At 35.6% G+C, this 142,850-nt stretch overlaps 5 protein-coding genes across 9 annotated transcripts; 3 read left to right on the forward strand and 2 right to left on the reverse strand.

Annotated features, from left to right (window-relative positions):
- The first annotated feature begins 686 nt into the window (after window positions 1–686).
- LOC126828089 (protocadherin-like wing polarity protein stan) lies at window positions 687–62,669 on the forward strand. The gene is made up of 12 exons (XM_056102231.1): window positions 687–4,595; window positions 40,598–40,962; window positions 41,992–42,166; window positions 43,155–43,280; window positions 43,791–44,028; window positions 49,155–49,359; window positions 50,592–50,704; window positions 51,948–52,192; window positions 53,102–53,176; window positions 53,680–53,846; window positions 54,328–54,347; window positions 62,657–62,669. The coding sequence occupies exons 1-12, from the start codon at window positions 953–955 to the stop codon at window positions 62,667–62,669; spliced, it is 5,385 nt and encodes a 1,794-aa protein (XP_055958206.1). The 5' UTR covers window positions 687–952.
- A 20,798-nt stretch (window positions 62,670–83,467) lies between these two features.
- Window positions 83,468–91,565, reverse strand: LOC126828285 (N-acyl-phosphatidylethanolamine-hydrolyzing phospholipase D). Of its 3 annotated transcripts, none has more exons than XM_056102097.1 (8): window positions 91,240–91,565; window positions 90,338–90,440; window positions 90,244–90,284; window positions 89,346–89,559; window positions 88,188–88,676; window positions 87,726–87,874; window positions 86,827–86,941; window positions 83,468–85,648 (listed from the first exon to the last, which is right to left on the reverse strand). In XM_056102097.1, exons 4-8 carry the CDS (start codon window positions 89,535–89,537, stop codon window positions 85,517–85,519), a joined length of 1,077 nt encoding a protein of 358 aa, XP_055958072.1. In that variant the 5' UTR covers window positions 89,538–89,559; window positions 90,244–90,284; window positions 90,338–90,440; window positions 91,240–91,565; the 3' UTR covers window positions 83,468–85,516. The 3 variants fall into 3 exon arrangements, with proteins under 3 accessions (XP_055958072.1, XP_055958071.1, XP_050413923.1); XM_056102096.1 differs by having other exon boundaries at window positions 90,187–90,284; window positions 91,240–91,563; XM_050557966.2 differs by lacking the exon at window positions 91,240–91,565 and having other exon boundaries at window positions 90,187–90,874.
- A 1,539-nt stretch (window positions 91,566–93,104) lies between these two features.
- LOC130010370 (N-acyl-phosphatidylethanolamine-hydrolyzing phospholipase D-like) lies at window positions 93,105–98,426 on the reverse strand. The gene is made up of 5 exons (XM_050557972.2): window positions 98,248–98,426; window positions 96,896–97,381; window positions 95,889–96,037; window positions 94,681–94,798; window positions 93,105–93,593 (listed from the first exon to the last, which is right to left on the reverse strand). Exons 1-5 carry the CDS (start codon window positions 98,404–98,406, stop codon window positions 93,483–93,485), a joined length of 1,023 nt encoding a protein of 340 aa, XP_050413929.1. The 5' UTR covers window positions 98,407–98,426; the 3' UTR covers window positions 93,105–93,482.
- Window positions 98,427–98,515: 89 nt separating this feature from the next.
- Window positions 98,516–108,128, forward strand: LOC126828087 (mitochondrial-processing peptidase subunit beta). The gene is made up of 10 exons (XM_050557665.1): window positions 98,516–98,637; window positions 101,452–101,607; window positions 101,960–102,176; window positions 102,986–103,077; window positions 103,942–104,048; window positions 104,711–104,790; window positions 105,983–106,095; window positions 107,131–107,369; window positions 107,911–107,976; window positions 108,077–108,128. Exons 1-10 carry the CDS (start codon window positions 98,575–98,577, stop codon window positions 108,126–108,128), a joined length of 1,185 nt encoding a protein of 394 aa, XP_050413622.1. The 5' UTR covers window positions 98,516–98,574.
- A 7,192-nt stretch (window positions 108,129–115,320) lies between these two features.
- Window positions 115,321–141,256, forward strand: LOC126828516 (ras-like GTP-binding protein RHO). 3 transcript variants are annotated; one of them, XM_050558312.2, is made up of 3 exons: window positions 115,321–115,473; window positions 120,754–120,912; window positions 130,830–135,272. In XM_050558312.2, the coding sequence occupies exons 2-3, from the start codon at window positions 120,757–120,759 to the stop codon at window positions 131,250–131,252; spliced, it is 579 nt and encodes a 192-aa protein (XP_050414269.1). In that variant the 5' UTR covers window positions 115,321–115,473; window positions 120,754–120,756; the 3' UTR covers window positions 131,253–135,272. The 3 variants fall into 3 exon arrangements, with proteins under 3 accessions (XP_050414269.1, XP_055958582.1, XP_050414270.1); XM_056102607.1 differs by lacking the exons at window positions 115,321–115,473; window positions 130,830–135,272 and adding exons at window positions 115,783–115,918; window positions 138,193–141,256; XM_050558313.2 differs by lacking the exon at window positions 115,321–115,473 and adding an exon at window positions 115,783–115,918.
- The last annotated feature ends 1,594 nt before the right edge of the window (window positions 141,257–142,850 follow it).

The raw sequence follows: 142,850 nt of genomic DNA on the forward strand, positions 1-142,850 counted from the left end.
TTTTAATTAGGAGTCGTTGTGAAGTAAATGGTGTACAATTTCCCTATTCTATTTTGTTCTACAGAAATTAATCGCAGAGTGATCACGACTAATGAAGCGATCTGCTGATCTTTAACTGCAGTCAAGAAATACATTAAAAGAACACAAAGCATTGTTACATTTGGGTTTATCTCAATCAATTTGGTCATAAAATTACGTAACATTTCACAAGCTTTCGACTAATTTTCAAACTTGATCAAATTCTGTCTCCCAGCAAGGCAATTTATTGACACTGACGGTTCTACCTAAATAGAGTTTTCATGGTCAGTGACTCGTTCTATACTTCTCTATTATAAAAGAGAAATTTAGTGACCCGACCCAATGATATACCCAGGGGGCAAATTTTCAATCACAACAGATTGCCCTGCCCAAATCTACCTGGGGAGAAGTCACTTCGGAGTAATATTAACGCTCTGTACACCTTTTGTTGTGTCACGTGACTAAGCTGGTACTTCCTCCTCCACGAAAGAATTAGTCATTAAATTTTTATCCCTTTTAACGCAGACACTTATTTGTTTGCCAAGGTCTAAAAATTAAGATAGTTTCGTATTGGTTACGAATAACTTGAATCATTCATTTATCATTATTTCTGAAGGCTCATAACTGATTTATATATTTATGTTTGTGAAATTGGGGAGGAGAACAGAAGAGCCGGGTTACCTACCGAGACAATATGCAGCCATTTTGAAGCGTTGAGTTACGGACGAATGGTGTTAGTTTGAAAACTGCAGCAATGTCGTCTGTGTGAACTCATGTGACAGAATGTGAAAAAGGAAAATACTCTATGGTTGTGTAGTTAGTATATTTTTATTGCGTTTCGTGATGCGCAATATATATTTAATTTTAATTGGATATCAAAGTGATTTATATCTTTTCAAAGTGTGAAACCCGCGTCTCGTCTGAAACAGAAGGCATGGAGTTGATTCACGTTAATCAAAGCAAGTGCGACTGTGTTGCTTTTCATTGTTGCTCAATGAAAAAAATTCAAAATTATCGGATGGACGTTAAAAAGTGTTCTGGAATGTTGAAACTTTCTCTTATCGGATTGTTAATTTTATTTCAAATATCATTTGTCTCTTCATTTGATATTCATATATCAGAAAATGATCCCGGTGGAACAGTGTTGTTCAACGCCACTCAAGGCGAAAACTGGAGTTACGATATCGATGCATTTTCTAGTAAACACACAATGCCATACATACAGTTAGACTTTAGTTCGGGTATTGTTTATTTAAAACAACAACCAAAGTGTTCAAAAATAAACAATAATATTCTGGAATTTAGAATAATTTCAAGACACCGAATTTTAAATTTTATAACCAACCGAACGCTGACACCTGTGAAAGTGTTTTTGGAAGGTGAAAACTGTCGGCATTTTAATTCATGGAAGTCACAAAGATTAAAATTAGACGGAACGCATTATATTGTAACACATAGTGAAATAAATAGATGTATTCCTGCAGGGCAGCATATCATATCTCTCTTAGATTTTATACCAGACATTTACCAAAAGTGCTCTATAAGCGTAGACATACCTCGAACATCGGACTACACTGTGAACCCAAACTCATTACAAATTAAAACTCTGTTAACACGGTGCTTTTTCAGCAGTGAAATTTCTCTAGCTTTTAATGTGCTTTTCTCATGTCCAAATCATCATACATTTTTTGTGCCATATGAAGTCATAATTCATCCCAAAGATACCCAAAATTATTCAGCTTTATTGCGGAAGTCGCGACGTTCTAGACGTGCCGTGGTGAACAACGCGCCAGTATTTGACGAGACGGTGTATGTGCGCCATGTCAAGGAAGATCAAGCGTCTGGAATAATCGTAGAGACTATAACGGCTCATGACGCGGACCAGGGAGACGAAGGAATAATAACTTACACAATGATACCGGAACGAGATGAGCGGAGTTTAAGCATGTTTGCGATAAACCCGACAACGGGCACCGTCAATACCACCAAACGTTTAGACAGAGAATTAATAGAAGTTCACTATTTTCAAATTATTGCTTCTGATCATGGCCGAGATGTCAAAACGGGTTCTACCAGTTTAAAAATAATTGTTGATGATGTCAATGATCACGCTCCTCAATTCGAACAGAAGCATTACATTAGAAATATTTCTGAAAATCAAGAGGTTTTCACCGACTCAAACATCCTAACGGTTCGTGCAACAGATCTCGATGTTGAAGAAAATGCGGATATCAGATATAGTTTTGTGAATCCCACAAATGACTTTATGATCGATCCATTACGCGGCATTATTACTAATCTCGTTAAACTTGATCGTGAAACCAAATCCAAATATCAACTGGTTGTTCAAGCCATTGATCAAGGGGAGATAAGCACTAGAAAGACAAGCTCCGCCACTGTTGACATCAATATTTTAGACGTGAATGATAACAAACCTCAATTTTCCCAAGCTTCGTACGTGGTTAGTGTAAGGGAAGATATCGATATCACAAACCAACCTGTTATTCTCAACGTCACAGCAACAGACAGAGATGAAGGATCCAATAAGGAAATTCGCTACAGTTTGACGGGAAATGTCATGCAGACATTCATCATTGATAGCTTAACCGGTCAGATTCACGTCATTAAATCTCTCGATTATGAACAATTCCCGAAATATCGTTTAACTGTTCGAGCGGAAGATAGCGGAAACCCATCACAGAAAAATTCCACAAATATTTTGGTACAGGTGATTGACGTGAACGATAATGCCCCACAATTCCACGGTCACATATATCAGGAATCTGTGGACGAGAATGCGCCTCTTCAGACCCCTGTTGTTCAGTTGTTGGCATTTGACCTCGATTCTGGTCTTAATAAGGAAATATCGTACAGTATTATTGATAAACCAGTAGATATGCCATTTGAGATTAACGAAAAATCAGGATGGGTTTCAACTACGGGAAAACTAGATCGAGAAAAGTCTCAGAAATATGAATTCAAAGTCAAGGCAAGTGACAATGGTGCCAATGTTTTAACCGCTACGACAAGCGTTGTCATAACAGTTCGGGACATCAATGACAATGCTCCCATATTTAAGCCGAGATTTTATGAAACGACTTTGTCAGAAGATTCAAGAATTGGTTCTCCAGTTATTACAGTAACAGCCATTGATAAAGACGAGGGGGATAATGGTCATGTGATCTATGACATCAGTGGGGGTAACACGGGTCGAACATTTCAGATAAGCACAAGCAATAATATGGGAGTTATTACCCTTCAGAAAAACCTGGATGCCCGAATTCAAAATCGTTATGCCTTATCTGTTACCGCTCAAGATCCAGACGGTAACCTTGACACCACAGAAGTCTTCATCAACATCTCGGACACTAACCGGTTCCAACCAGAATTCCAGGGTATACCATATCAATTCAGTGTCGATGAAGATGTCAATGTCAGTACATCCGTTTTCAAAGTTTTTGCTTTGGACAAAGATCGCGGAGAAAATGCCGACATAACATACAGCTTTCTGGGTGTTGTTTCAGATTTCTCCATCGATGCCAATACAGGTGAAATCAGAATAATTCAAGCCCTAGATCGCGAGACCGGTCCGGCTTACACATTGACAGTGACAGCAAGAGACAATGGCAATCCGGCACAAAGTGACACAACTGATATTGACATAATTGTCAGGGACATAAATGATAACAAACCCGAATTTTCAGAAGTGGTTTACACTGGTACTGTGAAAGAAGACATTTTGGTTGGACGTCGCGTTATTCAGATTACCGCTAAGGATAGAGATAAAGGCCCAAACGGTCAAATCTATTACACATTTACTGGTGGCAGTGATGGTAATGGAGACTTTAATATTGACCGTGCTCTTGGGGTTATTCGTGTTGCCAAGGAATTGGATAGAGAACGTATTGCAAATTACAACTTGGTGGCTCTGGCTGTTGACGAAGGTGAACCCCGTCTTTCAACATCTGTTCACATCAAATTGAAAGTAGAGGATGTAAACGACAATCGACCAAAGTTTGAAGCAGATACCATTGAAGTTGGGGTTCTTGAAAACAGTCCAATTGGCACAACTCTTGCAAAGATCACTGCTGAGGATCCAGATGAAGGAGTTAATGCCCTTGTTGAATATAAATTTGTAGGTGGAGCTGATGCCGATTTGTTCGATTTAGTTGGTAGACGTGGTGACCCAGCCACAATTATAACGAGAACAGATTTAGACTACGAATCCGATAAGAAGCAATATGAGATTATTATCCGAGCAGCCTCCGACACCCAGTTCTCTACTGCTACTATTTTGGTTAATGTACAAGATGTCAATGACAATCCGCCCATCTTAAAAGATTTTACGATCATCTTCAACAACTATGCGGATACTTTTCCTTCAACATCGATTGGACGTATACCAGCATTTGATCCCGATGAGACGGACAGACACCGCTTGGAATATCGGTTTATATCTGGAAACGGCGCCAATTTGTTGCATTTGAACACCACATCGGGAAGAGGGGAAATTACTCTAGATCCACGTCTAAATTCCGATGTACCAAGAAATGGAACCTTTGTTGTCAGTGTTTCGGGTGAGTTGATTAAATTTATTGTAAAGAAAAGTATTAGGGTGCTGTTTTAATGTAGCAGAAAAGTATAAATGTTATATGTACTGTTTAAGCCCAATCCATGGATAATATGATAATGCATTATATATAAAATATTTACAACATGCCTTTTATATAACAAAATAAATCCACAGTCCTACATATATATTATTACTTCATTTGCTTTATCAATAATATTGGTCCAATAAATGACACTAATCAAGTATATTGATATGTACAATATACATTCTGCAGGTTATAGTGTATATTAACCCTGTGTGTATATATATAATCATAGATATAACACCTACAATATACACTATACTATTAACCCTGTATATACATGTATATATACAATAATACAATATACATTTAAAACAGTGTTATACATATGTATGTACATGTATATCAACTACACTATACAATTAAATAGATAACATACATTACTGATTGGGTTACATCTAGCAAATGAGTAACAAGTGTATAGTAAGTTCTTTCATATACAGTTATTAAACAGTTAGAAAACAACACTGTAACTGTAGCAATGTAGCAAGTGGCTCTCTTGATTAGGTAACCTATGTACATTTCTATCTAATAAACAGGTACCATATTAATATTTATACAACTACTTGAGACTTATACATTCTAATAAACGGTTAGGAAACATTACTTTGATTAACTGTAAAAATAAGGTAACATACATGTGTATGAGTTCCTATCTAATAAACAGGTACAATGTACCATTAGTACATATTAAACAGTAACAATCTTCTATTAGGACATGTACCTATATTTTTCTCTTTTGATATATGTATGTGAAATCTAAAACCATTGATATAATTACCTGTATGATGAGAGATATTATTGGCAGGTGTATATGTATATTAATGTTGATTACATGTACATGTATATAGATAATTATCAATAATTTATACAACTTGGGGGATCTTTAGGTAATCATATTTCATTATATGCTGATACATGTACATGTTAAAATTATATATCATACATGCAGCCTGCTATTATATTGTATGAAATATGCAAGTGTTATCTGAACCGTTCATGTGTGTAAGAACTGAAATGCGAGAGGAGGGGCGGGGGGACGTCCTACTGTTCTGCACCAACCGGTCCAATATACAGATAGTGGGCTATGAATGTGACAAGGAGTAGGATCGCCTGTCCAACCTCCTGGGTTTTCTTCAGGTCTTCGGTTTCCTCCCACTGCTAAAGACCCCTACGCGCAAGCAAATTATTAAAATAAAATTAAAACCATGCATTAGTCCCGAAATGACCTAGTTTGTGTCGAGTGGACGTTAAACCCCATTTCTCTCTCTCTAGTGGGCTATGATAGAATTTTTTTCCTGACAGTGTATTACCACCTACTCTTATTTTCATATCTAACTGTCAAGGGATTTTTAACATCCTGGAAATGGTACATGTACCTGTATACATGTACAAGCATTGACCTTATAATACTATATTTATAAGGTCTGGGCTCTAGGACAATTCATTCCCGGACAACTCGTCCCTGAGGACGATTCGTTCCTGGACAATTTCCTGGCCATATTACATGTATAGTGAATCTTGGTTTGTTGTCTATCCGAACGACTAGACACTTTCCTGCCCAGTCTCTCCGTCGTGTACTGTAGCATTGACGAGGCAGTATTAAACACCCTGGACCTCTTGTTTAGTGAGCCATTGACATCCTCACCGAGTGTCTGTCGCTCCCATAAAATGATGGACATACATGTAGGAACATTCATATTTAACAGAAGGATTTAGCAACATGTAATATACATGTATAATAAGACAAAATCGGTGTATAAATTCCTAACAAATTCATCATATTGGTCATTAATTGATAAATAAGCTTAAAGTTGATGAATAGCTACATATTCTACTGGAGACTTTGGTTTATGATAAATGTTAAAACTGTTTATAAATTTTATAAGGCCAAATTTAATATATACATGTACCTATGTTTACAGTTAATGGGCCAAAAATGTTGGGTGAATCGCTTTGAAATACCTACATGTATGGCCTGGATACTTTCATTCCCTACTTGCCAGGACAGATTCATAGGACCTGGAAAATGGAGAAAAGGATTTGTCTTTATAGAAAAAATAATCTTTTAAAGGGGTATTAGGTACATGTAAGATTAGATAAAGAGCTGATACTTCTCGATATAATAGTTAAAAAAAATAGATACCGGTAATGAAAAGGGAATATACAATAATACTATAGCCTTGATTGTAATTGCTACGGTTGTTATGATAATAAACAAAGTCTTGATTATTTCATCAACCACAAAACATATTTAAATTTACTTAATATCGGATCCATACGATGGCATCAATAGTTGATTATGGTCTTGATAAGTTAATTAATATCTAATTAATAATTTATATAACATTTAAGCCTAAAGAAATACATGTACATGTACCTGCGATAGGCAGATTTAGTTCTTGTATAATGTATGTTTAAGTGTCATTTAGCAATTGAGAAACACATTACCAGAACACATCTATTATGGGAAACAGTCATTGGTTTTATTGTAAAAGTATGACATTTTGCTAAGTATCCTCTTATAATTATCAAGGACAAATACCATTTCACCCTAATAAGAAAAAAAAATGTAAAAGATAGTTGATCGGGGGACCGTTATCACTGATATTTTTTTTCTGGCCTAATATCCATGTAGATATTTATTTTATTAATATATAAGTAAATGAATGGCTAATTTACTAGATTATTGATAGTTAAACTTTAGATGGACATGTTTTATTATAGATATGATAATATAAACATGTACTGCTGGAGGCTTGTAGGTTTTTTTATCATCTGTGTAAACAAATTATTACCTTGATAATTACCTGACAGGTAGAGATTAGATACCTGTATATCTATAAAACATATAGTATTGATGATACCACATAAAACAAACTATAATCTACAAAACAAACAGGTTATTTATTAACACTGTACATTATCTTGGTGAAGAGTGACAATCTGTTTAGTAGACTAACAATTCACCCAGTGTTGTACATTTAAAGGCTCAATACCACTCTTGTTGTAACTGAATAATATGTCCCAATCTTTATTCTGGTCAACAAATTGTACTATTTTACAATATTTCAATTAATTGATGATACAAATTTCATCTTAACACACCTTATATAAAAATTTTGAAAAATTCAACATAATGGTTTGAAACGTCTAACGTAAACTTTTCAAATGAAACTTCGATTTAAAAATATTTTCGAACCCTCTGGACAAGTAAAATAGGATGTAATGGATAATTTTACACAACAGGTATGACACTTAACCATCTAGTACTTAGATAGAGATATTATTTATTTTCTGGAGCTTTCAAGCCAGCAAGAGTGTTATTGTCCCTTTAAACAACAGTAACAAGGGTAGATGTATATCAATCTGATTAAAACACAGATCCTATTTCATTTCGTTTTTTATACTTCAAAATTTCGTAATGCTTGTCTTTAATACACTAGGATCTGGAAGAGTTGTTATCATTGACGTTTTCTGGATGATTTGGGGGATTAGTCAGTGGAACATTCTGTTAAGTGAGTTTTTGGCGTGAGGTGCATTAAACTGTGGGTAATCCACTAGAAACATCAATGCTGATTGAATAATCAAATGTCTGACGTCATATTGTCAAAAAACGCTTGTATGACCTCTGACGTGACATTTCATTGCAACCGGTCAGATCTTCATGTAGTAGAAGCCATCGAAAGTATAAAATAAACGGAACGAAATATAAATCTTTATTGTAATCAGATTGCATGTATATCTTCTTTCTGATGCACAGGCATGTACACGCATTGGGGGGCTGTGGTGGTTGGTGCCCAAAAAATGTAGTTAGGTTCTTAGTATGTTACCTAATAATAATATATTCGCTGTTAAATTGGACATATTCAAGAACACAATATTTTTTTATACAACTTTTAAAAAGTACAATTGTGTACTGTAAGGGGGGGTTGGGTGGCCGAATGGGTTACACGTGCGTGTTGGATCGGAAGGTCTGTCATTGAGTCAAATGCTGTGGTTTCGATTCCCCGATTGTAATGACATGGAGTAGGGTCACCTGTCCAACCTTGTGGGTTTTCTCTGGGCCCTGCGGTTTCCTTCCACTGCTAAAGACCCCAAAGCTAAAGAATTATTAAAATAAAATTTAACCATATGTTAGTCCCAAAATGACATGGTTTGTATCAAGTGGAAGTTAAATCCTATTTCTCTCTCTCTCTCTCACATGTACATGTATATAAAAGAACTCTTGACAATTTGAATTTGAAATAAAAGTAGTAGATCGTAGGGCTGCTGTCCAGGTAAAATTTCCTTCATAGCACACTACATGGCATACATTGTATACTCGTCTTCATCATCCCAATTAGTCTAGAAAAGTTGGATGTTAAACCCCAATTCATTTTGTTAGGATTGTTTGCCGAGAAATAAATATACATATATGATGACTACTGTATATTCTAAAACTAGTTACTGGTTAGGAAGAAAATATAGCCACCTTAAAAATTGATAGATGTAGGTACATTTCTGCACTGTTAAACCCATGACCTAAAAAACAAATGATCTTTGTTACATGTACCTATTTTTTTTCCCTTCATTTCTTCCAAAAGTAATTTATAATGTATATGCACAAAAAATGTATGTTGACTACTACAAATTAGAGGGTAGGCTTTTGATAATTTCACACACATATTTTTTATAGAGTTCATCAAGTTTCCATGTAACTCTCGTTTAAGGTATTGTGTATTTTACGTTCACTTTGTAAATTTGTGGTTAAAATATTTAAACTTTCCACGACTAAATAGAGGTCAGTGTTTGACCAATCAACAAGAAGTGACCGATGTTATTTAAAGTGAAAGTGTGAGTGTTGACTCGAGGTGGTGTTTACAGAAGGATTTTCTCACAGTCGTGTTATAAGCTTTCAATAATGTGTTAAATTCTTATATAACATAAAACACTTGAAGTCCCTGATTCAAGAATAAAGCCAAAATAGTTGTATACATGTACATGCAGCCACTAGCCATTCCCCCAAAATAGGTCTATACTTGTACATGTAGTCACTAGCCAAAATGGTTGTATACTTGATCTCATAGCCAATATAGCCATTCCCCCAAAATACAAATAGCTTTGCATTGTACATGTATATGTATTGCTGTTGGCAATTCCCCCAAAATAGTTCTGTACTTGTAGCCAGTCCCCCTAAAATAGTTTTGTACTTGTACCCATTCCCCCCCCCCCCCCAAATAGTTCTATACATGTACTTGTAGCCATTCCCCAATTGAGTTTTGTACATGCACAAGCCGTTGGCAATTCCCCCAAAGAGTTCTGTACATGTAGCCATTCCCCCCAAAATAGTTCTATAGTTCTATACTTGTAGCCACAAGCCATTCCCTGAATGAGTTCTGTACTATTTGTACATATGTTAGTCTTGAAATACATGTACATGTATGTTAGTTAAAAAATGACTTCATGTTGAGTTCAGTTACACCCTATCTCTCTCTCTTCCTTCTCACATATTAATACATCAATATCCTGACAACGAGCATGATGCAAAGTTTAAAGTCTGATACATTTGTATGCATGTGGGGAGCCACAGTGGCTCAATGAGTAGGATGTTAGCTGTCTAACCTGAATGATCCTTGCGTTGGCCAAAAAAAGTTCTTCAGAATTTTCCGGCGTTGTGCCTCCTTGTTAGTGATGTAAAAAAGAGGGCCTGGCAAGGAACAGCGTAAAGTCGGAAAACTGACGTCCAGTGAACACATCGGCGTGCATGTAAAAGAACCCTTGAGCATTTGTCCAGGCAAAATTTCCCTCATACATGTACATGTAGCACACTGCATGATGTATGCGGGCCTTCATTAGCCCAGTAGGCAGTTAAACCCCATTATGTATGCCTGTTGAAAAAATTCTGAAATCACTGTTAAATTTAAACCTGAACCTAAATTGTATTTTTATCATGTTATACGTGTAATAATGTAATATTGAGTAATGGAGCTTAAACTTTTGTCAATATGATGGTTAACTTTGAAATCCGATGATATCAAGGATTAGGGTTTGAGATCGAATTACGAGAGAGATACACATGTGGAATGTGAAGGTAAGATTAGTTATAAAGTGTTATCATAGATAGATTGTATTATAATATACAGGTAAACATGCGTTCAGGTGATAATGACAGACAAAAATCACAGTATTTCATTATCTTTATAAATAATTTATATATAGGTTTATAACATGGTGGGATTTATCGATGTTGGATGGCCGAATGGTTAATGTTTGTGCGTTTCATCATAAGATCTGTTATTGAGTCAGGTGGCAGGGTTTCGATTCCCCGGTTGTAAGTGACAATGAGTAGGGGACGCCTGTCCAACCTCGTGGGTTTTCTCCAGGTTCTCCGGTTTCCTCCGTCTGCTAAAGACCCATACGTGCTAGCGATTTAATGAATAAAATTGAACCATATGTTAGTCCCGAAATAACCTAATTTGTGTTGAGTGGACATTAAACCCAATGTGTTAGTCCCGAAATAACCTAATTTGTGTTGAGTGGACATTAAACCCAATTTCTCTCTCTCTCTCTCTCTCTCTCTCTCTCTCCAAACGATGCAAATAACTGCTTTAATGATTCTAAATTTTAATGGTTTCTGATAGCAATATAAGTTTTTGGGTAAATTACACCAAAGAAAAAAAGGGTATTTTTATTTTATGGAACTTTAGAATATTGGTGGAAGTGGAATTGTTTTTTGTAGACTTGTATCTTGTACCATTTAGTACATAAGTAGAAACTTTCTTACAGTTGGTGTCGTAATTATTGTTGATGTTAGTTAAACAATGGTTGTTTTCAATAAGTAATAGCCCCCATCCTCACATTTCTTTATTTAATTTTAAACATTGTGACCAGTCATTTAACATGTAAACAAACTTCTAACCAGATGTACAGTATGTACAGTGTACCAGTAAAATACTAGACAACGCTTTATGTCACATAGTTGACATACAACAAACAAACGAAAATCAAGTTTCTTCAAACATTTGAACCTTGTTTAAGTATCTACAATTACTACCTATAATGACTCTACTATTATCTTCTCAATAATTGAAATAGTTGGGAAAATAGAAAGAAAACTTTTATTCATTTAATTTTGTGCATCGTATTTGAATGGAGTTAATTGGTTTTTAGCAGTTTGACTGGATCATTAAAGATACATTATGTTAGATTTAGATAAAGAGCTAGCCATTCTTGCTTTAATAGTTTGAAAATAGATATGTAAAATGAATAATTTGAAAATTACATTTAAATTACTCTATTGCGAGCGAAGATATAAGCCTTTGAAGGTTTTGACAAGACGTGTGAAATAATTTCAACCACCGTACTGGTTGTTTGAAACTAAGCCTTGCTCCTCCATTTTTACCTTAAATCAAAATACGGATGAACTGTTCTAATCTATTTAATATCAGAGAAATCCGATGCCATCGAGAGTTGATTATGGCCTGGATAAGTTTAATTAATGGCTAATTAATAATTTAGAAAATATTTCAGACCTGCAATAGGCACATTTAGCTCTTGCATAATGTATGTTTAAATTAACATTTGGCAATTGAATTATTTTTTTTATTTACCTGTTTTAAGACATGTACATGTAAACCTACATGTAAGTATATATACATGTATGTTCTTGGTTTCATAAATATACAGTTTATCTCCATACATGTACTGTATGTGAAATCTTCATTACGTTCCAGAAATATTGTTTCTTTGTGGTTTTCTAGCATAATTTCTCTTTGTCAGTGATGCAGGATGGAGGGTCTGATAGGGACAGCTGTCTAGTCATTTGGATGGGACGAAAAACCGAGGTCCTGGGTACACATTGGCATGCACTTTAAAAATCCCTTGGCAGTTGGAATTTGATATAAGTGTAGGCAAAATTTCCCTCATAGCACACTGTATGGTGTATGCCCATCTTCATTAGCCCAGTCGGAGTAGGACGTTAAACCCCCATTTCATTTCACTTTGTTTCTTAGTGGAGAATATCACTATTGCATTTAATGAGTGCTTCAGCAATTGATCTGATACAGGGTTTCTCAAGCTAGAAACCTTTTGAAAATATATTTACCCCCATCCCCTGTTTTGTTCAGTAATTTAGAGTTTACACTTCTACCATAATAAAACAACCAACAAAGTAATAATTTAAAATTACTGCTTTAAAAATTATTATTGAAGTTTATATAACAACAACAACAGCACATAAGAATGTTATTTCACTTATTTTCATCTACATGTACACTTGAAATGTTAAAAAACCCAAAAAAAACATCCCCATTAAGATTAAAAAGATTCAGAATCTTCAAATTTACCCCCTGGGTGGGCAAAATTTACCCTATACTTTTACATTTATACAATGTTAGAAACCCACTGTATAATAAGAGTGATTTCTTTTATTTGTATACATGTATGCATATATGTGATTCATCGTTTACCGTGAAACAAAGTAGTGCAGTTTTACGGTTGTGCTAATAATTTTGGATATATATACACATACATACGTGTATGAACAAAATCATGATGGGGGTCATTGAACGTGTGAAATATCTGTGTCCTAAATTTTGATAGTTAAATCTTAAAGTGTAATACAATATTTCTGACATTTTTTACACATTTTGTCATGCATCATTAATAGACGAAAGAAAAAAATATTTAAAAAAATTTGTAGTATGAAATTTGAACTCAAAGAAAGAAAAGAAAAACAAGTTGTGTCTATTATTATTGATGTATTGTGATATATTGGATAATATTTGATTGCTCGTTACTCCCGAAACAATAGACATTTATTAGAAAAAGAATATAATATAAAAAATTCAGAGTGTGAAATATCAAGTTCATATTAGTGATGTATTGTGATAGATTGATTCATAGTGGATTGCTAGTTACATTATACCTAAAAACCATCCACATTTATAAGTAGAAAGACAGTATTTGATAAGCTACCCTAAAAACAATAGACATTTATTAGAACTACGACAGCCTGATGATAATATAAATAAGCTAAGTTAGATAAAAATGTCAGGTAAGAAAGCTTTATGTGCTAACTGCCATATGTTATAAATTCTTGTACTCATTTATCTTACAAGATGTGAGAGAAATATTTATGTGTATCATGGTTCGAGACCAAGGATGAAAAACCGAGGTCCATTCACGTTGACATTCTCATGCTTTTAATCAAACCCTTGACCATTGAAGAGTGTGCAGAAATACTACTGCCCAAGCAAAATTCACTATCCTAGCTTTGCACATGTAAGCATCGAATATAATATAACTGCATGTCAGTCTCAAAATGATAGATATATATTGTTGATGAGACAATAAAACCCCAATTAATTCATTCTTGAAATAGTTTCCTCCCACTGCTAAAGACCCCTACGCGCAAGCGAATTATGTAAATAAAATTAAACCATATGTTAGTCCCAAAATGACCTAGTTTGTGTCGATTGGATGTTTAACCCCATTTCTCTCTCATTCTTGAAATATGTATAAAGAGATATTCTATTGAAGTTCTATAAATATGTACAGAGATGTTCTATTCAAGGTTATATAAATATGAAATTTCTTGAAATCCTTGTAAGTTTTTAAATCTTTTGTGTGATGTGGAGTTGTATTATACTTTCTGTAACGATTTCTCTTATACTTTCATACTATACATGTATAAAACATCTGCTCGATTTCTATTACATGTACACGTGAAGACATTCAAGTCACATAGTAAAACATCTGTTAAATACGTACCTTCATTGAGAAAAATTTGATATTTTTGATCAAGTATTTATTTGATGTAAATCAATTTTAAGCGGTTTCCTTGTTTAAAAGTGGGAGTTGGACGGCCAAATTTTTAATGCATGTTTGTTGTATTCGGAGGTCTGTCATTGAGTCAAGAGCCGTGGTTTCGATTCGGGACTGATAAAGACCCTTACCCTCTAGCAAATTATTGAAATAAAATTGAACCATGTGTTAGTCATTCGGATGGGACGAAAATACACGGTACGTTGGCGATCACGTAAAAGACACCTCGACAGTTGGAATTTGATATACTGTAAGAGTAGGTCGTAGCATTGTTTGAGACCCACATACATGTATGTATATTAGTATTTTTGTATAAATACTAGGGTGTCAATATGAAGTCACATAATTTAACAGAAAGTGAGCAGGTATAATATATATCACTATTTGATTAAGTTATAAGTGAACTTCAGTCTTTATAGCATGCAAAAGCAGGTCAATATATCAATTATGTCATGTACAGTATAGGCATATTGTAAAATACCTATTTATAACGTCTTATACGCCTGCTGTCAATTGAATAATATTGAATACAGGGGTATTGTATATTTGTGTACATTATTGAATACGTTGAGCTGTAAGGAGTGGAAATTAAAGAAGCCCTTCCCCTTTTTGAATTCTCTTTAAATTTAAAATATTCGTAATGCTTCTGATTGTCTATTTGAGGGATTTTGAATCCCTATTGAACTCCTCGGACGATATAAATAAAATGAAATGGGGGTTTAATGTCCTACTTTTCTGCATCGACTGGGCTAATGAAGGCGTTAGACGATGTATGAACCATCTCATACTGGGTAAAATCTTTAATCCAATTGAATCCATTTGGGGCGAGTACAAATATGCTTCCGTTGATTTTTTTTTTCTTAAATATGGATTATGTAAGATTAAGATAAAGAGCTGGCCGTTATTGCTATAATAGTTTAAAAATAGATACATGTACCACAAAATGAATATGTTTAAAATTTCATTCAAATTACTTTATTCCGAGTGAAGTTATCACTGTTTGTAGTTTTGGCATGATGGGTGCATTGATTGTTTATTATCGTAACCACAGTGCTGGCTATTTAAGATTTAAAATTTTAAAATTAAATCATTAAACTTAAAATTGGAAATGAAATAAAATGAAATGGGGTTTAACGTCCTACTGTTCTGCTCCGAATTGGGCTAATGAAGACGGGCTTACGCCATACAGTGTGCTATGAGACAAGTTTTGCCTGGACAGCGGCACTACGGCCTACTCTTATATCGAATTCAAACTGTCAAGGGATCTTTTACGTGCACGCCAATGTGTACACGGTACCTCAGTTTTTCATCCCATCCGAACGACTAGACAGCTGTCCTTGTCAGGCCCTCTGTTCTGCATCACTGACAAGGGGGAACCATGCCGAATGAACTTTCTCTGCCAATGCAGGGATCGCACATCCGACCTCCAGGCTAGCGAGCCAGCGTCTTACCCACTTAGCCATGTGATCCCCCAAACTTAAAATTGGAGCCATCCGATGGTCTAGAGAGTTGATTATGGTCTTGTCATGTTAATACATGTTTGAATAATAACATTTAAAGCCAGAAAAAAGACCTGTAATAGGCAGATTTAGCTCTTTAACAATGCTTCTTTCATTATTTTAAATAATATAATGAGTACATCTTGGGGAAAATTAGATCTTTTCTAAAGAAAAAATTTGCAAATGATGATCAGCAGCTTTCGACATGAAATGCAAGCTTGTATTCGAAGTAAAATAAAATTACTGTAGTGCTATATTATTGAATAATTGATGATTCCTATAGTCTAGGTTATAATGATATGAAACTATTATAACGGTCTAAGATCTAGTGATAAATAACACACTTGATAGTTTAATAATGTATGGCTGGTTAAGAGCAGACAGGTGCCCTGAGCTATTATTATTGATTATACAATCATTACCTTTACTTTACCTTCCATACATGAAATAAAATAGTGTTAAACGTCTAACTGTTCTACACTGACTGGGCTAATGAAGAGGGGCATATGGTATACAGTGTATTATGAGGGAAATTGGCCTACTCTTGTATTGAATTCCAATTGTCAAGGGATCTTTTACGTTCACGCCAACTTGTACACAGGATCAGTTTTTTGTCCCATCTGAATGACTAGACACTCTCCTTGCTGGGCACTCTGTTCTGTAACACTGAAATGGGGGAAATTAATACTGGAAAATCCTGGGGAACTCTCTTGACCAACACCTGGATCGAACCTTGGACCACCTGGTTAGTGAGCTAGCGCCTAACTTACTGAGCCAATACGGCACCATAAGTGAACGAACGTTTAGGCCCTGTGGGGTGCCCTTCACTACTGAGGTAGAACTGTCTGATTCGGATCAGATTGTAAATGTACGTGTAATGTACATGAGTCAAATTACAGCTAATTAGTTAATTGAGTGTTAATGATCGAGAAGTTGTGACTTGTCATATTGAGTGTTAATGACAGAAGTTGTGACTTGTTCATTGATTATTTCTTTCATGGTCTCTGATTCACAATAAATCTGTTCATAATGTTTTATGTAAGAATATATTAACACAATTACCTGGACAATTACCTGGACAATTACCTGAACAATGTCTTGTCATCACTTGTTAAATCTTATATATTATTGTTTAATATAATAACAGTTTTGTTACAACCTGTGATAAAACTATTCACACGTGACTGTTTAATGATGGCGTATGATTACAATCAAGTTTTCACAGGCTAAATCTATTTCACAAGGCCATCTGCAGATTTCGTCATAAGTCACGAGATGTAAACGGGGCTAGCACTAACCTTAACCCAAGACCTAGCCCTTAACCTTACCCTAACCCACAATCCTTGGCAACAATCACATGCCCTAACCCTGTTTACATCTCGTGACCTTGGGGGAATCTGCAGATGGCCATGTGAATTAGATCTAACCGTTTTCACAGATGATTACTGTCTGGCTGAGAAGTAACATTTTAGTAATATCTGACTTGAGTATAAGTAAATGTATTCCGTAGAATTGTGACTTAAGTATAAGTAAATGTAATTCCATAGAATTGTGATTTGAGTATACATGTAAGCACTTGTATTCCATAGGATTGTGACTTGAGTATAAGTAAATGTATTCCATAGAATTGTGACTTGAGTATAAGTAAATGCAATTCCATAGAATTGTGACTTGAGTATAAGTAAATGTATTCCATAGAATTGTGACTTAAGTATAAGTAAATGTATTCCATAGAATTGTGACTTGAGTATAAGTAAATGCAATTCCATAGAATTGTGACTTGAGTATAAGTACTTGTATTCCATAGAATTGAGCCTTTGGTATATAAGTAAAATTATTCCATATAAGTGTAACTTGAGTATACGTACATGTACATGTATTCCATAGAATAGTATGTAAGTAAGTGTATTTCATAGAATTTTGACTCCTGTATAAGTGTATTCCATAGAATTTTCACTTGTGTATAAGTAAACTTTCCATGGAATTGTGACTTGTATATTTCCAGTTCAATTACTAAATGCCACAGAAACAATGTTTCATGTGTGTAGTTACACGTACGTGAGCATCTACTAGGTTTAACTCAACAATCAGCACTAAGTTTATTACACATTCAGACTTCACGCTATTTTTACTTTGTCATTTAAGAAGAAGATGGAGGCATCTTTTCTTTGAAATGTATCAACTGGTTTGTGTAAGATTAGAATGTCTGGAGTTGTAATTATTGAATCTTTACTTTTAATTTGATTTAGATTTATCTTGCTCTGGTGATGTAATTACTTCGTACATTACATGCATGTTAATGTAGCGGGCCAGTCTTAAGAGCTCTGAGCGGAATTGGAAATGTTTTTGGCAGGCCCCCATCCTTTGAAAAATTATATATTAAAAATGACCAGAAATGACTACTTTTTTTTTAAATTAAAAGAAAAACAACGCTAAACGTTCGTAGGATTTTAGACACCAAGATAGGCCTTGTACACCTTGACATACATAGACCTTGTGTGGATAATTTTCTAATTGTATTTTAATCTGCCAAGTCCACCTTGACCTAACATGCAAGTGGCATCGTTTCGATTTGTGACCAGGAGTAGGGTCCTCTTATTTACTCCCACAGCGAAAGATCTCTACATGTAGTCCAATTATTGAAATAAAATTGAACCATATGTTAGTCCCGAATGACCTGGTTTGTGATTCAAAGTGTTCTAATGATATGTGAATCAGAGTTTTGTTTGAGTTGATAGTACTAGATGATAAGAATGCTAACATGGTTTTGTTGCTTAGTTGTAATCTGATACAAATGTTCTTCAGCTTTGCAATGTCCAGATATGGCATCTAATTATTAATTGTTCGCTCTCATATCTTGTAACTTTGATAGTGAATTGAATCACATATTTAGTCAGGTCCTTAACTCCAAAGATGAAAATTATGAATGTTGGCTATTTTTATTAAGTATTTGTATTGCTCTGTAGTTATTACTCATATTATCAGTTCTGAGTGAATCTTGAGCTTAAAGGAGAGATATTGAAATGAATTGTCCATCCTTCCTGGTTTCATTTCTGGAGCATATTTCATAACCCATTCAAGGTATCTTTATGAAACCTTGTACCACACATAAACCTAATGTAGTGGTTGTTCCTGTAGCTAATTATAATTTTCTTGGATTTAGTTTTAAACTTTAATGTTTCTATGGAAACAAATTTGACTTAATTAGTTTTTGGTACTTGTACCATGTACATACAAAGGGTAGGGGATGTTGTTGACTGATTTTTCTGTTTATGTAAATATCTTTGATATATTGTATACACATCGGTATAGTTGTTGCTGACTGATTTTATTTTTCTTGTTAAATCATTGAGGATTTGAGATGGGGGGTCATGGTGGATAAGACGTTGACTCGCTAGCCGGGAGGTCGGGTGTTCGATCCCTGCATTGTCCAAGAAAGTTCATCCAGATTTTTGGGTGTGGTTCCTCCTTGTCAGTGATGCTGGACAGAGGGCCTGAAATCTACAGCTGTCTAGTCGTTTGGATGGGATGAAAAACCAAGGTCCCGTGTACACATTGGTGTAAACGTAAAAGATTCCTTGACAGTTGGAATTCGATATAACAGTAGACTGTAGTGCCGCTGTCCGGGCAAAATTTCCTTCATAGCACACTGTCTGGCATATGCCTGTCTTCATTAGCTGAGTTTTGAGCAAAACAATAGGACATTAAACCCCATTTCATTTCATTTCTTTATGAGATGTCGGTATAGTTGTTGTGCCTTGGTTTTAGTAACATTTATGTTTCTATAGAAATAAATTTGACATAGTTTTTGGTATACCGGTACAACGGTGTTAATTATTAATAATTTATGTAGGTACATGTACCATGTGTATTTGTACAAATGTTCTCAAACAATCATATTTCATGACAATATATAATAATAACACTAGATAAATATGTGTACGCATGGTTTATCCATAAACACACGCGCAATTAGCATTGAAAGACATTGTTACAGAGATTAGGAATTGTATTTTGTTTTAAGTGTAGAAGCGTGTACAGGTCACATTGCTGTATGGATTTTTATGCTCATTTGCACAATGTGAATAAGAAAGAGATAAATTGTATGTTAATAATTGAAATAGTGCATTAATATCTCTTTGACTAGGAACAACCTTTGTGATAATTATTCAGGCTGTTCTGCCATTAAATAAATAATGGTTCTTTGTTCGTTTAGAGTGTATTATTATATTTCTTGCCTTTATTTACCTGTCATGGCCACCCTTTCAACTTCAAACAAGAATGAAGGTGAAATATGAATTAAGATAGCAAAGTTTAGGTTGTATTGCTTGAATTTACCCGTCATGGCCACACTTTCAACTTCAAACAAGAATGAAGGTGAAATATGAATTAAGATAGCAGCCTATCTTTTCATCAAAAAAAAAAAAAAATTAGTAATCTATTCTTGATTGATTTTAAATTACCATAGTAACCAATGATTGACATGTTGGAGTAGTTTATTTCCCTGTTGAGTTATCTGATTATTGATTTCATTCACTGATGAAAAATCTTTGACTTCAAAATTGAAATTAAAACAAAAGAAGAAATAATTAAAGTAAAGAAATTATACATTAATTTGGTAACGTCTTCATTAGCCTTGTTGGTACAGATAAGATAATTAGCTGGGTTCACATTATGATTGAAATGAAATGGGGGTTTAACGTCCTACTGTTCTGCTTCGAACTGGGCTAATGAAGACGGGCTCATACATTGTGCTGAGGGAAATTTTGTCCATACAGCGGCGCCATGGTCTACTCTTATATCGACTTCCAACTTTCAAGGAGCTTTTGCGTGCATTCTAATGTGTATGCGGGACCTCTGTTTTTAGTCCTATCTGAACGATTAGACAGCTGTCCTTGTCTGACCCTCCGTTCTACACCACTGACAAGTGGAAACCATGCCAGAAAATCCTGATGAACTTTCTCAGCCAACTATCTCATCATGGAAAGTCCAATCCAATAACTACAGGACCAGATACGTTAAATACATGTACCATGGATATAAGAATGTTTGACCCGTGCAGCCATGTACATGTATTTCAAGATGTGATTATGTCAAATTACATCACGATGCATGAACTTGACAGATTGGTGACATCTTCACTGTCAGGTTGGTCTTGAAGATCTGTGTTTTTCACTGTACAGGTACACATAGTATACAGGTAGTATATGTAATTTGTTACAGGTAATTGCAATTGAAAGGTCTGGAGAGTGTGTTGCCCAACAATATCAATTATGTCATTTTGCGACAAAATTATTTTTTATTTTCTTTGTTCGAGCTTGACTCATACATGTACTTGTCAGCCTTGATTGACAGGCAGTGAAATTAATCAACTGTAGAACTTACCTGCCAATTAATTTACCTGTAAATAATTTACCTGTAATTAGAACTTCAAAGACTTCAACCTTGAAACACACAAATACCGTTAAATTTTTCGATTTTAAATGTAAGAAGACTTTAAGATATTTTTAAGAATTGGGATATTGCTAAAAAATTGTCATTCCTTGTACAAAAATTTTCAAGTTAAAGCACTTGTTTATGGATTAAAATTGTACACCCAAAAATCTTTTTAAAATATAGTTCAAGAGCTTTGTCAATTCCGTCATCATTAGCCCAGTCGGAGCAAAACAGTAGGACATTAAACCCGATTTCATTTAAAGTATAATTCAAGACCTTGGTCATTTCCGTCTTCATCAGCCCAGTCAGAGCAGAACAGTAGGATGTTAAACCCCATTTCATTTCATTGTTTTGTTAGTTATTGATTGTACTGTATGCATCTGGCGTCTGAGGGTATTGACTGTGAATTTCCTGCATGGATACAATGCATAGCCATGTAAGCTCAGTAAATTCCTGATGCAGAAGATATATTGGATTTTACATTTAACGCTAGACTAAGAGTATTTAATGTGAAGCTTGAGTATTCACTGCAACATGTACAATAATCAAGTGATATTTTTAGTCTTGGGTCTATCAATGTGTATACGTGTAGTAGAAGAGAGGCCGTTTGTGTAAGAATCAATGGCGTTTATTACATCAGGAAATATATATAATAGACAAACCAGACTATCAATAGATTGAAGCTTTATATCCGTACGTTTCCTTGTCAATGGCACAGGCATACTGGAACTGATTTTAGAAAAATATAATCAATAGTTAGATCACTTGGCTTGACTTAGTTTCATTTTACTTAAATGGCTATTGAAAACTAACTCCGCAATACATTTTGTTTTCCTAACTCTGATCTCTAATGAAAAACCAACTCGGCAAGTTCAAACATCTATTTTATTTTCCCATCAGCCGTAATGAAAAATATTTTTATCACATGCCAAATAAAGTTAAAAGAGGGTACCGATATATTGAAATGTTTTTGGAGCATACATGTATCTCATAGACCATTTAAGATATCGATTTTATTAAACTTTAGACACATAAACCGTATGATAATAGTTGTACTTTTAGCTAATTAGAAATTTCTCAAACTTAATAATTTATGTGTTTCCATGGAACAAATTTGGTTTAATCTTTGGTATCCAAGGGGATGGGACGAAAGACCAAGCTCATTGGCGTGCATGTTAAAGAACCTTTTATAATTGGAAATAAAAGTAGGCTGTATCGAGGCAGTCCAAGCTAAATTTCTCTCATAGCAAACTGCACGGCATATGGCCCTTTCCGTTTTATTTGTTATGCAAAGGTTGATGACTAAGTCTGCTTGTTACTTTTGTCTTTTTGTTCAACTCAAGAAAAAAGAATATGTGACAGACAGATAAGATACAAAAAAACACAGACAAAATAAAAGATTACGGCATCCATCCACGAATTAACACTCCTGCCGTAAAATTTCTTCCCACTCTTTTATGTACATGTAACTCCCTAATGTATCTGCATCGGCTACCGAGTCAAAGTAGAATCCCATAAAGATTCATTGAAAAGATCGATAAATGTATGTAATGTTAGGGTAGGTCTATTCATGCAACTCACTGATTATATAATCACATATTATATCTAAATGTCTAGTCGGGTTATAATTTATTGATAGGCATATAGGTATATAATATATATGGTAAAAGGATACAAAATGAAATGAAATGCAATGGGGTTTAACGTCCTACTGTTCTGCTCCGAACTGGGCTAATGAAGACGGGCATACGCCATACAGTGCGCTATTAGGGAAATTTTGCCCGTACAGTGGCACTACGGCCTACTCTCATATCGAATTTCAACTGTCAAGGGATCTTTTACGTGCACGCCTATGTGTACACGGGACCTCATTTTTTCATCACATCCAAACGAATAGACCGCTGTCCTGCATCACTGACAAGGGGGAACTACGCCGGAAAATGTGGATGAACTTTCTTTGCCAATGTAGGGATTGAACATCTGACCTCCAGGCTAGTGAGCCAGTAAAAGTATACAGTGTAGTACCCCTCTAATAATAATAATATAAAGTATTTTAGAGAACCTGTTTATCCATCCAGAGCACCTGTATTTTACAGTACATTGATATACAGGAAACCTGTTTACATGCATGTCTTAAGAATTCAGTAAAAGTGCAAGTGTACTATACGGACAAGGATCCAAGCATGACATCATTGTAGCCTTCGAAGTCGGTCAATCGATGCACAATTGTCGAAATAACAAGCATGCTAAGTTTCATGTTGATCATACTTGAATTGGCAATACCTTGGGAATTTTTTGTAGTGCATTACCCCCCCCCCCCCAAAAAAAAACCCCCAAAAACAAGAGAAGTGCTTGGGCAAGCAGATGTAAAACCCTACGAAGGAATGAACAGAATCAGTACATCGATATTATTGAGAGCACCTGTTGTTAATCTCGACTTGTATCATTAATAAACTAATCCTCTAATTCTGTCCGCAATCTCTTCACTTGAAATAATCAACCTGATGTTGATTGTCTAATGTCATGACCGACCAGACCTGCACACCATTATCTATTCAAGCATGAATGAATGGAACAGGCAGTGTGAAACCTTAATGGCTGGCTTCCATTGTTTCGCTGGGTGATGTCACAATGACTTGATTCTTCCATTTGTTCAATCACCATGAAAAATAACATTGCTGTTGTCCATTAAGTGGGAAAAGAAAAAAAAGAAAAGTTCTTTGATTTTAATTTCTTTCTGCAATGAAGCACACATGTTTTAAATGGTCGCTGTTTCTAGTTTTAGACGGATTTTACGATAAAGACAAAAGTAAAAGCCAATAAAGCAGAATTACGTCTTTCATTATTCCTGTTGTTATTGTAAAATAACCGTGGTAACAAGGACCAAGTACGTTATAAATATACTCATCATTGTGGAATTGTAGATTCAGAACTGTAAATTGGATCATTAAAGTCTCTGATTGCCTAATTGCGAACTACAATCTTGTGAAAGTTACATCTATAAAATAAATAGCAATCTGATTAAAACACAGATCCTATTTTGTTTCATTTTTTATAGTTCAAAACTTCGTTTTACTTGTCTTTACTACACTAGGATCTGGAAGAGTTATATAACTCATGTTCTGGTTGATGTAAAGGATTAGCCAATGAAACGGTCCGTTGCAGCGAGTTCTTGGCGTGCAGTCTATGGAACTGTGGGTATTCCACTAGAAACTTCAACGCTAATTGCTCAATCAAATTTCTGATGTCATAAGGTCAAACGTTGTTCGTATGATCCCTGATTCGACCTCCCACTACCACCGGTCAGATCTTTATGTATAAAAGAAAGAAACGAAATATAGATGTGTATTTTAATTAGATTGAATAAATATCAGCCCCAAAAAATCAGCATCCTATACAGATACAAACAATCCAGTGCCACCTATAAATGTTGGATAAAATATTTTGATGGGCCTCTTTTTAATCCAACTGAATCCATTGGTCTTAATTTCTTAATAAATATCAAATAATCAATTTAAGTAAATTTGAGAGATATTTTCTGAAAAAGGCATATGCTGTTCAGCAGCATTAAGGAGTAATACAAGCTTGCATCTAAAATTAAAATAGAAACTGAGTTGTGCTGTTGAATAATTTAACATTGCTTGTGACTAGATTATATGGTGATATAATGAGTATTGTATATCCTTCTTGTGGAATTGGTATATGCAGCAATATATAGATTAGAATCGTAAATTTACTCCTTGTAGAAGTTGGTGGGTTGGGTGGCCGAATGGTTAGCGAGTGCACGTTGTATCATAATGTCTGTCATTGAATAAACTAGCGTGGTTTCGATTCCCGGGTTTTCCGCCTGTCCAAGCTGGTAGGCCTTCTAAAGGTCCAACGGGTTCCTAACTCTACTAAAAGCCCCAATGCTCAAACAAATTATTGAAATAAAATTAAACCATATGTTAGTCCCCAAATGACCTGGTTTTTGTCTAGTAGACATTAAACCCTCTCTCTCTCTCTCTCTCTCTCTCTTCCTTGTAGAAGTTATAATTATGCCGAACTGTAGGTTATATTGCTGCTATAAATATTGCATTAAGCATAGAAATAAAGTAAAACTGCATAAAATACCACTCAATACATCTGTAGATACGTCTAGAATTTCATGTTCATTAGAGTTAAAAGCGTAACATCATCTGCCTTCTATTAAGGCTTTTTTTTGTTTATTGAATTTCCTGTTAATTTGTAGAAATCTGATGGAATTGTTCTTCTTTCTTTATTTTTTATGTGTAGAATTTACCTAGTAAAGCTGATAGTAATTTATGGAAACATGGTATACCAGCTGAAATAATTTGTCAGTGTGGAATATCAACATATAGATAGATGTATTTTGTATACATTTCCAAATACCTTACACATGTTTAACCACCTATTGTGGACATTGGAAGTATTTTGTGCTTTTAGGATTAAAACGTTTTAAAAATAAATCAGAAGAAATCTCCTGATAAGATTAAAGTATTTTGAATCCCTTCCAAATTACACAGTTGTGAAAGTTGAATCTCTAAATAGAGAGAGAAATGGGGTTTAACGTCCATTCGACACAAACTAGGTCATTTCGGGACTAACATGGTTTAATTTTATTTCACTAATTCGCTTGCGCGTAGGGGTCTTTAGCAGTGGGAGGAAACCGGAGGACCAGAGAAAACCCACGAGGTTGGACAGGTGACCCTACTCCTTGTCAGGTACAACCGGGGATTCTCTCTAAATAGAACATCAATCAAAAAATTGTTCAGTTCCTTTACGAAGATATGACGAATTGAAAATTTCCCAACATTCAGCATCCTCTCTGGTTGATATAAACAAGCCTTCATTACCTACATGGGGGGTTAAAAGCCTTTGATTGGCCCCTTTTCATCCGATTGTATCCAAACTGGCAGATTATCTATTGTTTAAAAGGGCCTGGCAAGGGACAAAGTATAGACGTTCGGATGCAATAAAAAAAAACCCGAGGTCCCGTGTACACATTGGCATGCACCTAATAGAACCCTTGACAGTTGGAATTCAAAATAAGAATTGGAGCAAAATATCACTCATGGCATGGCATATGCCCATCTTTATTAACCCAGTTGGAGCAGAAAGTTTTGACGTTTCCGTGACATGGCCTTTGTGAAGTTTGATTTACAAAGCAACTCAGTTATAACTAATTGGAGGAGTATTACATAGCAAGTAATGTTTATACATGTATAAACCAATAGATATGATAATATGAAATGGTTATACATGTTCGCACTGAAAGATAAAATTAATATTCATCAATAAAGGAGATAAACATGGCACAGAGCCAGGAATTTCAGAATGTATGAATTCTGATTTAATATAAGATTATTATTCTGGTTTCACTAAAATTGTTTTTATGTCCCAAATGACTCGAGTATAGTACCTATGTCCCAAATGACTCGAGTATAGTACCTATGTCCCAAATGACTCGAGTATAGTACCTATGTCCCAAATGACTCGAGTATAGTACCTATGTCCCAAATGACTCGAGTATAGTACTTATGTCCCAAATGACTCGAGTATAGTACCATACTCAGGAAGACATTTTAAATATGTACAGATGAAATAGGGCAACCTGTACAACAAAGTTGACTGTAATAATTTCAAAAACCTTAAACATACATGTACACTATGCAAGAGCTAAATCTACCTATTGCAAGTCTTAGACATTAATTAACTTATCCAGACCAAAATCGACTCTCGATGTCATCGCTAGCCTGCGATATTTACTGGATTAGGATCTGATCTGCTGTTCTACGCTCATTCATGATTAAATCAATAAATTCTCGGTTCATAATAGATCAATTTGACTGAAATTTTCAGCATATTCCCTTTAAATTATCTAGTTTGTAACTATTATACTGAGAACTGCCAGCTCTTTATCTAATCTCCAATAATGTTTCTTTAATTAATTTAATTTCTCTCTTGATTGGATGCCCTCCTGAAATGGATGCCTGAATCCATTGCCCGCTTTGCCCCTATCTCTGCACTGCACGGTACGGCAACCATTGAAATAAACATGGTAAATAATGTCATTAAATTTCATCTCTATTAGTCTCGTACATATAATTTAAGTCTAATAGTGGACTTATCAATCCAGATATACACAAAGGAAATTATGATAGAACATTTTGAAGGTTTGACCATTGACCACCTGTGGCTGGAAGAATGACCATTGTCCCTCATAATCAAGGTAGAAGTTGTCTTGACGTGTTTATTCAGGCATATCCGAGGGTCATTCTCCTGGTTGACCTCTTGTTTCCCCTGTTAGTGGACATTCCATATTACATGTCTGGTCAACATGTGTTTCCTGTTGCACTATATCCAATGTTCACTGGTTTTACTGTAAAACTATTAAATAATTTAGATCTGAAAAATGTCTGCAAGCAAGCTCATCAAACCAATGAATGCTTAAAGATGCATTATGTAAGATTTAGATAAAGGGCTGGCCGTTCTTACTATTCTAGTTCAAAAATTGATATTGAAAATTGAATATCGAAAATTTCAGTCAAGTTACTTTATTCTAGGCGAAGCTACTGCCTACTCTTATATCGAATTTCACCTGCCAAGGGATCTTTTACGTGCATGCAAATGTGTAGACAGGACCTCATTTTTTATGTCTCATCCAAATGACTATACATGTATTTTGTCCCCGTCTTCATTAGCCCAGGTTAGGAGCAGAACAGTAGCACGTTAAACCCCATTTCATTTCATTTCATGTATTTTGTCCCTTGCCAGGCAATCTGTCCTGCACCACTGACAAGGGGGAACCACGCGGGAAAATTCTGATGTACTTTTTTCGCAAATGCAGAAATCAAACATGGAAACTCCAGGTTAGCTAGCCAATGTCTTACCCACTGAACCACAGTGACTCTCTTATTGTTGTCCAACCTCGTGGGTTTTCTCTGGGTCCACCGGTTTCCTCCCACTGCTAAAGACCCCTATGAGCAAGCGAATTATTGAAATAAAATTGAACCATGTGTTAGTTCCAAAATGACCTAGTTTGTGTTGAGTGGACGTTAAACCCCATTTCTCTCTCTCTCCCCCCCCCCCCCCTTATTGTTGTATAAATGATTGAGTAAGAGATATTGATCTTGAGCTTTTAGAACATATTGTTCGGTCTTGTTCTCGTGAACTGAAATCGTCTCAAATCAAAGTATTGATTTTATTAGCCACGGAGAATTAGATACATATTGTAGTTGCTGTAAGTGTTCCTTGCAGAATAAAAATAATAGTGGAACTTCTTTATTGAACAGTATTACAGCTCAAATTAATAGGGTTCCATCTTGATTTAACACTATTTCAGCTCAAATTAAAAGTGATGGACCATCTTTAGTTAACACTGTTTCAGCTCAAATTAAAAGTGATAGGAAGCCTTATTTAATACTATCTTAAAACTATTTCAGCTAAAATTTAGTTATGTGCTTTGTTGCCACCAAGTCTTGGAAAAAGGCAGTCTGGTGTTGGTCAATTTATCAGTGACAGATTTGCCTGTTTGTTGATACGGGTATGGTTAATACTTGGCCAGCAGTGCAAGGCTAAATATGCCAGATACGAGTTCAATAGTGCCTGATATTTTTTCGGGTACAACTAGAATCGTTATTTCCAGGCCTGTGAGGTGGGGAGTATCTTTAGTTAACACTGTTTCAGCTAAACTTAAAACTAACATACATATTTAAGAAATGGTAACCGTCTCCAAGGTCAAGTTTATTTGATCTAAAATTGAATCGAAACATTTTCACAGATCACTCAAGTAACACGCCAGGCTGACCTACATGATTGAATTTCACTAATTTGTCACTGTCTTTACTTTGACGATTTTGAATTTAGAGATCCAATTTAAATCTTTTAAACCTTGCAAGCCTTTGCAAACAAAAGTGTACTTTGAGCATCTTCATTGGTCCGTTTATCTTGTTTGGTTTTAAAAAGATATAAATACCTGCTCTTTAAACTCACTTCTCGAATGTCACTTAAAATAAACAAAGTTTAGTTTAGTCAAATCCCTATTCAGGTTGCCACGAATTTCCTCAATTGAAAAGAGTTACCTGGGGTCCAGGATTCCTTAAATTGAGCCCCGAAAGTGTCACTGGAAGTACACATACGTTGATGAGACTAAACTGTTAGATATCTGATTTAATTTATTGACTTATTCCTTAACTTGTTAAAGAATGTTTGGTTGCTTTGTTTTGGTATTGAGTCAAATTATTGTGATACAAGCTTTGAACCTGACGGATGAATTAGTAACCCGACAATCATGAGCAGACGCCATTAGAGTTATTTGCTCTTGGTGTTTAGCATGTGCTCTGGTGACGATTGTCCCTCTTGTCCAGTTGCTTGTCAACATCTTGTGTCAATAGTGATATCCTGTGACTTTTTAACGCCTTTTGCCTCAAGTTTTTCCAGGTTACAAAGTTTATTAAGCAGTTGCGAAATGACCTTTGATCGTGAGAAAGGCCAGGTGATATAACAATGCTCAGTTGTCGCTGACATATTGTTTTATGGCAAAATTCTCATAAATTGTTTTAAGACCCTTGAAAGTGTCATAAACCTTTATTGAATGATTTCCAATAGCACGAACTTGATGTCAATTATTGGTAACTCTCGCATTTGTCCAAGTACATTAAATGTGACATTTAATGCATATTTCTGCGCTCATCTTCATTTGCCTGGAAGGGAAATTATGTGGCAAAAACATTAATCATAACTAATATGATATCCACATTTATTAATAATTTTTTTTTACGTTTCTTAATGTTGAGTGAGTGTTGAGTATGGATGGTCGTGTGCATGTACCGGTACGTGTAACCCGTAGTACATTATCACGAGTTGATCAGTGTTTACGCTATAGATAGATTGATTTATTTATCTAAACACCCCATAAGAGGCAGCATACAAATATCCACAAAAAATTTTAAAAAGAAAAAAGCATGAACATCATTTATGACAGGCTAATAATTAAAATTAAAAACAAAAAACAACATATAGCATGCAACTGTTTACAGTTTATAAAGATAGACTGCCAGGCAACGTAACATACCCCCACAGCAGCTATGTCGTCCTGGCAGTCAACAAGAGTTGTCGCATATTTCTTTGTTTGTCGGTAATGAAGCATTTAAAATACACTTAAATCTGACAAGTGCAACAACCCATCAAGTAACAAATGGCAAATCAGTAGAATTTGGCTTCGAGTTTTGCCCCATTGTATTGTTTAGCTTACAGAGCCAAAATACTAGATTATTAAAAATATTTTTCAAAAGGTTGTTGTAAGTGTTTAGTATGGATGATCAAGTGCAAGTCTTCATCAAAATTCGATATACTACATCAATCAGACCAAATGCAGGGAGCAGTTATTGTAAATCAATAGAGTAATCATTGTCTTCACCTCATAGTATCAACTAGTAGTTTTACAACCATTCATGTCAACTTGGTGAAAGTAATTACAAGTTAATTATGTCCATCTTGTCTCCATCTTGACCATTAACTAAAGCAGATGTCAGCTTTATTGTCTAGAATAGTTTATTTGTTGACTTCAAATTACTGTTAATATATAAGGTGTTCAGCTGTGGTGAGAGAAAATAAATTGGTATTACATCAATTATCTCAGGAGTTGAAGGACACTGATATACATGTGCTGAGAGAAAAATCATTAGAATTTCTTTAAATATTATCCCCGCCCCGAATTAAGTTACGAAGGGATACTCGAATACCTTGAGGCTTTGCCTGTCCTTCGGTCCTTGTTTTGTTTTGTTTCCAGAGCATATCTCATAAACCATTTATTTATAAAATTCTGTACACACATCAACATATTTTAGAAATTTCTCCAAGTTAATAATTTTTGTTTCCTTGCCAAGAAATTTGACTTGGTATGCATTCATGCAATGCCAATGGTGCTAGATGTTATGTGATGTATCATAGGGTCTGTCATTGAGTCAACTGCCGTGGTTTCGATTCCCCAGTTGTACGTGACAAGGAGTAGGGTCATCTGTCCAACCTCATGGGTTTTCTCCGGGTCCTCCGGTTTCCTCCCACTGCTAAAGACTCCTACGCGCAAGCGAATTATTGAAATAAAATTGAACCATGTGTTAGTCCTGAAATGACCTAGTTTGTGTCAAGTGGACATTAAACCCCATTTCTCTCTAACTGCGCTGTCAGTGCCTTATTTTACTCGGATTGAATCCAAGCCAAGTCGGGAGATTATATATTGTTGATATTTTGGTCTTGTTCTCTTAATTAAAAATTAAATAGTATAATAAATTTAAGTACCTTTTAGCTACATGTAGTATTAATCTGTGATCAATTAGATATTAGCTGAAAAATGTGAATGACGATCAATGGCTTTGAATTTATGCATCTAGTTAATGGATGCTATTAGAAGTTGTATCCTGTCATTGTTTTATTGTATTTCAAGCTGATGTTCTATTTCTGTATTTAATGTGAGGAACATGAAAGAGCAGGAATCATGGTGAATTTAATATATTACCATTTCCTCATATATTAGCACATTAACCAGGGTGCAGCGTTCATCTAAACCCTTCTTGTTGCTGTAACATACAATACAAAGGTCAGCTGCAGGGTCACATTTAAATTTTTGACACCCTAAAAAGAGACTTGAAAGGGATGTGTTATAAATTGCCAAGCTTCTACTCCATGGGGATACATTGTGTTTAAATGTGTTTTCATTGTTATGACCATGACCAACCGGTTCAAACTTGATGGTTTTAATCAGCCCTTAGTTCCTCGGGTCATCTACAGACCACACAGGTCAAAATAATAAAAATATTGAGGCCCCTGTGTATGTTATTCTATCAAATGGTTCAAGTCCATAGTTTACACCAAACCTACTTCAACATGCCACCACAATACAGATAATAATATAATTAGTAATAACAAAATATTGAGGCCCCCTGTCCATGTTATTCTTTCAAATGGTTCAAGTCCAGATTTTACATCAAACCTACTTCAACATGCCATCACAATACAGATAGGCCTAATCATATAATTAGTAATAACAAAATATCAGTACTAATAAAATACAATAACAATTTATATTGTTATTAATAACAAAGTCCACATGGTTATTATGTAATTGTTATAACTGCTGGAGGTTGGAGGTTAAACACATCCTTTTTGTTTTTAATGGAGGAAATTTAAATTAGCTTAATTGTTATTTTGTGTTCTGTATTGGAGATCTCATGTATTTTTTTGTGCAGCACCTAAGAGCTCAGTGATGGATAAATGTTCATAATAATGCATGTAATGATCATATTGCATGTAATGGTAATAATAATGATTTCTAGTCTGTTGTGATACTTGACACAAACCATTTTCTATCATAATAAAAATGTCGAGAAATCTATAGAGACGTCTGGCTTCTCAAGCGGATGAATTGTTTTATTCTATTTACATATGTAGCACAACTGAACGCACTAAGCCAAACAGGTCATTCACATATATACAGAGCAGTTTCATTAATTAATAAATCATTCTAAAGTGATACTCAAACATGGAGAGAACAAAAGATAATATTCAAAGAAATTTATTCTGAAGGAGTCCCCCAGCTCATCAGAAATATTGCTGTCTCTCTTTCATCTCTCTATGGAGACCATTATTCATAACTTGTGTACTTAGTAAATCCACTACATTAATTCGTAGTAGTATTTCTTGTGGATTTGTAACCTTGGTTTCGCCACAAGGATCAAAAAATCCTTTATTCCCGGACCGACTCGACATGTAGAATTATTTAACCAGCTTTCAACTGATGGTGGATTTGTAACGTGGGTTTTGCCAAAAGATCCTTTATTCTCAGACCGACTTCACATGGAGAATTATTTAACCAGCTTTCAACTGATAGTGGTTCATGAAGATAAGAGATTTAGAAAACCTAATTTTCTTCCCAACCCATTGTTATAATCATATGAATAGATGTATTTTTTAAATCTAGTGGACAGGCTTAAACTAATATTGACTTTGATGTTCATTCATGCATCTCTAGTAAGTTTTTAAACATTGTCCCGGTGAGTGAGACAACACGCTGGGCCAGTTTGCTATAAAATGAAACTACATGCTACAATGAACAACCGGCAGGACTAGCTCTCCATCTATTATATAGGTGTAGACAACCTATCATTAATGTTTTCGTGAAGGACTTGTAAATGTTCGGGGCTATTTAGCATGCTGTCTTTGTTGTCTTTTAGTAGTTTGTTGATGTACCAAAAGTGAATTAAGACTCGTATTCTAATATTTTGACACTTATAGCCTCTTCTGTCTGTCTACAGAATATTGTTGGAATTTTTGTGGTGTTAATAGTTATAACTGACAAAAAAAAACCCATAAAATTTATGCCACCTGCTGGTTACAGACAAACATATACAATTTATAGAATTACAATTTTGTCTCATAGTTTTAGTATATAGCCAAAATTTTTGAGCTGTTACACATAACCAAGTGGTAAAACATGCACGCTTTAGATCATAAGGTCTGTCATTGAATCAGGTGGCATGGTTTTGATCCCAAGCTTATATTTGATTAGGTGTTACCTATAAGTTATAACCTAGTGGGTTTTCTCTGGCTTCAGCGCACTGTTAAAGCCCCCTTGTTCAAGTGAATTATTGGAAAAAACATGTACGTACCCTATGTTACTCCCTGAATTGAGTGATCATAAGGCCTGTCATTGAGTCAATTGGCGTAGTTTCAATTCCACACTCGCATACCACACTTCTATGCGACAAGGAGTATGGCTGCCTGCCCAACCCCATGGGTTTTCTCTGGGTCGTCCAGTTTCCACCCTTGGTTAAAATGACCAAGTTTGTGTTAAAATGACCAAGCTTGTGTCGTGGATGTTAAACCTCTCTCTTTCTCTCTCTCTCTCTCTCTCTCTGTAAGGAGGTGGTTGGGTGGTGAATGATTAGCACTTAGCACAGTTAGCAGGTGCGAGCTGTATCATAAGATCTGTCATTGAGCCAAGTGGCACGGTTTTAGATTCCTCGGTTGTATATGACAAGGATTAGGGTCGTCTGTCCAACTTCGTGGGGTTTTCTCCGGATCATCCGGTTTCTTCCCACTGCTAAAGACCCCTATGCGAGTTATTGAAATAAAATTGTACCATGTTTTGGTCCCAACATGACCTAGTTTGTGTTGAGTAGACCTTAAACCCCATTTCTCTCTCTCTCTCTCCAGGTCCTCCGGTTTCTTCCCACTGTTAAAGACTGTTACGCGCAAGCGAATTATTGAAATAAAATTGAACCATGTGTTGGTCCCGAAATGACCTAGTTTGTGTTGAGTGAATGTTAAACCACATTCTCTCTCTCTCTCTTCCTTGTAGAAGTTATAAATATGCAGAACTGTAGGTTATATTGCTGCTATAAATATTGCATTAAACACAAAGTAAACTACACTCTCTTTCTCTCTCTCTCTCTCTCTCTCTCTGTAAACATGAACAGAATAGGTATTTTATGAAGTGTTAATACCTACTCCTCATTATTTGATAATATCAGTTAATATTACATGAATCATATATAGACCAAGTTAACAGACCGACCAACTTGAAACCTTTCAATAATTTAGAATGATGTCGTAAATCTTATAGTTGACTTGAAACAAGATCGTCCACACAGACCATAAACGGATCGTAAACCAGGATTGCTTTATCAATACTAAATCATGTTTCATGTCTCCCTCCTATAAATCACACTCTTGGGAATTAATAAGACAAATTTTGCTGCCGTTAAAAGTATTTTGAAATGGAGAGAATACAGTATGTTTCATTTTGAATTAAAATAAATAATCCGTATATATTGAGATTCGCTTTATTTTATTATCTTAGCCCAAGTTTGTTAATGAAATGGGGTTTAATGTCTTAAGGTTAATAAAGATGTCATGCAGTCTGCCATGAGAGCAATTTTGCCCAGGCAGTGACATTATAGACTACTCTTACACATGTATTTTGATTGACAACTGTCAGAGAATTTTTAATAGGTTACCATTGATATCCAATCTGAACCACTGGACACATTTCCTTTCCAGACTCTGCATCTTGACCCCTGACCCAACCTACCACTACATCCAGTCAGATCTTAATGTACTTGTCGGAGAGCTTGACAATGACTGGTGGTTAGTCGTTCGGGTGGGACAAAAAATGGAGCTCCCATGTATACATTGGCATGCACTTAAAAGATCCTGTGGCAGTTGGAATTTGATATAAGAGTAGGCTGCAGCGCTGATACCTTGAATATATGCAGTTTAAAAGTAAACAAAAACTGAAAGTAGTTTATTAATCTCAATATTTAGGAGAGCGATTTAGCTAATTTGCAGGAGTCTTTAATGACTCCTTCGAAGGAAATCCGACGTGCGTCGAGAGGAGCAGAAGCAAAAGCTCCCCTTAAACATGAAGAACTGGGTTAGTGCCATTCACATTTCACATTTTATTGAATGCAAGTATATAATTAAAAAAATTTATTAAATGTGGGTTAAATTATGTACTGTAGTGGTTTAAACAAGCCCTATTATTTTGATGACTGTCAACCCTCCCTCATTTAGATCTTATTAGATATTTACATTCTTTAAGTAAAGTCAGGTTGTACATCAAACAGAAAACCCATTCAGTTTAACTTAGTAGTCAGTGATCATAAAGAATTTCATTAAAGAGAGAAAATTGAACTGTCTTCCCAATGACTCAATTTAGACTTTGCCTTGGGCATGTACGTAAATCTAATGTGTGTATGTAATGTATTTATCGTAAATTTATAAACAGGCCTTAGGCTTATTACAACTGTCATTTGACAGCCTATCATTTGACAACCGATTAACAAAGACTAAACATCAGACATCATTTAATAAATATATTATCAATTATCCTGTCATTTTCAAATGCCATTTTTGAATTTTAGAAAAATACAAATACATATTGACAAATAGACTAACTGAGGAGCAGTATGGGCAAGCTGCTGGCTGTGGTAGTATCATCCAGGGTTTAATGACCTTATAAAATGGCTGGCGATGGGAACTTAAAGTAGTTAAGTCTCTAACTCAATATCATCCAAAATCTTCGACAATGAAAACACAAATTATTTGTCAATTTAAATCAACAATGATGTTGTGATCTTACCGGGAAAAGATGGGCTTCTGATATCCAATATTTAAGACAAAATAAAAAAATTACCATTGGTACTCGAATCGTGTACCATAATGCGTTTCAGGCCCATTTTTAACAAGGGACTTGAAGAACGAGGCTAGACGGTGACGCATAATTCTTACCTGGAGAGCATACGCAATACATGCTATGTAGACTAGAATAACCAGACGCTAGAGATTTACTTTAGATTGAGATTTCAGGCGTATTTCGCCGAACATAACAGATTTGAAATGAGAGTAAAGACGGAAATAATTGAATGTAAATCAGTTTATATACATTCATATTACAGTATTATATGCGTTGTGACCCATTTGTGTCAATTTCTAGGTCCCAAATATTAGCGATTTAGCTCCTTTAAATTAATTATTATTCAGTTCTTAATTGTATTAGCTAAGTTATAGGCAAGGTTCTATGGTAGTGTACATGTATGTGGAAGTTTATTAGAAACATTAAAGATCGAAGCTGTTGAAATCTTCATGTTCTCTATAATTACAATATTTTTAAAGATTGATTTATTTCTAAATCACCCCCTAGTCCATTATCCCCCATCTTGACTAATTATAAGGTATAAAGGAGTGATTACAAGATACTGTGATTTATTATTTGATTATCAACCAATTCTATATACTCCATCAAATTGATTTATTTTGCTTGAGAAGCTGACCTGTATGGTGTCCAGTACCACTAGAACCTGACCCCTGTATGAGTTTGAATAGTGTCTGGTACAGATTGAACTAAAGCCTTTCTTTAATATAGTATCTCCACATACCCCAGTTGACCTTCCTGATAAGGACTTTCACTGACCATTCAACTCTTGATAAGCAGATTATCTTGAGCTCTTGAGTATTTGTAGTATCTGGACAACCAACTCTATTCATTGAAATCTTGAATGACCAGATGAAAGGGGTGGAATATGGACAATCCAGTACAATAGTTGTTGAAGAGTTAATGAGATTATTAGTAGTAATTTGCTGGGGATATGTAAACATTAATACCACTTTATTTATATTCATACATATACATGTGTAGAGCGTGTTATATTCATGTTTTAAAGACCACTTCACCATGTTATTAATTGCATGTCTGATTCATTCTAAATATAGAACAATATTGATATTTGATGAATCTGGAATGAGTACTTTCAGAAACTTGCACTTAAATGTCTGTGCTACATTTGCATATATATCAAATATCAAATTTTGTACAGCTTCATGCTAAAATGTACTCAGATTGATTATTTAAAATTTAATTAAAACAAGATCCAAATAATCTCTCGACAAGAGGCCCATCAAAAGATTGTAGTGAAAATTACACTTTTGATCATTCCATGATGTCAAATGTTGTGAAAATTTAATGCATCATATCTTTGTAAATTCTTAATGGAATCAGATCATTTTTGGATTGAATCCTGAATCTCTTAAATGATGTTCAAAGACTTTGATTTGGGACCAAAAGTAAATGGATCATCTGCCTATTCCACTCTTTCCAATTTTACAGTTTTCATTTAGACATCAAGGTTGTTGAATACCACATCATATCTTTGTAAGTACTGAATGGAATTGAAGCAATTTTGGACTGATATTCCTTTCACACTATTGTAGTTTAAAGGGATTTCTCAATCCATCAAATATGGTTCAGAGACTTTGATATTGGACCAAAAGAAATTCCTGTGTAAAAATGCCATACATGTATGTTTGGTGCAGTATTGTCCGGTTGGTGCCGACTGCCCAGAAACTCTATTTTATTCATACCAAAAGTAAACTGACTGTCTATTCCACTCATTCCAAGTTTTTTGGGGGGGTGGGGGTGGATGGCTGAATGGTTAGCATGTGCGCGCTGTATCATAAAGTCTGTCATTGAGTCAACTGGCATGGTTTCGAATCCCCTGTTGTACATAAGGAGTAGGGTCGCCTGTCCAACCTCGTGGGTTTTCTCTGGGTCCTCCGGCTTCCTCCCACTGCTAAAGACCCCTATGCGCAAGCGAATTATTGAAATAAACTTAAACCATATGTTAGTCCTGAAATGACCTAGTTTGTGTTTTTTTTTCTCTCTCTCTCTCTCTCTCTCTCTCTCTCTCTCTCTCTCTCTCTCTCTCTAAGTTTATAGTTTTCTGTTGCACATCAAGGTTGTTGAATAACACGATCTATGTTGAATATCTCTTGACACGCAATATCTGATTATTAGAATAGATTTAGCGTATTTTATTTCCTTCGATATACGATACAAGATTAATACTAACTGTAACACTGGGACTTGAAGGGACTATTAAAATCGTAGTCGACTGTTGACTTAGACTTAACCTAAATAAGAAGACAAGCTTATATTTACACAACCGTAGATAATTCTCGTACACAAGTCACAAGTTTTAAATCAACTCTTGTTAGATCATGTCTTGCATTTACCTGCCAAAATATTTCTTTACAATAGAAATTCGATCCAGCATAACATGCAGTCTTTCTGTAAATTAAAACGGCCATGTTCTGTTTAAAGAAATTACTCGTGTTTAACTCACACAAACAGTTATCTTGTACCTACAAATATAGAAACACATTCTTCTTCAGATTTCATATTGAGACTACACGACTAACAAGACCTTTAACATGATCAGTTAATTCCCTGTATCTTATTTTTATCATGAACGTAGAAAATATTGAATAGATATTTGAACGCATGTATAAATACTCAACATATTGTGTTCGTGTAATCCATTACATCTGCTGAAATAAAAAAAAAGAGATATTGGAATTATTGCTGTGAGCAGGAATATTCCATTCAGGACTCAGGGGTTGGATGGCCGAATGGTTAGCACGTGCGCACTGTATTATAAGGTCTGTCATTGAGTCAACTGGTCTTGGTTTCAATTCCCCGGTTGTGCGTGACAAGAAATAGGGTCGCCTGTCCAACCTCGTGGGTTTTTTCTTGGTCCTCCGGTTTACACCCACTGCTAAAGACCCCTACGCGTAGGCGAATTATTGAAATAAAATTGAACTGTATGTTAGTCCTGAAATGACCTAGTTTGTGTTGAGTGGATGTTAAACTCTCTCTCTCTCTCTCTCTCCATTTAGGACTAAATGACATTACTAAACATGCCCAATGTACAATCAAATAATAGATGAATGATACTAAAAACCTTTGTAAAAGATATTGAAAAATTCTTGAAATAATACCCCTTACAATAGTTGAAAGCAAAGATACTGAAAAAAACATGTAATCATACACACAGGTGACATCAAACCTTCCAAACCACTTTATACATGTATCAACAAATCAACGAGATATTTGCACTTGAAAATCTAAAGTACACAGTAATCCATCATTTATTCTGCATTGAGGAAAAATTTCAAGTGAGCCAGAGATTGGTGTCTCCATGACTTCGGCACTCAAAATCAGCTCTTTGAAATTAATCTAAAATATTTTGAAAAATTGTCTTACAAGAGAATTACAAGTATGCAGCCAGGTCTACTCGATAAGAGTCATAATCAAACGTGAAAATAAGGTATCGTTAACAGATATTATCAGACACATATTCAGGCTTTGTCAGGTGACTATCAAATTCCCTTGAAGCCAATAAAAATTGTCTTCCTTAGCCTGGTTGATGCAGAAAAGTAAGACATTAGACAAAATTTATTTCAATTCTTAAAGATACATTATGGGAGATTAGATAAATTTCTGTCAAATTGCTCCACTCTGAACCAAGATATTATCTTTTGAGTTTTAAACCTAGCCTCGATCTTCATTACCGGTACTAAAGTCAGTACGATAAAAAAACATAGTCAGCATTATCCAATTTTGAATTTTATCATCAATGAGTGTTCAGCAACAGATCAGATTCATATCCAGTGAAAATCCGACACTAGAGATGACATTGAGAGTTGACTATGGTTTGGATGAGTTAAAATAAATGTCTAATTAATAGTTTATATAACATTTCAGGCCTAAAGAAAGACCTGCAATAAGCAGATTTAGCTCTTGTATAATGTATGTTTAATATTTTTGTTTATTATATTTTTCAGATGGTAAGAACACCGTAAGAGCAACATGTCGTCTGTACGTAAGACTGATAACACGTGACATGTTACTGAACAGTGTCACCATACGATTAGATAAGATGACACAAACAGCCTTCCTGTCTCCGCTCTTCAGATTCTTCACTGATGCTCTGGCCACCATCTTAAAGACCGAGAAAGACAACATCTTTATAATCAATGTACAGGACGATACAGATGTCACGGCTCAGATATTAAACGTGACAGTGTCGGTCAGACAGACGGTTAAGATGATACAAGGTTCAAGTGTGGATGTTTTTTATTCGTCATCGTATTTGCAGGAACATATCTACCTACAGCGAGTTCCATTGGCTAATTTATCGACTTTACAGGTATGTATTTTAAAGTCTCATTGCATCAATTTAGCGCCATGAATATCAGTCCAAAATGGTTCAATTCCATTCAATATTTTCAAAGATATGTTACATTGAAATTTAATCGATTTATGCTACTCGCTATATATGCTATAAGCCTGCCCGGACAGCGGCACTATGGCCTACTTTTATATTGAATTCCAACTGCCAAGTGATCTTTTATCTTTTACATGTACGCCAATGTGTACACGGTACCTCATTTTTTTTTGTTCCATCCGAACGACTAGAGAGCTGTCCTTGTCAGGCACTTCGTCCTGCACATTTGTAGTACATATTTACATAGTTATCTGTTAAATAGTACATACTTGTTTGGATTAAGCAGTGAGAATTCTTATTTTTTTATCGAAAAATACAAATGACACATCATTACTCTATTGTCAGTGTTTTTTTGCATTGACCCATGTTTTGTTTTTTTGCATTGACCCATGTTTTAATTTTTTTGGAATGACCTACGTTTCATTTTTTTGCAATGACACATGTTTCACCTCGGTGTAAGTTTGTAATAAATGTGATTCTTCATATCTTGAAACAAATGCCATTAATTTGTCTTCTATAAAAAATGAAACAGGGTTTAGTTATTTTGAGACAAACATATTGTAATTTTCACGGATGGTCGAATGGTTAACTTGTGCATGTTGAATCCTAAGGTCTGTCATTGAGTCAAGTGGCATGGTTTCGATTCACTGCTTTTATGTGACAAGGAGTATTAATAAAATAAAATTGACCCCTATGATAGTCCCGAAATGATGTCGTGTGGATGTTAAACCCGCTCTGTTTTTTATGTGTATGCCACAGATGGACATCCAAAATTTGAATGTCTAAATTGAATATTAGTCTGATTGTGGTTTAATTCCATTCAGTATAGTTACTTTATAGCATGGTTTAACTGTGGAGAATTTAATATTTTCAAAGAAATGACACAAATTACAATTGTAAATGAACTAATGATTTATTTCTAATGAACTAATGATTTATTTCTATCACCAGGTTTTACCGTTTGATGATAATCTGTGTATGATGGAACCATGTACTGACTTTGAGGATTGTAAATCAACATTAGTATTTGGGAGTGCTCCCCCCTTTATCATGTCAGACACCATGTTATTCCGACCAATCCATCCTGAAAATGGCTACAGATGTGTATGTCCCCAAGGTTTTATAGGTAAGCAGTACAGCAGTACAATTTACAGGCCTGGAAATAACGGTTTTAGATGTACCTAACAAAATGTCAGGCACTAATGAAATAGTACCTGACATTTTCAACTTAGTGCTGGACATGTATTAATAATATCAATAAAAAAGACAAATCAGTGCCGAACAAAATGACAGGCACCAGAGATATTGTGCCTGACAAAGCCTTAATCTGTGCCTGACATTGTCTGTGACACATGCCTTATTTCCAGGCTTGAATTTACTAATCAAATTTGGGTTCTTTGCCACAAAAAAAGCTTTTGTTGAGTAAATTTGGGTTGGTTGTCACACAAAAAGCTTCAGTTGAACAAATCTGGGTTGGTTGTCACACAATTGCCAATGAAGAAAAAAGTTGAAACTGGCAGACAATACTAAAACTGTTGATCACTATGTGCAAATTACTCTACAGTAGAGAACCAAAAATGTTTATTTCTACCAAGTTTGCTAGCAAATAAACATTTTAATTTCTACATCTAATGTAGAGAACAAAAACTTTTATGCATAATGTATATACTTTTTAATCTCAACCCAATTTGCAAGCAAATAAACTCTTTAATTCTACCCTGTGGCAAATAAACTTTTAATTCTATCCTATAGCCAAGAAACATTTTAATTTCTACTTTGTGGCAAACAAACGTTTTAATCTTTACCCTGTAGCAAATAAAAATTCTATTCTTAATTTGAATAATTTTGAGAATATACTAAACAGTCGTCTGTTAGATGGATAGAGGGAGCTGTCGACAAAGTGTATAATTTGGGTAAAATGTCATTAAAACCTACTCAATTTGTTATTGAAACCTAAGATACTGATATTAATTTTTGCGAATATGATATTCCGATCAGTCAGACTGATCTGACACCAAAGATAGATGAGCAGTTCTTGACTGCCATTTTGAAAATGAATATTTTTCTGAAATTTGAAAAAAGAAATGAAGAATTGATGTATTATTATGTTTTAGGAATGAATGCGACAATTTTTTGCGATACTGAAGTAGATCTGTGTTATTCACATCCTTGTTTAAATGACGGAGAGTGTTTTCAGGAAGAAAATGGCTATACCTGTATCTGTAAAAATAACTTTGAAGGTTTGTATTTCTTATTAGTATTTACTGTTTTGTTTTGAAACCTGACCATAGCTAAACCATACAGGGTCGAATTGCTGCTTGCATTCTTTTCTCCTTCTCTTGTGGTTCCAACCTCGTGGGTTTTCTCCGGGTCCTCCGGTTTCCTCCCACTGCTAAAGACCCCTACGTGCATGTGAATTATTGAAATAAAAATTAAACCATATGTTAGTCCCGAAATGACCTAGTTTGTGTCGAGTGGACGTTAAACCCCATTCTATCTGTCTCTCTCTCTCTCTCTCTCTCTCTCTTTCTTCTCTTGTGGAAAGTTCATTTGCAACCAGAATCGACTGTTCATAGCTCCAGCTTGACGAAGCTCGTTTGAAACCACAGGGTTGCTCTAGACTTGAGTCGAACTTGTTAACCCACACCCTAATCAGGTATCTCCAAATAGCACCAATCAGCAAATAGATTTTCTTCAAATTTTGATCCCTGATTTATTTGTTAACATTTATGTTCTTTTTTTTTTTACAGGTAAAAATTGTGAGGTCAACACGACAGCTAAATTCGATGTTTTAAGTTGTCCTAATGATATGTGTCAATCCCCGTCATATTGTATTCCTTTAATACAAGGTGGTTTCCGTTGTCAAGGATGTCCTGAAGATGAGAATTACGATAAATTTTGTCGACTTCGTACCCGTAGTTTTTCTAGAGGATCATCCCTAACCTTTCCTTCACTAAGAAAACGACACAGATTTGTGGTAGAACTCAGGTAAGTGATGGATCATTTTTTTTGTTTTTTTGTTTTGTTTTGTTCTTTATAAATTTGATTTGGTTCTTTTGTCAATCTAATTAAAACACACATCCTATTTCGTTTCATTTTTTATAGTTTTTTTTTCTCTGTACTACACTAAGTTCTGGAAGAGTTGTTATATAACCTGCGTTCTGGATAGCTTGAGAGATTAGCCAATGAAACCCTCTGTTACAGCGACTTCTTAGCGTACGATGCACGGAAATGTGGGTAAACCACTAAAAACGTCAATGCTGATTGATTAATCAATGCTCGTGCGACCCCCTGACGTGAACTTTCACTACAACTGGTCAGATCTTCATGTAGTATAGGCCATCGAAAGTATAAAAAAATGAACGAAACAAAATATAGATCTGTATTTTAATCAGATTGTTCTTTTGTGTACCTTCGGCGGTAGCCTCAACTCCATATATAGCTGACCATTTTATGAGGAAGGTCATAAAGTTTTTCACCTGAAAAAAGAAAAAAATCATTTAAAGAGAATTTTGATATGGATCCGTAGCTTAGAAATTTCTAGTGAAATTACAGTACAACCAGATATTTCCTCAATCCTGCTGTATTATAGAAAATTCTCAAACAAGATTTAAGGTCGTATTGTGTTTATCACATGGTATCAAATTACTTAGGAATCAGGATATTGATCCAATATCGTTTATGATTTTGATGAAGTTTTGTGGATTTTTTATGTAATGAATCGCATGTAATGGTAGTTGATTGATGTCATTAAACAATTGAACCAGTGTTGCAAGAGAGTTTAATCAACATAAACTAACCACAAAGTCAATTTACTTGATTAGACTAAATCATCATTATTGTAAGGGTATGATCATTTTATTTAAACATACATTATGCAAGAGCTAAATCTGCCCATTGCAGGTCTTTCTTTGGGCCTAAAATGTTATCTAAATTATTAATCGGACATTAGTAGCGTATGCCTGTCTCCATTAGCCCAGTCGGAGTATAACAATAGGATGTTAACCCCATTTCATTTCTAAAGGAATATTCGTCCAAAAATAGATACGTTCCATTCAGTATTTATAAAGTTATGGGTATTGCAAATTTTCTCAACATCTAGCATCCTTTCCGAAGCTGTAAGTTTTTGAATAAAACCTTTTGATGGGCCTATTTTTAATCTGATTGGATACAATATCTACTGTTGGGTGATATTTTGGATTTGTTTTCTTAAAGATACATTAGTTAAGTGTTTAATAAAGGGTTGGCCATTTCATTCCACACTGTATCCATTATAACCTATTATCAGTATTAACTTAAAGGCTCAATACCACTCTTGTTGTAACTGAATAATATGTCCCAATCTTTATTCTGGTCAACAAATTGTACTATTTTAGAATATTTCAATTAATTGATGATACAAATTTCATCTTAACACACCTTATTTAGAAATTTTGAAAAATTCAACAAAATGGTTTGAAACGTCTAACGTAAACCTTTTCAAATGAAACTTTGATTTAAAAATATTTTCGAACCCTCTGGACAAGTAAAATAGGATGTAATGGATAATTTACACAACAGGTAGGACACTTAAACATCTAGTACTTAGATAGAGATATTATTTATTTTCTGGAGCTTTCAAGCCAGCAAGAGTGTTATTGTCCCTTTAAAGATAAGTTAGTTAAGTGTTTGATAAAGGGTTGGCCATTCTTGCTATAATAATCCAAAAATAGATGATAAAAAAAGAAGATATTGAAAATTTCAGTCGAATTACTTTATTTTAAATGGAGTTGTCACTGTTGGAAGTTTGAACTAGGAATAGGCAACAACTGTGTCTGCACCGTCTACGAGAATTGCCGATCGTTTGATTGACAGACGATAACTCCACCCACATATTCTCGATATTAAGTAACATTCTTGATGGCAATAGTACCATCGCTTGGCCGGCCTTTCTTCACCTGTCTCCGGTACTGACGTCGGTGGCTAACGTTAGCTTGGTCAGCTGTTTATTGATTTAATTTTAAATGGACGACTGTTTAAATCCAAACTGTATCCAAGCCATCCATGGGTCTACAGAGTTGATTTGGAGCTTATAAAGATCTAATTAATAATTTCTATATCATCTGAAGCCTAAAGACTTGCAATAGGCAGATTTAGCTCTTGCATAATGCATGTTTAATTAAATGTTAAATAATTAGTTTGAATATATCTTGGCAAGAATTAAGCTGTGAAAAATGAGATATTGTGAGAAAAAAACAAGATCGTGATATGCGACTTTAGGCCAATAAAGGTTGCCATTGCTGCATATTGATAATATTTAACAAGTAATTGGAGAAATCTGAGAAGTATGGCATTCGACTAGTTTGCTTGAAGCATCGACCAATTGTGTAACATCTCAAGCTTCTGACTTAAATTAATTGTGGCCATTAATTTATTACTTGATATGTCTTTGATGATTTGATAATTAATTCAATGGATGAACTAAGATCAATTCATTCTTCCGATTATTGATTTTTTGCCAATCTTCATCCGACAAGAAAGAAAACCTACGAAGTTAAGTTGATGAAGATGAGAGAGGTTATTGTTTGAATTATAGTGGTTGCTGATTAATAATGAGGCCGAGTCGACCCTTGAGTGCTGGAGATTTCGTACTGGATGACTGCATGTTGATTTGCATGATTTTAGTTGGTGTTTGTGATATCATTGGGCCTTGAATGATAAAAATCCATAATTTCTTTTTTGATCTTTATAACTCATAGCTCCAAGATAGAATAATAACAATGCTTTATTGTTTAGCATTCTGCACTCGGACAACTAACTGCTTGGTGAATAGATCTCTGCCCTTAGACAAGGAGTAGGGTCGCCTGTCCAACCTCGTGGGTTTTCTCCGGGTTCTCCGGTTTTCTCCCACTGCCAAAGACCCCTATGTCCAAGAGAATTATTGAAATAAAATTGAACCATGTGTTAGTCCCGAAATGACCTAGTTCGTGTCCAGTGGAAGTTAAATCTGTCTCTCTCTCTCTGCCCTGAATGACCACCATATTAAAAAATGAGTACGTTATGCGAGTTCTACTCCCTTTTACATTGTTCATACACACAAAATATAAATTAAAATTTTCAATTTTAAAAAATGGAAGCAGAATAAAATTATACTTTTCAAAATTTTCAAAGTGTTCTTCGTGTTTTTTTTGACACCGTTCATAGACAACAAGTATAATTAACAATTTCAATTTTAAAAAATGCCCACGGAATAAATACTTTTCAAAATTCTCGAAGTATACTTAGTGTTTTTTTCGACTTTACATAATAAATTAACATTTTCAATTTTAAGAAACGGAAGTGGAATAAATACTTTTCAAAATTCCCGAAGTATACTTTGTGTTTTTTCGACTTTACATTATTTATACACATAAATTATAAATTAACATTTTCAATTTTAAGAAACGGAAGCAGAATAAAAAGCTTTCTAAAATTCTCGGTATACTTAGTGTTTTTTCGACTTAAATCGTCGATTAGAATGTCAGCCAACCAGCTTCATGTCTGTTCTAATTGCAGACAGACAGCGTAAGTTTAGTAGCAATTTTGAGAAGAAGATGGTAATTATTGCCAATCACTAAACAGACTCTTTTCCGTTTCTTTGATTGTTGAGTAACTCCTGTTAGAAGCCTTGTTGTGAGTCACAAAAGGAAAGATTATTACCCACTGGTCGTAAATCAATAGTAGAGTAGAAAATGTGCTAGTTATTTTATATTGTATTTATAAAAACACATATTTATTGATGAGTTCTGTTCGTTCACTAGCATGTCTATTGATTCTCGAAACACGATATTGTATCTTAAAAAACACATTGAATAGTGTGTATTTTAATGGCAGTTCTATAAGAAAACGGAAACTTTATACTAAATGTAATACAAATATCTTTTTTTCGTTTTTTATCACGTGCTAAGCGAAGTTAATGGACTCTGTCTCAGTATTGTTTCCGGAGCATATCACTGGAATGTCTCAGTATTGTTTCCGGAGCATATCACTGGAACAACTCTAGATATCTTTTTTACGGAGCTTTCCCACACCACAGCCTTTTGATAATTAGGTACTTTTCCGTTGAATAGTTTTTCTGTTTCCATGGCGAAAACTGACTTAGTTTTTAAGTGAAAATTTAGGTCATCTTAAACATCATTTTCTTCTTGTGGCGGAGTTGATTTTTTATATTTGGATGGAACCATTCTTAGATGCAAAAGTGAAAAGTGTGTTAAAATAAAAATGCAAATTAAGTTAATTTTGACTTGTTTTTCTTCTAATCCACTCGACCAAAACTAAAAGGATCTTTTGTCTGGGTTATTTTTATTCAAACTTTTTTCAAACGTTATTGCTTTCACACAGGTTGGGTGAGCGAGTGGAAACTTGTGTAAGCATATTTTGACATAAAACTACGAATGTGTCAACAGAATTTTGTTCATATCATAATATGCCCTTTTATTGTGTCTTTAAAAATGTTTGTCCCTTTGAATTAAAGGAGCTAAATCTGTAATATTGTTAGACCTAGAAATTGACACAAATTGTCTACAACGCATATAATAATGTAATATGAATATATATAAACTGATTTACATTCAATCCTTTCTGTTTTTGCTCTGATTTTAAATCTTTTATGTCTCAATTGAATGGCAATCTCTAGCGTCTGGTTATTCCCATCTACACCAATAGTATTTATTGCGCATGCTCTCCAGATTAAAATATGACATCACCGTTTGACACAACTTGTGGAATATATGTCTAGCCTCGTTCTTCGAGTCTTGTGTTAGAAATGACACTGAAACGTGTACCAATAGTAAAATGTTTATTTTGTCTTAAATATTGGATATCAGAATCCCATTTTTTCCTGGTAAGATCACAATATCAATGTTGATTTAAACTGGCGAATAATTGGATGATATTGAGTTAGAGCCTTAGCTACTTTAATGAAGGAAGAGTTATAGAAAGGTCTTATATTGTTTGCATTCATAACCTCAATAACCGACTTCCTAATCGATGTATTATTATGGCCCTCAGATGTTTTGTTCTAAAAGCTGCTTACTTAGCTCGCTCCTTATGTAACACGTTTGTTTCTAAATATAGATTTCTATGTTTTTTTCCAGTTTTGCTACACAAGAAAAGAATGGATTGTTGTTTTATAATGGCCGATTCAATGAGAAGCATGATTTTATATCACTGGAGATAGCTGATGGACAGGTTACGTTTTCCTTCTCACTGGGTGGCAGTATAACAAGTGTGTTTCCTTATGTAGAGGGAGGTGTTAGCAATGGCCAGTGGTGGAAAGTAAAAGTAGAATATTTAAATAGGGTAAGTTTTTCATATCCGTTGAAGGAATAACTGTGACTCAGGTTGGATCCTAGTGTTGGTTTCACCTTGACAGTGGGCCTGGCAAGGAACAGTATCTAGTCATTTGGATGGGCCAAAAAAACGAGGTCCTGTGTAGGATACTCTTCATTGAATTCGAACCATCGTGGCTTCTTTTACTTGCATGCCAATGTGTACATAGATGGGCCCTGTTTTTGTTCCATCAGAACAACTAAGAAATACTTGTCTTGTTAGCCCTGCGGGCACCACCTCTAATAACTGGGAACCAACCGTTTTTGTTATTAGTCCTACAGATGCTACCCGACAAGTTGGAACCATGCTTGTTATAACAGACGACTGAAATAACAAGAATCTTGACAGGTGTAAACAGCTGAAACGAATTTCGCAACTAATAAATATATTCCTTCTCACCATCAACTGAAAGATACACATTGCACCAAGACAAAGTGCATATTTTAGACATTGTTTAACAATTTTATTGGAAAATCTCAACATTAGGCCATATAAAATAATATTCGGTGCCGGTGCTTGGATAATCCCGGGTCACTTGAAATTTGAAAAAGGCAGCATGACCTGTTTTTATTTTTAGAAAATAAAAACAATCTATTTAATTACCGCACATAAATATTTTTCTACAGTCATAGGATGTAACTCTATAAAAATTTAAAAGAATACAAAAATGTTCCATAGGCTCATTTATCAAGTTGATCTGTTTCACAGAGGATTACGAAAGTCTTTTAATAACTCTGTAAAAGACGACTGCCTTCAACATGTGACGTCACATCACGCGGCATCAATCTTTGGCTCAATGGCGCGTGCATTGTTTACATAAGACTTTTAATACTGGTTTGGGCAGAATGCTGCCTTTTACTCATTTTAATACCCATTTAGACTTGAATTTAATTTGTCGGGGGGGATGGGGGGGGAGTGAATATTTGTGACTCATTAAGTCGCATCGATGTCATCCTTATCAGTGATTGTAGCGGCCAGGCAAATATTCACTGCTGATCAGTGTGTTATCAAGTATGCAACCCTGATAAATGTTACTGGATAATAATGCTTATAAACAACATGATGAGATAAATACGATATTTATAAGAAGTCATTTAGCCCAGTAGAGATCTTTTGGCAAAATAAAAACCTCCCTCTGAGAACCAGAATATTTTTTTGTATGGCCTTAGTTGAAATATTTCCTCATCATTTTATTATTACAGCAAGCAACGGTAACAGTAGGAGAGAATTGTGATACAGAGATCTCCGTCAGATATGGTCAGACTCTAGGAAATTATTCTTGTGCTGCTCGAGCTGTTCATATTTTACACGAAAAGTTAGTATTTATTTGATTATTCTTTAAACATACATTATGCAAGAGCTAAATCTGCCTATTGCAGGTCTGAAATGTTATCTTAATTATTAATTAGACATTAATTAACTGATCAAGGCCATAATCAACTCTTGATGGCATCAGATTTCTCCGATATTAAATAGATTAGAAAGGTTCAGCCATATTTTGATTTAATTTAAAAATGGAATAGTGAGACTTGGCTTTGAACAACCAGTACGGTGGTTGAAATTATTGCACAGGTCTTGTCAAACCTTCAAAGGCTAATATCTTTGCTCGCAATAGTGTAATTTGAATGAGATTTTTAAATTATTCATTTTACATTATCTATTTTCAAACTATACTAAGAATCTTACATAATGTATCTTTAAGAAGAAATTCAATAAGGTGACTGAAATTAAGCAAATGTTATATGATTTTTGATCAATTATTTAAAGATACATTCTAATACTTTATAAAACATTTCAGGCCTAAAGAAAGACCTGCAATAGGCAGATTTAGCTCTTGCATAATGCATGTTTAAATAGTCCTATAGACTGATATTTTTTTTGTATGAAAACGCCTACCAGAAGAGGCATACAGCATGAAATAATATACTGCATCATATTTATAGGAAAACTGAAAAAGAAGTAAAAAAATAAATAAAAAAAATAAAAATGTGTATGGTTACATTTAGCAAAAGCATGATATATAAAAGTGCATAACATCAATTTCTATTTTGGGCGAGAAGCTTGAACATGTCTACAAAGTAGGAAGGAATAGTAGGGGTAATTGTGATGATAGCAATTCCAACAACTTTTAGATCCCAGAGATTATTCAAAATTTGAATGCCTAAAGCAGTGGTTCTCAATTGTCTTTTGCCAAAGGCACACCTTGGAACACATGAAAAAATAGCGGCACACCTGGCTAAATATATATGAAAAATATTTTGGATTTTGCAAAATAAAGTCAGACGGCATACAACCGTAGACAGAGACTAGATAGAATGACTCAAACTAAATTGGGATCACGTTGTTTTTCGTATTTTCTTAGTGTGCCGTTCCAAAGTGTGTCGTCGCACACCGATTGAGAATCACTGGCCTAAAGTGTTCAAGTATTTATTGGAAATTATAATGTCTTTGGTACGTAAAGACTTTTGGTTTAACATAGTTAGATTATTTATTAATCTTGTTGTTTTTTTTGTTTTTTTTTTCTTTTTCTTTTAATTATCATTTAATCATTTTTCCAGATGTAAAAATCCAGTTGTGTTCTGTCACCGGTTTTTGGACTTAACGGGTCCACTGCAGATAGGTGGTTTGCCAGGATTACCAACTGCCTTTCAAGTTAAAAGTCGGAACTATGTTGGATGTATTGGGGATTTTTATATTGATAAAGTTTTACTGGATTTAAATACCTCTGTAGCTGACCTAGGAACAGAAAAAGGATGTCCTCCTAAAATAGAACAATGCAAATCCTCACCTTGTAAATTTGGAGGTAAATAGGAATTCTTTTTACACATAATCACCATATTTATTCTATCTCTATGTTGTAATATACAAGAAGTTTTGAAAAGAAATGAAATGGGGTTTAATGTCCTACTTTATACACCTTTCTGCACCAACTGGGCTAATGAAGACAGACATATGCCATGTAGTGTGCTGTGAAGGAAATTTTGCTTGTACAGCGTGCTACGGCCTACATTTATATCGTATTCCTACTGTCATGAGTTCTTTTACTTGCACTCCAATGTGTACACAGGACCTCGGTTTTTTGTATCATCCAACATACTAGACAGCTGTCCTTGTCAGGGCCGGGCCTCTCCGTCTTCACCGTCTTCATTAGCCCAGTATAAGAGCAGAACAGTAGGACGTTAAACCCCATTTCATTTCATTTCTCCGTCTTCATTAGCCCAGTCAGAGTATAACAATAGGACCTTAAACCCCATTTCATTTCATTTTTAGCAGGCCCTCCACCTTGTCAGTGGTGCGGAACAGATAGCCTTTAAAAGCTCATGTTATGAAAAGATACAGAAAACTTAACTTCCTTATTACTCCATTTAAGTTTCTGGTACTCTATTTCATCATGGTCTTGGGTTCCTTCCATGTGTTGGCCGAGAATGTTCCTCAGAACAGCATCTAGTTGTTCGGATGGTACGAAAAGCTGAGTCCTTTCTTACATGTTGGTGTGCATTCGAAATAAGAGTAGGATCATACCATTGGAATTCAATAGCAGATGGAAATGCTGCTGTTGAGGCAAATTTCCTTCATTGCACACGGCAAGGCACATGCCTGTCTTCATTAGACCAGTTGGTGCAAAAAAGTAGGTGATTTTAAGAAGCCCATTTCATCTTGTTGAACTTAATTTCTATTTTTAAGCCAATAATTATTGAAATTATGTTTTCAGGTACTTGTAAAGAAGGGTGGAATACTTTTATGTGTAATTGTCCAGAGAAAACTGGTGGCAAGGATTGTTCACAAGGTATCAACTTAATACTTTTATTTAAATTTCAAACAGATCATTTGTTTGCATATACTATATTATATCTCTACTACGGATGAAAACCCCCTTAAATGTTCAAGATGTATTAAGGATCCTGTGCATGGAATTCAGGTCTGTCCAATGTAGTTACTTTTTGTTTGCCTGAAGTGATCAGATTTAATGCAGTGAAATGTCACTCAATGACCACCTCAGTAATAAAATATATAAAATCTCTAACCTGGCATTCTAACTGAGTAGGAACACCAGTCAACTATATGTTATTATTGTGAATGAATGTTATTATTGTAAATGAATATTATTATTGTGAATGAATGTTATTGTAAATGAATGTTATTATTGTGAATGAATATTATTTTGAATGCATGTTATTATAAATGAATATTATTTTGAATGCATGTTATTATAAATGAATGTTATTATAATAAATGATTGTTATTATTTTGAATGATTGTAGTTGTAAATGAATGTTATTAATATTACAGTGATAGAATCGAGTAAAGAATTGGATGGTACAGGTTATCTCGAATACAGTAATTTAAATACTCCACCAGTTAACTTTCCCTGGTATAACAGTCTAGCTTTCAGAACACGATCGTATAACGGTACTCTTATGCAGATTATTCTCTCACAAGGTGAAGTGAGAATACAGGTAAGTTATAGACTTAAAACTTTTTTCTCTTTGTTCATTTATCCTTTTATTTTCAGTTTCTTTGGGTTTTTATATAGAGATATTTTATTCTCTATAAATGAATGGGAGATCGGGGAATTATGGAAGGGTATCGCTGGCAATGTTAAATGTAAAATGTAATGAGGGAAATGTAATCTGTAGATACATAAAAAAACAGCATTTTCCAATAAAACATTTGACATTTGACACATTGCATTTGACTTTGCCTTTAGAGGTATTTTGTCTTTAACATTACTGGTATTAGGACTTTGTACATTGTACGTTTTACACATAGTCAAAGGAAAAGACATTTTAGCAGAGCATTTAATATTGGCAGCGATACCCTTCCATGGGGAACAGGCAAAATGCCTATGTCAGCCCCCAATTTCCATTTCTTTGTCTGAAGCCTAAAATGATGTAACTGCATCATATCAGCTTGTATATAATTTGTGATTTGTTTCAGTTATTGGATGGCAATGTTATGTATCTATATGACGGTAGAGCTATTGTTATTTGTTTCAGTTATTGGATGGCTATGTTATATATCTATATGATGGTAGAGCTATTGTTTTTGATAATGCTAGAGTTAATGATGGTCAGTGGCATTATTTTGAATCCAGATGGTTTCAGGGTCAACTCAAGATGTTTCTGGATTATGGTCAAAGACAGGTAATATTTACTTCCTGCTTGGATTTTTATTTATTTGGATGGTCGAGTGTGCTTAAGATCATAAGGTCTGCTATTGAGTCAAGTGACGGGTTTTGATTCCCGCTTGTACGTGACAAGGAGTAAGGGTTACCTGTCCAACCTCGTGGGTTTCTCCGGGTCCTCAGGTTTCCTCCCACCGCAAAAGACCCCTATGTGCCAGCAAATTATTTAAATAAAATTGAAACATGTGTTAGTCCCGAAATGACCTAGTTTGTGTCAAGTGGACATTAAACCACATCTCTCTTACTCAAATAACAAATTGAAATTCTTATTTTCAATAAATTGTCAGTGGTTTTAATCAGATAACAAATTGAAATTCTTTGTCTTAATTGTATCATAGTTAAAGATACATTATGGGAGATAAGATAAAGAGCTGACAGTTCTTACTATAATAGTTAAAAATTAGATACTGTAAAGAGAATTTGCTGAAAATTTCAGTCAAATTGATCCATTCTGAACCGAGATTTTAGCGATTGAATTTTCCGCCTAGCCTCGAGCATCATTGATAAAGTCGGTAGGATAAAAAACATAGTCTCGATTATCCTCGATCATCATTACTAAAGTCTGTAGGATAAAAAACATAGTCTTGATTATCCATTTCCTGATTAAATTATGAATGGAAGTCGAACAGCAAATTGGAACCTAATCCAATAAACATCGCAGGCTAGCGATGCCATCAAGAGTTGATTATGGTCTGGATAAGTTAATTAATGTCTAATTAATAGTTTATAAAACATTTCAGACCTAAAGAAATACCTGCAAATAGGCAGATTTAGCTCTTGCATAATGTATTTTTAATGAATGAGAGTTGTACAAGATTGAATATATTTCATCTGTATTCATATAAAATAATTTTACTTGCTGTGTTTACTTACAGAGAATTGTTGAAATGCCGAGCACAGTTCTCGAGAAGCTTGTCCAGAAAGTTCATATTGGAGGTCACAAAACTGGCAGTGGACCAATCACAAATGGTTTTACAGGCTGTATAAAGGTAAAACTACTTTCAAAACTTTCTTTACCCGACTCTCTGCTCATACATAATCAAGGAAGCATCAACTCCAGTGAAACAGAATTGCTCCGTTCGATCTGTGACTTCTACTGTGCTCCGGTCCCCCACGACTATAAAAAGAAAACTAGTAGCTTCAGGAGGGAAATCTGGGATGGCAACCTGCCACTTTTAAATTTCTGATATTACTTTTAAAGAGCTACTTACGTTTAATCATATAACTATAATTTAATTTGAGACAACAGACTATTACATTATCAAGTCTCTTTATCTAATTGGAAACACATCTTTCTTGTAAATTATCAGGGGGGTTGGGTGGCCGAATGGTAAGCACGTGCTCGCTATATCATAAAGTCTGTCATTGAGTCAACTGGCGGGGTTTCGATTCTCCGGTTGTATGTGACAAGGAGTAGGGTCGTCTGTCCAACCTCATGGGTTTTCTCCAGGTCCTCCGGTTTCCTCGCCCTGCTAAAGACTCCTACGCTTAAGCGAATTATTGAAATAAAATTGAACCATGTGTTAGTCCCAAAATTACCTAGTTTGTGTCGAGTGGACGTTAAACCTTGTCTCTCTCTCTCTCTCTCTCTCTCTCTTATCATAAAACTGGAATTTAAAAAAAAAAAAATGTCCTCTGTTCAAGTTCTGGGGTGGGTTGAGGGAAATGGGAAATGATTCAATTTGAACTAAAGATATCTGGTTCCCACATGACAGGTGTGACACTTATGTTTATTAATGTCCAAGGTTGAGGTGTTGATAAGAAATTAATAAGCCATGTTAGTGTTCAAAAATTTATGTCCCCCTATATTGGGGTGTTGGGAGGTGCGGTGTAATGCGAGCGCAGTGGATCATAAGGTCTTATCATTGAGTCAAGTTGTGTGGTTTTAATTCCCCGCATGTATGCGACAAGAAGTAGGATCGCCTGTTCAAACATGTAACTTTTCTCCAGGTCCTCTGGTTTCTTCCCATTTTATTGAAATAAAATTGAACTATATGTTAGTCCCGAAATTGCCCTAATTGTTCTTTCTCTCTCGCCTGTATATTGAAATATAATATCTATTTGTTTTCAGGATGCACGTGTAGGTAATTCTGATATTTCACTGTTAGAACAACCACGAGAATCTAACGTTAAAATAGGTTGTTCATCACCAGACGTCTGTAAACAAGCTACATGTGGATCTGGAGAATGCATAGATCTATGGGGAGATTACTCTTGTCAGTGTACACCTGGTAAGTTATTTATTGGCCTATTTTATCTCGATATGTTTAACAAGATGTTGGCCGAGAAAGTTTGAGATTAGTACAGGACGTATAATTGTTTGGATGGGACGAAATACTGTTTCCCTCATAGCACACTGTATGGCGTATGCCCGTATTCTTGAGCCCAGTCGGAGTAGAACAGTAGGACGTTAAACCCTGTTTCATTCATTCATTACTTATAAAGACATATTAAAGCGGCATAATGTAAGATTTGAGCTGACAGTTCTCGCAATAATAGTTGAAAAATAGATAATGATAAGGGAATATGTTGAAAATGTCAAATTACTTCACTCTGAGCCAAGCTATCAGCAATACAATTATAGTCTAGCCTTAATTGTCATTGCTACCGTTGTTACGATAACAAACAAAGTCTCGATTATCCGCCTTTACAGTAACCGCAGCAACAGCAAAACTTGATTAAATCTACTTAATATTGGAGCCATCCGATGGCATTGGGAGTTGATTATGGTCGTGATAAGTTAATTGATATCTAATTAATAATCTATGTAACATTTAAGTCCTAAAGAAAGACCTGCAATAGGCAGATTTAGCTCTTGCATAATACCTGAATAACGTGATATATTTTACCCACTGTATAGGCACAGTAGGACCACAGTGTGTGGAAGTATGTACCAGTGTCAACCCCTGTCAGAACTATGCTACATGTAAATACCCACAAGGCAATGCTCAGACATACACTTGTGAATGTGGTAAGAGACAGAATGGAAGGTATTGTGAAATTGTTTCACCTAAAACATGTCCTGTGACTTGGTGGGGTGATCCGGTGTGTGGACCCTGTGATTGTCCAAAGAATCTTGGTTTCAACAGTTCATGTGATAAAACAAACGGAGAATGTTTTTGTATGGTAAGTTTAGCAAATATATAGTCAATTATTAATAAGAAATGTTATAGATATCTTCAAAAGATTTGATCTGGTTGTTCTTATTGGTCAGATTTTTTTATTTTTCCTTGTGCAATCAAAATATTATGTGCCTTGTGCTAATTAGCAATTTCTCAAAATATAGCAATTTTTGTGTTACCATGGATACACATTTGACTTTGATTTTGTTGTTTCCTGGAATATCAAAATATTAGATGCCATTTGTTAAGTAGAAATTTCTAGAATTTAGTAATTGCTGTGTTTCTTTTAAATACATTGGTTATTCTAACAAACTGTTTTGGTTTTTTTAAATCTACAGGAGAATCATTACAGACAACCAGGTGTTGGTAAATGCAGTGCATGTGATTGTTACGAGAAGGGATCCGAGAGTTTGGCATGTGATCAGATAACTGGAAAATGTAAATGTCGTAACGGTGTAATAGGCAGACGATGTGATCAGTGTTCTAGTAAATTTGCAGAAGTTGAAGATAATGGTTGTGTCAGTAAGTAATGTTACAATTTAAGAGACGTAAGTCACAGTGGCTCAGTGAGTAAGATGCTGGCTCATTAGACTGGAGGTCTCGGGTTTCATCCCAGTGGGGGGGTTGGATGGCTGAATGGTTAGCTTGCGCGCGCTGTATCATAAAGTCTGTCATTGGGTCGACTGGCATGGTTTCGAATCCCCGGTTGTACGTGGCAAGGAGTAGGGTCGCCTGTTCAACCTCGTGGGTTTTCTCCGGTTTCCTCCCACTGCTAAAGACCCCTACGCGCAAGCGAATTATTGAAATAAAATTTTTAAAAAAAACATATGTTAGTCCCGAAATGACCTAGTTTGTGTCGAGTGGACGTTAAACCCAATTTCTCTCTCTCTCTCTCTCTCTCCATCCCAGTGTTAACCGAGAAAGTTCCTCTGGATTTTCCAGCTTGGTTTTCCCTTGTCAGTGGTGCAGGACAGAGGGGGCCTGACAAGGAAACTTGTCTAGTTGTTAAGATTGGATAAAAAAATTGAGGTCACGTGGACACATTGACTTGCACGTAAAAGATCCCTTGGCAATTGGAATTCGATTTAAAAGTAAGCTGTAGCGCTTCTGTCAAGGCAAATTTTCCTCATAGGACACTGCATGGTGTATGCCCATATTCATTAGCCAAGTCGGAGCAGAAATATTGGATGTTAAACCTCATTTCATTTTGTTTAAGTGATGTTGTATTGCCATGGATCGGAATCTAGATTCTGTCCATTGAAGGTCATGCTTTTCTGCACCAACTAGGCTAATGATGGGGCATTCAGCTCTCGACTAGAGTACCTTAGCGTAAAATGGTAGGGCATGAGTCTCTCGACTAGAATACCCCGGCGTAAGATGGTAGGTTGAATACCCTGTTGTTGAATCCAGTCGTATGCCGAGAAGTAATTTAAGAAGGATGGTTTTAATTGTGTTGTAATAACTATCCATGTTATATTATTTTAGTAAAGTATAACGTATGTCCACATAGTCGAGCTGGTGATATATGGTGGGAGAGAACAGAGTTCGGCGTAACAGCTGTACAGAAATGTCCTTATGAAGCACAGGGTAAATAATATTAATGTTTCTATATTGTTTTGAGAAGAATAATGTTTCTGGACTGATGTTGAACAGTCTGCACACAGAGAACTATCTACTTCGAGAATGGATCTCTGCCCTAAATGATCACCATATCACATCTGTCTTACATACACAGACTAATAATATCTTTTCAATTTTATTAAATAGAAGCGGAATAAATCCTTCACACAATTCTCGAAGTATGCTTAGTGTTTTCAACTTATTGATTTACGACTTAAAATGTCAGTCAACTTGGTTAGTGTCTGTTCTCAAGCGCGGAGCTAACTGTAAACAGACAGCATAACTTTAGTATGGGAAGTTGAAATAACGTCCATTGTTTCGATATAAAGGGTGCAATATAGTGATGACCTATTATTGCCTATCATTATGTTATTAAATGTTTAGTATAAATTTAAATATTGTATTTTAATTTTTTGTTTGTTTTGGATATTCTAGGAAGTGCTAAAAGAGAATGTTTTGAATGTAAAGAAGGTAGGTTTCATATTCGTATATTATTTTAGAGCATTTATTGTTTAAAAGAGTACAAAAAGTTCAAACAAAATAAACTGCCAGATACTAAGACCATACAAAAAAACACACAAAATTATTCTAAATTTAATATCTGAGAACCAGAATATTTTCGTGTGTGGCCTAATCTTTCAAAATTAAAATGAAGAATTGTTGTTTTTGTTTGGTATATCTTTTAATCACGAGATTTATATGGTCTATTTATAGGTGTATCATGTCTATATAAGGAAGAAGGTTGGCAGGAACCAGACTTGTATAATTGTACCAATCAAAACTTTACTAAACTTGCTTCCTTGGTAAGTCTTTTTTATATTTTTGGAATAAATGAGTAATGAAATGAAATGGAGTTTAACGTCCTACTGTTCTGGTCAGACTGGGGCAATGAAGACGGGCATACACCATACAATGTGCTATGAAGGAAATTTTGCCTGGAAGTCGGGCTACTGTCTACTCTTATATCGAATTCCAACTGCCAAGGGATCTTTTATGTGCACTCCAAGGTGTACCTCAGTTTTTTGTCCCATCTGAACGACTAGACAGCTGTCCTTGTCAGGCCCTCGTTCTTGCAGCGTAGTGAAAGGGAAACCACACCAGAAAATCCTGATGAACTTTCTTGGTCAAACACTGTGATCGAACTGCAGGCTAGTGAGCCAGCGTCTTACTCTCTTTGCCACTGTTTTAAATAAACATTAACATGTAAGAGATAAGGATGGTTATTGTGTGAGGTGAATATTTGTGAAGTATTTTAAATTTTGTTCAAGAATGATTTGATATTTGTTTTGTTTTTTTCAGTTTAAAACCTCGATATCTAACACATATACAGCTAAGAATGGAATAGATAGATTAGTAGATGCTACTAATACAACTAGTAATATACTGGGTGGAGATATACTCATGTCGTATAATGCTATCAAAAAGATATTACTGTACGAAAATACACAACAAGGGTTAAACCTAACCAGTGAACAACATAGTACATTTATTCAGGTATGATTGTAGTACATTTATTCAGGTATGATAGTAGGAGATTTATTCAGGTATGATGGTAGTACATTTATTCAGGTATGACAGTATTACATTTATTCAGGTATGACAGTAGTACATTTGTTCAGGTATGATAGTAGTACATTTATTCAGGTATGACAGTATTACATTTGTTCAGGTATGATTGTAGTGCATTTACTCAGGTATGATGGTAGTACATTTATTCAGGTATGATAGTAGTACATTTATTCAGGTATGATATTAGTACATTTATTCAGGTATGATAGTAGTACACTTATTCAGATATAATTATAAAATATTAAATAATAAGAATTTGCATTGATGCAGTGGCTGGTTAAATACGAGCAAGTGAGAATAACTGTCCTAATTGAGGAAGGAAATTCAATCTTGGTGTAGGTGTTTTTTTTAGGTGAATGCCTTGACCAATCTCAAGAACAAGCAATATATTTATATGTATATATTTGTAGAGAATGCTGATAGCCATGAGTAATATTACCAATCCAGAATACGAAGACTTATGGGAACGGACCAATTATTTAACAGGTGGCGCTGGAGAACTTGTCAATGAATTTGAGAAATATACAGAGACTCTAACTCGGAGCATGGCGCCAGCTCAATCCTTGCCATTTGATGCCATTTCTGATAATATGGGTAAGGACAATCTCTATTTTTTAGAACATAAAATGGACAAAAATGAGCTCTAAAACATATATTAATGTAATTTAGAAGACTGTGGATAATACTGAGTTATAGCTCTACGCCCTTTAAAGGATCCAACCTAGTGGATTTTCTCGGGGTCCTCCAGTTTCCTCCCCCTGCTAAAAACCCCTACGCGCAAGCGAATAATTGAAATAAAATTTAAAAAAAAAAAAACAAAAAAACATGTTAGTCCCAGAATGAGCTAGTCTGTGTCGAGTGGATGTTAAACCCCATTTCTCTCTCTCTCTCCCTTTAAAGGAAATCAGACTCGTAAATCAGATGTTTTTATTTAGGCCTATTATATTGTATGTCATGGTCATGCTATCCACAAGTTCAATATAAAACTAGTGGTCATTGATCATTAGATCAGTGGTTTCATCCATGTTGTCATTACAAGGAATCACTCCGAATACCTTGTAAAACAAACTTTTGGTTGTGTGTCCTTACTTTCTGCAGCGGGCGGATTGGATGGCTGAATGATTAGTGCCTGTCATTGAGTCAACTGACATGGTTTTGATTTCCCGGTTGTACGTAACAAGGAGTAGGGTTTTGATTCTCCGGAGCCTACGTTTTCCTTCCATTGCTAAAGACCCTTACTCGCAAGCGAATCATTGATATAAAATTGAACCATATGTTAGTCCCGAAATGACCTTGTTTGTGTTGAGTGAATGTTAAACCCCACTTCTCTCTCTCTCTTTTTTTTTGTTAGACTTTTTCTGGTTTATGGTGATTTGTAGAAAAATTCCTAATTTAAAAAAGTCATACAATTCCCAGCTTAAAGGAAATGTTGGGTTATATAAGATAGAATAATGAGAAATGAAATGAAATGGGGATTAACGTCCTACTGGGGTTTAACGCTCCGAACTGAGCTAATGAAGACGGGCATACGCCATACAGTGTGCTATGAGGGAAATTTTGCCCGGGCAGCGGCACTATCGCCTACTCTTATATCGAATTCCAACTGCCAGGGGATCTTTTACGTGCTTTCCAATATATACACGGGACATCAGTGTTTCATCCCATCTGAAAGACTAGACAGCTGTCCTTGTCAGGCCCTCCATCCTGCATCACTGACAAGGGGGAACCACGTAGAATAATGAGAATTTTATATGTTTTTATCTGTTTTTAGTTATGGCGGTTGATTGGATCCAGAAAGGAAACTCATCCAATAATTTTCTACCTAAATATGATCATATATCGAAGAAAGGAACTTTTGATGATGAAACAAAAGTTCGAATACCATCAACATTATTATATCATACAATCGGTAAGTTAAAACCATTTCTATTTGAACTTATGGGGGTTGGATGGCCGAATGGTTAGCACGTGTGTGCTGTATCATAAGGTCTGTCATTTTTAGTCAACTGGCGTGGTTTCGATTCCCCCCCGATGTTTGTGACAAGGAGTAGGGTCATCTGTTCGACCTTGTGGGTTTTCTTTGGGTCCTCCAGTTTCCTCCCACTGCTAAAGACCCCTACACTATAGTTAGTCCCGAAATGACCTAGTTTGTGTCAATTGGACTTAAACACACTCTCTCTCTCTCTCTCTCTCTCTCTCTCTCTCTCTCTCTCTCTCTCTCTCTCTCTCTCTCTCTCTCTCGTACTGTAGTTTACAAGGGATTAACAATCCCTCAAATAACGGTCAGTGAGTTTAAGATATCAAGATTGATACAAAAATCTAAATAAGGATAAACTGGTTGATGATAACAAGTTTGATATTAAACTATTGACCTATATATTTGTTTTCAGGATCTACAGACATGACCAATAAAATTTACACAGGTTTTGTTATGTATAAAACTATTGGTAATTTAATGGCTAAAAACTTCTCCTCCAATGTCAGGTAAGTAATTCTTCCTAATACTAAAAACACAAATGTTTTCATTAAACTGTAATGCATACTTATGGAAGTAAAATCACTAGTAGGTTTATAATGTTATTTGGTCACATGGTGCAGTCGTTCGTATGGGATGAAAAACCAAGGTCCCATGTACACATTGGCATGCATTTAAAAGAACCCTTGGCAGAATTCGATATACGAGTAGGCCATAGCCTTGTGAGCAGGCAAAATTTCCCTCACAGCACACTGTATGGCGTATGCCTGTCTTCATTAGCCCAGTTGGAGCAGAACAGTAGGACGTTAAACCCCATTTCATTTATTTGGTCATATTTTGAATCCGATTTTATAGACTAGTAATTGTTGTACTAAAAGTAGGGGTGGGGTGGTTGCGGAGTGGTCTAACACTGCACTTTAGATCATAAGACTTGTCATTGATTCCTATGGTGTGGTTTCGTTTGCAAGCTAGTATGTTACAAAGAGAAGTGTCGCCTCATGGTTTTTTTTTTCCACTTTCTAGAATTACCTCCCATTTCTTAAGACCCCTATATGCAAGCAAATTTATGGAAATATACCCATTTTCTCTCTCTCTCTGTCGTTCTCCCTATCTCTGTCGTTCTCCCTCTATAATGCACTCCCCAGTCACTAAAGGCCTCTAAAGATTATCATGTTTTTGTTTCTCTGGTTAATATTCGTCCAGATTTCTTTTAATGAAATAAATTTGCATCTTAAATTATTTGAAATTGAATTACAGAACTGAACGTCCAATCAGAATTAACAGTCCAGTAGTAACCGTAGTGATTGTAGATGAAGGTCGAACAATAAAAGGGAAATTAACCGAACCAATAGAAATAATATTCCGTCAGCTTGATTCCTCCAATCGTTCAAGTCCTCAATGTGTTTACTGGGTAACTGACAATAATGGGTGAGTAACTAATGTCGTATTGTAGACCTCTCTCGTTTGTAGTATGTTCATTCCACATGTAGTGGATACAGTTATCTCCCTTTAGTCCTCAATGCGTTTACTGGGTAACTGACAATAATGAGTAAGTAACTAATGTGGTATTATAAACCTCTCTCGTTCGTAGTATGTTCATTCCACATGTAGTGGACACAGTTACCTCCCTTTAGTTACTCATATAAAGAATAGTATAATAAATGATTGGCCTAGTTTTAAACTAGCTTCGTTAAAATACTGTGCTCCTGAAAAGGATAACAATACAACCCTAAAAAGATGCCTTTCTTGTTGAGTTAACATGGATTAACGGGTGAATGGTTAACCTGTGCACGTACGATCATTAGGTCTGTCATTGAATCAAGTGGCATGGTTTCGATTCCCCGCTTGTAGGTGACAAGGAGTAGGCCTAGTGTCGCCTGGGGAATTTTGAGTCGGTTGAATTTATTTCTGTTTTTATATATATTTGGACACTGTATATTTATGTCTGTGGGAATTTTGAGACGTTGAATAATTTTCTGTGTGTTTATATTTTAGTGAAAGTTTGTGGTCAACTGAAGGATGCAGTGTTAAAGACAGATACAGTAAAAATAACCATCGTTTTGTCGTCTGCTCCTGTACACATCTCTCAACATTTGCCGTTCTTATGGATGTTGCCGACCAAGAGGTAAAATTTTGTTGATATTATAATAACTATAGTTTCTTGAGAATGTAATAAAATTGAAATTCTCTGTAGTGGCATGTGTACAGTTTTTACTATCTCATTACAAGGAATCCCTCAGAATACAAGCTTTTGATTGTGTCACTCCTTCCTTCAGCAGACGGGGGCTGGGGGTGGGGGATTGGATGGCTGAATGTTCTACGTGACAAGGAGTAGGATCGCCTGTCCAACGTCGTGGGTTTTCCCCGGGTCCTCCAGTTTCCTCCCACTGCTAAAGACCCCTACATGCAAGCGATTTATTGAAATAAGATTCAACCATATGTTAATCCAGAAATGACTTAGTTTGTGTCGAGTGGATGTTAAACTCCATTTCTCTGTCTCTCTCTCCTTTAGCGGGCTAGGATTAGGATTCGATGTCACATCTGAATTTACAAATGACGTCCCCAACCCAAATGACATTAATAGAATTTATGTTGCAAAGATAACAAAAACAATTCCCATGAAATGTATAATACAGTGGGAAATCTTGGAAGAGAATCATAGAAAATATTGCATTGTTTATTATTGAAATGAATATTTATTATTTCAGTATCTTGCGACTAAGCCTGTTACCGTGGAGATATTGACCTACATTCTGACGTCTGTATCACTTATGTTATTATTTGTGGCGTTCTTCATCTTCATGTGTTTAAAACGACTACAATGTAACTGGAATTCCATCCACATCAACCTGATTGTAGTTTTATTTATCTCGGAACTGGCCTTCATTATTGGAATTAATCAAACAGAACCAAAAGTAAGTTTGAGTATTGGAGTCACGGTGGCTCAGTGAGTAGGACGTTGACTCGCTAACCTGGGGGTCCCTTGTTCGATACCGTCGTTGACCAAGAAAGATCATCAAGATTATCTGGCGTCGTTCCCCCTTGTCCGTGGTGCAGGAAGAAGAGCCTGGCAAAGGACAACTTATGGTCGTTTAGATGGGATGAAACCTGAGGTCCCGTGTATACATTTGCGTGCACTTAAAAGATCCCTGGACAGTTAGAATTTGATATAAGAGTAGGCCGTAGTGCCGCTATCTATGCAAAAATTCCCTCATAACACATTGTATGGTGAATGCCGTCTTCATTAGCCCAGTTCGGAGCAGAACAGTAAAGCGTTAAACCCCATTTCATTTCATTTTCGTTGTTGGCACTGTAGGGGATGCCGAATTGATCATATCTTTGTAAAATACTGAACAAAATTCTACCATTTTTGAATTGATAGCCCAGATTCAATATTCAATGTAATTGTTGTGTGGAATATTGTGCAATTTTCAATTTGTAATCTGTTTGTCAATACAGAACTATTTTTGGACTGATATTCCTTTTAGAGATTCAATTTTGAATGTAATTTCTGTTTTATTTACAGATATTTTGTCGACTAATTGCCATCACTCTACAGTATTTCTATATGGCATCGTTCTCGTGGTTATTTGTGGAGATATTACACATCTACAGAATGTTAACAGAAATACGAACAGTTAATTATGGTTCTATGAAATTCTACTACTTAATAGGATATGGTAAGATTATTCTAATTCTCTTCCGTATAATTTCTGTTCTGAATGCTTTGCGGACTTAGTAATTAGGAGAGGTTTTGGATGGTCGAATGGTTAGCACGTGTGTGCTGTATCATAAGGTCTGTCATTGAGTCAACTGGTGTGGTTTCGATTCCCCGATTGTACATGACAAGGAGTAGGGTAGCCTGTCCAACCTCGTGGGTTTTCTCTGCGTCCTCTGGTTTCCTCCCACTGCTAAAGACCCCTATGCGCAATCAAATTATTAAAATAAAATTGAACCATATGTTAGTACCGAAATGACGTATTGAGTGGACGTTAAACCCCATTTCTCCCTCTCCCTCTAATGCCCCTTTAAAGAGTTGTATTTTAGAATATATTAAATTGACCTTGTTATAGATCTATATATTATATAATTTCAGTAATACCAGGTATAATAGTAGGACTAGCTGTTGGTTTATATACAGATGGATATGGTAATAGTCAATTGTAAGTAAAACTAGCTCCTAAATTTCTTGAGATTTTCAAGTTTGCTTACCATGATGGAACCCAAGGAAGTCTCACTTGTCTTTAAAATAACGGGGGAAAGAACCCTGTAACAATTACCTTAAACATTCTAGCAGAAAAGTGGGATGTTTAACCCCATTACATTTCGTAAAACATTTGAATCATCTTCAGAAAACGATATGATTATATGTATTCAAAGGTACCAATTAATTGGTTAAATGTATGGGTGTGTTTCAATTATTTAGTTAATGTAGCCTCAGTGTGTAAAGTGCTGGATCACAAACCAGTTCCAGGGTTGGATTTTAGTGTTGGCCCTGAAAGTTCCTCAGGATTTTCCAGCCTAGGACAAAAATCTGATTTCCCATATATATCATGATCCCTTAATCAAAATAGGAGTAGACAATAGTGCCGCTGTTCTGGAACACTGTATGGAATATACCTGTGTTGATTATCCCAGGTGGGGGTCTAGTGGTCTGTCATTGAGTCAACTGGCATGGTTTCGATTCCCCAATTGTACATGACGAGGAATAGGGTCGTCTGTCCAACCTTGTTGGTTTTCTCTGGTTTCCTCCCACTGCTAAAGACCCCCTACATGCACATGAATTATTGAAATAAAATTATACCATATGTTAATCCCAAATGACCTAGTTTGTGTCAAGTGGATGTAAACTCCATTTCTCTCTCTCTCTGATAAGCCCAGTTTGTGCAGAAAGTTATGAAGCTAAATTCTTTTTCATTTACTTTGTATTGATTTATTGATGTATATTTGATTTGTATTGATTTATTGATGTATATTTGATTTGTATTGATTTATTGATGTATATTTGAATTGTATTGATTTATTGATGTATATTTGATTTGTATTGATTTATTGATGTATATTTGATTTGTATTGATTTATTGATGTATATTTGTAGCTGTTGGTTATATACTACTAATGGTATTATATGGAGTTTTGCTGGACCAATAGCAGCATCTACAGCAGTAAGTAATTTAATACATTCTTCATTCTTATCTTCACCTCCATGGTCACTTGTCCAACCTCGTGGGATTTCTCCAGATCATCTGGTTTATACCCAAATCTGAAGAACCATACGCACAAGCAAATTATTGAAATAAAATTGAACCATATGTTAGTCCCAAAATAACCTAGTTTGTGTCAACTGGACGTTAAACCCCATTTCTCTCTCTCTTTCAGAAATTCAACTTTCACAATTTTGTATAAAACACAAATTTATATAGAAAACAATCACTGGGTTTATTTCTCACTACTTTTCAACAAGTTCCTCTTGTCGTTTCCCATATAAATTTGTGTTTTATATCATATGTTCAGTTACTAAATGCCATAGAAGGATTTCACAATATTGTAGTTGATAGGGATCAGATCAGACATAGGCGGTTCCTCAATTTTCCATTCATTTATGGTGAAAAAGATATCTCGGTAAAAAAAAAATGTAATCAAAATCCCTCAAATCATGATCCACAGCTTTAAAAATACAGATATTTTATTTATCAATTTTCAGGTTTCAGTCTTCACTTTTATTCTGGCTGTAAGAGCAAGTCTACGTGAAAAGGTTCATGTCCGGGATATCCAGTCTGTCAGGTAAGATTTATTCAATACAGATGTTACATGCTGTGAGCTTCTGTTGTCTGATTGTATTAGCAATCACGGTGCCTAATTGGGTTAGACGATGGCTCGCTAGCCTGGAGGTCGGGTGTTTGATCCCTGCATTGGCCGAGAAAGTTCATCTAGATTTTCCGGCGTGGTTCCCCCTTGTCAGTGATGCAGGACTCGGGGCCCGATAAGAACAGCTGTCTAGTCGTTCGGATGGGACGAAAAACTGAGGTACACATTGGCGTGCACGTAAAAGATCCCTTGACAGTTGGAATTCAATATAAGAGTAGGTCGTAGTGCCGCTGTCCAGGCAAAATTTCCCTCATAGCACACTGTATGGCATATGCCCGTCTTCATTAGCCCAGTTCAGAGCAGAACAGTAGGATGTTAAACCCCATTTCATTTCATTTGTTGTCTGATTGTGATGTGTCTTGTTCGTTGGTTTAACTACAGAGCTTCTGTTGGTTCATGTGTGGTGCATTTTTTTGTCCCCCGCCTTTCGAAGAAAGCAGGGGACTATTAAAATGGGTTCGTCTGTCTGTCTGTCTGTCCGTCACACTTTTTGGGACACAATAACTCTCTTCCTAATTGAGCTAGAATGTTCAAACTTGGTGTATGTGTTTATTAGGTCAATGCCTTGATGGAGTTCGAAGATGAGCATTTTCCGCTTAGGGTAAGCAGAGATAAGCAATTTGATTGGTTGATGCTTTGGGACACGATAACTCTCTTCCTAATTGGGCTAGAATGTTCAAACTTGGTGTATGTGTTGATTAGGTCAATGCCTTGATGGAGTTCGAAGATGAGCATTTTCCGCTTAGGGTAAGCAGAGATAAGCAATTTGATTGGTTGATGCTTTGGGACACGATAACTTTTAATTGAGCTAGAATGTTCAAACTTGGTGTATGTGTTTATTAGGTCAATGCCTTGATGGAGTTCGAAGATGAGCATTTTCCGCTTAGGGTAAGCAGAGATAAGCAATTTGATTGGTTGATACTTTGGGGCACGATAACTCTCTTCCTAATTGAGCTAGAATGTTCAAACTTGGTGTATGTGTTGATTAGGTCAATGCCTTGATGGAGTTCGAAGATGAGCATTTTCCGCTTAGGGTAAGCAGAGATAAGCAATTTGATTGGTTGATGCTTTGGGACACGATAACTTTAGTTCTAATTAAGTGAGATTGATGAAACTTGGTGTATAGATTTATTATATGAATACCTTAACTAAGTTCGATAATGAACATTTTTTGCTGAGGGTAAGCAGAGTGATAAGCAATTTGATTGGTAGAAACTTTGGAACACAATAACTCTCCTTCTAATTGAGGTAGAATGTTCAAACTTGGCATAGGTGTCTTATTAGGTGAATGTTTAAACTTGATGTATATGTAGATGTTCATTAGGTGAATGTCTTGACTGAGTTCAATAATTAACATTTCGAGCTGAAGCTAAGCAGAGCTAATCGATTTCATTTGTTGATGGTTTGGGACAAGATAATCTTGATTCTATCTGATAGAGAGTGATGAAACTTAGTGAAAAAAATAAATGTGCGATTAATTAATATGTGTCATCTATTTATTTTGCAATTTCGGCGGGGGACATCAGCCTCACTGTTGGCTTGTCTGTTCTTACTATGTTGATATTTTTTATATATTACAGGATGGGCTTGTTATCATCGATAATATTGTTGGCCATTTTGAGTGTTACATGGGTTATAGGACTGATATCTGTTAACTATGGTGTCAAAGTTCTACATTATATATTTGCCTGTCTCATGTTGGCCATTGGTGCTTTTATTTTTGTAACTCAAGTTTTACTCAATAGAAAGGTGAGTGGAAAATTTTTCAAAGTATTAACTATTTTCCATAGCATAACGATTCTGTCAACTTTACTCTAGTGAGTCTCACTGGCTCAGAAGGTCCTGAGTTCGACCCTTGATTTTCCAGCCAAGTTTCTCCCTTGTCTGTGGTGTAGAATGGAGAGCCTGGCAAGGGAAAAACATATCCATCTGATATATAGAGATAATATTACTAGTATTGAAAACAGCAAGACACCTAACTACATGTTCACAGATGTAAAATTGTATTTAGTTTAGATGCATTTACATATTAAAACATGCTATTTGTATTATTTTAGTTGTGTTTACATATTAAAACATTATATTTGTATTATTTTAGATGTGTTTACATATTAAAACATGCTATTTGTATTATTTTAGTTGTGTTTACATATTAAAACATGCTATTTATATTATTTTAGGAGCGTTTACATATTAAAACATATTTGTATTATTTTAGGAGCGTTTACATATTAAAACATGCTATTTATATTATTTTAGGTTCGTTTACATATTAAAAGAGCATGGTATAGACTACAGGGGAAGAAATTAGAATTAGATGAGAATTTAGCTGGTACACGTAGTACTGTAGTTTCTGTAAGTATTATTATAGCAATTTATATTTATTGATAATTCTTGTAAAATGATTTCAAAAAATGAATATTCTTTCATCGTCAACGGTTTCAGTGAGTCTAACTGGATCGATCCTTTTGTTGGTCAAGGAAGTTCCTTTGGATTTATCAATCTGGTTTCCTGCTGTCAGTGTTGCAGGGGCTAGCAAGATAAAGCATCTAGTTGGTAACACGTTAAAGATCCCCAAATATTTAGAAATCGTATAAAACCTATATCAGTTTAACTTATGTGTGGGGTTGGATGGCCAAATGGTTAGTATGTGCGCGCTGTATCATAAGGTCTGTCATTGAGTAAACTGGCGTGGTTTCGATTCCCCAGTTGTACGTGACAAGGAGTAGGGTCATCTGTCCAACCTCATGGGTTTTCTCTGGGTCCTCCGGTTTCCTCCCACGCAATTGAATTATTGAAATAAAATTGAACCATGTGTTAGTCCGGAAATGACCTACTCTCTCTCTCCTCTCTCCTCTCTCTCTCTCTCTCTCTCTTTCAACTGATGTATTTTTGTTTGTTTTTATTTTATAGAGATCCGCATTAGCATATCGTCATGAATCATCAACGGAGGGTGGATTACATCGTATAAATATTGGTATATCTACTACATCTACAACTAGTCAGTCTACCAGTAAAAGTAGCGGTGTTATACGGAAAGATGACTATTTACGTAGTACCAGTAGTTCTACGTCTGGTCATGTACCATCTGGTCCGATATATCCACCAAATACAGGTATACCACCATATGGCTACGATTCTTCTCTCTTCCATGATAAACAGACACAAGGTATATTTTGATATTTTAATTTTATTGGTACTAAGATAACAGTTTTATTGTGATCATGAAGTTGTGTAGTTTTTAAAAATATGTGTGTGCTTCCTATTTTTTGCTTAATGTCTTGATGAGTCAATTTAGCACTCATAGGTGTAGGCCGAAGCCCCCCCAGATTCGGGAGCCATCCATTTTTCGGACAATGTATTTCCATTTTTGGGGCACAAACATCAGAGAATGGAGAACATTAAGTTGATATTGTTTAACATATTGTAAATTTATATTGTTGTGTTATTAATTAAAAATAAACAACCATCACAGCTTTGTAGAAAATTCGTTTTAGTTAATGATTGATTCATTTTGAACATTTGGGTGACAAAGCGCCCTCACCCCCTAACTGAGATGGGCCCCCTATGTTAGCACTATAGGAGTAACCCGCAAACTACAATATTGTAAGAGATAAATTTAATACGAATATCGGTCAAAAATTGGTTCAATTCAGTGTTTACAAAGATAGGTTGACTTGAAATTTATTTGATTTACGCTGCTCGCTATGTAATAAGCCCACCACCATTGAACAGAGCCTATAAAATGATATGTATTTCATATTCCACAATAAATTATTTTCAGGTGAAGTTGCTCCTAAAGCTGGTCATGAATCAGATTCTGATAGTGATGTCTCTGTTGATCGTAACAGCCTTGACCTTGCTTCTAGTCACTCTTCTGATGATGAGGAAGATTTGGATGGTGGAACTAGATGGGATCATCAGGTCTCATCTAGTAAAACTGTTGGTATGTTACTTTTCAAAATAGACAGTTTTTCTTGAATTTCTTTTATAGGTATTATCATATTTAATCATTTTTTTTTTCTATTTTTTGCAGAAAAAGCCAGAGAACAATTAGAAAAACATAAAAAAGAGAAAGAAAAAGAAAAATTAAAAAATAATAATTCCCCAAGTAAGTAGATGAAGCTGTTTATCTGAAAACAAAAACAATCTAGTTGAAAGAAACAGGACAAAATGGGTATAACGTCCTACTTTTCTACACACTTAGTTTTGGGGATACAAGGGTCGTAGGTTGCTAATGACTAAGTCTCCTGGTTCTTTGTTGAACCGAGAGCCACGGTTGCTCAGTGAGTAAGACATTGGCTCGCTAACCTGGAGGTCCCATGTTCGATCCCATTGTTGGCCGAGAAAGTTCATCATTTTCCAGGGTGGTTAGTCTTTGTCAGTGATACAGGATGGGACAACATATAGTTGTACAGATGGGACGAAAAACATAGGTACTTATTAGGGTGCACATAAAAGCTATCAAGAAAAAAATAAAATGTGTGAATAGAACGAGAGAGAGAGAGTAGTGTTTGGATACTCTGTGCTATATTTTAAAATATATGAAAGATAAATTTATTTTCTGTTTTCAGTTCAAGCTCCATTATGGCCAGGTGATAGAGACTATTTAGGGAGCGATGTAGAAGGAAGGTTATCCAGTAAACGTCCAGATGTTACCATGACTACAGCTGAGCGAGCAGGTACAAGCTCTTCTTTACGAAACCAGTTCTTTAAGTCTTAATATAGGCACCAAAAACAGAACATCCATTTTTTTTTTATTATGTTTTTTTTTCTACTTATCATTAATGGCTACAAAATGGTTGAGAAAATGTAGTCAAGATATTAAAGCAGATGATATTTATTGAAGAGAGGTTGGTCTAACTTCCAAACTGCAATCTCTGTCTTGATCATTTTGTCTCTTAAGATTGACAGTCACCTCGGCTAAAAGTCAGATGCAAAACGAAACGAACTATAAATAAAGGCAACAGTTTTTTCAAAGCGACATTATTATGACTTGCGAATGTTCTGTTTAGAAGTTAGACCGACCCATATAAGCATTTATGGCAAGGTTTTGGGGGAGCTTTTTTGTGGAAGTTTCCATCACAAGATATATTGGACTTAGAAAACAAAATGACAGAAATTAAGTCCAACTTTCCAAATGCCCTCAAACGTTGCCAAGTCGACATATAAAAGCTTTATAAATGGATAAACAGTTTGTTATAATATTGAATCATTCTTTAACTTATGTTGACCATATGACAAATATTTTATTTCATTGATATTATAAATATTATCAGTATTACATACTCAAAGCAATATGCCAGTATATATATTCATTTCATTTTAAATAGAAATAACTTTAGCTTGGTTTAAAACAATTTTAGATATATAGTAGGCCTATCTATAATATTTCTTCATTTCTTCTGATAAAAAAATCTTTACAGTACTAGGTCTAATCAGATTATAATACAGATTTAAATTTCTGACGTCTGGGTTTACATTCACAGCGACATTCAGGTCACATTCCTCCGCCAATTGCGATCCCAGATTTCCTCAATTCCTCCCCCATTTTAAATTGTCATCTAGTAATATTTATCGCCATTATACTTTTACAGTGGTAATTATTGAAACAAATTATGAAACTAAATTGCTGTATTAATTGCATTCAAATGGCTAATAGATCAAACAGAATACAGCTTGTTTAAAAATTCTGCCAGATTACAATGTCATGAATGTCGACAAATAAAAGAAAATAAACTGTTGTGAAATATGAACCATTACGAAAAGTGAACTATAAGAAATGAAACAAATTAAAATCTGTATTTTAATTAGATTGTACTAGGGCTAGAATATGATAACGGTATATACCATGCTTTACTGTAAAATATAGTATGATACTGGTATATACCATGCTTTACTGTAAAATATAGTATGATACTGGTAAATATACCATGTTTTACTGTAAAATATAGTATGATACTGGTAAATATACCATGTTTTACTTTAAAATATAGTATGATACCGGTATATACCATGTTTTACTGTAAAATATAGTATGATACTGGTAAATATACCATGTTTTACTTTAAAATACAGTATGATACTGGTATATACCATGTTGTACTGTAAAATATAGTATGATACTGGTATATACCATGTTGTACTGTAAAATATAGTATGATACTGGTATATACCATGTTTTACTGTAAAATATAGTATGATAACCGTATATACCATGTTGTACTGTAAAATATAGTATGATACTGGTAAATATACCATGTTTTACTTTAAAATATAGTATGATACTGGTATATACCATGTTGTACTGTATAATATAGTATGATAACGGTATATACCATGTTTTACTGTAAAATATAGTATGATACCGGTATATACCATGTTTTACTGTAAAATATAGTATGATACTGGTAAATATACCATGTTTTACTGTAAAATATAGTATGATACTGGTATATACCATGTTTTACTGTAAAATATAGTATGATACTGGTATATACCATGTTGTACTGTAAAATATAGTATGATACCGGTATATACCATGTTGTATTGTAAAATATAGTATGATACCGGTATTTACCATGTTTTACTGTAAAATATAGTATGATACCGGTATATACCATGTTGTATTGTAAAATATAGTATGATACCGGTATTTACCATGTTTTACTGTAAAATATAGTATGATACCGGTATATACCATGTTGTACTGTAAAATATAGTATAATACTGATATTTTATGTTATACTGAAAATAAAGGCCACAATTTCTTGCCTTGAAATGATTGATAATGATATGATGTTCAAAATTAATTAAATGATATTTTTATGCATTTATGAAATAAAAACTATGACCATTTTACAGGTTATTCAATACACATCTATGATAGTCCTGTATTCCAATATGATTATTCATACACATAAATCGTCGTTATGGTATAAATAGCACACCGTTCAATTTACTTTCAGTTCATTTTAAGTTTACTTTCAGTTTAGCATGCTTCAAATTTTTCTTTTTTTTAGTACACTCATTTATATTTATTAAGTAAAAGAATTTTCCGAATAATTAAATTGAAGGTTTGTTAATGACGATTTTGAATTTTTTTTTTTATTTTGTTGTTCAAATCTCGCGTCTATTAACACCTTGCACTGTTTATGTTAAAATATTTTCTATGCACGTTATAATTGTTTTAACCAGGTCGTCGCTCTGTGAAGCCACCGCCACGAACAGACAGTTTGATAAATAACTATAATTCTAGTAGTGCTACATTGACTGATAAACCAAACGGCAATCAAATGAAAGTTCGAGTACTTACGCATAACGACCCGTTATCGTCTGACAGCGAGTAAGTCGTCACTGGTGCTTGGCAGGTACATGGCAATAAAACTATCCACCTTCTATATAATGTTCTTAGCACTTCAACTAACATTTAATTTATCAACACACCTGGAAATAATGGTACTAGTTGTAGGGAAGCTCCAGTAGTATGTGACAAGGATTAGGATCGCCTATCCAACCTCGTGGGTTTTCTGTGGGTCCTCCGGTTTGCTCCCACTGCTAAAGACCCCTACGCGCAAGCGAATTATTGAAATTAAATTAAACCGTATGTTAGTCCCAAAATGACCTGGACGTTAAACCCTATTTCGCTCTGTAGGGGAGCCGTGGTGATTCAATGAGTAAGGCACTGGCTTTCAAAACAGGAAGTCTCGGGTTTGATTCCATTGTTGGTCGAGAAAATTCCCCGAAACTTTCCGGCATGATTTCTCCTTTGTCAGTGGGTGCAGGACAAAAGGGCCTGGTCAAGACAGTGTGTAGTTGATTGGATGGGACGAAAAACCAAGGGCCTTCATACACATTGGCGTGCAAGTAAAAGAACCCTTGATAGTTGGAATTCGAAATAAGAGTAGGTGGCTGTGCCGCCGTCCGGTCAAAATTTCCCTCATAGCACAAGTTATGGCGTAAGCCCATCTTCATTAGCCCAGTTGGTGCAGAAAAGTAGACATTAAACCCCATTTCATTGAGGTAGGCCTACCTAATAATATGTCAAGCTCTAATAAACTGGTACCTGACATTTTGAAATTTTGTGCCAGACAGGTGTTAAGGAGACATAATGACCAGACACCAGAGGGGTTGTACCTGACAAAACCTGACTTTGTGCTGGACAATGTCTGTGACAGGTGCCTTATTTCCAGGCTTGTTGATTAACAATTAATTAATCACATTCCTTAATATAATCCTGTCCTATAGACTCTAATCCATAGTATACAAGCTAATTAATCAGTATATTAAAATATATTATAGCCAATTTATTCTTCTCGCTTTCATCTTTTTATTTTCTGAATAGAAATATCTATATGTATAGTATGGAAAACTAAACATGTATTACATTCCAACTGTAAAACAAAAAGTAATTTTTTAAATTTTATAAATGCTTAGACTCTTATTATATTTAAAGTAGCTAAGTCTCTAACTCAATATCATCCAAAATATTCAACATTGAAAACACGATTTATTTGTCAAATTAAATCAACATTCATGTTGTGATCTTACCGGAAAAAGATGGGCTTTTGATATTCAATATTTAAGACAAAATAAACATTTTACCATTGGTACACGAATCATGTACCATAATGCGCTTCAGCCCCAGTTGTATCAAGAGACTCGAGGGACGAGGCTAGACACATTGCACCAAATCAAACGGCGTATGTAGACTGGAATAACCAGACGCTAGAAATTAGCACTCGCTTGAGACTGCTGGCTTATTTCGCCGAACATAACTGATTTGAAATTGGAGTAAAAACGGAAACCATTGAATGTAAATCAGTTTATATACATTCATATTACAGTATTATATGCGTTGCGACCCACTTTTGTCAATTTCTAGGTCCCAAATGCTAGCGATTTAGCTCCTTTAAAGTCCTACTTGGCCTCAAACAATTCTTTTTCTATATTGCTTTTACTTTCATAATACCCATTGATAATAACCAGAGATTTACATGTAGAAGAAATATTGTATGCTAAATAATACAGTAGTCCCATATTATACCTGTCCATCCTCGTGGGTTTTCTCTGGGTCCTCCAGTTTCCTCCCACTGCTAAAGACACCTACGCGTAAGCGAATTATTGAAATAAAATTGAACCATGTGTTAGCCCCGAAATGACCTTGTTTGTGTCAAGTGGAGTTAAACTCTCTCTCTCGTATATTATACTCCAGTAATCTACACTGATATTTTATTAGCTAAATCTCTTTCATTTCCGTAAAATTGAGTTAATGTGATGTATTATTTTAGTGTTGTAGCAAGCACTTTATGATAATAAAAATATTGGGGGGGGGGGGGATATATTTTCATTTTTGGCATGGGCCTAATGTGTGGTCAGTGTAACACAAAATCAGTTAATATCTCAATACTAGCTTTATTTATATATCCCAGGTTGTATGTGACACAGGAGAAGGATCGCCTGTCCAACCTTATGCATTTTCTCTGGTTTCCTCCCACTGCTAAAGACCCTTACGCGCAAGCGAATTATTGAAATAAAAATGTCCATGTTAGTCCCAAAATGACCTAGTTTGTGTTAAGTGGATGTTGAACCCCATCTCTCTCTCTCTCTCTCTCTCTCTCTCTCTCTCTCTCTCTCTCTCTTTTTAACCCTAATCAAAGAGGTGTAGTGATATTAATCAACATCTTTTATTAATTCTATTCTTTCTTGTTTAGTCAAATATATTAAAGATTTCATCTAATCTCTAGATTATATTAATCTGTAATTTGTATCCAGCAAAAAACTGCTTGCTTGTATTTAAGCTAAATATAGATAACACAAAAACGAGCAAAATAGTTACAAAAAAAAATTTATCGTATAAGTAAAAAGTTTAACCTTTTCAGTAATTCTGATTTTAGTTATACCAGTAAATCTTCTCTTTTTTTTTAATTTTAATTTTTTATTTTGAGTTTTTGTAGTTTTTATTTCTAATGTAATTTTAGTTTTATTTTATTTTGTTTCTTTATTTTCAGGTCAGGCAATGAAACGTCCGTTTGATTTCTTGTCCAACCCTTTATTACAATGCAATCGTCACAATCAAAAAACTTAATACATTTTTTATCGTATAATTTTACATTCCATTTTCCCTTTTTTTAAAAGATCATTTTGTTTACTTTTTTTAAAAAAAAAATATCATTTTGTAAATCATGCTTCCTTGCATATCAGTTTTTACAATTATTTTAAAGTTGAAACCTTAACAAACGCAAGTCCCAAATATCATTTAGTTCAAAATACGCAATCAGCTATTTATTATAAGTATTATTTTTATTTAATAGTATTATTAATATTAATATATTATATCATAGCTTAAATCTATGTCTTGTAGTTAAGTATTACATTCATAAATTCATAAACTTGTTAATACAGACTTTGATTTAAGCGTTTTGGAGTGGGGAATATAACATCCTTCATCAATTTAAGTGCCAATCATGTAAAGGCCGCTATTCATTTTTTGTGACAAATAGTGCCTCCTTTGCACATAGAGAATGAATATACATGTATTTGGTAATGGAATGAAGACTGAAATTTAACATTATAAAAAAAATATAAGATGTTATGTACACAATAACTGTGGTTATAGAAATGATAAAAGTTATTCCTGGGAAATTGAAAGTAGTCGTTATAGTGGAATGAGTACTGAAATTCATCATTCTATTAAATATATGGTTTTGTATCCTAAATAACTACTGTTATAATAGTGGACGTTATTCTTGGGAGATTGAAACTGGTTCTTAATGGCATAATGTAATTGTGTTTCAAGGACTTGACGTGAAATATTTTTGACGGAGAGTTCAATTGTTTTTGTGTGTATGTATATGTGTGTTACGTAGTGCAGCTTATAAGGTGCTTTAATTTGATAAACTTGTATATTATAATGTAAGACTGAAAGTCTGGATGTACAAATGTTTAAAACTGTATATAGAATGTGTCACATATTTTGTATAGCTCCAACCTGCCTTAAAGGTGTGTTTAACGGAGCACTACGCACCAATCGGAACAAATTCATTGAACGATTTGATAATCCAGAAAATGACTTCCTGTTTGTTTGTTGGTCGTGATTGGAAACAAGACTATATTGTTGTGCGCTAATGGTGGATTCTTACTATCGTGCACTAATTGTGGATATTTTGCTATTGTGCGCTAATGGTGGATATTTTACTACTGTGCCCTCAATGGTGGATATTTTATTATGATAACAGAGAGTGTTGATGAATGTGTTTCTGTTTTACTTGTATTCATTGGGATTTTCATATACCACAGCTGAGCTTTTTATACACAAATATTCCAGAGGTCGAAACCGAGTCCCTTGACTTGCAACTTGACTCTGATTCAACGGTCGTGACAATTCGTGACTTGAAAGAGTTCAGGATTTAAGTCGCTGGGACTCAACTTGGACTCCACCTCTGAAATATACACACTATTTCATGTTGTCATATTATCGTTACTAGCCTGTTTGTTTCAACCCTTCAAAGAAGAAAAAAACCTAATAAAATTAATGTCTAGACCAGATGATAGACAATAATATACATACAATAAGTCTTACCATATTCTGTCAAACGAAACAAACAGTCTATATGCCATTAAACATTACACTTGTCATTTCCATTTATTTTTATTTGGTTGTGTTGTGAGAGATGTCAGTTATCAATTTTGAACATATCTAAAATTTCAGGAGAATCAATTTCTATGCTGGTTGCGGGAGGTCGGAAATTCCCATAATAGGGCATCTTAATCCCAACCAAGAATTTCCATATGGAAATGATCTTCCTAACCATCTTGATCGCCTCTCCAACTGACCTGAAAATCAACAAAACCCTTTTTTTCACGCCTTTTTACACAGAAATTTGAAATCCAAATTCTACTTAAATTTTTTCACTTTTATGGTGTTCAATTTTATAAATTTTGCTCATTTTATTATTTTTCACAGAATGTTCAATTTGTATTTTTTTTCTGTGGCTTGTACATATTTAAACATTAATGAAGCAGGGATTGAGTATAAAGAGCTTAATAATAATAATCTTTAATATACTAATAATAATAATAACCCTCTTTTGTTTGTGATAATTCAGATGCATCCTCGGGATATACCCCTAGTGGTATAGTTCTGAAGCTGTATTCATAAAAACTTCAACTAAAATATTTTAAGAATTAAGCCCTTTCATTGGCCAAGAGCTAAAATTTGTACTAACCAATGAAAAGGCTGCCTCTTTAAATATTTTAATTTATGTTTTCATAAATATGATCCCTGTTTGTGCCACTCCACTAAAGAAGAAGAGCGGAATGATACCACTGGGGAGGATACCGACGAAACCATTGTTGTGTGTCAAAATGCTGATGTTATTTGTTTGTTTATTTATTGTGTATATTTTGTAAACATTGTAAATAAAATCACATATCATTGTTTTAATAGTAATCTCCATTTCATGTCAATTTCATTTTTATAATTTTAATTTTTTTTTTTTTTTAAATTGAAGTGATTTGAAACACTTCACTATGGAATAAATGAAATATTGTACACAATGTAATTTGGTTTAAGTTGTCTTTGTTGAGAACAGAAATGGATGATGGAATATATTTTTCAAAACCCCGTCCACCAAAGGCATGCGGGCTGCAAAGTCCTGTGTGTGAAATGAAATTGAGTTTAACGTCCTACTGTTCTGCTCCGAACTGGGCTAATGAAGACAGGCATATGCCATACAGTGTGCTACGAGGAAAATTTTTCCCAGACAGCGGCACTACAGCCTACTCTTATATCGAATTCCAACTGTCAAGGGATCTTTTACGTGCAAGCCAATGTGTACATTGGTCCTCGGTTTTTCGTCCCATCCGTCCTGCATCACTGACAAGAGAGAATCGCGCCGGAAAATCTGGATGAACTTTCTCGACCAATACAGGGATCGCACGAGCCAGTGTCCTCTGTGTGTTTGTTGAGAACAGAAACAGGTCGTGAACATTTTTCAAAAACCCCTTCCACCAAAGGCTCGCGGGCTGCAAATTTCTTTTTCATCCTCCCATTTGTATCCTACGCTTGACTTGCTATGGAAATGCTTGTTTGTGAAATCGCCCCCAGTAACAAACGAACCCTTCAACCAACAATATCCAGTTTTTCTAGCCCACCACTCCACGATAGTAGAGGGGTTGGGTGGTTTTATGCATGCACGTTAAATCACAAGGTCTAAGTCAAGTGGAGTGGTTTTGATTCCTTGCTTGTACATGACAAGGAGTAGGGTCGTCTGTCTAACCTTGTGGATTTTCTCTGGGTCCTCTGGTTTCCTTCCACAGCTAAAGACCCCTACACACAAGTGTATTATTGGAATACAATTGAATATGTTAGTCACCTAATGACCTAGTTGGAGTTGAGTGAACATTACACCGCATTTCTCTGTCTTCACCGGAGAGCAGAACAGTACGATGTTAAACCACATTTCATTTCTCTCTCCACCATAGTATTAACACATTATTCCCTTCCTTCTTCCCAGGTAACTGGGATTGCATTAATATGTTTACCTGCATCATCTGTTTCAGGAAGAGATATCTGGTATATGTAATAAAATGAAACCAGGGTTTTAAATCCTATTTTTCACCACTAACCAGGTTAATAAAGACAGGCATATGTCATCCATGCTACGAGGCGAGAGAGAAATGGGGTTTAACGTCCACTTGACACAGACTAGGTCATTTCAAGACTAACATATGGTTTAGTTTTATTTCAATAATTCGCTTGTGCGTAGGGGTCTTTAGCAGTGGGAGGAAACCAGAGGAACTGAAGAAAACCCACGAGGTTGAACAGACAACCCTACTCCTTGTCACGTACAACCGGGGATTCGAAACCACGCCAGTTGACTAAATGACTGGCCTCGTGATACAGCGCGCACATGCTAACCATTCGGCCATCCAACCCCCCATGCTATGAGGGAGATTTAGCCCGAAGAGCTGTATTTCTACCTGCTTTTCATAAAATTCCAACTATCGAGGGGTCTTTGACATAAACGCTAACGTGTACACTGGACCTCGGTTTTCCATACCATCCCAATCAGTCGACGCGGTTCCTTGCCAGGTCCTCAGTCCTGAACCACTCACAGGGAAAACCACACTGATAAAACCCAGAGAAACTTTGATGGCCAACCCCAGGATTGAACAAAGGAACCCTGGGTAATCAATGATCCTCTGGATTCCCAGGCCCTAGTTCACAAAGGACTCTCAGACTTAAGTTAAGAATTTACTCAAAAATGTTCACCTTATTGTAACTAAAATATAGCCCTTTATAAAACTTTTGTTGTTTTAATGTATCAAATACATCAATAAGAAACTATGTGCAAAGTTTTGTGTTTCTGGATCAAAGATATTTCTCATAAACAGTGATTGAAAGTTGAGTTCTTAACTTAAGTCTGAGAATGCTCTGTGAACTGGGGACCGTTGTATGTAAGCATATACGATCTATGGATCTATGCACAATGTAAAGCTGCATCTGCCATTTTCACTAGAATAGGATCAGTGTTTGCACAGAGTACAAAAACGTTATACAATGTACTTTTCTGCTGTCAACTAGGGAATGAGCCGCAAAGCTTTCAGAGACGGTTGTCAACTAGGGAATGAGTCGCGAAGCTTTCAGAGAAATGGTTATTTTCCAACATTTAAGTATGGAGTATATCCTGCTTTGTGTATGATACTAACAAAATATGAATAGGACTGGAATGTTTGTGCATATCTTTATATAATGTTCAGTCAGGATATGTAAATAAACTATAGAATAACATAAAAACAACAACAAATATTGGTAACATTATAAAGCTACAGATATTAAATGCGTGTAAAATGCATACTCAAAATTAAGCCCATCTTTAAGCCCCCCTCCCAAAAAAATAAATTTGGTAAATATGTCTCTTTAATCTCCCAAAAACCGAGAGATTTAGTGTCATAGACATTTTTTTTACCTTACAGTATCTTTTAGAGTTCTTTGAATAAGGGTTAAAACTCTAAAGCTCGATAACTTTGATTTGAGCGAGAGAGAAATGGGGTTTAAGTCCACTGGACACAAACTAGGTCATTTCGTGACTAACACATGGTTCAATTTTAATTCAATAATTCGCTTGCGCGTAGGGGTCTTTAGCAGTGAGAGGAAACCGGAGTACCCGGAGAAAACCCACGAGGTTGGACAGGCGACCCTACTCCTTGTCACGTATGCCTAACTATACAGATAAACAAGCCTTACATTAAAGGCCTAAATATACAAATAAACAAGCCTTATATTAAAGGCCTAAATATACATATAAACAAGCCTTACATTAAAGGCCTAAATATACAAATAAACAAGCTTTACATTAAAGAAAGGCCTAAATATACAAATAAACAAACTTACATTAAAGGCCTAAATATACAAATAAACATGCTTTACATTGAAGGCCTAAATATACAAATAAAAATTAAACATGAAATGCACAACATTCGTTGCAAAGATAATACCCACATGAGTCGTCTAGATTACTGTGGTGCCCTGCCGAGTTATACATTGTGCGAATATGGTGTAAGGTTTGACAACTATTTGGAATCTTTCATATAACTAAGCACTATTACATATAAATTATTTTTAATAATAATAATAATAATAAATATACGAATACATGAGTTGTTTATATTGCACATATATAAAGTACGTTCACAATTATTTAGGAATGAAATCTTATATACAGTGGCGGGCTGGGTCTGAAAAAATTGGTTGCCAGGAGACAAAGGGGGCCCACCCACCAATACAATTCTATCATTTAATTTTTAAAATGAATAAATTAAATTTTCAAAACATATGTAAGTGGAAACAAAAAGATGTAATTATAATTTTCCTGATTTTGTCTAATGGCTAAGGTGGCCCATTTCCTCAGGGGCCTACTTGCCATTGGGCAAGCTGACAACCTGGCCAGTCTGCCACTGCTTATATGTAACTAAAGCAGTATATCAATGATTTGTAATAATAAATATACAAATCCAAGAATAAATATGGGACTCTATGTGAGTTATAAATATTACTGGTATATTTTATCATAATAGACTTGACCGAATTTTGTACTAATCATCAATAACAAACAGTTTTTCACCACCTAATAATATAAAGTGGGCCAGCTTTAAGTCTATTGGACCTATTGCCTCCAATAAGGGCATCAGACTAAAGTGATCTACAACAGTCTTGTCAAGCCTTCACTCAGTCTGATTAAAATACAGATCTATATTTCGTTTCATTTTTTTATACTTACGATGGCCTACACAACATGAAGATCTGACCGGTTGTAGTGGCTTTTGACCCTATGATGTCAGTCAGACATTGATTAATTAAGCAGCGTTGACGTTTCTAGCGGTTTACCCACAGTTACGTTCATCACACGCCAAGAACTCGCCGTAATAGACCGTTTCATTGGCTAATCCCTCACATTAACACTATAACTACTCTTCCAGATCCTAGTGTTGTGAAGACAAGTAAAACGAAATTTTGAACTTTAAAAAACGAAACAAAATAGGATCTGTGTCTTAATAAGATTGGCCTTCACTTGACTATTCACAATTATTCACAAAAACATAAACTAAAATACCTTTAGAAAGCAGCCTTTTCATTAGTTAAGAGCTGAAATTTTTTCTAGGATTTAAACTCTCAACCAATGGAAAAGGCCCAATCTTTAAAATATTAAAAAAAGTTTCACGAATAAAGCGTGCAGGGACTAGCCAAAGATGTTCCCAATCGACCGGCCCTGAATGTTGTATTAATTAGTCCATCTGGCTGTATTCGTCGTAACCTACAGTTTTGATCTCTCCATGTTTTAATGTTATAAATTCATCTAAACTTATACTTCTTTTCTTTAATTCTTCTTCCAGTTTCTCTTTTGGCTCCATATAAGGCTAAAATAATTTTAAAAGGTTTGTTTTAAAAATTTGAATGACTTGGAATTACAAGCTATCCTTTGGGATATCAACACAAATAATGAAATGGGGTTTAAGTTCTGGTCTTAATTTTTTACACCAACTGGGCTAATGAAGACCGTCATAAGCCAATGCAGTATGAGGGCTGCAACATATCGTCTTACAGTATATCGTTGCAGCCCTAGTATGCTATGAGGAAAATTTTACCCGGACAGTTTACGAATACTCTTCTTTAAATTCCGATTGCCTAGTGTTCTCAGAGATGCATTATGTAGGCGCTAAATCTGCCTATTGCACGTTTTTATTTTGACTTCAAATGTTATAAAAACTATTATTTAGACATTTATTAACATAACAAGCTTATAGATGATCAACTCTCTAGAACATTGATGGCACAGAAGTAAATGGATTGAAATACGATTGCCATTTAATGATTTAATTTAAAAATGGAGAAGCAAGGAAATTTTCAATTATCTATTCTTGAACTAGCAAAATCGGCCAGTTCTTTATCTAAATCTTACAAAATGCATCTTTAATGTGCACGCCATGTACATGGGAACTTGTTTTTTCGTCACATCAAAAATCTTGTGTCTGGATTCAATCAGAGTAAAATGAGTCCCATCAAATATTTTTCCTTCAGAGAATATTTTTTCACAATATTGCATTTTGCAAAAAGTTCAAAATACATTGAATAACAATCCGCAGTTTCGTCACTAAGAGTTAAGGTCCTTGGTCACATCAATGGCAGGAGGCCTGTCATTTTTTGAGGGGTTTAAAACAAATGTCCAAATGGTTATATCCTCAAAAATCAAACGTATTCAGACTTCGATTGTTGATGAATGATGGTTTTTTATGGTAAGTCTTAATCATACATATTAAAATTAAGCCCCAAATATTGCCTGTTGTATTTTTTTCTGGCCATGGACCACCTTACCATAGAATAGTATTTGTATGATGTTATATGGTAAGTCTTATCATATATATTAAAATAAGCCCCAAATATTGTCTGTTGAATTTTTTTTCTGGCCATGGACCACTCGACCATAGCATAGTATGTAAGTCATATGTTAAAATAAGCCCCAAATATTGTCTGTTTGTTGTATTTTGTTTCTGGCTATGGACCACCCTACCAAATATAGTATTTGATTCAATCTTACCTCGTATGTTAATTTAAATGTTCCCCAGTGTATACCAAGTGAATGTTCAGCTTTTATATCTAGATGTATATCTACAGCTTCTACAGGATCTACATGTTGAGGACACATAAACCATCTACAATATATAATATCATTTTGTTGTTCAGTTTGAGAACCAGAATACATTCTTAGTATGTCTTAGTATGTATGTGACAAGGAGTAGGGTCGCCTGTCCAACCTCGTGGGTTTTCTCCGGGTCCTTCGGTTTCCTCCCACAGCTAAAGACCCCTACACGCAAGTGAATTTTTGAAATAAAATTCAACCATTTGTTAATCCCAAAATGACCTACTTTGTGCCGAGTGGACGTTAAACCCCATTGCTCTCTCTCTCTCTCTCTCCCTAAAGGGTTTTCAAAAGAAAAAGATGCACCCCGAATTCGTGTAGCTTATTCTCTTTAAATGACATTTAATCCAAAATGCAAAATTTCCTCCACTTCTTACTAAATGAAATGTAGAGAGAGAGGGAGAGAGAGAAATGGGGTTTAACGTCCACTCAACACAAAATAGGTCATTTCGGGACTAACATATGGTTCAATTTTATTTCAATAATACGCTGGCGCTTTGGGTCTTTAGCAGTGGAAGGAAACCAGAGGACCGTGAGAAAACTCACAAGGTTTGACAGGCAACCCTACTCCTTTTTCTCGTTCAACCGGGGAATCAGAACCAAGCCAGTTGACTCAATGACAGACCTTATGATACAGCGTGCACATGCTAACCATTCGGCCATCCGCCACCACCTCTTTAAATGACATTTAATCTGAAATGCAAAATGTTTAGAGGTGACTGTATAGGTAGGCTATGCCCATTCCTCAATCCCTTGAATAAAACATTGTTTTAAAAAAAAGTAAAATGTAGATTTACCTTGGTTCATAAGCCCCAATAGGAATAGCAGCCAGAGTAAAAGGTCCGTATTTTTCACCAATTTCTTTAAAACCTTCACAATATCCTGTATCTCCCGCAAAATAAAAACTATGTTTAGGACCAATCACAGCCCAACCACCCCATAGCGCCTGAAACAAATTAATTATTGTTATTAAGTAAAAATCAGCAACCAAAATATGATGAGTACTGTATCTCTTTAAGAACCCCCCTCCCCCCGCCCCCCCCCCCCTCAAAAATAAATTTGGCAAATATGCCTCTTTAATCCCCCAAAACTGAGAAATTTAGTGACATGGACACTTTTTTTACCTTACCTTCTCTCAGCCAAAGACCCTTATGCACAAGCAAATTAATCAAATAAAACTGAACCCTTTTATTTCCAGGCTTGGTTAGGTTTAAAAACATCTATGATCGTAAACATCATTCATTCAGTAGTAGGCCTACCTTGTTCGTGTCTGTGACACCACGTTTACTCCAATGTTGAGCTGGTGTACTAACAAACTTAACGTCTGGTTTGCCAGGAAACTGCTGTTCCTCCCACCAGGTCATTTCTTCAACATTTTCACAACCGGAATCGCTCATCCATTTCTTCATACCTTGTGGTACATACCATCGCAGATCTTTACCGAATTTTTGATTGAGTTCTTTGACAGACGACAGATCGAGATGATCGTAATGATTATGACTGATGACCACAGCGTCTATTTTTGGTAAATCTTTTATCTGACATGGCACCCGACGATATCGCTTTGGCCCGGCAAACGATACAATAGAACACCTCTCACTAAAGACGGGATCTGTTAAAACTGTGATATCGTCAAATTTTACGAGAACTGAAGCGTGTCCTATCCACATTGTCTTAACACCAGTCAGTACAGGCCTATCAAACTCTGTTAGATCGGGTTGTATTATTGGTAAATGTATATCCAATTCCTGAAATTATTTTACAATGTAATGGGGTTTAACGTCCTACTGTTCTGCTCCTATAATGGGCTAATGAAGACAGGCATATGCCATGCATTGGGTTATGAAGGAAACCCTTATATTGAATTCAAACTGCCAAGGGATCTTTTACGCGCACGCCAATGTATACATGGGACCTCGGTTTTTCAGTTCATCCAAACGACTAGACAGTTGTCCTTGTCAGACCCTCTGTCCTGCACCACTGACATGGGGAAACCATTTCGGAAAATCCCAATGAACTTTCTCGGCCAATGCAAGGATCGAACACGCGACCTCCAGGCTAACGAGCCAGCATCTTACCCACTTAGCCACTGTGGCTCCTATTTTCTATAGGAGCTTTTTACATGTGATGTATTTCCAGTGTCTATTTTTAGCTCTGGAAGACTGGCCTAATTCATCATGTGTCTTAACATGGTAATCGCTAAGGAAAACAACGTCTTTATCTCTTTATAGAAAACGTATTCTTGAATGTCACTCTTGTTGTAAGTTGTGTTGCATTCGTAACAAATTACTGATTTTAAATCATGTCTAAATTTTTTTGTTTTTGATGTTTTAATGACGTTATACTCTAACCAAACTCCCAACATTAATAAGTAGATAGATTGTGAAATCCAAGATGGAGATTCAGTCAATACATACTTTTTCTCCAGGAATATTGCTATTATCTTTTTCTGTTACAATAAATTTAAAGAGATTAGTTAATTTGGGATCTCTCCATGTTTTCCAAGGATTGTAAAAACAACCATCTTTGAAGAGAGGTCTTGTTAATTCATCTGTCTGTGGCCCTGTGGAACTTGACCCGGACACCGATTTTTCTCCTGCGGTAGCCATATCGAAAAACTTGTTATAAATCCTGTAAAAGGAAAGAAAATCTAGTTGAAACAAATTGTTTATGATATGCTAATCAAATTTGTTGATAACAACTATTAATAGTATCATTATCTGGTAAATACTATCTTATATGTTAAAATTACTAGAAGCCATTTATTTCAGATAAGAAGAGAGAACAGCAAGTCACAGTAATTTTAAAACACTGTAAGATATCCTTAAATGACATTGAGAGAGAGAGAGAGAGAGAGAGAGAGAGAGATGGGGTTTAATCTACACTCCACACAAACTAGGTCATTTTGGGACCAACATATGGTTCAATTTTATTTCAATAATTCACTTGTGCGCAGGGGTCTTCAGCAGTGGGAGGAAACGGGCGACCCTACTCCTTGTCACGTACAACTGGGGAATCGAAACCACGTCTGTTGACTCAATGAGTCAATCAGACTTATATGTAATCCCCATCATGAATAAACCCCATTTCATTTCATTTCTGCCCTTAATCGGTCCTAGGACTGATGAAACACATCAACATTGTTTCTTTGTTACAGGTCAAACCCTGTCAATTATTAAAACAATGACAAAATCAATAAGTCATATATACCCCTAAACTCACACCCCCGGAGCCCCAGGATTGAGAATTAAAACTTACAAATATGACGCTACTGCTGATAGACCTGTTAATGGTGGCCATAAATATTTCATTTACCAGAAAACAATGTGTACTCAATCTGTATTGTTTACTCAATGTGATCTGTATTGGTTATTCAATCTGATCTGTATTGGTTACCGTACTCAATCAATGATCTGTATTGGTTACTCAATCTGATCTGTATTGGTTACTCAATCTCATCTGTATTGGTTATTCAATCTGATCTGTATTGGTTACTCAATCACTGATCAAACCTGTAATAAAAATGTATGAATTATTTCAGAGGCTTCTAACCCAAACCAGTTTATAGCTCTTGTGATTGCGGGACCTCCGGTGGCTAAGTGATTAAGGAGGTCACAGGTTTGTTCCTGGTTTTGGCCGAGAAAATTCATCACGATTTTCTGGCATGGTTTCCTTTTGTCAGACGTGCAGGACGGAGGTCCTGACAAAGAACAGTGTCTAGTCGTTAGCATGGCACAAAAAACAGGGTCCTGTGTATGGGCCTACACATTGGCATGCACGTAAAAGAACCCTTGACAGTTGGGATTCAAACAAAGAGAAGGCCCTGTGCAGCTGTCTGGGCAAAATTTCCCTCATATCATTAGCCCATATCTTGTGCTTGTACCATAAGATGCTCTTGTTAGGAACTGAATCAGTGAGCCAAAAGGCATGATTAATCCATAGGCTACATCTAGGGAATTCCCCGTGACTCATTGTCTATGATATCACCCATGGTGGATGTTAAACTCCAGGACTCATCACTGACAGAACAATCACACAGCACACCACATCAATTAAAGAACATTAGACCTACCTACCACATAGGTATCCACTCTAACATTTAGACCATTAATCAATATAAGCATACATTATATAAGCATACATAATTCTAATATCAACAACCATGATTCAGCTAATAATTTTACATAATCCTAGTTATATAAATTATTGTAAACAAGAATTATTTATCATTTTTTACAGATTTAATATGATTTATTTAAAAAAAAATAGCTTTGGCTACTTGTCACCTTAATTAATTCCTTTGAATTTTACCTGCCATATATTCTAGAATGACTGCAATAAATTCTTGATTGTCATCCTTCGCAATAAGCAATCAACACCGACATGTATTTTGTTATACAACTTGCCCATTTCTTGACCTTAGGTCTCTTTAACATTCATGACACAAATGACTGGTCCCTTTTCAAGTAAAATTTTGGACTGGATATTTGTCTAATTTGCAAATTATATTCCATGTTCATTCATTTAAAATACTAATGTATTATCTTTATTTCTAATTTAATTCCATACTTTATAGTTCATACTACATATACTATTTCATTCATTGTTTTATCTACTAGTTATTCTGGGTGGTAGTTTAAAGGGAGGCAACTACAATTACAAGAATAAGGATTCAGACTAGTAATCCTCGGCCTGTATGGGTTAACTAACATTGAACAACAGGTACAATATGTCAATGTCATCTGGGGATAACATGGAAGGGTTGCCTCAAAATATAGAATATTCACTAAAACCTGGCAGAAAATGTAAATTCCAACCATTCTAAACCATAAAACCAAGAAACCGAATGAAAAGGGGATAGAAAGACTTGTTATAAATTCTTGGACTAGCCTACCTTATCGAAAAAAAAAAGCAAATATTTTACTGAATTTACATATGCTATCTTTATTTCAATAACAAATAAATAACAAATAAATTTCTTATAAAAATATATTAAAATTCAAGAATGACACAAGCTTTATAGAAGCAAATAGTATAAAATAAATAGTGTTATATATTAAGTTATGTTTATGCACAGACATTATAATACATACTAAAATAACAGAGAAATATCACATCCACAACACTACTGGATAAAACAACATAACATGTATTAAAGTCATAGATCGTGGATTTTTGGCACGATATCTAATTTTTCAAGCCTTAAACAGAGATAAATCCGCCTATTGCAGGTCTTTCTTTGGGTCTTAAAATGTTATATAAATTTTTAATTAGACATTAATTAACATGACAAGACCATAATCAACTCTATAGATGGCATTGGATGGCTCCAATTTTAAGTAGATTAGAACATTGTTCGGCCATTCAATGATTTAATTTAAAAATGGACAAGCGAGACTAAGACTCGAATGACCAGTACAGTGATTACAATTAATGCACACATTTTGTGCAAACTACATCCATTGATAAAGTCACTCAAAATAAAGTAATTTGAATGAAATTTTCAATATATTCATTTTGCATTATCTATTTTTGAGGTATTATAGAGAGAATAGCCAGCTCTTTATATTAATCTTACATAATGCATCTTTAATGTATTCAAGTTGGTTATTTAAGGGGGGAGGCTATCCGAAAAATTTTATTCTGAAATGTTAAAGCTATTGAATTGAAAATAGTACAAGTAGTTAGAAAATGTAATAAACAAGGGAAAACTAGCATTAAGAAAAGTTGTTGCCAGGGTAACACATTTTTTAGGTAAAAATTATGAAAAACGTAGGTACACTATATCTCTGTAACTAATTAAGATATCTTTGCCAAATTTGCAGAATATATATATATCTACCACATAGTCAGACAGAAAGCAATTTGAATTATCACTAATATTTCAAAATATTTCTCCAAAGACAAAATATTGTGGTGAGGTAAATGTTTTAAACACCATTTTCAAAGAATCTATAATAATTATAGAGAAAAACTCTCTGTCTGGTTTTAGGGTTATCATTAAAGAATAAGCAGTCCGAATATGAGACATTTATCTTTATTAGTGCCAGAGATATGGTGTACCTACATTTTTCATACTTTTTCCCCCAAAAATGTTTTACCCTGGCAACAATTTTTCTTTATTTTTAATGTTAGTTTTCCCTTGTTTATTACATTTCCTAACTACTTGTGCCATCTTCAATTCACTAGCTTTAGAATTTCAGAAAGCATTTTTCGGCAGCCTCACCCCTTAACAATTAATTAAGAAACCAAATTATCAACAGAAGATAATCTGCTGAACGGATAAAAAGAGGCCCATCAAAAGCATATACCCAACATCTATAGGTGACACTGGCTTGCTTATATTGTCTGCAGAGAATGCAGAATATTGCAACATTTTCAATTAATCATATCTTTGTTAATTCCTTTCCGAGATTCGACTTCTATAAGATTAGCCTATAGATCACAATCGATTCAAAATCTCACAAATGGCGTTCACTGGTTTCAATTAAACATCACAAGCTTTTTGATATTAAATAAGTTCTTTTAAATTCTAGCGATCGGTTGACTGATATCTATTTTTCAAAGATATTCAATTCCCCATGCTTTACAGTCACAAATTCTGTTGGCTTTAAACCTGCTTCTTCAACTGCTAAAATCAGATCTTCTCTTGGCGCCAAATAATGCTAAACAAAAATAAAGAAATGATCAACATCATGGGAGCAAAGGTGGCTCAGTAAGTAATGTATGATGCCGGCTTACTGACCAGGATTTCCTGGGTTTAATCCCAGTGTTGGTTCGGATCTTGTCAGTGGCAGGTATAGGCAGTGTCTAGTCATTCGGTTGGGACCAAACAAAATGAATGCTTGTACACATGCTGGTGTGCATGTAAAATATCCCTTGTCAGCTGGAGTCCAACAAAGAGTAGATCAAAGTGTCACTCAATCTGATTACAATACAGATCTTATTTCGTTTTGTTTTTTTTTATATTTGCGATGGCCTAAACTACATGAAGATCTGACCAGTTGTAGTGGAAGGTTGCGCCAGGCGTCATACAAGCAGTTTTTGACTCTATGACGTCACACAATTGATTAAACAATTCAGTGTTGATGTTTCTAGTGGAATAACCATAGTTCCGTGCAATGTAGGCCAATAACTTGCCGTAACAGACCGTTTCATTGGCTAATCCCTTACATCAATCAAAATGCAGGTTATATAACAACTCTTCCAGATCCTAGTGTTGTGAAGACAAGTAAAACGAAATTTTGAACTATAAAAAAATGATACGAAATAGGATCTGTGTTTTAATCGGACTGAATGTCACTGTTCAGGAAAATTTTCACTCATGGCACATTGCATGGCCTATTCTAGTTGGCAGGACATGATATAGTATCATGGACCCAGAATGAAACCCGTTGCCTCCTTTACATATAATTTCATAAGTTAAAAATGGGGGGGAGAGAGAGAGAGAGAGAGCGAGAGAGAGAGAGGCTTTTATGTCCACTGCCACAAACCAGATCATTTCGGGACTAACAGATGGTTCAATCTTATTTCAATAATTAACTTGTGCATAGGGGTCTTTAGCAGTGAGAGCAAACCGGAGGATCGGGAGAAATCCCCCGAGGTTGGACAGACGATCCTACTCCTTGTCACGTACAACTGGGGATTTGAAACCACGCCAGTTGACTTAATGACAGACCTTATGCACATACTAACCAAATACCCCCCCCCCCCCAATACCAAATAAATAGTTATTTTAATAAATGAACTTACTTCATGAGCCATCATATTAAAGGTTCCCCAATGAATACCAACGGAATTGAGTGACTTGACATCTTTATGAATTTCTACAGCTTCGGATGGACTCACATGTTGTGGTGACAGAAACTCCCTATAATAAAAATTTATTCTTATTTCGGAGAGAGAGAGAAATGGGGTTTAACGTCCACTCAACACAAACTAGGTCATTTCGGGACTAACATATGGTTCAATTTTATTTCAATAATTCGCTTGCGCGTAGGGATCTTTAGTAGTGGGAGGAAACCAAAAGACCCAGAAAAAGATTGGACAGGCGACCCTACTCCTTGTCACGTACAACCGGGGAATCGAAACCCTGCCAGTGGACTTAATGACAGACCGTATGATACAGCGAAACCCTGCCAGTGGACTTAATGACAGACCGTATGATACAGCGCGCACGTGACAACCAACTCATCCCAAGTTAGAAGACAACCAACTCATCCCAAGATAAAAGACGATAAAAGACCACTCATCCCAAGTTAGAAGACAACTAATCCCAAGATAAAAGAACATGGGTCGAGGACTCGAGATATAAGACAACTCTTCCCAACGAATATACGACGTAAGTGATAATTAAATACAATAGTTGTTGTGGTATTTATTTGTAAACGTGATAACTTGGCCAAAGTGGTCTTATATCTCGACCCGTGTATTAAACCAAACAAAATTATTTTGGGATGAGTTGTCTTTTATCATGGGATGAGTTGTCTTTTATCTTGGGATGAGTTGTGTTGTCTTTTATCTTGGGATGAGTTGTCTTTTATCTTGGGTGAGTTGTCTTTTATCGTCTTTTATATTAGGATGAGTTGTCTTCTAACTTGGGATGAGTTGTCTTTTATCTTCAGGTGAGTTGTCTTTTATCGTCTTTTATATTAGGATGAGTTGTCTTCTAACTTGGGATGAGTTGTCTTTTATCTTTGGATGAGTTGTCTTTTATCATCTTTTATATTAGGATGAGTTGTCTTCTAATTTGGGATGAGTTGTCTTCTAACTTGGGATGAGTTGTCTTATATTGGGATGAGTTGTCTCGGCATGAATTGTCTTTTGGATGAGTTGTTAGGTATTCGTTCTAATAGCTATCTTGTTAATCTACTAGAAAAGTCAGTCATTGTTATCTGTCTCAGTTTATTGACTGTCCTTGGGTTTTAGGATGACATATCCAGATAAATAAATAAACTTACCGTGGTATATAACAGCCAATAGGAATAGCAGAAAGTGTAAAAGGTCCATATTTTTCACCAATTTCTTTAAAACCTTCACAATATCCTGTATCTCCCGCAAAATAAAAACTATGTTTAGGGCCAATCACAGCCCAGCTACACCACAATGACTGAAATTGTACCAAAAATATATTATCAGCATTTTACAACTTCATAACCACAATCATTTTTCCTCTGTTTCGCTACAAATCCCCTATGTAATAGCCTTTGATATTTTTTGTTTTAATCCTGGTGTTTTCAGAGAATTTTCCCATGATTTTCCAGCGTGGTTTCCCCTTTGTTATTGGAGAGAGAGAGAGAAATGGGGTTTAACGTCCACTCGACACAAACTAGGTCATTTCGGGACTAACATATGGTTAATTTTTATTTCATTAATTCGCTTGCGCGTAGGGGTCTTTAGCCAGTTGACTTAATGACAGGCCGTATGATACAGCATTTGGCCATCCAACCCCCCTCTTTGTTATCGGTACAGGATGGAGGGCCTGTCAACAAAAAGTCTCTAGTCCTTCGGATGGTACGAGAAACAGTGGCGTGCACATAAAAACACCCTTGATAGTGGAATTTATTTGCTGTCAGGATAAAATTTTCCTCATATATAGCCCACTGTATGGTGAATGTCCGTCTTCATTAGCCTTGTTTGTAATGTAGGGAGAGAGAGAGAGAAATGGGGTTTAACGTCCACTAGGTCATTTCGGGAGTAACACATGGTTCAATTTTATTTCAATAATTCGTCTGCGCGTAGGGGTCTTTAGCAGTGGGAGGAAACCGGAGGATCCAGTGAAAACCCACGAGGTTGGACAGGTAACCCTACTCCCTGTCACGTACAACCGGGGAATTGAAACCCCGCCAGTTGACTCATTGCTAGACCTTATGATACAGCACGCACGTGCTAACCATTCGGCCATCCACCCCGCCTCACAAAAGTAGGAAGTTAAACCCCTTTCTGTTCATTCATTCGGTAGGCCTACCTTGTTTGTGTCTGTGACCCCACGTTTACTCCAGTGTTGTGAGGGTGTGCAAACAAACTTAACATCTGGTTTATCAGGAAACTTCTGTTCGTCCCACCAGGTCATTTCAACAACATTTTCACAACCCACATCCATCATCCATTTCTTCATACCTTGTGGTACATACCATCGCAAATCTTTACCGTATTTTTGATTGAGTTCTTTCACAGACGACAGATCGAGATGATCGTAATGATTATGACTGATGACCACAGCGTCTATTTTTGGTAAATCTTTTATCTGACATGGTGGATCACGATATCTTTTAGGACCGAGGAATTGTACAAACGAACATCTTGAGCTGAATATTGGATCTGCTAGAACTGTAATATTGTCAATTTTAACCAAAACGGTTGCATGGCCTATCCAAATTAGAGGTATGCCTGTTGTACTACTGGAAAATCTATTGAAATCAGGTGGAATGATGGGCAGAGTTCTTTCAACTTCCTAAAAGAAATAATAATAATACCATTGTAAATAATAATAATCATTTTATATTTCTATAAAGTGTGAGAGCGAGAGCAATGGGGTTTACTGTCCACTCGACACAAACTAGGTCATTTTGGGACTAACATATGGTTCAATTTTTTTTCCATAATTCGCTTGCGCGTAGGGGTCTTTAGCAGTGGGAGGAAACCGGAGGACCCGGAGAAAGCCCACGAGGTTGGACAGGCGACCCTATTCCTTGTCACGTACAACCAGGGAATCGAAACCCAGCCAATTGACTCAATGACAGACTTTATGATACAGCACGCACGAGTTAACCATTTAGCCATCCAACCCCCCTCTATAAAGTGTAGAAGATTACCTGCATGTAGGACAGAGAAGTGTTAATTAAATAACCAGATCTATAGTACAGCAGACCATAATGTTTCAGCAATAGAGGCTAAATAAATGCAATACTAGGGCCAATACATTTAAGAGCTAACTGGAAATGGTTAGGGTTCAAATTTCTGTGCCCTCAACGTCAGTGGTACATTCATCTGGTGCACGCGTGCATAAATCTGTCCAAGCAAGGAAGAACATCTAGTTGTTTGGATAGGGCGATAAAAAGCACAATTAGTAGTATGAAATATCCCTGACAGTTGGAAACTGTAGGGTTTAGGGTCACTGTCACTGTCAATCATCCACCGCAGACAAGCGGAAATCTCCCGAAATTTCTCAACCAACGCAACAGCAGCGAACATGAGACTTCCTTAATCAGAGCCAGCGCGACTCAAAAAATCTATTTGTAACGAAATTGATGACCTTTTTTGCTATTAATTTACATATTCGTTAACAAAAATATAAGATTTATCTTTTGAAAAAATAACCTCTTTTAAAGGCGGTTGCTTATTCACTCCATTCTTAATGAATTTGAAAGATTCTTTCAAATTATTTTTCCTCCACGATTTCCATGGATTTTCAAATCTTCCATTAACAAATATTGGTTTTGTTAAACTTGCTGTTTCTCCATAAGTTGATTCTGCCATTTCTGTATTATGGACGAACAAAACTGATGACAAGAGAAAAAAAACTGATTGCTTAAAGGATTTCTCCCTCAGAAAATTTCGTTTAGTTTTATTTCGCGAGGTACAAATTTGTACACAACCCAAAACTTCGGGCATGCGCAGTCTTCTTTATCCTCTCAACGAGGCAAAATGGCAACTCATTTGTTGAAGGTCACGAATAATCTTTCAAAAGTGCTAGCCAAATCAACACGAGTAAGTGTACTATGTTGACTTTGTTGTTCGAAGATCCAGAGAATTGTCACGATGAAAACGGTCATCGCTACATATTTCCATTTGCACAAAAATAATATAATCAGACGACAGTTCTGAAGATAGTGTCGACTAAAAATCAAAAAACGAACGTGACAAAATGAAAACATGTAACCGGGTCTGATTTTGGCAGTTTAATAATACTCGGATGACCTGTCTAATATTGTGAACCTCACAACCTCTCTAACAAGTCGAGAGGGTGTCAATTTATACGTAGAGACATTTATAGAGACGTGTCATGACAACACCTACGGAAACATGCAACAAAATGAGTGAATGGCATCAGACATGCATGTCATGTTAAATCAAATGTTTTGGTTTTTTTTAGCCTAGCTAGAAATCCTAGGAAGTAGAAGGATGTTTTTGAGTTCTTTTTTTTACTTTTTTTTTTTATCAAATTCCAACTGGTAAGGGTTCTTTTAGATGCACGCCAATGTGGTGCACAGGACCTTGTGGTTTGTTTTTTTGCCCTATCCTAAAGACGCTGTCCCTTGTCAGCCCCCCCCGTCCTACACTACTGACAAGGGGGAACCACAGCGGAAAATCCAGATGAACTTTCTTGGCCAACATGGGATCGAACACGGGACCTCCGGGCTAGCGAGCCAACGTCTAACTCACTGAGCTACCTGCCGTTCCCAACTTGAATGTAATGTTTCCTTTATATACTGTCACAAACGGGTGGTACTTTTTACCGCCGACCAATACTTTTACTGCCGACCGTCGTGAAATTACTGCCGACCAAATACTTTTACCGCCGACCACATTGTGATGACTTTCGACCGTAATATAATTGCCACCGACCAAATACTTGTTACCGCGGACCAAATGCTTATTGATTCCTTGTCACCGCCGACTATTTTACGGTTGGTTTTTTTTTTTATAAAAAAGAATACAACAAGAATGTTATTTTTTATTTGAGGTATAATCACGTACAACTGTCGAAAACATTCATATATATTTTAAAGAATATGGGAGGACAAAACTACAATTTAGATATTGAAGGGCAAATATATCAAGATTGTTTCAGCTACTGGTTATAAATAAATAACATTTTAGGCCTATCTTCTATTGTTGCGAACACTTCTACACCTTTTGGTTTGATGGGTTTTTTTGGCTGGTAATTTTGCTTTCTTTACTACACAAAACTTTTTGTTTGTTGAACAAACAATTTCTTCTTCGTCGCTTCCTTTTCGAGTCTTTAAGAAAATTTGCAAAACATTTTTCTTTTTGCTCTTCGCTGAAACAGCGACACTTTTGTTCAGAAATAGAATATGCTTTATAGCGACCACAAAGTTCATAATCTCCAGAAAAATACAGGGTAGATCTTAAATTAATTAATTGAAAATTCACACACATATACTACAGCTTCTCGATTAATTCTGGAGCCTTTTGGGGTTTCCAGTCAATGGCACATTTAAAAATATGGTTTGCGGATTCCGCGTTGTTATTTGTCCATAATTTGACTTCGTCACCTTTTCGGGTGAAATATGACACATGTTTTTTTAATGTAGGATTAATCTTACTTACAGTTTCGTAACGATGCATAGTAATAATGTCCGTGGGTTTGGGAACTAGTGGTACAAACAAGGTTTTGCCATCTGAACGTTTTCTCTCACAACATTGTCCCACTTTTTTAAAAATACACCCAAAATTATCAGCCAGGTAGTCTTGGGAATGACATCTCCCCTTTCCCAAATCCCAAACACCACAATCGTCGTAATAAGTCATTCGTTGTCCCTCCCCTTGTCTTTCTAAATTATCTGTATTATTTACTAAAAACCACACATTAGACTTATCACCTGGGGGGGGCTTTCCTTAAACGCATATTCTTTTTCTATAATCGCCTTATAACAGTTCTTTGCCGACATGAACTTATTGTTTTTTTTAAACTTTGCACATTTATGGGACGCGGGAAAGAATGAGAAGAAAAATCCATGTCGATGGGTTCCGTTTGAATTGGCGTCTTATCAAAAATGTCTGACATTCGCTTGTCGTCACATTTCTCGGGAGATGTAAGGGAGAGATCTGGGAGGGGTTTGGGGATATTTATGGAGGAGTCTGTTGATATTGTTGAGCTGTATAGCTTAGGGTCAAAACTAATATTTTCTGGTGGAAGAACTGGTTTAAGTAGCACGAAATGGGTTGGTGACCAATAGCGATTAAGACGGAGCACCAATAGTATTTGTCCACATTATTTTAACCTCAGGAATAAGATGGGTCTGAAATACCATTAACTGGGGGGAATACAGAATGAATTGGTGCTTTTATAACATCAGCTGCAGCCATCATCGTCCAAACCGAGGAATACAAGGAATCATTAAGCATTTGGTTGGCGGTAACAAGTATTTGGTCGGCGGTAATTATATTACGGTCGAAAGTCATTACAATGCGGTCGGAGGTAAAAAGTATTTGGTCGGCGGTAATTACACGACGGTCGGCGGTAAAAAGCATTCAGTCGGCGGTAAAAAGTACCACCGGTCACAAACTGTAAGACAAGACGTATGATTTTATTCCATTTACATGAAAATGCTACTAAGAAGACCTGGTTATCCGGAATATCACTGACTAGTTTCATTCGTATTGAACTCTTTCGACTGATATGGACTCTGGTGGGCGTTTATTTTTACTATTTCTAAAATCTGGTAGGGTTATAGTTTACACAAATTGACGGGTTACTGGGTCAGTGTGTCTTGGGTTAGTCTCTTAGTGGAGCAGGTGAATTTACTTGAATGTAGTTTAATTTCCAGTAATTTATAGTTACAGTTTGCTGCTTATCCTGCCAGTAAACGATGGAGATCAGCTCAGGCCGCTTCCTATGAAGATACCATCCTCAATGTACCTGAAACAAAAGTATCCGTTCTAGACAATGGTGTAAAAATTGCAACTGAAGACTCTGGAATCCCTACCTGCACTGTAAGTTCACTTGTCTATAGATTCTTGCTTAGGTTGTTAAAGCAAGTAAATAGATTCATTATTCAGATCATTTCTGATTATAAATATTATTTAGTAGTCCAAAATGTCTTATTATGACTATTTTAAATGCTTGAAGCCAAGGCTGAGTCTATCATCCTAATAACAGGAAGAATCAAATGCTTTGAACTAAAAGTTCAGAAAATAATCGAAAGAATAAGTTGAATTTATAAAGTAAAAAAACTTGTGACTATATTGGTTCGGCCCACTGCAAGAATATTTTTAGGTATTTCCATGCATAACAAAGCTAGCTGTAAATAAATGATGAAATTATTATTAATTTGATTTTACGCAGGTTGGTTTGTGGATAGATGCTGGTAGTAGATGGGAAAATGAGAAAAATAATGGCGTCGCTCATTTCTTGGAACATATGGCATTTAAAGGGACGCAACGAAGATCTCAGACCGACCTTGAACTTGAAGTAGAAAATATGGGTGCTCATCTTAATGCCTATACCTCTAGAGAACAGACTGTTTATTATGCCAAATGTTTCTCTCAAGATTTACCTAAAGGTATTTCATCATAAAAATATTGATTTCTCTCTTTCAGCTACTTATCAATAGACAAATTAAAGCCTCGTGCAATTTAAGTGAACTGAAGGAGATGGCACTGTAAAAAAAAAAACCAACAATAATTGATGACAATTGTGTTTTTTTTAAATACCGCATTTCTCTTATTTCCACTTTTTATTAAAAGACATGGGTCACGGTGGCTAAGAGGGTAAGATGCTGGCTCGTAGCCTGGAGGTTGGGTGTTCGATCCCTGCATTGGTCGAGAAAGTTCATCCACAATTCGGCGTGGTTCCCCTCTTGTCAGTGATGCAAAACAGAGGGCCTGACAAGGAGAGCTGTCTAGTCATTCGGATGGTTCGGAAAACTGTACACATTGGGATGCACGTAAAAGATCCCTTGACAGTTGGTATTCTATATAAGAGTAGTGCCGCTGTCAAGGCAAAATTTCCCTCAGCACACTGTATGGCGTATGCCCTTCTTCATTAGCCCAGTTCGAAGCAGAACAGTAGGACGTTAGCCCCATTTCATTTTATTAAAAGAGAAATAATTAAAGCCTCATGCAATTTAAGTGAACTGAAGGAGAGTGGCACTAAAATAAAGAAACGATAATTGATATTTGGTCATTTGCATTTTTTGTACCAGCATCATATGGGCTCTTTCATCCAGACTGTAGTCCAATTTGTGGGCTTTATATATTACGGTCAGTAAGACATCTTGGTTTAAATCACAGTCTTGTGCACAACAAGGAGTAGGGTCTCCTGTCTGGGTATCGGGGTATTCTCTTATTGTTTTAAATTGATATTTTTCAGCTGTAGATATCTTATCAGATATTATCCAGAATAGTAAACTAGGTGAAGAAGAGATCGAGAGAGAACGAGGAGTTATTCTACGAGAAATGCAGGTTACTTGATTTATTCGTCTAATTGGTGTCGTTTATTGTAATGCAAAAATATAACGTAACTTAGAAGATCTTACAATTAAGACTCATGTTCGATCCTTGCACAGGCCGAGATAGTTCAACGGGATATTCAAACATGGTTTTCCCTTGTCAGTGGTGCAGGACAAAGTTACTGAGACTGACATGGACAGCTGTCTAGTCTTTCTGATGGGATGAAAAACCACGGTCCTGTATACACATTGGTGTGCACTTAAAAGATCCCTTGGCAGTTTGAATTCGATCTGAGGGTAGGCCATAGTGTCGCTGCCCGGGCAAAATTTCCTTCATAGCACCCTGTATGATGCATGCCCATCTTCTCCAGCCCAGTCAGAGCAGAAAAGTAGGGTGTTAAACCCCATTTCATTTCATCATACAAATAAGTTCCGAAACCAGGACAGAACAATTACCATCTGTGTTGGGTGGCCATATGGTTTAACACATGTGCTTTAGATCATAAGGTTGGTCAAGTGGCGTGCTTACGATTACCCTTGCTTGTACATGACAGGGAGTAGGGTCACCTGTCCAACCTCGTGGGGCCTCTGGTTGTCTCCCACTTCTTAAGATCCCTTTTCCGCCAGAAAATATTGAAATGAAATTGGACCATATGTTAATCCCAAAATTACCTGGTTTGTGTCAAGTGCACCTTAAACCCAATTTCTTACTCTTTTTATCGTAATGCAAAAGTATTATGAAACTTTAGAAAGTTGATTGAATAAGTACCAAAACCAGGATATGACCATAACAGATTTTAATTACCCTTTTTTTTTTTCTCAGAATAAATACATTCAATTATTTCATTTTCAATTCTGTACTTTTATTTTTCTCTAGGAAGTAGAAACAAATCTACAGGAAGTAGTTTTCGATCATCTTCATGCCACAGCCTTCCAAGGAACAGCTCTAGGAAGAAGTATTCTAGGCCCAACAAAAAATATTCAGTAAGTTTTTATCCGTTGGTTTTTATATACCAACACCGATAGTATAGTAAACGCTCTAGGTGTCAAAGTTAGCACAAAGTATTTATGTTCTTGAGGAAAAAAGGCTAACACTTCTGCAGTGTTTGGTAAATGCAACCCTTATCTTCAAAAGAAGAATAATGTGAAAGTCTTTATGCCCTGCTTAGATAGCTTGGCTGCTGTGGACATATATTTTGTTGGGGGGGGGGGTCACGGTGGCTAAGTGGGTAAGACGCTGGCTCGCTAGCCTGGAGGTCGGGTGTTCAATCCCTGCATTGGCTGAGAAAATTCATCACGATTTTCAGGCGTGGTTCCCCTTGTCAGTGATGCAGGACGGAGCGCCTGACAAGGACAGCTGTCTAGTTGTTCCGATGATACGAAAAACCGAGGTCCTGTGTACACATTGGCATGCACGTAAAAGATCCCCTGACCGTTGAAATTCGATATAAGAGTAGGCCTGCTGTCCGGGCAAAATTTCCTTCATAGCACACTGTATCGCGTATGCCCTTCTTCATTAGCCCAGTTCAGAGCAGAACAGTAGAACGTTAAACCCAATTTCATTTCCATAAAAATAAAATTTTAGGAAAACATTTGCTAGCTTTTGACATATTGAATTATAGATCTTGTGGGGTTTTTTTTTTCAGAACTATAAATAGAAATGATTTAGTAGAGTATGTCAATTCACATTATAAAGGTCCTAGAATAGTCTTAGCAGCTGCTGGAGGTAAGTTTATAATGTTTTAAGGCAGGACACTACCTTATATAGAGTGATCTGTCAAATTTTGATATCGGCTAAAATTGCCCAAAATAGTTAAAATTTGTTGATTTTTCAAGTCGTGTCCAGCCTTTATATTATATAGTGTTAAATATTTAGTCATTTATATAGGTAAATCAAACTTTTAACTTTTAACTTGCTTTTTCCATACTCAATTTTTCACCCATATCAGGTCTTAGAAAATCAAGTTCTCAAAATCTATGAGAGATAATGGTCTCTTCTTTGGAATACGATTAGTGCTATAGCTACTGTGTGCAATAAGGTGATTTTCAAAGTGTTTGTTATACATTTGGACATTTTATTGTACAAAATCTTTTTAGTGGTGTGTTCGGCCACACCCACTTGTTTTATGTGGGATGCAAAATGTTCTTTATTAACATTCAAATAGTAAAATTTATGCCTTATTGCACTCTTTAATGCCTATATATGTTATTCCAAACCACAAATAGTTTGTTTCAATAAAATTGTTGAAGATTTTGATTTCCTAACATAGCCACCATGAATATATAAAAAAATCCAATATGGCCACTATTTCCATGGCAACAAATAAACATTTTGCGCTCAAATTATCAAATCTGATTTGGGACATCATATACTAATATTACACTAAATGGCAAGTTTCTGTTAACAATGTAAAATTCTTAGGTAGTGTCCTGCCTTAACATCCAGTACTAAATATCAATTCTAGTTTCATCATTGATCAATATTTTACATCCAGTATTAAATATCAATACTAGTTTCATCATTGATCAATGTTTTAACATTCAGTAATAAATATTCATATTTACGGATTGATTAGTTGAAACTTTCGGCATTTTACAAATCCAGCCTTCACTTGACTCTGGTTGCGCTTCCAAGGCTGATAGGGAAGGAGTGTCTAGTCGTTTAACAAAGGAATGAAAAACCAAGGTCCATTTCTATATGTATTGTCATGCACGAAAAAGAAACTGTCAGAGTGGAAATCAAAGAAGAGTAGGTGGGCAAAATATTCCTACCTCACGGTTAGTTATAGAAATAAAAATTAACAAATGGTTGTCTGAAAATGACTGGAGTATTGGGTTCACGTGATGATACATACCATTTTGCAAAGAGTTAACAAATTGACATTGAAATTATATTTTTGTTTTCTGTTGTGTTTTAGGAGTAAACCATGATGCTTTAGTAAAATTAGCTGATCAACATTTTGGAAATATAACAGCTGGTTATGATACTGATATACCTCTAATGGAACCATGTAGATATACTGGCAGTGAGGTAAAACTCTTTAATATTATGCCAATCTGATTAAAACACAGATCCTGTTTTGTTTTACTGGTCTTTACTACACTAGGATCTGGAAGAGTTGTTATATAACACAGGTTCTAGTTGATGTGATGGATTAGCCAATGAAACAGTCTGTTACGACGAGCTTTAGGCGCGTCTTGCACAGAACTGTAGGTATCCTACTAGAAACATCAACGCTGATCGGTTAATCAAATATCTGACATCATAGGGTCAAAAGCCGCTTGTATGAGCCCTGGCATGACCCCCCACTACAACTGGTCAGATCTACATGTAGTAAAGACCATCTAAAGTATAAAAAAACGAAACGAAATATAGATCTGTATTTTAATCAGATTGGTATTATGCAGTAGTGGTGGCTTAGTTAGGCGCTGGCTCATTAACCAGATTTAACCTAGAGGTCCCGGGTTCACTCCTTGTGTTGGCCGGGAAAGTTCCTCAGGATTTTCCGGTATGGTTTCCCCCTTGTTAGTGGTGGATGGGAGGGCCTGCAAAGAACAGCGTCTATTTGGGGTACACTTTGGCGTGCACGTAAAAGAACCTTGACAGTTGAAATTCGGAGTAAGAGTAGGCCATAGTGCCACTGTCTTGGCAAAATTACCCTCATAGAACACTGCATGGCATATGCCCCTTTTCATTAGCCCAGTTGGAGCAGAAAAGTTAAAAAGTAGAGCCCATTTCTTTTCTTTAATATTACGCTAGTCTAGATGTCCATATGGACACTTGTCAGCATGATTTTATTTACATTCACTCCGTCCGATTCAGACTTGCACTGAACGGAGGAAGTCAATATTTACATCTCAACGAAGCTAAAGAGTTACTTATCTTCACGCCAGTATATGCTTTTGTATATTGGCTTTAAAATTGAAAATAATTTTAAGTGTATCCTGAAAATTAAAAACAATTTTTAGTGTAACCCGAAAAATGAAAATAATTTTTAGTGTAACCTGAAAACCTAAGATTTGAGGTTCTTATTATTCTACATATAATATATATTGTTATTTTAAGATTCGTGCCAGAGATGACAACATGCCATTTGCCCATGTAGCGTTAGCTGTAGAAGGAGCAGGTTGGTCTAATGCTGACAACATCGCGCTGATGGTTGCAAACACACTCATTGGTAGCTGGGACCGTTCTTTTGGAGGTGGACCTAATCTTGCCAGTCCACTGGCTTCTCTTTGTGCTGAAAATAACTTATGTCATAGTTTTCAGTCCTTCAATACCTGTTACACCGACACTGGGCTGTGGTGAGTAATAATTGCTACATTAAATAGGGAACCATTGGCTAACCTACCATTTTGTGGCCTTGAAGCTTGAATTGTTATTTTTGGACCTTTCGTACTCAGCAACAAGGTCTGGGTAACCACTTAATCAATGGGGTACAACAGATATTCACCCTCTAAACCTCCCTATTCTATGCAGTAACAGCCCTGCCACTACAGTAGTCGTAAATATTTACAGGATGCCCAGTGATAATATAGTAACTTCTCCCCTTAAAAATGAATAATCAAGACTATGTTTTTTATCGTACCAACTTTAGTAATGATGATCAAGGCCAGGCCTAAAATTCAAACGCTAATATATCGGTTCAGAGCGGAGCAAATTGTCTGAAATTTTCATAATATTCCCTTTACATTATCTAGTTTTAACTATTGTATTGAGAACTGGCAGCTCTTTATCGAATTTATCTTTAAATGTCTATTTTATCATGACTGGTAGTCTTGTTTATCAATAAGATATGTTATAGGAAGGACAACTCGTTAATATTATTCTTTGTTATATTTACAGGGGATGTTATTTTGTAAGTGATAAATTACATATAGAAGAAATGTGCTACTATATTCAACAAGAATGGTAAGACAATACCCACAATAGATCAGATTATTTCAAATATCTATAGATCAGGCCCCGAGACTATGTACTAGTGTAACTGATTTTGTATTTATATTAACAGGATGAGACTATGTACTAGCGTAACTGATTTTGTATTAATATTAACAGGATGAGACTATGTACTAGCGTAACTGATTTTGAAGTAAACAGAGCTAAAAATCTATTGAAGACAAATATGTTATTACAGTTAGATGGTTCAACACCAGTTTGTGAAGATATTGGAAGGTAAGTAGAGTATAAAATCAGATTTGGTGTTTCCTTTTCTAGTGGCCGGGGGGGATGGCCGAATGGTTAGCACATGCGCGCTGTATCACAAGGTTTGTCATTGAGTCTCAACTGGCATGGTTTTGATTCCCCGGTTGTACATGACGAGGAGTAGGATTGCCTGTCTAACCTCATGGTTTTTTTTCCGGGTCCTCCGGTTTTCTCCAACTGCTAAAGACCCCTACCCACAAGCGAATTATTGAAATAAAATTGAACCATATGTTAGTCCCGAAATTACTAGTTTGTGTCAAGTGGATGCTTAAGCCCAATGAACGCTCTCGCTCTCTCTCATGGCCAGCACCTGTCTCTTTGATACTTGGTACATGTAAAAGTTGACCAACTCATATCCATGGAGAAAATTAGAGAAAAGTGACATATTAATACAGCTACACACTAAAGTTAATATCCAATTGTCTTTAAATTGATACCCAGTATTTGCGGTCGTGAGTTCAAGAATCCTATTGATTTTCATTGATTTACGATAATTACTGCCAGAGTTATCGCCCTTGATCACTTTGAGAAATCTTGTGGACGCTCTAGTTACATATTTAAATTGTCATGCTTTCTCATATTTCTAGGCCCTATTCGAGTTTAGTGGGCATGCAATAATGAAGCTGGTCCCAGGCATCGCCGAACGTCTGCACGTCACTGCTGCCACCATGACTATTGGCACACATTCCTGCAAAATAAAGTATTGTGTTAATGTGAACATCAATCCCCCATCTTATGTCATTTGTGTTTTTATTTCAGACAAATGCTCTGCTATGAACGTAGAATACCTTTACCAGAACTGGAAGAGAGAATAGAGGTGAGTATACAACTACAGGGGCGTATCTAGGAATTTAGCAGGGGAGGTTCATGGGTGGAGACAACATCCAGTTTGCATAAAGTCTGGTCGATTAAGTCAAGAATTTGATAAAATCAGACGATAAAGTGGAGTCAAAACAGCTGCAATACTTTGCGTCTGAACTGTTTTAATTAGCTTGATAATACTACTGAATATAACCATTGAAACAGATTTATAAAATGAAACAGGGTTTAACATCCTACTGTTCTGCTCCTACTGGGCTAATACTGGCTTACAACATACAGTGTGCTATGAGGGAAATTTTGCCTGCCTACTCTTATATCAAAGTCCAACTGCAAAAGGATCTTTAACCTGCAGGGGGGTTTGGATGGCTAAAGACCCCTACGCGCATGCGAATTATTGAAATAAAAAAATTAAACCACGTTGGTGTGTACACGGCCTTGGTTTTCCGGACCATCCGAACAACTAGACAACTCTCCTTGTTAGGCTCTCTTTCCTGCACCACTGACAAGGGGAAACGACGCTGGTAAATCCTGATGAACTTTCTCGGCCAACACAATGATCAAACTCACGACCTCCAGGCTAGCAAGTCAGCGTCTTACTCACTTAGTCACTGTGGCTCCTAAACAGATTTACAGTTACATTATGAAGTGCTGACACAACCCAAGAGTTTTATTTGTAATAATTTTGTGAACGGTTATCAGGCCTAGAAATTATGGTTTTAGCTGTAGCGGACAAATTGGCTCTTTAACCTTGATATCCTGTGTTCAATCCCGATGTTGGCCTAGAAAGTTTATCGGATTGGCAAGGGACAACGTATAATCAATTGGATGGGATGAAAAATTGAGATCTTGTTTACACCTTGATGTGCATGTTCAAGAACCCTTGACAGTTGGAATTTGATATAAGAGTAGGTTGTAATGCCGCCATCAGGGCAAACTTCCCTCATAGCACACTGCATTGCCTAGTGCCTCTCTTCATTAGCCGTCAGTGCAGAACAGTAGAATGTTAATCCCTGTTTCTTTTCATAAAATGACGGGGCTGGATGGCCGCATGGTTAGCATGTGTGCTGTATGATAAGGTCTGTAATTGAGTCAACTGGCATGGTTTCGATTCCCCGGTTGTACATGACAAGGAGTAGGGGCACCTGTCCAACCTTGTGGGTTTTCTCCGGGTCCTCCGGTTTCCTCCCACTGCTAAATACCCCTACACGCAAGCTAATTATTGAAATAAAATTGAACAATATGTTATCCTGAAATGACCTAGCTAGTTTGTGTCTAGTTGACGTTAAAAACACCATTTCTCTCTCTTGTCATAAAATATACAGATGGTGTTAAATATATAATATTATATTATAGGCTGTTGATGCTGAAGTTGTACGTGAAGTATGTCTTAAATATATCTACGATCAATGTCCAGCTGTTGCTGGAGTTGGTAAGTAATAATTAATAAACTAAAATTACAAAAATAAAATCCACTAGCAAAACACATGGGGATTTTATTTTTAGATTATTTTTGAAAGATTGTTTCCACAGGCAAGCCTGGATATAAGGCACCTGTCACAGACTTTGTCCGTCTCATATTATCATGTAACATATTATATATACCAAGGCTTGCACAGACCTTCATGTCTAAAAAAAAAAGTCATGTGAAGCTGACAAAAATGAAAAATCACTCTCCTGGAATTAAGGACATGAGATGACACGTGTAATCATATGTAATGCTATTTATTATTATGTTTCTTTTATATTTTGAAGGATGCACTTTGATAATTTCTATATTTAATTCACATGTACCAACATTGCATAACAAAAATAAAAATGATTGGGGAGCAGAAGTTTAGATTTGTCGTTGATTTCTTTAAGTATTGTGGTTGGTGCAAAAAGTAAGCCATTAAACCCCATTTTATTTCATTTCACATTCCCATTATTGTAATCCATTTGATTGATAGTGTATCATAAATTTCTCACCTTTTTATAATTTCAGGTCCAATAGAACAGTTACCTGACTACAATCGTACTAAAGCATCAATGTACTGGTTAAGATTATAAAACAAGTATCGGCTAGTTTCGTTTTTTTTTTTTAGAGGATTTCTATTTAAAGAGATATCAAGATGTGATAGTGTTATTACTACAGACTGTGTTTCAAACAAAGACATCTAACATCATCATTTAATTTATAAACTCCGATGTTTTATATGAAATAAAACACCACAAAAGATATACAAGAAACAGAGTGTATATAATATACAATTATTGTTCAAATAAATTGTGAAGAATTGTAAATATTATAAATCTCTTTTCTTTTTATGTGTGTGGAAGAAGAATTGATTAAAAATCAAGTGCTTACTTGTGTCTGTCCGTTCGTCTGGACGCATCTGACTTCTTCTGCATGGAAGGAGGGGGGGGCAAATGGTTAGCATGTGCGCACTGTATTATAAGATCTGTCATTGAGTCAGCTGGTGTAGGGTCGTCTGTTCAACCTCGTGGGTTTTCTTTGGGTCCTCCGGTTTCCTCCCACTGCTAAAGCCCCCTATGTGCAAACGATTTATTGAAATAATATTGAACCATGTGTTAGTCCCAAAATTACCTAGTTTGTGTCGATTGGAAGTTAAACCCCATTTCTCTCCCTCTCTGCATGGAAGGGGTATGGAAACCCTGTGGTGTCAATTGAGGGATCTTGAAGGTTATGGAAACCTTGTGGGGTCTTTATTGGCATGAAAGCTGTGGGGTCTTTAAAGGTATATAGAAGACTTAGGGTGTATGAGATGTGCGGTCTTTTTAAGGCATGGAAGCCTGTTGTATGAGCTGTGGGATCTTTTTATGGATATGGAAGCCGTGGGTGTAAAAGCTGTAGGTTCTTTTAAAGGTAAGGAAGATCTGGGGTTTGAGCTGGCTGGTCTTATAAAGGTACCGGTATAAAAACCCTGTAATAGGGCTGTCATGTTTCCTGCGGCTTCTCCAGTTTCCTCCCACTGCTAAAGACCCCTACGCGCAAGCAAATTATTTAAAATAAAATTGAACCATATGTTAGTCCTGAAATGACCTAGTTGGTGTTGAGTGGGCATTAAACCTGTTTCTCTGTCTCTCTCTCTATAAGGCACCTGTCATAAATATCCTCAGGCACAAATTAGGGTCTTTGTTGGGTCTTGGTATGAAAACCCTGTAAAATAGGGCTGTCAGGTCTTTTTAGAGACCAGGAAATTCTGGGGTATATGAGCAATGCCAATGGGGTCTTTAAATTAGATGGAAATCCAGAGATGTATGAGCTGTTGGGAAATCCTGGGGTGTATGAGCGGTTTGGTCTTTTGAGCAGTGGACACATTAACCGAATGGGTGGACACACTAGCCGAATGCTTCGCCCGATTCACCAGTCGATTGCATCACCTTTCACGTCACATAATTAAACATGGCAGCGTCTATGTCTTCAAACAATCACGTGACTTCTCGATATGAGTGGATACACTCGGCCGAATGCTTCAGCGAAGCGGACACACCAGGCGAATATATCAAACCTGTTTGATTCTGGCGAATCATTCGGCCGAATGACAGTGGACACACTAGGCGAATTTTGACGCTGATTGATTCGGCTTTAAAGGTATGGAACCCTGTTATGGGGTCTTTTAAAGGTAGATGGAAGACATGAGGTGTATAGGCTGTGAGGTCTTTAAAAGAAGATGAAAGACATGGGGTGTATGAGCTGTGAGGTCTTTAAAGGTAGATGGAAGACCTGGAGTGTATGCTCTGTGCGGTCTTTTGTAGTGTATGGAAGACCTGGGGAGTGAGATGTGAGGTCTTTTAAAGGTAAGGAATCCCTGCTGTAAGAGTTGTGGCTTATATTTAAGGGTTCTTAATGCATTTTGAAACAAACTGACCAGAACTGGGTCGAATGAGGTCCCAGTTTGAAATAGGGTAATTATAAGCTTTGGGTGTAAGAAACCCTTGGGTGTAAGAGCTGTAGACCCTTTTAAAGGCCTGGAATACCTGTTGGATATGAGCTGTATGGTATTTTAAGAGTATTAAAGCCCTGTAGTAGGGCTGTGGGGTCTTTTAAAGACATGGAAATCCTGGGGCGTAAAAGCTGTATGATATTTTAAAGGTACCGGTATGAAAACCCTGTAATAGGGCTGTCATGTCTTTTTAAAGGTGGGGGTTGGATGGCCGAATGGTTAGCATGTGCACGCTGTATCACGAGGCCTGTCATTGAGTCAACTGGCGTGGTTTTGAATTCCCGGTTGTACGTGACAAGGAGTAGGGTTGCCTGTCCAACCTTGTGGGTTTTCTCCGAGTCCTCCGGTTTCCTCCCACTGCTAAAGACCACTACGTGCAAGCGAATTATTGAAATAAAATTAAAACCATGTTAGTCCCGAAATGACCTAGTCTGTGCCGAGTGGACGTTAAACCCCATCTCTCTCTCTCTCTTTTTAAAGGTATGGAAGCCCCCAAGGTGTAAGTTGTGGGTTTTTTTAAAGGTATTCATGAAAGCCTTGCATCACTAGGCTTATAATGAAAAACAGGTATACGCCACACATTGCGCTATAATGAGTGACATTTTGCCCTTATTTCGAACTGTCAATGGAATACATGGGACCTCCAATTTTGGGTCCCATCTGAACCACTTGAGGCTAAAATATCCTGAGGAACATCTTCGGCCAAACCTGGATCAAAACTGGAACTGGTCAGGGATTCAACCCTATAACCTCTTCAGCCATACTATCTATAAACAGTAATAAATATTTGAATCAACAGAACATACATAAATGTCTATATTGAAAGGTATAATTCTTAATGTTAGTTTCTATTTAATAGGGGGGGGGGGGGGTTGAAGGCCGAATGGTTAGCACATGCACGCTGTATCGTAACTCCTGTCATTGAGTTAACTGGCATGGTTTTGAATCCCTGGTTGTACGTGACAAGGAGTAGGGTCGCCTGTCCAACCTCGTGGGTTTTCTCCGGTTTCCTCCCACTGCTAAAGACCCCTGAGTGGACGGTTGGATGGCCAAATGGTTAGCATGTGCACGCTGTATCATAAGGTCAACTGGCGTGGTTTCAATTCCCCGGTTGTACGTGACAAAAAACATATGTTTGTCCCGAAATGATCTAGTTTGTGTCGAGTGGAGGTTAAACCCCATCTCTCTCTCCCTCTCCATTTAATAGACCAGCAACAAAATAAAATAAGATAAATGAAATGGGGTTTAACAGGGGAATTGAAACCATGCCAGTTGACTCAATGACAGACTGTATGATACAATGCGCGCACATGCTAACCATTCAAGTATTTTGTTGAAAGGAAATTACAAGTTTTATTCATACGGAAATATATTAAAAAAGGACGAACTTTTAAGAACTTAAATAATTGCCTTAAAACTAAAGCAAAAAATGATTTTTATTACAAAATTAAGACAAATTATGATACTGAGAAATACCTGGATCTACCAGATGAACAAAAATGCCAGGCACTGAGCCAGTTTAGACTCAGTGCACATAAGCTTGAAATAGAGACAGGAAGGCATAAAAAACCTTTTGTCCACAGGGATAAAAGGACCTGTAAAAATTGTACTAGCGAAGAAATAGAAGATGAAACGCATGTTCTTCTCCATTGCTTCGCTCACAATAATCTTTGGAAAATTTTTTTAAGTCATCACATTAAAACTCGTTAGAACGATTCAATAATGCATATAATGACCGTTGATAAATGTATACAAGATGTTGCAACGTAAAAATAGACATATTAAATACCATTTGTTATGTAAGGCCTAATATATACCTTACAACAATAAGCATTATTAATATAATTTAATATACTTTTAGAAACCTCTGTAAACCTTATTCTATGTTCTTTGATGTTTATTATTGCATTGTACTTTGTATTATATGCTTTACATACTCCTGTATATACCATGCAGTTGTGTAATAAAGCATTATTATTATTAGGCTATTGTGGGTTATTTTTTTTGTTTTAGGTAAATATTATCAAAGAATAATAAAAAGAAATGTGGTTTATATCAATGAAATAAAGCCAACATTTATCTGTATTTATTGCATAAATAAAGTAAATTTATTGCATAAAAACATAGTACTACTAAACTGCATATATATAGCTATATTCTTTATATTGTTATCTGCTCAGTTGTTTGTGCGCGGGTTTCCACACAGACAATAATGCAAAACCTGTGGATATTCGTTTATATACTAAATTATGACGGCTATAAATAGAATAACGGTTTGCTTGTCTTAAGCGTACAATTTGTACTAAAAATAGAAACCTATTCACAGGGCTATTTATCGTTAACAACAACCAGGTATAAGATAGTGACCCGGTGCATTGATTATTACTAGATCTGTTTGTTTGGCTTCTGTGTAAAGCTTTCTGACAATTCTCTAAAGGTAAGTCTAATTACTTCCTGGCCGTGGCGAATTTTTAATTTTTGACAGACCAATCTGCCCTATTTTCACAGGTCGACACACTCTCTTGTTTTCAGTTCAATGCATAGGTCAACGACATGTTGCAAAATGCGTGTAAAAAACATCGTGCTTATTTTTGGCATTTCATAGAATTATACATATATAGCAATATGCTGTCTTAAGAGGTTTATCGATGAATAAAATAAACTAAAGACAAATATTAAATCAAGTTTGTTTATGTTATTAACTCCCTTGAATGGGGTGAGTTACATTTCTTTCCCATAATGCTTTAGCAACGTCACGAGCTCAAATACAGCTACCCCCCTCTATAGCTTATTCAAGGTGTGGTTTCATTGATATCGTGGATGTCAACACAAAAAGAGCACAATATTAGTGAATTTTATCGTCAAAGTTTCTTCATACTCAGGTAAAATGGACAGAAAAGGTCATTTTGGAGCGGAATGCAATTTTCAGTTTGTAGGAAAAGGGAATTGACGGACTACCAGGGTTGCAAGCGGTGTTAATAACTGCAAGCGGATGCCATTTTTAGTATTTTGGGCGATACGGCATTGTTCGCTTTCAGCTTATTATGTCTAATTGTGAACAGCCGAGTTGAAATATGGAGTTGGAATTGGTTGATTTTTATTTTTCCTTCAGTGTGGACCGGTTTATTATGTTCTATTTTCACTGAGTAATTGTCTGCAAAAGAAACAAATTCGAATTATAAGAACAAGGTCATCAGGCGGCCATATTTATTTTAGTGCAGCCATTTTGATGACATCATCGCTCAACAGACAGGACAGGGCATGGCTCTTGACTTGTCACTTTTATAAAACACTCTGGTGGGCTTTCCCTGTTCAGTTCATACCTTCGCATAGGAATCTTCAGTTTGGTCCCTAAGAGAGAATCTGCAGCTGGTTTGTTGAAGTGGATGCAGCCGATGTATGTCGTCACTGACTCAGTGACTGTGCCGACTGCCGGCATGTCAGACTAACTACTGGTATTGACATGTTAAAGTAGCTAAGTCTCTAACTCAATATCATCCAAAATCTTCAACACTGAAAACACAAATTATTTGTCAATTTAAATCAACATTGATGCTGTGATCTTACCGGAAAAAGATGGGCTTCTGATATCCAATATTTAAGACAAAATAAACATTTTGCCATTGGTACACGAATCGTGTACCATAATGCGTTTCAGCCCCAGTTCTAGCAAGAGACTCAAGGAACGAGGCTAGACATATTGCACCAAACCAAACGGCGTATGTAGACTGGAATAACCAGGCGCTAGAAATTTGCATTCGATTGAGATTGCTGGCTTATTTCGCGGAACATAACTGATTTGAAATTAGAGTAAAAACGGAAACCATTGAATGTAAATCAGTTTATATACATTCATATTACAGTATTAAATGAGTTGCGACCCACTTGTGTCAATTTCTAGGTCCCAAATATTAGCGATTTAGCTCCTTTAACAGTGTTAACCACTTGGGTTGAAGACGAGGGATGGGGGGGTATTTCTAAGTTCAATTCATTGTAGTTCAACCGTCCCTGATAGGCTCACAACACCAATTTGTCGTTGGCAGAGACGTGTGAGCCCATAGTCAGTATGGGTATGACGAATTCCTTTCAATATGAATACCGTCTCTAGAATTCATGCTGTTGTCGGTTACTATCATTGAAATATGTAGAGCTATAAAACAACATTAATGTCTCATTTTAATGACCAATTTTCTAATACTATAGTGCAGTTGGTTTCGATAATGGTACTACGAATTGTAAAAATTTCCCAGCCATCTCAGTGAGATTTAACAAATAGTGAGGGAAACATACAATGTACTTTTGTTTTTGATCTACCAAGAAGTGCCAGCTGAATGGTGAATAATAAAACAAACCTGGGTTAACCGGTTTCATCCATCAGATATGAATTTCACAATGAATCGGCAGTAAATAAATGAAACAGAAACATTACCTTTAATGCCGGTATTTGATTTACATACTTGTATTCACGCTTTATTACATGTAAATAGGCTCTATACGTCCTCAAAACATACAAAATATTGTCAATGGTCTGGTTTTCTTATTTAATATTATATTCTGTTTTCCCCTTGGTGATTATTGGTCAAATTGACAATTTGCTGCATATTACCAGTATTGTTGCCAGTATTTCATCGTAGCAATACTGGCAATTATTATTTTGAGAGTCTGTCCCGTTTATGATTCTTATTTAATTACAAACCTAGTGAATCCACCTGGGCCCAAACCCATTCCATTCTTGTGGTAATGATTACACATTTGATGTAATGGACATTTAGAAACTAATATGGGTTATGGAAGAGTAGTTAATTACATTCCAAATACCATATAATGGTGTCGCTTACATTTCAGTTACTAGTCTTTGGAATCGGTACATTTATGTGCAACTCTGTGAAGAGCGATCAATTTTGCTTCAGTAGAGTAAATTATGCGTTGGACAGACATCAAATACATGTACCGGTACATCCGATTTTAAAAAAGACAAAATTAAGTTTCAAAAGAATCTTGATAATAGCATTTGATATTTTGTTAGGACATTTTGTTTGTCAACATTGTAAGCATAAACAAAGAGGATTTCTGAATTCTATGTAGTCGTAATGTAATCACAGATTAGTACTAATTAGCAGTGGCACCCATTCAGTTGATCAAACAATTAGATTTAAAAGACAATGAGTTACATGTAATTACCTTGAGTTGAGTTAATTACAATGAGATGACAAGTGAGAAACCATACAAGCTATTGCTAATTCTACAATCACAACACTAGTTTTTATCACTTGCTTAGATTATGTGAGGTATGACAATTCCTATGTCCTAGAGAAAAAAAAAATTCTGTTTACTTCTAATTTGACTTGGAACTACGCCTCTTTGATTCATTTCAAAATATTGTTCAGTAGCAACATCATTCAGTACACGCATAGTTTTTTTTAAAGATATGTATTGTTGATGCGATTGCTAGTTCAAAGAAAATGGGGGGGTTGGATGGCTGAATGGTTAGCGTGCGCGCGCTGTATCATAAAGTCTGTCATTGAGTCGACTGGCGTGGTTTTGAATCCCCGGTTGTACGTGACAAGGAGTAGGGTCGCCTGTCCAACCTCGTGGGTTTTCTCTGGGTATTCCGGTTTCCTCCCACTGCTAAAGACCCATACGCGCAAGCGAATTATTTAAATAAAATCAACCCATATGTAAGTCCCGAAATGACCTAGTTTATGTCGAGTGGACGTTAAACCCCATTTCTCTCTCTCTCTCTCTCTCAAAGAAAATGTCTGTCATAAACCTTTATTTTAATTCTGTCTTTCATCACAATATAAAGTATAACTGCCTGAGGTGCTGTACATGACGTTCCATGTATATGCAGGGGATTGGATGGCTGAATGGTTAGCATGTGCGCGCTGTATCATAAGATCTGTCATTGAGTCAACTGACGTGGTTTCAATTCCCCGGTTGTACATGACAGAGAATAGGGTCGTCTGTCCAACCTCATGTGTTTTCTCCAGGTCCTCCAGTTTCCTCCCTCCCACTGCTAAAGACCCCTACACACAAGCATATTGAAATAAAATTGAACCATGTGTTAGTCCCAACCCGAAATTACCTAGTTTCTGTCAAGTGGACATTAAACACCATTTTTCTCTCTCTCCATGTACTTGCTGTAAGATGTTTGTTTGAATAAATCAATGGTAGTCACAGTCTATGTACAGGTACATGTACTTACGTAACCTGCACAATCACACCAGTTTACTGGTTGGTAAATTAATAATAGAAAATCACAAATGTGACTGTTGAATCATTTCTTATTGTCACTTAGAAACATTGAAACTGAAAATACTATACATTTGTACAACACTCCAAAATGTCCATACGCCCATCATGTTCTCCACATTTGCTTACTCACAAACCAAGAGTTGAAATTGTCCAGGTTAAGGTGTCCTGATATACATGTAGTGTTTGGAGCTCATTCTTTTAATGGAGTTAAATTTGTTGATGAGGAATATTGATAGTTATTGATTATAGTAATCACATCGTTGTGACAAATATCATTTAATATGAATGATTTATGACTAGCTAGATGAATCAATAGACTTTATGACGTGCCACACCCTTTTGATGTTCACTAATGAATATCGTACAGAAATTAAAAACGGAGATTAATTGATATGCTATATACATGTATGTAAATAGTACATTATAGAGTTAAATTGGTCTAGGAGAAGGATTTAATATTTTGACTAATTTTATTAACAACATGCTGGTGCAGGTAGGCAATAATTGATTGTATTAAAATTGCAGAAATTGGTAGCAAAAGTTTCATTATCTACCACAAGTTTTGAACATTCTTGTATCGTAAACAATTAGAGTAATGGTTTTGAATTGATTTTGTTGCAAGGTATTAGGAAGCACTATGTGGAAGCCTGGTAATAAAGGAGCTGTCACAAACAGTATTGGCACAAATTCAGGCTTTGTCTTGCACAAACACCTCTGTTGATGACTGTCAAATTTGTTGAACACTTATTTGTATTTTTCTGAGTGTTTTTATTCATACCCATACTAATGTATTTTCCTGACACAAAGTTCAAAATGGTGCCAGGGCATTAGTTCAGTGCAGGGCTATGTACATGTATAAAGTCTGATTAACTACTGTACATGTATTTTCTCAGTTTAAATTGGGTGTAACAAAATGGCTTATTTGACTAATCTTAGTTCCTGTGCAATTACAGTTCACACCTCTAGCCCACTATTTGTTATGCAGCACAATAATTCCGTTCATTTTTATTTACCAAAGCTCATTAGTTTATATTTTTATTAGAAACTTACAGATTTGGTAACAAAATCTGGACGGGAGTTGGCCAGACGCTCCCTCTAATTGGGTGCCTGAGAATTTTATCAGGTTCAACTCATCTTGGGGGGGTGTGGGGGGGTAGATGGCCGAATGGTTAGCATGTGCGCGATGTAGCATAAGGTCTGTCATTGAGTCAACTGGCATGGTTTCGACAAGGAGTAGGGTTTTCTCGTGGGGTTTCTCCGGGTCCTCAGGTTTCCTCCCCACTGCTTAAGACTCCTACGCGTAAGCCAATAATTGAAATAAAATTGAAGCATGTGTTTTTCCCAAAATAACCTACATTTAGTTTGTGTCAAGTGAACGTTAAACCCCATTTCTCTATCTCCCTCAACTCATCTTTTGATTGGTGTACATATGGTGTAAATTTCTTAAATGTTATTATTTCAGGTGATGGCGGCAATAAGGAAGAAGTTGGTCATCGTTGGTGATGGTGCCTGTGGTAAAACGTGTCTTCTTATTGTCTTCAGTAAAGATCAGTTCCCTGAAGTTTATGTACCTACTGTGTTTGAGAATTATGTAGCTGATATTGAAGTTGATAGCAAACAGGTTTGTCCTTCATAACTGTACATGTATTAGCGGACTCAGCTCAAAATATGTCTTAAGTACCGCCTGTGTACTGGAACCATAAACTGGGACTCGAATATAATAATATAAAGGTTCTTCAAAACCTGCATGAAAGTTCTGAAGCTAGAGCTGTTAGTTATGGTTTAGTTCATTCGATGGAATTGATGGAGTGTCACATGACAAGTGTGAAAAGTCTTGTCTACATACATATTGATAGAGATTTACAAAGTCGACCAAGGGTTGGCACATTCTGTGTACATGTATGTAGTTCTAAGTCTTTTCACAAGTTGTTTAAAAATGTACATTATCATAAGTCTTATTTTATTTAATTTGTATTTTAATTTTGATGACGTACCGTACATATGTGTGTATAAAGTAACTTATGTTAAGTTTTGTGTACCTTAGGTTATTTTTTATTGAATTTTAAGTGATTTTATTTTCACTTGTTTTTTTATCATTTACTTTTTTCGATCGTGAAATGTCGATTTATTAAGTTTGTGTACTCCACTTTGGTTACTCGTATAAGCACAACAATTGCTTCATTATCAATACGCTCCAAAATTGATGCTTTTTCCACCAATCATGGAGCTTCAAGCTTCTGTCAGTGGCGCTAAATTTTCGGTGAGTGTCACTTTTTTTGTACGCATGTTTTTTTCGGTTTGAGCTGATTATTTTTTACAAGAAATATTTTAACGGGTCACTCATATTTAATACATCACTTGAATGTTTCTCATTTTGCCAACCCCCCGTTTTTTGTTTATTTTTAAACATTTGAATGCTGATGTAGTGTGGTTGTTTTTAGAGATTATAATAGTTGTAGCTTGCATGAATAAAAGGGAATATGTGTGCTGCTACAGATGTTTGTTGAAGTATATAAGTCGGAAAGTGTGATCTGATGAAATAACATATAAATTGAAAGCATGTTTTGTTAATTTTAGAAAATTACTTAATAAGTTCAGCACTTTGATGAATTAACCTTTGTTAGTGCACGTCATAATGAAGCCAAAGATACTTGTTAGCCAGTAACATTTAATTAAGAAAACAAAAACTAAATATCAACGCAAGATAACCTAGACTTGGATTTAATCAGATTTTAAATAGGCCTATCAATTTTGTTCGTCCACAGCAATATGGCGTGCAGCATACATATACATCAATGAAATTGAAGCATTTTTGGATTGATATTCCTATCAGAGATTCATCATTCACAATATTGTAGTTTCACTGGATTCCTATTGCACTAAAATGACATAATGAGACTAAAAATTAAGTTGATTCCATTTGTAAAAAAAAGTATTCTCTTGAATTAAATAAAAGAAAACATACATGTATTACTGTGTGTGTATATACATGTATATATATATATCAACCAGGGGGCCAACTCACGGATTGTATGCCACCAAGACTGAAATACAGAGCCAAGTACTTGACAATTCAAGAAAGGAAGACAATTTAGATAAAGAAAATCAGATGAAATAAAAACTTTTTTTTCAAATTATGTCGGGCAGCTTGTTTAATAGGGTTAAGAGCGATAAAATCTAATTTAAGAAAGCTTTATTTTTGATTTCACGCTTTGATTGGATGTGCCATCTCTCCGGGCGCCACTGATTCTTTTTGTCACAGTTAAAGATGCATTATGTAAGATTTAGATAAAGAGCTGGCTGTTCTTGCTATAATAGTTAAACAATAGATAATGTAATGGTAATATGTTGAGAATTTCAGTCAAATTAACTCATTCTGAGCGGAGTTATCGTCGATTACAGAACAATGTAATCATGATTGTCATTGCTACTGTTGTTTCGATAATAACCAAAGTTTTGATTATCCATTTTTAGATTAAAATCTTATTTAAATCTGTTGAAAATCTAGACCATCCGATAGCATTGAGAGTTGATTAGGGTCTTGGCAAGTTAATAAATGTCTAATTAAAGATACATTATGGGAGATTCGATAACGAGTTGGTAGTTCTCACTATGATAGTTAAAAACTAGATAATGTAAAGGCAATTTGCTGAAAATTTCATTCAAATTGAATCCACTATGAATCGAGAACTAAGCGGTTGAAATTTCTGCCTAGTCTTGATTATCCATTAAATCGTGAAGGAAAGTTATGCAGTAAATCGGCTCATAATCCACTAAAGATCGCAGGCTAGCATAACCATCTAGAGTTGATTATGGTCTGGATAGGTTAATTAATGTCTAATAATTTAGATACCGGTAACATTTCAGGCCTAAAGAAAGCCCTGCAATAAACAGATTTAGCTCTTGCATAATGTATGTTTAATATAACATTTAAGGCCTAAAGAAAGACCTGCAATAGGTAGATTTAAGTTATTAAGTACAGTGTAAGTTTGGTACTGGATTTAATTTCATGGTATATTTTTACTTACAGTCCAACATTCATCAATAAAATGTTCATTGGTAGGTTATAATATAACTTGATTTGTTTCATGTCCTTTGGTTCAATCAATTCAAAGTGATTTCATGTTCAGCATTGGCCGAGAAAGTTCATCCATATTTTCCAGCGTGGTTCCCCCTTGTCAGTGATGCAGGACGGAGGGCCTGACAAGGACAGCCGTCTAGTCGTTCGGATGGTACGGAAAACTGAGGTCTCGTGTACACATTGGCGTGCACGTAAAAGATCCCTTGACAGTTGGAATTTGATATAAGAGTAGGCCGTAGTGCCTCTGTCGGGGCAAAATTTTCCTCATAGCACACTGTATGGCGTATGCCCGTCTTCATTAACCCAGTTCGGAGCAGAACAGTAGGACGTTTAACTTCATTTCATGGTAAAAAAGCCTTCCCATTAGAATTCGTAAGATATCACTTGCAGGCTTGCATGTACAATGTACATTCAGTCTTTTTCGCTCTGTACATGTATGTTTGAGCATGGATTTCAATATTCAACAGAACAGATAATATATTTTTAGGAATACATTTAAACTTTTATAGCAGTTTAATAAAACACCCATAATGGGAGGTTAAAGGTACATTCCAACTAGAGTATTTATAGCATAGTTAGTTTGAAAAACACCCAAGGGGTTCGCATGGAACAAAAATGTAACTTAGTAAGGTAGCTGGCAGACTGTCGGCTTGTCTGTTAAAGTGGTGTTGGGGGAGATCATGGTGGCTAAGTGGGTAAGGTGCTGGCTCGCTAGCCTGGAGGTTGGGTGTTCGATCCCTGCATTTGCCGAGAAAGTTCATCCAGATTTTCCGGCGTGGTTCCCCCTTGTCAGTGATGCAGGATGGAGGGCCTGACAAGGACAGCTGTCTAGTCGTTCGGATGGGACGAAAAACCCAGGTCCCGTGTACACATTGGCGTGCACGTAAAAGATCCCTTGACAGTTGGAATTTTGATATAAGAGTAGGCCGTAGTGTCGCTGTCAGGGCAAAATTTCCCACATAGCACACTGCATGGCTTATGCCCGTCTTCATTAGCCCAGTTCGGAGCAGAACAGTAGGACGTTTAACCCCATTTCATTTCAAGTGATGTTGGGAGCGCTTATAATGTGTTCGTTGAAAATTGTTAGCGATTGTGAGAACAGTGAGAGACATGTAAAACAGGCTCTGTGATTAAAGCGGCGGAAAAAGATAATCCAAGAGTTTATTTTTTCTTCGTTATTTATGATAGATGGAAAGTGAGTAATGACAAATACATGTACTATTGTAAAAATAAAAAAATAGACTTTATGCGTTGAGGGGTGTTGTGATTAAAATGTTTTACGAGGGATTTGAACTATTTACATCCTTAGTTTTTAGTAGTTTTTCTTATAAATATTGTGTCAAGCTTCACTTTTTTTGCACTAATTACTATTTGATCAATTTTTAAAGGTTTTAAATTTGTATTGGTGAAGTTTTTCTTTTTTGTTTACCTCTTGGGATTATGAGGCTCTTTTATTTGATTTTTTGGTGCTATTTTAGAACATTGTATACTTTTTAAGCTCTGGTCACGAGTGGGATATTTCAAAGCTGGTATATTTGAAACCTTGTCGCACCTGTTAACGTCAGGATATTTCAATCCCGGTAGCACCAGTCAAGGGTGGCACCTGTGGTTGTTAGTCTGATGAGGAAAATGTTCCAACAGATTTGGAATGCACTGAAAACAGGTCCACACATGTACGCCTGGGAATTCATTTTAAATAAAACCTGTCGTTTGAAATTAGGAAAATAATGCTGCCTGGGCGAAATTCTTCATCTCAAATTGGATAGGTAACCACTGAAATGTAAATTACAATGTTAGTCTCAAGACAAGTGATTTGGCGCAACGGTTAGAGAGTAGGATTTGTGAACTAACGGTTGCAGGTTCGAGACTCGAATTGTGCATCAAATTCTTGTGTCCTTGAATATTCCAGTTTACCCAGCTGTAAATGGGTACCGGTAGGATGGTGTATGTATTACAAAAAAAACTGTTGCTCTCCTTGAAGCAGCATATGTTGGGGCTCTTTCTAACATTTAAAAAGAGTTCAGGGGTAAAGGGAGGTAATCAGGCTTTACCTGTATCCTAGAGACCAGGATAGTAATTGTGTCGCGCTTTGAGCATAAACTTAGTTTGTGGATATAGCGCATTATAAATATGCACAATATTAAGTGTTGTGTTGAACTTGAAGCGATGTTTAACCCCTATTCCATAATCAGTCAAAAAAAGACAAGATACTGACCATTGTCAGTCAAAATAAAACAAGATACTAGTCCATTGTCAGTCAAAATCAAACAAAATACTAGACCATTGCGGCACTTTATTTTGAAGTGACAGCAACAAAATTTGAATACTTGCATTCAAATGAATAACCCACGTATAGATCTTGATGCACCTGCGTCGACAGATAAGGACAAGTTTACATATTTCTGTTAATGATTCAACATTTCATTTATCATTTTCTATCCTCGTTCAACCCACCCACCCACCCATTTAGCATTTTCTGTCCGTGGTGAGGTTCAACCCACCTACCCAGTTCCACAGGTTATTTGGTTAGACGCAAGTTTTAAAATTTTGTGATGATCCCTCACTAATATCACAATATTGGCATCATGGTTCGTACATGTATATCATGAGCCGAATTGCTTTGAGAATCGGCGAAGACTCGTTTAAAGAATCACAAAAAGGACCCCACTCCTTTAGCTAGAATCTTTCAGTAATTTCAGTTTTAATCGTCTGATTTGATACCAGTAATTTTATTAGATTAGCATGTGCGCGCTGTATCATAAGGTCTGTCATTGAGTCAACTGGCGTGGTTTCGATTCCCTAGTTGTATGTGACAAGGAGCAGGGTCGTCTGTCCAACCCCCTGGGTTTTCTCCAGCTCCCCCAGTTTCCTCCCACTGCTAAAGACCCCTACACTACAGTGCTGGAGTTTGGGACTATAATCGCCGAACACCGCGGAAAAACACTCTATTTCACGGTGGAATCTTGGAGAATCGCTAGCGAAACGGCAGCTAGCCAAATCACTGCGAAACACCCTATTTCGCGGTGATTTGGCTAGCTGCCGTTTCGCTATGGTGTTTCACGGTGAATCGCTTGAGTGCCGATATCATCCCGATGTAAGCATGTTGACGAAAAATGTAATTTATTTAAGTTGAATACAAGATATGTTAACCGTTGGCGAGGCAGCTACGGTCGTATTTCTAACACACTGTACATGTATAACGTGGTGCCACAATGTACGTGTATGCAAACAATGAATAACTTACAATTTTTTAAACATATCATTTCATCTTATTGGCTGCTATCAAATCCAAACTTTAAATTATATTCGATGAGATTTTACACATAACTTCATTACTCGCAGCTTCAGTTAATCTAAATCAACCATTCATAAATCACAGTGCCATACATGTAAATCACTCCGCGATGCGGTTAACGCGCGAAAACATGAGATGTTGGGTTCGACACTGGGACTATATATTCTTACGCTGTGTTACTTGGCGAATAGTATTTAGCAAATCTTGACTGTCACCGGTATATGATAATAATGTATTATGACGTATTAAAATAATATGGGTGGGAGGGGGTACACTGCGAAAGTCACAAAAGTGATAAATAGAACTTGCAACGGGAGTCGAAAGCGCTTTCAAATCAGACATAAGAAGCTCGTACTTACCGCAAAAATGAAATGAACGCGACACAAGTCTCCGATGTCAGAGAATATTAGTAAAGTATAACCGCTATCAAATCCACACAAAAATCCAAGGCACTCATTTTATTTTAGAAAAGAATAACTGTAGGCTCGATAGAAAATCCTATTCTTCATGAACCCCAAACCAATGGTAACTGTCAACTTGTATGTTGTCATTCTCGTGCAGATTTGTTTGAATAACAGAAATGTCCCGTGTATCAAAGAATAAAATCGCACATAGCCACTCTTTGTTGTTTTTATGCGAATTCAATTAATCTAAAAGGAGCTCCGGCGCAATTTAAGGAATTATTTTTGAGCCAATATTAACCATCGCCAATTTGTTAAATCATGGGATAAAGTCAATTAACAAACAATACGGGTCTACTTTATTACAAAAACATTGGTGAACTTACCATTTTGTCTAAAATCATAACGCTAATCAACAAACAATACTATTGTTCTTTATTACAAAAACATCGGTGAACTATATTGTTTTTGTACATATTGTATTTATTTATTTGTTTGTACTATATGTTACACCTGATGAGTCTTTGGCTTAAAGGAATAAAGAATTTGAACTCGAACTAATCGCTGTCGGGATGGCGAGCCAAGCTAGTTGATTATTAGGTAAATAAAACAATATAAACAAACAATGAGTAAAAGTGATCTATTCTAATCAATTAAATAATATACAAGTCAAGTGCCGGTATTACCTTAACCGTGGACGGGTTAACGAACACTCAACTTACAAATATTAAATCATCGCCGTATTGGCACTGACTGACGGCACTTCGTGCACGGACTGTTGAATTCTCGTTTAATTTATTGTGTTAATTTCACTATTGTTTAAAATGTAAACAAAATCTTATCTCGAGTACGTAGTACCGTATATCGAGCTAGTCTAGTAAGTAGTAGGCTAGGTAAATCCAGACTAATATTGTATTAATAACACTGGCTTCAGGTAGACTCGATTGTCATCTAAGGGATTATATTTTCTTTATGCGGTCTATTTATAGAACAGTAAAACGATTGTAAATATTGGCGCGATAAAAATTTAATTATAAGTCCAAGCTATTGTTGATAGAAAATAATAATGATTTACGTGTATCATAGATAATATTAAGTAACAATAGAACGAAAATACTGTTTGTTGTTTTTCGAGTTTTAGGCCATTATTACTTATTTTATGCATATTTTTGGTATGAACTTTTTTGGACCAGTAAAATCTCATTCGGTCCAGCAATAGTTGGAATAATACCTGCCCAAATGTCCAGTAAAAAAAATATCATTTCGCATGGACTGCAGGGTACATGTATATGTAGTAGGAAATCGACAAGTTGGACGTACAAAAGAATGGAATCATTCAGAAAGTGTACTCAAAATAAGTAAACTATAACGGGGTGAAGACGAGAATTAACACACTCGTGGATATTGTATAAATATATGAGGCGCATGTAATGTACACGTATGTGTGTGTGAAATGGCTTTATTCAATATCTGCTCCCACCGAAATGAATTGGGTGACATAAAGTAGATGTATATTGTCACAGCGGATATTATTCGCCGAGTAAAACAGCATAAGAATATACATGTAGTTCCAATCGTTTGGCGCGTTTCTGACCACGTAACATACCGTTAAGCGACCCGCTGAGTGATTTACTGTACGTACTGTATGAATGATTGATTTAGATTAACCGAAGCTGCGAGTAATGAAGTAATGTGTAAAAGCTCATCGTATATAATTTTAAGTTTGGATTTGATAGCAGCCCCAAATTGACGGATTACATCTAAGTAATTCATCTAAGATGAATTGATATGTTTAAAAAATTGTAAGTTGTTCATAGTTTACATACATTTTGGCCGGCGTTATGTATGTATAAAGTGCAATGGGGGAAAAATCCTAACCGATACAGAATGTCGGTAAATGTCTTCCCGAGATTACCTAACTCATTTGTTATTCAAACCTGCCTGTACATTATACATGTACACGTTTCCCGGGAGCATTACTATATTACAACTCCTTTAATTTATTATAGACAATATTAGTTCGACCCTAGCTTAAGGTATGCTCTCGAATTTCTTGCGGGAAGCACGGCAAAACACAATGTATTCTTATCGAAACACGGTGAATTCCTAGAGAAACACGGTGAATTCCTAGCGAATCTTAGAGAAAAATCGCAGCAGAATCAAGCGAAATCTAAGAGAATTCCGAGAGTTTTTTTTCACCGCGTCGCAGCGATTTCGGTCCCAAAAATTTGGGAGGAACTGTATGCGCAAGAGAATTATTGAAATAAAATTGAACCATGTAATAGTCCCGAAATGACCCAGTTTGTGTGGAGTGGACATTAAACCGCATTTCTCTCTCTCTCTCTTTAGTAGATCATGGAATAATAATATTCAATACTTTATTTTTAACCTAAATCATAGAGCGACCCGCACCTTTAGCTAGAATCTTGCAGTGATGTTTGTCAGTTTTAATTGATTTGAGACATTCAATACAAGTCATTTTACTGGATCATGAATGATAGCGCTCATTTTATAGATTATGCATTGTTATATGGATGTATAATTAATGAAAATTGTGACAATATCTAACTGGTCATGATGCTGTGTTCCTACTCATTTGCATGTAGCATTTGGTACTAACAGTTTTATTGTCGAGGTAAATTAAAGCAAACCAAATAATTGTTAAAGCAAAAACAAAGTATTGTTAAAGCAAAAACAAAGAATTGACGAAGAATTGTTAAATGAAAAACAAAGAATTATTACAAATGTTTTCTGGCTTCAAATGTTACATGTATATAAGTTATTATTTGGTTTAGACATTCATCAACTAGACAAACCCATAATCAACTCTCTTGGCCATTGGATGGCTCAGATTTTAAAGCGAGAATTTCATATTTTTAAGTTACATTTTTAAAATGTATTAAAATAAAGCCTTAAAATAGATGGTATCTATAAAGAATCCTATTAACCCTATAATTCACTATTGCCAGTTGAGAAATTGGCAAAAATATCATTTTCAACTTCAAATTCAAACGTTTGAAGATACATGTAGCTATTCCATGGGGGGGGGGGGGATACAAAAACAAGGGAGGTAATGGTGTTATTATTTCTGGTGTGAATGATTTTATAAGTGTGATAATGATACCTATGGTCGTATAATAGTGAGTTGACAACCTATTGAGCAAAAGACATAGAAATAATTATGTTTTGACTTTCTAAGAAAATATGAAATTCTCGCTTTAAGTAGATTAGAACACTGTTGCCATTTAAGAGTTAAACAATGAAATAGATAATCGCGTCTCGATTGTCATGTACCGTTGCTACAATAGTAAACAAGCTACATGTACATGTATGCTACATTTTGTCAAAATTTCAAACACTCATAAATTTGCACAGAATAAAATAATTTTCAATATATTCATGTTTCATTAGCTATTTTTGAACTATTATTATGGCAAGAATGGCCAGATCTTTATCTAAATTTTACATGTACTGCATCTTTAATTTGACTTGAGTAACCTGAACTGGTGAAAGTTCACATGAATTTCTCCAAGAAGTAAAATTAACACAACACAGTTTATATGGAAATACAATCACTGGTTTATAGGCATAGCACGACGTTTCGACAAATATTCTCTTATCGTTATCAACTGTGTTGTGTTTTTAATGTGTTCAATCGCTAAATGCCACTCAAGGATTAGAAATGAAAATTGATGATAAATTTTTACTGGCTTTTTAGATAAAAACTTTCATGACTTATTCACGTCTTCCTTCTTTTTCAGGTTGAACTTGCATTATGGGATACCGCTGGTCAAGAAGATTACGACAGATTACGACCGCTCTCCTACCCAGACACAGACGTCATATTAATGTGTTTCTCCATCGACAGTCCTGACAGTTTGGATAATATCCCAGAAAAGTGGACACCAGAAGTCAAGCATTTTTGTCCTAATGTGCCGATTATATTGGTTGGGAATAAAAAAGACTTGCGTAACGATCCCAACACGCGTGCCGAATTAGCTAAAATGAAACAACAGCCTGTAGCCTATGATGAGGGTAAATCTATGTCCGAGAAGATAGGAGCAGCCGCATATGTAGAATGTTCAGCCAGAACAAAGGATGGCGTAAGAGAAGTTTTTGAAACGGCAACACGTCAAGCTCTTAGTAAAAAGAAAAAGAAACAAAGGGGATGCGCATTACTATAGAATTTGTAATTAGCTATTATTGTTTTTTTTTTTAAAATGAATATTTTGGGGTCTCTCATCGGAAACAGACTGGGATAATATGTGCATAGGGTGTTAAATTAGAGGGAATGAAAATGGGGGGTGGGGAGGGGATCTGTGGAATGGGGAATAATGGATTTAAGGTACTTCTTCATGAAAAGAAAAACTTTTAATACAGATTTGTATTGTACATGTATTTATAACTGTTGTTGTATGCAATCTATGAAGAATATAATATTGCTATCCCAGTCTGTTACAAGAATCGATCTGTAAAAAGCTTAGAGTTGTGCTGTAGCTAAATTGTGGACTCCTTCTCAAATCTTTTTTTTATTTTTGACGGAAATATGTGAACTGTATGTATACTATACATGTAACCTGTCTTTGTGTTTTAAAAAGAGGGAATTTAATGCTCATCAAGTCATGTTCGAAGCACATCCCAAGCGATGATTATTTCCAAATTAAACTTCTGACTAAGGAATTTACTTATTTCTGGTTGTATTATTAGATTTTCAGTCATTGTTTTCTACATGTATATTTGGCTGGTGGGCGGGAATAAATCTCTCATTAATTTGCAAGTCAAAAATCACTTTTACTAAAGTGAAAAAAACCCAACAAATCTCCCAATTTGGACATAGTTATACGTCTACAGGTATCATAATAAGGACTTCATTCAATGTACATATAGACAAAACTTCTGACCACATGACTATATTTATGTGGAGCAAATTTCATCTGTAAGGTGTTCCAACAAAAAAAGAGAAAGAATGCCCCCAAGATCCACACAGTCAAGCTTGATTGAGCACCTTAGAAAAACAATGACTGGATTTTGAATATTAACTCACTGAAAATAAATTTTACTTGTAATTACAATGTATATTCACAAGCTAATGACAAGACTATTAGTAATTGTATATTGAACCCAAATCCTAATACCAGATACTTAAGACAATATGTGTAATTGTAAATAATTTCCACAAGTATCAGATTGTCTTAGACAATAGTCAATCAGTAACCTGGCTATAAAGCAAGATAATAGTTCATGAAGTAATCTAAAAGACTCTTAAATATATCATTAGCAGGAACAGTTCGGTTTCTTAGCCAAATAATGTAATTTTTCTTTTCTAATAAGATAAAGATAAATAGAAATATGAATCTTGGCCCTTATTTATGAAAACTTAAACTAAGATACAATCGAAATTTTAAGAAATACTGCAATTCGATTGGCTGACCAGTAAAATCAATTTGCAAATATCCAATTTGCATATTGGTCAGCCAATTGAATTGCAGTATTTCTTAAAATTTTGATTGTATCTTAGTTTAAGTTTTCGTGAATAAGGGCCCTGGTTGTTTATGCCACCCAATCCGTAGAGATTTTTAAAAAAAAAATAGTATTAAGTCTTATTCTAGGAGCTACTGAAGAGTAGATTCACGTGATAGACATAATCTTCCAGTCATAAGATAAGCCTATGTGTACTTAATAGGCTATATTTACAATAAAATGACTTTGTTATACTTGAATGATGTAACAGAAGCTAGGTTTCGTCAATGTTTTTTTGCGAATATTATGACCTCGATGCATTGTATATATATAAATGTATGAAAAATATACCCTGAAACATAAAAGGGCTATTTCTTTTACCAGAGAAATTGAATGGGTTTTTTTTTTTTTTAATTTTTTTTTTGTTGTTGACTTTTGTTTGTATAAAGAGTTTGTATTGGAATGTTTTATGTTCAGAGCAAGCAGAATATTGCCAATTAATTGTATAATAAATGAACAACATGTTCAAATTTATTGTTTTATATGCAAGCTACAAGAAATAATCTGGAAAAAAAAATTCTTGAAATTTATTCATATTCATAAGCTAGTCTTACTGAAGACGGATTTTAAAGAGGCATTATGCGAGCACTAAATTATTTAGGTATTTCTTTGTATGACAAACCCATAATCAACTCTTTATACCATTGAATGGCTTACATAATGATTGGGTTAGAAACATCTGCCATATCTGGGCTATTTTTTGTCAAAACTTTATAACTTTGTTCAGAATAAAGTAATTTGACTGGAATTTTCAATATGTTTATTTTTCATTTTCTCTTTTTGAATTATTATAGCAAAAACGGCCAGCTCTTTATCTAAATCTCGCATAATTCCTCTTTGAGAGTTAAATATGGGGAATAAAATACTTTATAGTATATTATTTATTTCATTAATAAGACTTTAGTTTATTCACTTAGATTAATCAAATGTCTTTGTCTGACTTGTTCCCTTTTCTTAATCTATCTGCTTTCTTATTTTCAACTTTTTTATTATTTTACTTGTAAATCATTAATTTGTCTAGAACCACCCACATGGTTTCCTGCCTGAAATATGGCTTCATTAATTCTTTGTTAAACAGGCGTTATGTAAGAGCTAAATCTGCCTATAGCCGGTCTTTCTTTGAGCCTTAAATGTTACATAAATTATTAATGAGACATTAATATCAATTTATTAACATGACAAGACCATAATCAACTCTTGATGCCATCGAATGGCTCGGATTTTAAGTAGATTGGAACAGTTCGGCCTTTTAATCATTAATGATTTAATTTCAGAATGGATAAGCGAGACTAAAGACTTAAATGACCAGTACAGTGGTTACGTTCAATGCAGAAATCTTGTCAAATCTAAACCATTGATAACTTGGCTCAAAACAAAGTAATTTGAATGAAATTTACAATATATTCATTTTGCATTATCTATTTTTGAAATATTATAGCAAGAACGGCCAGCTCTTTATCTAAGTCTTACATAATGTTCCTTTAATGATCCAAAGAATGTGCATGTCCGGTTTCGTTCAGCTCAGTTCGCAAACTGCTAAAAAAATAAGACTTGAAATAAACTGTCCACTGGATAAAAAAAAATGTGAAGGCAAAGTCATAGAAAACCTGTTAGAAATTAATCCTTTGAATGCTTTTCATTTCTAATCTAACTAAACTACAAAAGATGATTATTTTTTAATTTACATGCAGAATAGGCATATCATTGCATTGATCAACATTCATTGAAGTAAATTCAAGCCTGGAAATAAGGCATCTGTCACTGACAATGTCAGGCACAGATTCAGGCTTTGTCAAGTACTATTTCATTAGTGCCTGATATTTTGTCAGATACATCTAAAACCGTTATTTCCAGGCCTGAGTACATAGTAGAATTATTAGATATATCATTCCATTTTATTTATATTTTATTCCATTCCTTGTCTTATTTCTGGCTTTTAAAAAGAGAAAGATGTTTTTCTTGTACAATAATAAATCACAAGTACTGGTAGATAAATCTTATATTTTATATCAAAACGGACCATACCAATTTATATTTTTGTTCTTTAGTGACCAAGGGGGTTGGATGGCGTGCGCGTAAAATCACAAGGTCTGTCATAGAATCAAGTGGTGTGGTTTCGAATCCCAGCTTGAGTGTGACAAGGAGTAAGGTCCCCTGTCCAACAACGTGGGTTTTCTCTGGGTCCTCCTGTTTCCTCCCACTTGTGTCCTGGATGTTAAACCCCATTTCTCTCTTTAGGAACCCTTCTTTTAATTTTTTCTCCTTACTTAGTTGGTCTTAACATCTTTTAGTACCAAATTCTTAAGTTTTTAAATATTAAAACAGGAGACACTGAAGAGCGAAAATTTAAATTGGTTTGACCCAAATAAACTAGTATTTTTTTTGTTTACTTATATTGCCTATCGTCTATGTAGCTTCTGCATCTATATGTAAATTTGTAGGAATCTGTTCTTAGTTGAATTTTAAAAAACTTTAAATGAAAATAATCTTGTATTTTACGAAAGTAGCCGCTATTCTGAATGCCAAGCTATTTCGTGAACTAGGATTTGAGTACAGAAATCATTAATTAGCCATAAGATGTATGATGAGCATGATATTGTAGAATAATTTTCTTTTTATTGTATTTAATCAGTTTCAACCTGAAACAACATTTAAATAAACAAACTTTTCATATTGTCCAATAATATTTATTTTTTCTCGTGAAATTGATTCCAAACCTATCGCCTCTTGGCTGGATACTTCAGCATGCCCCATCCTCAACATCAAAGCAGTGATGCAAGTTGTGTCCCTAGGCACTTTAAAATGAGGGTTATTTGTGCCATGGGCTTGTTTATGGTTGCAGACAATCTTGTTTTAATCCAAGTTAAAACATCCTCAAATTGATTATCCAAATTTTATTTAAGAAAACAAAAGCCCAGGGCCCTGTTTCCCGAAATTTTAACTAAAGTTAAAATCCAAATTTTAGTAGATACTTCAATTTTGATTGGCTAAGCACTAAAATCGATCTAATATTATCCAATCAAATTACTAAAATGTGGATTTTATCTTAGTTAAAATTTCGTGAAACAGGCCCCACGTATCAACCTACAAACTTGGATTAAACAGGATCTCAAAAGATTTTACCCTAGCTGCCACTGGCAGAGGAATTTTGCAAATTTAACCATTTTTTAACTGATAATGCTTATCAATATCCAACTTTCATAATAGTCTAGTTTATAAAATCCCTAAAATGAAGAATTAGGTCTGGGTTTTACAAAGTATTCTCAGACTTAAATAAAGAATTTAATCAACTTTCAATCACTGTTCATGAAAAAATATCTTTGATCCAGAAACACAAAACTTTGCAGTTTGCACATAGTTTCTTATTGATGTATTTGAAACATTAAAACAGCGAAAGTTTTATAAAGGGCTATATTTTTTTAGTTAAAATTTCACAAACAATTTTGAGTAAATTCATAACTGAAGTCTGAGAATGTTTCGTGAAACCAGGGTCTGGCCTTTTCAACGGTTGTGGCTCAGTGAGTAAGGTGCTTGCATGAAATGGTGCCTAGTCGTTCAAATGGAACTAAAAACCAAGGTTCCGTTTAGACTTGGTGTGCATGCAAAACCCTTTCGTCTGTTCCCATTTGAAGATGTGTGTTTTTCGTATCTACTGACCAATGATTGTGCACAAATTGAAAGTTATAATATGATTTGCTGAATGGGTTCCATGTCGACCATATATGCCGGTCAAGACTCAAGTGTTGTGGAAAATGACCTAAACTGGATCTGACCCGTAGGTTATTTTGCACGCCGGAAATATAGCATATTTTGTGCTGAACATAAAAATCCTGGACACAACGAAACTCTGTGCGTGCATGCGTTATGTAAAGAGTGGTGTATAATAAAATTAGCAATGACATAACAATACCTCCCTGAATGTATTGTATTGACTGTTAGTTCTCACATGTTACTTTTATCCAAGTTGCTCTTCCAAATTTGAAATAGGAACAATAAGAGGTGTGCTTGTTGCTGTAAAAAAAAATCTTTTTCTCTGCTTGTTTTATTCAAACTGCAGTAACTCCGGTGTCGGTCGAGAAAGTTCATTGTGATTTTCCAGCGTGGTTTCCCCTTGTCAGTGGTGCATAACGGAGGGCCTGACAAGGACATCTGTCTAGTTGTTTGGATGGGATGGAAAACCATGGTCCTGTGTACACATTGGCGTGCACGTAAAAGATTCCTTGGCATACTGCATGGTGTATGCTTAACCCAGTTCAGAGCAGAAAAGTAGGACTTTAAAACACCATTTAATTTCATTTATTCTAGCTAATTTTCTATTTATTGTCCCAAAACTTACAAGGTTACGGAGAAATATTGAAATGAGTTCTGTCCCTTGGTCCTTCCATCATGGTTTTGTTTCCGGAGCATATCTTTTTGAAACTGTCCACACATCACTCTACTGTAATACACAGGGGTTGGATGACCGAATGGTTAATGCATGTGCATTGAATTAGATGGTCTGTTATTGAGTCAAGTGGCGTGGTTTTAATTCCCTACTTGTACGTGACAAGAAGTAGGGGCGCCTGTCCGACCTTGTGGGTTTTCTCTGGTTTCCTCTGGGTCCTCTGGTTTCTTCCGACTGCTAAAGACCCCTACTTGCAATTGAACCATATGTTAGTCCCGAAATTACCCAATTTGTGCCAAGTCATAGTCGATATTTAAATATCTTGATTTTGTTACACTCATAGTCAGTATTTAAATATCTTGTTTGGTTACAGGCATAGTCAGTATTTAAATATCTCGATTTGGTTTCAGTCATAGTCAGTATTATAATATCTCGATTTGGTTAGTCATAGTCAGTATTTAAATATCTCGATTTGGTCAGTATTTATATATCTCGATTGGGTCAGTATTTAAATATTTCAATTTGGTTACAGTCATAGTCAGTATTGCAATATCTCAATTTTTGTTCAGTCATAGTCAGTATTTAAATATCTCGCTTTGGTTACTGTCATAGTCAGTATTTAAATATCTCGATTTGGTTACTGTTATAGTCAGTATTTAAATATCTTGATTTGGTTAGAGGCATAGTCAGTATTTAAATATCTAGATTTGGTTACAGGCATAGTCAGTATTTAAATATCAAGATTTGGTTACAGGCATAGTCAGTATTTAAATATCTCGATTTGGTTTCAGTCATAGTCAGTATTTAAATATCTCGATTTGGTTACAGTTATAGTCAGTATTTAAATATCTCGATTTGGTTTCAGTCATAGTCAGTATTTAAATATCTTGATTTGGTAACAGTTATAGTCAGTATTTAAATATCTTGATTTGGTTACAATCAGTATTTAAATATCTTGATTTGGTTAGTCAGTCAGTATTTAAATATCTCGATTTGGTTACTGTCATAGTCAGTATTTAAACATCTCGATTTTGTTAGAGGCATAGTCAGTATTTAAATATCTCGATTTGGTTACAGTCATAGTATTTAAATATCTCGATTTGGTTACAGGCATAGTCAGTATTTAAATAAACTGAAACTTGGTTGTTTTGTGGGGTACTTGAAGATATTCATGTGTTAATTCCATTAATCTAGAAAAATACTCACTTGCTGTATTTCAGGTTGAACTTGCATTATGGGATACCGCTGGTCAAGAAGATTACGACAGATTACGACCACTCTCCTACCCAGACACAGACGTCATATTAATGTGTTTCTCCATCGACAGTCCTGACAGTTTGGAAAATATTCCAGAAAAATGGACTCCCGAGGTAAAGCACTTCTGTCCAAATGTGCCTATTATTTTAGTTGGAAACAAGAAAGATTTGAGGAATGATGAAAATACAAAAAGGGAATTAATGAAAATGAAACAGGAACCTGTACGCCCAGAGGAGGGAAGGGCCATGGCAGAGAAAATTAATGCTTATGCCTATTTGGAATGTTCAGCCAAAACAAAGGAGGGTGTCAGAGAAGTATTTGAAACAGCCACCAAGGCTGCTCTTGCTGTACGAAAGAAGAAAAAGGGTGGATGTATTGTATTGTGAGATATAGTCTTGTATAAACTGTATAATTTCTATTGGATAAATGATATATTGAACAAATTCTGTCTGGGGAAGGGATGGATGGACAGTGGCACCTGGCAAAATTCCAGTGGAGTCCATTTACCATTTGGCAACAAAATTTTTCTTTAATTAAAATTATATAAATTATTAATTTACAGATAAGCATTCCAATACTTAGTGTATTGGTTTATCAAATGCAGCAATTAACTTTTTTTTAATTAAAAACTGGATTTTGTCAGTTCTCTCCATGTCTGCATAATAGGGGTCTGTGTATGAGTAAGGGGGGATAACTCTTAATATGGAATGAATGAATTTCTAGTCTGAATTTCAGACATTTGATGTAATTTTCATTTCTTTTTTGTAATGAATGAATTGTATTAATACAAATATGCAACAATAACTTCATGATTGATTTGAATTATCAAAAGTATTATTCATATTATTTCCTGTATCTGGAGAATTTTAGTATTTATTTGCTTGTGTATAAGATTGTCCAATGTATATTATTATTGAAACTGTTTAGTTTTGTATTGTAATTTAGACCTATAACCATTATAATGTGTAATATTAAAAAAATACAAAAAACAATAATTTTATGTTTGTTTTATCCAGATTTGACATTTTTCGCAGCTTTAAGTTTTGGAAATAAGTTATATAACTACGCATAATACAAAAAATCTAGAGTTCAGTTAAATGTCAAAAGTTGTGATAAAACATTATTGTATATCAAAAAACCCCAATAATTTTATGATTGTCTTATCCCAGATTTGTCATTTTTCACTGTTTTAAGTTTTGGAAATAAGTTATATAACTACGCATAATAGGCCAAAACTATAATTGAGTTAAATGTCAAAAGTTGTGATAAAACATAATTGTATATCATACTTGGATATCATTCTTTCTGTACATCAGTGGTTAACAACCTCCCCGGTCTTCATTAGCCCAGTTGGTGCAGGATAGTAGGACTTTAAATCCCCATTTCATTTCATTTGCCCCATCTCAACACCTCAAAAAGTTTGATGCCAACTTATTTTGCGAGGACGGACAGATTTCAACTTGTCTCCCTTTATAAAAGTTTATATTCAAATGATACCCCATGGTGGGAATCACTGGTGTACATGGACCTTAAGGACAAAATTTAAACAGAATATTGATAAATTTACAACCTATTGGTCTTGCAAAGAATCTTTTTGTAAATAAGGTCCCAGATCTGAAAAATACTGTCCATTTCTATACTGTATATAATGTTTCTTTTACTTCCCCTATTCATATAGTCACAACTATAAATCATAAATAGTGACGTGCAGAGGTTTGGTGGTGCCGGGCGCCAACTCCTTGATTGTATGCCCCCAAGACTCAAATATAGGGCCTAGTACGCAGGACGGAATACATTTTAAAGATACATTAACAAAGAGTTGGCCATTCTTGATATAACAGTTCCAAAACAGATGATAAAAAAGGAAAATATTGAAAATTTCTGTCAAATTACTTTATTCTGAACCAAGTTATTACTAGAAATAGGCATCAAATTTAAAAAAAAAACTTAGTTTTAATTTCATTCTTTAATTTGAAATGGAAGTTGCCCACTCTGCCACACTCCCTGCACGCCATTGATCATAAAGGAATTAATATAAAATGAATCACTGCTACTTTTTGCATATTTAATTCCTTTATGATGTTATTATATCATCCTATTAAATAGACTATATTTCATTCTGACATGCAATCATATAGTTAAATACTAAGTCATGGATTACACATAGTATACACAATAGGTTTTATATTGCCAGTCATAATATTGCACTCAATAGAATTAAACAGATCTAGTGCTATCAAGGAAGGAAAAGACTTCCAGTTCCGTGTGCTGTTGAGTTTGAATAATCAACCAATTATCGCATAATAAACATTATTGTTAAAAGTTTAATAAATGTAAACGAAATTTATTAATGGTACAGTTTGTAGGCATGTGCTTCCTTGTTGGAAATATTTATAAAAACAATAACGACCATTAGTCAATGGCACTATATTAAAATGGGCCGTTGCTAGGCAATGTTCTATTCTGGAGTCTGGCACTTTAATAAAATGATTCCTATCGTTGTTAGGTATTCTAGAACCAGTGTCATTAGTCACCGGCGCAATGAGAAAACAATTTATATCGTTGCTAGGCAATGTTCTATTCTGGAGTCTGGCACTTTAATAAAACGATTCCTATCATCGCTAGGTATTGTTCTATTCTAGAGCCAGTGTCATAAGTCACCGACTCAATGATAAAACAATTCCTATCGTTGCTAAGTGTTCTAATCCGGCGACAGTGGAGTCACTAGCACTATAATAAAACGTTTCCTATCGTTGCTAGGTATTGTTCTATTCTAGAGCCAGTGTCATTAGTCACATTAATCTTTCGACAGTAGAGTCATTAGTATAAACTGATTCTTATCATTACTAGACAGTGTTCTATTCTTGTCAGTAGTGGTATCGATGTGAATATCTCATTGTAAGTTGTAAACATTATACTTTCTATATGTCAGTGTACCATACCCCTTTTCAGCATTATCGAAAGTAGTAGTACAGTTATATCACAGTGTAGCTTCCTCTCTTCTAATAAAATAATTTATCTTCTCTTTGTCACTGGTATTTTTATATTGTTCCCATTTACTTACCAATTAACAGAGCTAAAACTCTTAACCCAATATTAATACCGCTGTCTGGGAAAAAAATGGCGGGATGGCGGATGTCTGTCTTTATTAGCCCGATTGGAGCCAAACAATATGACGGTGAAATGAAATAAAATAAAATGTGGTTTAACGTTCTACTGTTCTGCACCGACTGGGCTAATGAAGACTGGCATACGCCACGGTGGGAATTTTTCCCGGACAGCGGCGCTACGGCCTACACTTGTATCGAATTCTAACTGCCAAGGGATCTGTTACGTGCACACCAAGCTTGATTTTTCTATTATGCTCAACCCTTTGACTTCATTGCTCCCCTGGTTTCTATACCAAGAAATAATGAGACTCCCTAATATCGATACCTAGAAATAATTATACTCACAGGCTTATGAAGACGGGCATGTACGCCATATGTGTTCTATGGGTCAAGCGTTGCCCGGGAGGCGGCACTACTAATGCATACCTTTATACCGAATTCCAACTGCCAAGGGTTCTTTTACGTGCCCGCCAATGTGTACACGGGACCTCGACTTTTTGGTCCCATCTGAGTGAGGGGGGGGGGGCGGTGTATCCCGAATGGTTAGCACGTGCGCGCTGTATGATAAAGTCTGTCACTGAGTCAACTGGCGTGGTTTCGAATCCCCGGTTGTACGTGACAAGGAGTAAGGTCGCCTGTCGCCAGGTGACATCAATATTGGACAAGAATGTCTGGGGCTTGAATTTGTGCATCCCAAACCCAATCTTCAGTTGTTATGAGTAGCCTGATGTAAGGCTGACAGAGAAAGGTGACTAGTTAATACTGGTACGACAAATTCAAGTAAGACACTGGCTCGCTAATCGGTGTTGACCAACGGGTGTCTGACCAGTTACAGCGTCTAGTCGCCCGGATGGGACGAGAAACCAATGTCCCGTGTACATAAAAGAATCCTTGACAGTTGGAATTCGAAATAAGATCACAGCATATCGCCTCTGTCCGGACAAATTTCTCATCTATAGCACCATGGACCTTATAATATTGTATTACAAGGCCCATGATAGCACGTACACTGATGGCCCATGCCCGTTTTCATTAGCCTAGTCAATGCAGAAAAACTACATCCCATTTCATTTTATTTTTATTCTGTGTAAAGCCTTAACTGGGATAACTGATGTAACATTCTAGAAAAAAATAAATAAATAAAAAGCCGTTTAACCACTCTTCTGCGGACAAGCCATAAGCTCTGATCACTTACAAATATCTTTTTCATACGAAACGAACGTTTGAACGAGGAAGAAATTGCTTATTCGTGTTGAGATAGGATAATAATAGGTCATACTTATTCATGTAGTGTAAGCCTAAATACACTGCGGTTAATACCCAGATTATATGTATATATGGTATGGCATGCATATCGCATTGTGACGACCACATTACAACCGTTATGTCCCGGAAATAAAAACTATATTGACATTTTCGATGTATGAAAATTATAACAAGTTTGTTAGAGAAGGAATTATATATGATATGTGATAATTTGGATTAACTGTGGGTAGTATGGAATTAAGTGC

The sequence above is a fragment of the Patella vulgata genome, chromosome 7, assembly GCF_932274485.2.
Source record: "Patella vulgata chromosome 7, xgPatVulg1.2, whole genome shotgun sequence".
In the NCBI taxonomy this organism is placed as follows: Eukaryota; Metazoa; Mollusca; class Gastropoda; family Patellidae; genus Patella; species Patella vulgata.

Excerpts from the sequence above, each read along its gene's own strand:
- LOC126828089 (XM_056102231.1), top strand. The coding sequence starts at position 953 with ATGGAGTTGATTCACGTTAATCAAAGCAAGTGCGACTGTGTTGCTTTT. Across the intron at positions 42,167-43,154 it reads ATGTCCCCAAGGTTTTATAG|GAATGAATGCGACAATTTTT; the intron begins GTAAGCAGTACA and ends ATTATGTTTTAG. Across the intron at positions 52,193-53,101 it reads CTCACCTTGTAAATTTGGAG|GTACTTGTAAAGAAGGGTGG; the intron begins GTAAATAGGAAT and ends TTATGTTTTCAG.
- LOC126828285 (XM_056102096.1), bottom strand. The coding sequence starts at position 90,239 with ATGAAATATTTATGGCCACCATTAACAGGTCTATCAGCAGTAGCGTCA. Across the intron at positions 87,875-88,187 it reads GTGTCACAGACACGAACAAG|GCGCTATGGGGTGGTTGGGC; the intron begins GTAGGCCTACTA and ends AATTTGTTTCAG. Across the intron at positions 86,942-87,725 it reads ATTGGGGCTTATGAACCAAG|ATGGTTTATGTGTCCTCAAC; the intron begins GTAAATCTACAT and ends TATATATTGTAG.
- LOC130010370 (XM_050557972.2), bottom strand. The coding sequence starts at position 98,406 with ATGGCAGAATCAACTTATGGAGAAACAGCAAGTTTAACAAAACCAATA. Across the intron at positions 96,038-96,895 it reads GGGTCACAGACACAAACAAG|TCATTGTGGTGTAGCTGGGC; the intron begins GTAGGCCTACCG and ends GTACAATTTCAG. Across the intron at positions 94,799-95,888 it reads ATTGGCTGTTATATACCACG|GGAGTTTCTGTCACCACAAC; the intron begins GTAAGTTTATTT and ends TTTTTATTATAG.
- LOC126828087 (XM_050557665.1), top strand. The coding sequence starts at position 98,575 with ATGGCAACTCATTTGTTGAAGGTCACGAATAATCTTTCAAAAGTGCTA. Across the intron at positions 98,638-101,451 it reads TGCTAGCCAAATCAACACGA|TTACAGTTTGCTGCTTATCC; the intron begins GTAAGTGTACTA and ends AGTAATTTATAG. Across the intron at positions 104,049-104,710 it reads GGCCCAACAAAAAATATTCA|AACTATAAATAGAAATGATT; the intron begins GTAAGTTTTTAT and ends TTTTTTTTTCAG.
- LOC126828516 (XM_050558312.2), top strand. The coding sequence starts at position 120,757 with ATGGCGGCAATAAGGAAGAAGTTGGTCATCGTTGGTGATGGTGCCTGT. Across the intron at positions 120,913-130,829 it reads TTGAAGTTGATAGCAAACAG|GTTGAACTTGCATTATGGGA; the intron begins GTTTGTCCTTCA and ends CTTCTTTTTCAG.